At 35.6% G+C, this 130401-nt stretch overlaps 5 protein-coding genes across 7 annotated transcripts; 1 reads left to right on the forward strand and 4 right to left on the reverse strand.

The window, feature by feature from the left end:
- The first annotated feature begins 24268 nt into the window (after nucleotides 1-24268).
- On the forward strand, nucleotides 24269-30293 carry LOC146164728 (beta-1,3-N-acetylglucosaminyltransferase lunatic fringe-like). Of its 2 annotated transcripts, none has more exons than XM_083382468.1 (8): nucleotides 24269-24566; nucleotides 24639-24730; nucleotides 24905-24964; nucleotides 25114-25234; nucleotides 28121-28209; nucleotides 28620-28785; nucleotides 29196-29382; nucleotides 30159-30293. In XM_083382468.1, exons 1-7 carry the CDS (start codon nucleotides 24276-24278, stop codon nucleotides 29340-29342), a joined length of 966 nt encoding a protein of 321 aa, XP_083238594.1. In that variant the 5' UTR covers nucleotides 24269-24275; the 3' UTR covers nucleotides 29343-29382; nucleotides 30159-30293. The 2 variants fall into 2 exon arrangements, with proteins under 2 accessions (XP_083238594.1, XP_083238595.1); XM_083382469.1 differs by lacking the exon at nucleotides 30159-30293 and adding an exon at nucleotides 29838-30150.
- A 6696-nt stretch (nucleotides 30294-36989) lies between these two features.
- On the reverse strand, nucleotides 36990-71211 carry LOC146164729 (beta-1,3-N-acetylglucosaminyltransferase manic fringe-like). The gene is made up of 12 exons (XM_083380804.1): nucleotides 70920-71211; nucleotides 70722-70813; nucleotides 70529-70588; nucleotides 70223-70343; nucleotides 66532-66620; nucleotides 65853-66018; nucleotides 64650-64774; nucleotides 41375-41434; nucleotides 41131-41251; nucleotides 37802-37890; nucleotides 37549-37714; nucleotides 36990-37136 (listed from the first exon to the last, which is right to left on the reverse strand). Exons 1-12 carry the CDS (start codon nucleotides 71205-71207, stop codon nucleotides 36990-36992), a joined length of 1524 nt encoding a protein of 507 aa, XP_083236930.1. The 5' UTR covers nucleotides 71208-71211.
- A 5325-nt stretch (nucleotides 71212-76536) lies between these two features.
- LOC146164730 (beta-1,3-N-acetylglucosaminyltransferase lunatic fringe-like) lies at nucleotides 76537-81660 on the reverse strand. The gene is made up of 7 exons (XM_083382773.1): nucleotides 81346-81660; nucleotides 81190-81281; nucleotides 80995-81054; nucleotides 80081-80201; nucleotides 77950-78038; nucleotides 77262-77433; nucleotides 76537-76864 (listed from the first exon to the last, which is right to left on the reverse strand). The coding sequence occupies exons 1-7, from the start codon at nucleotides 81631-81633 to the stop codon at nucleotides 76718-76720; spliced, it is 969 nt and encodes a 322-aa protein (XP_083238899.1). The 5' UTR covers nucleotides 81634-81660; the 3' UTR covers nucleotides 76537-76717.
- An 11598-nt stretch (nucleotides 81661-93258) lies between these two features.
- Nucleotides 93259-96024, reverse strand: LOC146164731 (intelectin-1-like). Of its 2 annotated transcripts, none has more exons than XM_083382647.1 (6): nucleotides 95877-96024; nucleotides 95690-95823; nucleotides 95528-95613; nucleotides 94923-95094; nucleotides 94251-94339; nucleotides 93259-94053 (listed from the first exon to the last, which is right to left on the reverse strand). In XM_083382647.1, exons 1-6 carry the CDS (start codon nucleotides 95955-95957, stop codon nucleotides 93950-93952), a joined length of 666 nt encoding a protein of 221 aa, XP_083238773.1. In that variant the 5' UTR covers nucleotides 95958-96024; the 3' UTR covers nucleotides 93259-93949. The 2 variants fall into 2 exon arrangements, with proteins under 2 accessions (XP_083238773.1, XP_083238774.1); XM_083382648.1 differs by having other exon boundaries at nucleotides 93259-94064.
- Nucleotides 96025-100145: 4121 nt separating this feature from the next.
- On the reverse strand, nucleotides 100146-104847 carry LOC146164732 (intelectin-1-like). The gene is made up of 8 exons (XM_083380805.1): nucleotides 104737-104847; nucleotides 104162-104189; nucleotides 103840-104030; nucleotides 101256-101382; nucleotides 100788-100879; nucleotides 100562-100718; nucleotides 100353-100501; nucleotides 100146-100217 (listed from the first exon to the last, which is right to left on the reverse strand). The coding sequence occupies exons 1-8, from the start codon at nucleotides 104845-104847 to the stop codon at nucleotides 100146-100148; spliced, it is 927 nt and encodes a 308-aa protein (XP_083236931.1).
- Nucleotides 104848-130401: the final 25554 nt, after the last annotated feature.

Raw genomic sequence — 130401 nt, forward strand, 5'->3', positions numbered from 1 at the left:
ATTTTCATTCTCTCTAAATGATTTAACGTCTATGGTTTGCTATACTTTTTCCAACTTTTACTGTGTAAATTTTTACCATGCCTTAGTCTGAGCAATCACTGTTGAAACAGAGTTTAAATCTGTAGTTCTGAGCAATATGCAAACACGTTTATGTGCCTAATAAGCCACGTTTTATATTGAAAGTTTTGCCAATTTAAATCCAATAAACGCAAGATTTATTTATTTATGACGCCATGTTATGACGTAGCTTTGTAACGTCGTCGTTAAGAATGCGTTATACTTAAGCTTTTTGTTGTTGCGGCCCTTTTATAATTATATTTGTTTAGACCTGGTGTTGATATGTTTGAATGGTGCAACAATTACAATAGGTGCTAACAGAGATGTGTACACTGCCTGTAGGATTCGCATTTAAATTTGCGGTGGTAAAATATTTTGTGTTGTAAGAGCAATAGGTTTTTTTACTTAGAGAGGCCTCTTTATGAAAGGCAAGTCGCATGTGCATAGTTTTACTAGGCAAGCCACTTCCAACACAAATGTTGCACGCGCGGGACAATAGGGCGCAGCAGGGATACCAGCAGCCGCCTCGTCGCGACGCGAGCTGAATAAAGCAAGTGATATGAAAGCATTCTGTATTGAAGTTTTTCTGCCGCTAGATAGTAGTAGATAGCTGTTATGAACTAAAACGATGACATAACACTTTTGTTTTTTGTCCCCCAATTGGAGGTGTCTAGGGGTGCAGCCTCATAAACCTCTACACAACACATTCATACCACTCTACGCCATGTCTGAAAATTTGAAAGTTCTACGATGTTCACTTTTTCTATAATGCTCTGGACAAAAATCGGTCTGAAACATGCCATAGCGGGGGTGCGGTTGTTGTATATTTTGTCAGGGGGTATATTTTCAGGGCCAATTTTTAATTTATTTTATTTTTTTATTTTATTTTATTTATTATTTTTTTTTTTTAATATTTTGTATTGTGTACTTTATATTATATATTTTGTTTTTTATTTTCCTTAACTTGTTTCTGCAAGCAAAAACAGATATGGGCCGAAAACTTTCCCACTTAACTTTATGCCTTTGATGCGAAAGGGGTTCAAATATGGCGTAGAATTTGGGGAATGATCGAAACATATATTTCATAAATAGAATTTACGTAGATAATGCGTATGGTCATTTTATTAAATTTTGACCAGCTTACGTGTTTGAAAAGCAAATATTATTATTCTCTTAAAGACTAAAAATGGTTTAACGCCTATGGTTTGCTATACTTTTGCAAAATTTTACTCGGTAATTTTTTACCATGGCTTGGGCCGAGCAATCACTGTTAAAACAGGCTTTAAATCTGTAGTTTTAAACAATATGAAAAACACTATTATGTTCTCAATACGCAAACTATTAAATCGAAAGTTTTGCTAGATGTTTAGGCCTGATGTTGGTAGTATGCTGGTTGGAGCAAGATGCACGACAGGTGCTAACAGAGAGGCGTAGACTGCCTTAAGATTTCGCATTTAAACTTGCGGCGGTAAATACACCCTATTGACACTTAATTATTAGGCGAAGCTTATCGCGAAGTAATTGGTCACCCCCAAAAATGCTGACGCCGCATTTAAAGCAAGCATTATAAATGTGTCGCCGATATTCTGCCTTGAACATCCCTACTCGAAATGCTTCCCTCCGTTAATTGTACGGTGGGTGAAACTTTATTCACGGCCTTACCTCTTTGTGTATTACCGCGACAATACGATGAAATACGATTTGGAGAATATTGGAAACAGCGTATTTGGAGAATATTTGCTATTTGCACCTGTTCTGTATGTTACTCCAATCCAACATATCTACACACAATTATAAGTTGTGTATAATAATATAATAACTTATGGCTTTGAAGCGAAGGGGCTTCAAATATGGCGTAGATTTTGGCAAATGATCGAAACATACATTTGATCAATAAAAATTTACGTAGATAATGCTTACGGCCATGTTATTACATTTTGGTCAGCTAGCATGTTTAAAAAGTCAATATTTTCATTCTCTCTAAATGATTTAACGTCTATGGTTTGCTATACTTTTTCCAACTTTTACTGTGTAAATTTTTACCATGCCTTGGTCTGAGCAATCACTGTTGAAACAGAGTTTAAATCTGTAGTTTTGAGCAATATGCAAACACGTTTATGTGCCTAATAAGCCACGTTTTATATTGAAAGTTTTGCCAATTTAAATCCAATAAACGCAAGATTTATTTATTTATGACGCCATGTTATGACGTAGCTTTGTAACGTCGTCGTTAAGAATGCGTTAAACTTAAGCTTTTTGTTGTTGCGGCCCTTGTATAATTATATTTGCTTAGACCTGGTGTTGATATGTTTGAATGGTGCAACAATTGCAACATGTGATAACAGAGATGTGTACACTGCTCTTTGTGTATTACCGCGACAATACGATGAAATACGATTTGGAGAATATTGGAAACAGCGTATTTGGAGAATATTTGCTATTTGCACCTGTTCTGTATGTTACTCCAATCCAACATATCTACAAACAATTATAAGTTGTGTATAATAATATAATAACTTATGGCTTTGAAGCGAAGGGGGTTCAAATATGGCGTAGATTTTGGCAAATGATCGAAACATACATTTGATCAATAAAAATTTACGTAGATAATGCTTACGGCCATGTTATTACATTTTGGTCAGCTAGCATGTTTAAAAAGTCAATATTTTCATTCTCTCTAAATGATTTAACGTCTATGGTTTGCTATACTTTTTCCAACTTTTACTGTGTAAATTTTTACCATGCCTTGGTCTGAGCAATCACTGTTGAAACAGAGTTTAAATCTGTAGTTTTGAGCAATATGCAAACACGTTTATGTGCCTAATAAGCCACGTTTTATATTGAAAGTTTTGCCAATTTAAATCCAATAAACGCAAGATTTATTTATTTATGACGCCATGTTATGACGTAGCTTTGTAACGTCGTCGTTAAGAATGCGTTAAACTTAAGCTTTTTGTTGTTGCGGCCCTTGTATAATTATATTTGCTTAGACCTGGTGTTGATATGTTTGAATGGTGCAACAATTGCAACATGTGATAACAGAGATGTGTACACTGCCTGTAGGATTCGCATTTAAATTTGCGGTGGTAAAATATTTTGTGTTGTAAGAGCAATAGGTTTTTTTACTTAGAGAGGCCTCTTTATGAAAGGCAAGTCGCATGTGCATAGTTTTACTAGGCAAGCCACTTCCAACACAAATGTTGCACGCGCGGGACAATAGGGCGCAGCAGGGATGCCAGCAGCCGCCTCGTTGCGACGCGAGCTGGACAAAGCAAGCGAATGTGAACGAATTCTGTATGAATGTTTTTCTGCTGCTAGATGGCTGTCGTTAGCTACAAAGTGCTAAAACGCAATATTTCAGGTTTTTACCCCCCAAGCAAAGGCCCCTGGGAGTGCAGCCTCATAAACTTTTACAAAGCACCTACATACCACTCTACGCCATGTCTGAAAATTTGAAGGTTCTACGATGTCTACTTTTTCTATAAAGCTTCGGACAAAAAGCGGTCTGAAACATACCATAGGAAACCAAAAAAGAACTAGACGGGGGTGCGGTTGTTGTATATTTTGTCAGGGGGTATATTTTCAGGGCTTAGTGTTTATTTTCAATTTTTACTTTATTTTAATTTTTTTTTTTTTAAATTTTTTTTTTAATATTTTGTATTGTGTACTTTATATTATATATTTTGTTTTTCATTTTCCTTAACTTGTTTCTGCAAGCAAAAACAGATATGGGCCGAAAACTTCCCCACTTAAAATATGCCTTTGATGCGAAAGGGGTTCAAATATTGCGTAGAATTTGGGGAATGATCGAAACATATATTTGATAAATAGAATTTACTTAGATAATGCATATGGCTATTTTATTAAATTTTGACCAGCTTACGTGTTTGAAAATCAAATATTATCATTCTCTTAAAGACTAAAAATGGTTTAACGCCTATGGTTTGCTATACTTTTGCAAACTTTCACTAGGTAATTTTTTACCATAGCTTGGTCCGAGCAATCACTGTTAAAACAGGCTTTAAATCTGTCGTTTCAAACAATAAGTTTTGCTAGATATGTTTAGGCCTGATGTTGGTATGCTGGTTGGAGCAAGATGCACAATAGGTGCTAACAGAGAGGCGTAGACTGCCTCAAGATTTCGCATTTAAATTTGCGGCGGTAAATACACCCTATTTGACACTTAGGCGAAGCTTATCGCGAAGTAATTGGTCGCCCGAAAAAATGCTGACGCCGCATTTAAAGCAAGCTTTATAAATGTGTCGCCGATATTCTGCCTTGAACATCCCTACTCGAAATGCTTCCCTCCGTTAATTGTACGGTGGGTGAAACTTTATTCACGGCCTTACCTCTTTGTGTATTACCGCGACAATACGATTTGGAGAATATTGGAAACATCGTATTTGGAGAATATTTGCTATTTGCACCTGTTCTGTATGTTACTCCAATCCAACATATCTACACACAATTATAAGTTGTGTATAATAATATAATAACTTATGGCTTTGAAGCGAAGGGGTTTCAAATATGGCGTAGATTTTGGCAAATGATCGAAACATACATTTGATCAATAAAAATTTACGTAGATAATGCTTACGGCCATGTTATTACATTTTGGTCAGCTAGCATGTTTAAAAAGTCAATATTTTCATTCTCTCTAAATGATTTAACGTCTATGGTTTGCTATACTTTTTCCAACTTTTACTGTGTAAATTTTTACCATGCCTTGGTCTGAGCAATCACTGTTGAAACAGAGTTTAAATCTGTAGTTTTGAGCAATATGCAAACACGTTTATGTGCCTAATAAGCCACGTTTTATATTGAAAGTTTTGCCAATTTAAATCCAATAAACGCAAGATTTATTTATTTATGACGCCATGTTATGACGTAGCTTTGTAACGTCGTCGTTAAGAATGCGTTAAACTTAAGCTTTTTGTTGTTGCGGCCCTTGTATAATTATATTTGCTTAGACCTGGTGTTGATATGTTTGAATGGTGCAACAATTACAACATGTGCTAACAGAGATGTGTACACTGCCTGTAGGATTCGCATTTAAATTTGCGGTGGTAAAATATTTTGTGTTGTAAGAGCAATAGGTTTTTTTTACTTAGAGAGGCCTCTTTATGAAAGGCAAGTCGCATGTGCATAGTTTTACTAGGCAAGCCACTTCCAACACAAATGTTGCACGCGCGGGACAATAGGGCGCAGCAGGGATGCCAGCAGCCGCCTCGTCGCGACGCGAGCTGGACACAGCAAGCGAATATGAACGAATTCTGTATGAAAGTTTTTCTGCTGCTAGATGGCTGTCGTTAGCTACAAAGTGCTAAAACGCAATATTTCAGGTTTTTACCCCCCAAGCAAAGGCCCCTGGGAGTGCAGCCTCATAAACTTTTACAAAGCACCTACATACCACTCTACGCCATGTCTGAAAATTTGAAGGTTCTACGATGTCTACTTTTTCTATAAAGCTTCGGACAAAAGTCGGTCTGAAACAAACCATAGGAAACCATAGGAAACCAAAAAAGAACTAGACGGGGGTGCGGTTGTTGTATATTTTGTCAGGGGATATATTTTCAGGGCTTAGTGTTTATTTTCAATTTTTACTTTATTTTAATTTTTTTTTTTTTTAATTTTTTTTTTAATATTTTGTATTGTGTACTTTATATTATATATTTTGTTTTTCATTTTCCTTAACTTGTTTCTGCAAGCAAAAACAGATATGGGCCGAAAACTTCCCCACTTAAAATATGCCTTTGATGCGAAAGGGGTTCAAATATGGCGTAGAATTTGGGGAATGATCGAAACATATATTTGATAAATAGAATTTACTTAGATAATGCATATGGCTATTTTATTAAATTTTGACCAGCTTACGTGTTTGAAAATCAAATATTATCATTCTCTTAAAGACTAAAAATGGTTTAACGCCTATGGTTTGCTATACTTTTGCAAACTTTCACTAGGTAATTTTTTACCATAGCTTGGTCCGAGCAATCACTGTTAAAACAGGCTTTAAATCTGTCGTTTCAAACAATATGAAAAACACTATTACGTGCCTAATACGCAAACTATTAAATCGAAAGTTTTGCTAGATAAGTTTGGGCCTGATGTTGGTATGCTGGTTGGAGCAACATGCACAACAGGTGCTAACAGAGAGGCGTAGACTGCCTTAAGATTTCGCATTTAAACTTGCGGCGGTAAATACACCCTATTGACACTTAATTATTAGGCGAAGCTTATCGCGAAGTAATTGGTCGCCCCCAAAAATGCTGACGCCGCATTTAAAGCAAGCATTATAAATGTGTCGCCGATATTCTGCCTTGAACATCCCTACTCGAAATGCTTCCCTCCGTTAATTGTACGGTGGGTGAAACTTTATTCACGGCCTTACCTCTTTGTGTATTACCGCGACAATACGATGAAATACGATTTGGAGAATATTGGAAACATCGTATTTGGAGAATATTTGCTATTTGCACCTGTTCTGTATGTTACTCCAATCCAACATATCTACACACAATGATAAGTTGTGTATAATAATATAATAACTTATGGCTTTGAAGCGAAGGGGGTTCAAATATGGCGTAGATTTTGGCAAATGATCGAAACATACATTTGATCAATAAAAATTTACGTAGATAATGCTTACGGCCATGTTATCACATTTTGGTCAGCTAGCATGTTTAAAAAGTCAATATTTTCATTCTCTCTAAATGATTTAACGTCAATGGTTTGCTATACTTTTTCAACTTTTACTGTGTAAATTTTTACCATGCCTTGGTCTGAGCAATCACTGTTGAATCAGAGTTTAAATCTGTAGTTTTGAGCAATATGCAAACACGTTTATGTGCCTAATAAGCCACGTTTTATATTGAAAGTTTTGCCAATTTAAATCCAATAAACGCAAGATTTATTTATTTATGACGCCATGTTATGACGTAGCTTTGTAACGTCGTCGTTAAGAATGCGTTAAACTTAAGCTTTTTGTTGTTGCGGCCCTTGTATAATTATATTTGCTTAGACCTGGTGTTGATATGTTTGAATGGTGCAACAATTACAACATGTGCTAACAGAGATGTGTACACTGCCTGTAGGATTCGCATTTAAATTTGCGGTGGTAAAATATTTTGTGTTGTAAGAGCAATAGGTTTTTTTACTTAGAGAGGCCTCTTTATGAAAGGCAAGTCGCATGTGCATAGTTTTACTAGGCAAGCCACTTCCAACACAAATCTTGCACGCGCGGGACAATAGGGCGCAGCAGGGATGCCAGCAGCCGCCTCGTCGCGACGCGAGCTGGACAAAGCAAGCGAATATGAACGAATTCTGTATGAAAGTTTTTCTGCTGCTAGATGGCTGTCGTTAGCTACAAAGTGCTAAAACGCAATATTTCAGGTTTTTACCCCCCAAGCAAAGGCCCCTGGGAGTGCAGCCTCATAAACTTTTACAAAGCACCTACATACCACTCTACGCCATGTCTGAAAATTTGAAGGTTCTACGATGTCTACTTTTTCTATAAAGCTTCGGACAAAAGTCGGTCTGAAACAAACCATGGGAAACCATAGGAAACCATAGGAAACCATAGGAAACCATAGGAAACCATAGGAAACCATAGGAAACCAAAAAAGAATAACGGCAAAAACAAGATATGTCCCGAAAATAAATTTTCGGCCCATATAATAACGGCAAAAACAAGATATGTCCCGAAAATAAATTTTCGGCCCATATAATAACGGCAAAAACAAGATATGTCCCGAAAATAAATTTTCGGCCCATATAAAACGGCAAAAACAAGATATGTCCCGAAAATAAATTTTCGGCCCATATAACTAGACAGGGTTGCGGTTGTTCTATGCTTTGTCAGGGGATATTTTTCAGGGACTTATTTTTATGTGTGGCTTAATAATTGGGTCATTATAAATAAGGTTATTTACCAGGCTAATTTTTGTAATATTATATATTACACTTTGGTTTACTCGTTTTACGGTTTATATTATGTTGTAGGCTACTTTCTCTTGGCCGAAAATTTTTTTGCCTTCGCCTATGACTTTACAGATGCATAAAAACTTTTGATGTACATATACAAATCCCAAAACTTTTTCTTGAATTGTTCCTGCAAGCAAAAACAGTTATGGGCCGAAAATTCTCTGACATCCCTTCCGACGTAAATGCAAATATTTTTCCATAAAAAAACGCTTAGTGTTTTAACCCTCTCTCCCCCTTGACCTCTAACCCAGCGTTTCTCAACCGGTGCGCCGTGAAAGGTTGCCAGGTGCGCCGCGAGCAAAAGGAAAAATATTGTGATATGTTTCCTATTGAGCTTAGCTCATTGATTCCACAGTACTTTTAAATATAAAACACAATAAGACCTTCAAAGTAACAGCATCTAATAATAATCTACAATACCATAGTGGTAAGACCATCGATATAATAATGCCAAATTCGCAGTAATTACCACGACAGAATAAGATATTAAATAGTCTGGATAAGACCTAATCATGTCGAAATAAGTCCAAAATTAATCGGAAAAATACTTACATGGACAACATAACGTCCAAGACTGTAGGGAAAGTGTGTATGGGATGATAGTGGGGACCTGCCTGACATTGGCCGTTTGCTGTCGACTCTTGGTCGCCGCTGCTTTGGCCCCTGTTTGGGCTTGTGGGCGGTTAGTTGGTGGTGTTAGCAATTGCGTTAGGGTCGAAAATATTAGGAGAGTTAGTGATAGTTATAGGGGGGGATATTAGGTATTAGTCCTATCTTCGCCATATTCCTAACTGACTTTCATTCCGAAGTTGCTGTTGTTCTTATTTTGGTCTCAAGGCTAGATTTCCTTTACAGATATGCAACTATAAAGCCTATATAACAAAAAATTTCAAGCAATTTATAAGAAATACCGGTACACCTCAAAAATTTCGCGCTCGCTTCCCTCGCAAGGTGCGCCGCTTCGTTTTCAAATGTCTCTACGTGCGCCACCAAGTAAAACAGGTTAAGAAACACTGCTCTAACCAAATAAACAAAACAAATTATTTTCCCCTATTAATAAAAAACCTATACCATCAATTAAAATACTCTATGTTTGATGACCCTGAAGCAATAAACAAAAAACAGTCTCCACTAGGGTTCCTCTTTTTCCCGGATTTTTTCACTCCCTGGAAACGGGATTGAAAAATGAAACTTCCCGGGAATCCCGGGAACCCGACAAAAAAAGTATACATAAAATTATGTCATTATGGCGTTTGAATTTTTTTTTATTTTAGCTTCAAACATTTAATAAAGCTCATTTATTGGCGTTCTTTCACCTATGTACGTGGAAAGTTATGCAAAAAACAAAACAAAAAAAATACCGCATACCACAACTCATATTGTTTGGGTTAATGTTTGGGAGAGGGTTGGTCAAGTATTATTATGTTTATTATTGATAATAACGCTTGACCAGCCCTCACCCAAACGCTAACCCGCACCCTAACCCAAATAATATGCGTTGTGGTATGCGGTATTTGAAGACCGTATTTTTTATTAATTTATACGTTCATAACTGAAGAAGCGCCCATTTATGTTCTGTAGTATTGCTTCTGCCATCTTACAAGACCTTCTCGTAATAAAGTCAGGACCGTTATTTGTTTTTATTTAAAAAAAGCGCATGCATTTTTATTGGTAGAATAAATTTAATCAAGTTTATCCGCTGGTAAGCGCAAATAAAGCAACTCAGGCAACGACGTTAACATGGTTGGTACTATATTTTTCTTTATATTAGTCAAAAACAACAATATTTTTTAAGTTTTTCTATGTTGCCGAATTAAATGGATATAAAAAATTTCCCGGGATTGTTAATTCGCGGGAAATCCCGGGAATTTCCCGTCGAAACATTCCCGGAGAGGAACCCTAGTCTCCACCCGGAAGAAAATATTTCATTAACAAAACACTATTTTTATTTTTTTTTTTCAACCCCCCTTTACAAAAATGCATCCCTAACCCTTGGGCCCAAATCACAAAAATCTACAAGCTTCTTGATCATTTTTTGGTCTAAATTCGAATTAAGAACAACCAACAGTTTCTTATAAATCAACTTTTTGTATTAATTTGCCATACAACCACCCGATTGTTGGGTTGTTAACCAAATGAAAACAAACAAAGGGATTCGTAGTATCATTTTTATGGTTTACTAGCGATTTGATTTACATAAATAGCATATTGGCGAACACTACAAAAGGGAGATATATTCAATTTGATCAATTTGATATAGCACAGTAAATGTCGTAGTAGATTTTGTTTTGTAGATTAGCGATATGTGTCAACCGGAAGCTTAAAAGAATACATCGCTCTCGCATTCAATTTTTTCCCCTGCATCGGACTCCAAAGTTGAAGTGTCCTAGACACCAGAATCTGGGAAAATCAAAATAACTTTGGATCGGCCTTTATTTCTTCAAGTTTTGATTACAAAAGCGTCATACAACCAAAAATTACAGCTCAAATTTGTGATTTTTGTAACTATCAATATGAAAGCAGCAACCGCGAAATTACAGACACGCAATATAGAACAAATACAACTGCAATATTATTAGGCAGAAAGTCACGTGTGCTAAAAATAGAACAACCAAGGTTCAGTTGTAGACGCAGGCCTCCGGAGTCGACTGAGTCGGTTAATTTGCAGTCGGACACGGGAATCGGGACACTTGCCTTGACAGTAGCAAGTTCGTAAAAGCTGCACATTGTAAATCGTACAAAACGGAATAACATAGAGTGGTTACCAATTTATTGGGTGGATGAGTAGTATATTTTAACGGGACCTACAGGGAGTGGAATGGATTGCACACACCTCTATTAACGGGCTTCTCTATATCCAGCCATATTTAACTTATGTGAATGGGTAGAACACAGTGTTGTGCAATCCATGCCACTCCCTGTAGGTCCGTATATCACGACCTGATCGGGTATCGGCTCCTTACCGATATTATCGGAAATTATAAATATGACTATTTTGTTATATACAGGTTCTAACTTCATTGCAGCTCTAGTTATGTTACAAACTCAACAGTTAGTAGGGTTGTGGTCTGGGCCAAACCTCTTGTTACAATATGTATATTGTATATATATGAATATAGGTACACGGTATTTTTTTTCCTAAGCAAGCTTACCAAGTTTCTATTAAAGCTAAGAAACAGTCCGGCCTAATGATCATTCCCTCAAAGACGCACACATTGGATCGTTAGAATGCTGCCAGCAGTAAACAGAGATAAATCTGCTCGGATCCTTCTTCAAGCTAAAAGTGTTGTTTGATGGCGGAATGTCCAGCTTGCTTTTATCACTGTAGCAAATAACCGCCTGCACGAAAGAAAGCTTTGCATTATCACCTCTATTGAGCACAACATGTTTTTTTTAATTTAATTTAAAACACAAAATTGGCGAAATGATTCCGATATTGTAATTCAAATGAATTAGTAAAAAGGGTAGGCATACGGGTTTTAACAATGATAGTTAAATGTTGTAATGTTGTATAAGTGTTTTTAAGGAGGAAGGTTGTCGCTAAAATAAATAAAGGTTAAAATATAGCATTATTTACCATAAAACTGCAGAAAAAATTTCTAACAAAACGAAAACAACATCCCATTACTAACAAAAATAAAACTAAAAGTCTTTTGAGAATTATTAATTTTAAAAAGTTAACTCACCCGACAAAAGGAAGCATTTTTTGCGCGAGAGGCCTTGTGATACATACTCCCCCGCCTCCGATCGCGAAATCGAACTGATTGCCGTTCCTCTGTGACGGTATATTGAAGGCAATTAAGTAGCAAAAATATAAAGCAATCGGAGTGAACGGGAAAAGTAATCATTTCAGTGCCGCAGTCAGTGCCGGATCCCTTACTTACAACTCTAATCATACCCAATCATGGAAATGAGGTTGAGTTTTCGATAAAGCCGTAGACATTGATCTTTCTGACGATTAGGTTGATCTTTCTGACGATTTCCGTTTTTTTAACTTTTATACTGAATTCATTGTGTAAAAGCTGAATCAACAATTTATTTTTTAAAGGGATATCTTGTGACGGTTTAAGTCAAATATTAAAAAAAAAATTAAAATATCCAAGCTACCAATTAACCTTCAAAAAAAGCAACAATAACTAAAGCAGAAAAATCTGTAAATAATAGTATTAAACCAACGACATAATAAAGCCAAATACAAAGTAATATTCACGGCTGAAGAAGAACGCAATCGTTTAATTAATATATAAACCTGTCGAAATAGGTCGTAAATGAATCGGAATAAGGGTTAAATGGCCAAAAAAACATCTCAAACGGTAAGTAGAGGGTATGATGCGAATGGTGAGCCATGGTCTGGCATCGGCCGTTTTGACGTCAACAGTTGGGCGCCCTAATTTAAATGGCGCCGTTAGGGCGTTACTGTTTTGGCACAGTTTGTGGTCGTGTTTCGGGATATTAATGGGTAATGGGCGGGACTAGAAAATGGGTTAGGGTTGAAATTATTAGGGAGTAAGTATAGTGTACTTAAGGGTGTCGTTAGGTGTTAGAAAAAAAGGTTGTACAGAGCTTCCGTCGTTTCCGACTGTTTTAGGACTTATACCGATTTAAACGGTATTGCAACTATTACGCACCGGTATTAGTCCTACTTTTTTATATTATGTTGTTCTTATTTCGGTTTTATGGCTGGAGACCATTTTGCGGACAATTAAGGGGTTTGTTTTCCTTTAATTTTACTGATTTCATGCTAATATTGGCCAATACTTTTCCACTAAATAAATACTGAGTTTTCTTTATACTGTCGCAATCCAGTGCAACAGTAAATACCCTTGTTATGAATTATTCGTGGTATTTTTGTTGTTTACTCTCTATAACAGACCTTGGCAACATACGGCCCGCAGGCCTGAGTTAAAAAGGTAGGACGAGTTTCTATATGTTTGGGTATATCATAAACAATTTTTCCAGGAACGGATCTAGTTATGACCCCGCCAAACTCTATTTTTAGCCTAATCTCTTCCGATTTTATGACATATTTACAGACAATAAGCGTCATCTCTCATCAAGTTTAGGCTATCGAATGGTTGATTTGTGTAGACCGAAAAATGGTTAGTTTTATTGTGGTGCGAAACGGAGACTTTCCAAATACTTATACTTCTTGTCATACTGGGGTAGTAGAGCCTAGAAGGAGCAGTTCGTGGAACAGTAATGACCCTCAAAGATCAATTTAATACCCAGGAACAATAACCTAAATAACAACCACTGGCTGACCACAAAAACATCACTCTACCACGAGCCCCACCGATGCACATCAAACTCGGATTGATAAAGGACGTAGTTAAATCTTCAGATCAAGATTCATACTGTTTTGCTTACATTTTTTCCCCTGGGATTAGCGACGAGCAGAAGAGAGTTGGGATAGTAGATGGACTGAAGATTTACATTGCTTAGAGACCGCCATTTTGTTACAACGATACCTATCTTGAAGTTTGATCTTGGAACGCAATCGCTGGTGGGGTCAAATACCATATGGAAAAAGAAGTCTCACAACTACCAAGAGATTATAGAAGAACTACTCCTCAGCTTGCAGTCCTTGGAGTGCAACATGAGAAGTAAGTCCTCCATAGTCACCTCAACATGTTACCGCAAAATCAAATTGGCGACGCTAGTGTGGAGCAAAGTAAACGATTCTATAAGGATATTATGATAGAGGAGCGACATCAAGGAAACTGTAAGTGTTGTAGGTCGCTATAATTACTGTGGAAGCTTAATAAGCGATGTTTCGAAAGCCCAATATAAAAGAAGATACTGCGCCTTTTTTCTGTCGTTATGGCAAGAATAATGGTTACCAAACATATTTAAACGGGAATTTAATGATGATTAGGAAATTCAATGAAAATTAGGCTGATATGTATTTCGGATTTAGAACATTGTTTTCCTGAAGTATTTTTTTCTATTTAGAGCCTAAAATAGAAGTTTTCACTAAAATAGTTTAAATTTCATAACTCTAAAACTTGATTTGATAGAAAAATAAGTAATGACACATTTGCAATCTGTGGCCCAAAGTACGCTAGACTCAGTTGAAAAACCCTGTGCAAGAAAAATTGTGTTAATTAGTTATATTTTTATGTATTTTATTTTTATGTATTTCATTGCCCAATGTATTCCGTCATTAAAATATGAACGAAATACCGGCCGTTTTCTAAAATCTGAAACATACCGATTCACATTTTGTCAACCTAATTAGGTTAAGGCCATGTTTGTATTTTTCCCGATTTATACCGTCTTTGCGATATGACCATTGTACCGCAAGTAACATATCCTATAAGTTAAACCCTCAAAAGTAAAAATATACATTGTAAGTTTTTTTGTGCGAGTTGTTAATGTATTTTACCTTTAATATTTAAGTCAACGCGCCCAATAACTTTAATAACGCCAATATATCAAGTAATGTACATTTTTTATTTGCGGCCAATGCGTCAAGTACCCCTCTAAGTCGACATTAAAGTTTGCATTTTAAAGCCAAAACATCGCAAATTTTTTTCTTCTTTAAATTCGACTTAAATTGCACATTTGCACACATTTCCTAACGTAATAGCAAGCTTGTTAGCCTATTTGTTTTATAGCGTCAGAGTATGACGTCATATTGCTTTGACATTCCATTTTTGACCCGACCCGCCAGAACATTTTAAATTCCTCATGCGGCCCGCGGTTAAAACTAATTGCCCACACCTGCTCTTTAACAATTGGTCCTTGTTAAGGTTAAAATCTGATCCGTTGCTAATGCGTCAATCAAAATAAGATGTATTGTGACATCATAACAAAGGCAATACGAATCTAAATTTCGGGATTTTTGTAAACGTGACAATCAGAAAAAATTACAATATGTATCCAAATAGGTAATACATTTCGCGATTCTATTTTATTTAAGTGCCCGACAAGACAAGTTATTGCCGCACACTTAAAAGTTTGATCAATTTTCAGTGCATTCGCGGATCCCCGGGACCTTTTTACGAACCCCTTCAGCCCCCGTTGGAAAACACTGCTTGCCAAACTACAAGTAAAAAAGCTCATTTTTTCTCATCAACTGTAGATTTTACGTCATCACATATGTAAACCAATTATTACCTCCCAATGGTCCCAACTTTTGCGGCCGAGGTAAACGGACTCGTTCCAGTGATGTTTGTTGAGTTCCTCCAAAAGTATTTGGGGGTTTACATAATTGTCGTCATCGAAGCGACACCACCACCTTTATGACAAACACCGTAAGAAAGACAAATTATTTTTACTGAATAAATTTTAGAATAGCTTTGAAAAGTCAAAATAAAGGCTCATTATTGAAAATCACGAACTAAAAGGATGAGTTACCTACTTTTTGTTTGTGGGAAGAAACAAGTCGAACTCAGCACCAGTTTTGCAGCACAAATCAACTCTAAACAACAGCAAGCTGATTTTAAAAATCTAAAGTAAAAACGAGAGTATTTAAAATAAAAAAAGATTTGAAAGACATGTGTATTTTCAAAAGAACTGGCGCTACATTTTAATAGATTCAAAAACGATTTGTAAAAAATCCCCCAGGAAAAGTGAAGTGTTTAACCTATTGTGACTATTTCCGCAAGATGTGCTGTGCAAACGACCATTGGTTTTTAGTCGGTATTCTTCGTCAAAATCATCCGTTAAAAAATAGATCTGCATATAAAGTTTGCAATAAATATTCAGTACAATTTCCAGCATAAAAAGTAGGTATAACCCAATGCATACCTGATCTCTCGAAACTTTTTTATACCAAGTGCTGAAAATCATTTCCAGTCTTCCAATTGAACGATGGTTTTTCTTGCAAGTTTTAACGGTAAAAAGCACATCATTCAGCACAATACGTGCGGGGTCAACTTCAAGTTTCTCGTATCTTGGTCCAATGTTACTTTTAACTTATTTTCCACCGTGAAGTTGTGGCAAAAGAAGAGTAAGAGGAACACACAAGCCACGCAGTTCGTCGCACAAACATGTCTATAGCTGGCGAACAAAGACCTTAGATTCTTTGTAAGCATTATAATTTTCTGTATTAAAAAAATGAATTAGGCGCGTTGACACAACACATGCAAATTAAATGTATTTACCACAAATTTAAAAATTGGATAAATGAACTTAAGATTAAGAAAAAGAAAATTTGAGTTTGTTTACCTTGTGATCTATACTCTTTTGTTGATTTCCACTTGAACTTTTTCACAGACTTTTATTTTCCCATCTTACACTTTGCAGTTAAAATTCCTGTAAATAAATAAAAAAGTTATTTAAACTATATAATTTATTAAAGGGCCAGAAGCATTCCAAAGTACTACAGATTAAATTTCACATTTAAAGCTTCAATGTAAGATATAAACAATGGAAATGATAAATTAAAGCTAAAACACATATCAAAGTACCTCAGAAATTTTATAGGGATTGAAAAAACATCAAAATTGGTGAAAATGTTGGAATAATATTTACCATATTTTTTTACATATTCTATGATGAAAGGTTCTAAGCAAAAACTTATATATTAGTCAATTTTGAAAAGCAATAGTTTTCCTCGCTGGCCGCTACATACAAAATAAAAGCCAAATGTGAATTAACTATATTAATGTAAAATATGTAAGTAAAATTTAATTTTTGAAGTCGAAAAGAGCAATCGGTTGGCTGTCATTGATTGCCCTGAAACAAAGCAGTGTAATCTTAGTATCTTTAATATTATTAAATTGTTAAAAGCATACTTGATTGTTTAACAGAAAAATTAAATTATTTAGGATAAAAAAACATACAAACCTTGAATGATTCATTTAATTTAATCCATTCATAAAGTGTAAAGCAACAATTCATCATGAAATAGTCTTTTACAACTTTCATTGCTTTTGGATTTATGAATGCAAAACCTTAAATTCTGAAACAAAAATCCAAATTCAGTTACTTCGTTTTCCAAGACAAGGCTCTTGTAACATACATTTTAGATTCTAAACCTGACAGTCTTGCACAGCTAATAAAACATTATTACTACACATTTATCAAAAAGCAAATTAAAGTATATATGTCACCACTATACACTTTATAGTATTTGTTTAACATAAATGTTAGTAACTCGAAAGCCAAATACACGCAAAACCGGCTTTAAGTGTAATGTATAACTTGTAAAAGTTCTAAGCATTTTCTCTGTTTGACGTTTCAATATCCCGCGTTCGTCACAGGCCAGTGCGTTGTTCAGCAGACCGAATCAATTTCAAATACCTTATAACTTTATTTATTGAATGAACTTTATATGTACACAGAAAATTGTTTTAAAACAAAAGATAATTACTATAATTAGTTAAATTATATCGTAAATAGAACACTTAATAAAGAATACTTACTGTTCGTCATATGTCAAACAATTTATTCTTGAAAAATATACAAGCTTCATGGCGATACAGCTTTTCTCTAGAAAAAATCCGTGCCGTAGATTGTTTTCATCGCGCGTATTTTTATTGCTGGCGCAATTTAAGTAGGTCATGGCGGCACAAAACCGCACAACTTCGCTTTGTACTTTGATATAAAGCTATAGGCAAGCTACATTAATGAAATCATATATTGGATTTAATGGCGCGTTAAGCGCACTAACCTGTATATTTATTATTTTAACATAATGCCAAATAGGCCGAACAGATGTTAAGTTAGGAAACCATGATTTAAGTAATTTTGTTATTGTGATCTGTTAGGCCATATATGTTAACTTGTTTAATATTTGACGAAATCGATAGACGCAATCGTACATAAAACAACCGCTCAGTGCTTTAAAATAACAATACCTCTCTCAACAGCGTCTCATAACATCAACATAAATGGCTTAAGCTATAACTTTGCAAGAATGTATCGAACTAAACATGTCTAACAACCAACGTGTTAAAATATCAAGTGTTTAATCGTCAACGTGTTTAAAATCGTTAATTGTGCTTAAAATCTCCCAATATTCGTTGTTAAACACGTCAAAATATCAGGTGTTTAGCATAAAATCGTTCAGGTGTTTAGAATTTAAACATCAAAATTCAAATTAAACACAAAGGTGTTTAAATTGGGTGTTTAAGTGTTTAGATTTTAAACGTGATTAGACCGTTTTGGTGTTCAAATTTAAACACCGTTCTGACAGTGTAGTGAAAGTTTGCAAAATTATAGCAAACCATAGGCGTTAAACCATTTTTAGTCATTTAAGAGAATGATAATATTTGATTTTCAAACACGTAAGCTGGTCAAAATTTATTAAAATAGCCATATGCATTATCTAAGTAAATTCTATTTATCAAATATATGTTTTGATCATTCCCCAAAATCTACGCCATATTTGAACCCCCTTCGCTTCAAAGCCATAAGTTATTATATTATTATACACAACTCATAATTGTGTGTAGATATGTTGGATTGGAGTAACATAATATACAGGTGCAAATAGCAAATATTCTCCAAATACGATGTTTCCAATATTCTCCAAATCGTATTTCATCGTATTGTCGCGGTAATACACAAAGAGGTAAGGCCGTGAATAAAGTTTCACCCACCGTACAATTAACGGAGGGAAGCATTTCGAGTAAGGATGTTCAAGGCAGAATATCGGCGACACTTTTATAATGCTTGCTTTAAATGCGGCGTCAGCATTTTTTCGGGCGACCAATTACTTCGCGATAAGCTTCGCCTAAGTGTCAAATAGGGTGTATTTACAGCCGCAAATTTAAATGCGAAATCTTGAGGCAGTCTACGCCTCTCTGTTAGCACCTGTTGTGCATCTTGCTCCAACCAGCATACCAACATCAGGCCTAAACATCTAGCAAAACTTTCGATTTAATAGTTTGCGTATTTGGCACATAATAGTGTTTTTCATATTGTTTGAAACGACAGATTTAAAGCCTGTTTTAACAGTGATTGCTCGGACCAAGCTATAAAATTACCTAGTGAAAGTTTGCAAAAGTATAGCAAACCATAGGCGTTAAACCATTTTGAGTCTTTAAGAGAATGATAATATTTGATTTTCAAACACGTAAGCTGGTCAAAATTTAATAAAATAGCCATATGCATTATCTAAGTAAATTCTATTTATCAAATATATGTTTTGATCATTCCCCAAATTCTACGCCATATTTGAACCCCTTTCGCATCAAAGGCATATTTTAAGTGGGGAAGTTTTCGGCCCATATCTGTTTTTGCTTGCAGAAACAAGTTAAGGAAAATAAAAAACAAAATATATAATATAAAGTACACAATACAAAATATTAAAAAAAAAATTTAAAAAATAAAAAAATTAAAATAAAGCAAAAATTTAAAATAAACACTAAGCCCTGAAAATATATCCCCTGACAAAATATACAACAACCGCACCCCCGTCTAGTCTTTTTTGGTTTCCTATGGTATGTTTCAGACCGATTTTTGTCCGAAGCTTTATAGAAAAAGTATACATTGTAGAACCTTCAAATTTTCAGACATGGCGAAAAGTGGTATGTAGAAGTTTATGAGGCTGCACCCCCAGGGGCCTTTGCTTGGGGGGTAAAAACCTAAAATATTGCGTTTTAGCACTTTGTAGCTAACGACTGCCATCTAGCAGCAGAAAAACTTTCATACAGAATTCGTTCATATTGGCTTGCTTTGTCCAGCTTGTGAAGTGACGAAGCGACTTACCACCTGCTGGGCTTTATTGTCCCGCGCGTGAGACTTTCATTGTGCGAAGTGGCACGTCCTAAACTGGGCTCGTGCGACTTGCATTTTAAAACGAGGCTTCTCTTTAGTAAAATTACTTAATGCTGTTAAGAAACAACTTATTTTACCGCCGCAAATTTAAATGCAAAATCTGGTGGCAACTCAAATCCAACATATCAACACCAGGCCTACACAACTTAAAATTGTGTGTTGATATGTTGGATTGGAGTAACATACTATACAGTAGAGATGTTCAAAGCAGAATATCGGCGAATCATTTATAATGCTTGTTTTCAATGCGGCGTTAGTTTTTTTTGGGGGGGCGACCAATTACTTCGCGATAATCTTCGCCTAATAATTAAGTGTCAATAGGGTGTATTTACCGCCGCAAGTTTAAATGCGAAATCTTAAGGCAGTCTACGCCTCTCTGTTAGCACCTGTCGTGCATCTTGCTCCAACCAGCATACTACCAACATCAGGCCTAAACATCTAGCAAAACTTTCGATTTAATAGTTTGCGTATTGAGAACATAATAGTGTTTTTCATATTGTTTAAAACTACAGATTTAAAGCCTGTTTTAACAGTGATTGCTCGGCCCAAACCATGGTAAAAAATTACCGAGTAAAAGTTTGCAAAAGTATAGCAAACCATAGGCGTTAAACCATTTTTAGTCTTTAAGAGAATAATAATATTTGCTTTTCAAACACGTAAGCTGGTCAAAATTTAATAAAATGACCATACGCATTATCTACGTAAATTCTATTTATCAAATATATGTTTCGATCATTCCCCAAATTCTACGCCATATTTGAACCCCTTTCGCATCAAAGGCATAAGTTAAGTGGGGAAGTTTTCGGTCCATATCTGTTTTTGCTTGCCGAAACAAGTTAAGGAAAATAAAAAACAAAATATATAATATAAAGTACACAATACAAAATAATAAAAAAAAAAATAATAAATAAAATAAAATAAAAAAAATAAAATAAAGTAAAAATTGAAAATAAACACTAAGCCCTGAAAATATTCCCCCTGACAAAATATACAACAACCGCACCCCCGTCTAGTTTTTTTATGTTTTTTTTGGTTTGTTTCAGAACGTTTTTTGTCCAGAGTTTTACAGTAAAACTATAATTCGGAAAGACTTTAAATATCCAGACACGATGGAAGCTTATATGTAGATGACGTTTTAAGGGTTTAGAAGTCTATTTACCAATGGGCCTTCAGCTGGGGTGCAAATTGCAAACAAAATATGACACGAAATGTTCGGGCAGGAGACTTTTTTTATTAACAAGCCAACGAGTTTGCCTGCTGGTTGAATAAGGTGAAGTTGTTGTGTTTAGCCAAGCACAGCCCAGCGTGAACTTCACTGTGACAAAAAAGCCCCCGATGTTTCGCTTGACGAATATGTTTGCTGCTTGGTCGACAATCGGATACTTTTTTCGCTACTGCAGAGAATGAAATATGGAACTTTTCTGTTCATAGTTGTCAGCCCTAACTCGCCTGTATGTTGATTCAATTTATGTTAATTGGGTTTCGTACTTTCAACTATATGGCAGCATAAGTATTTACGATTTGCTAAAAACTCAGTTTAAATATACCGAATGTAGTTTGCTGTAGAATACGATTTGTTTGTCCTTATTATTTACGTTCAAAGTTAGCCTAAACCAGCTGTTCCCAAACCAGGGTCCGCGGACCAACTGGGTCTGTACAGCAGTTTCAGACGATCAGCAAGGAGAACTAGTCTTTAAGTTTTTCAATATTAGGCTTTAGCCAATGTCGTTAAACATTAGTCTATATTTAAACATTATCTGATCATTATTATCTTTAGTTATGCTTTATTATTCGATCATATAACGTGTTTTATGGTGTCTCATGCGACATTATAAAGCATCTATTAGTGTAGTACCTGTTATCAGTAAATCGTTCGCATTAGTTAGGAAGGTGTTGCATTAAAGAATAGTGACTGCACTATATAGTGTGCTGCATGAAACATAGTTGAACTGGCCGCGAAATATCAAAATAATTGCAACGTGTTCACCAGGCATATTTATTTGCAAAGTTAGGAAACCGCTGGTCTAAACAGAAGCAATTTCTGTTCTTATATTTATTTCGAACGAATTGTTTTCTATAGTTATATTCAAACAGCAAAAACTTTATTTGCAAACCTTAAGTTAGGGCGTTGTAAGTTTTATACAATAAGTATGTAAACGCATAAAAAGACAGGTTTAGTCAAAGACATAAAAAGACAGGTTTAGTCAGGCGATAAACAAATGGTAGAACGAAAATTCGCAGACGGCGTGCAGATGTCTTTGGCAAATGATATTTTGTTTGTGTTAGTGCTGATTGGAGAGCGCAAATAAATAGTTAATATTAACCCTGTGTCAGAGGCGTAACCAGGTATTTTGCGCACGGACGCAAACTATAAAAAGCCTCATTTCGGCGCCCCTATACCTCGGCGCTTTGGGATATATGTACCTAACCGACTCCGTAGCTACGCCTCTGCCCTGGGTTATAATGCGGCAGTCAAGCACAACCTGACCTGTTCAGTTGGCGCTATAATTGAATGGGCGAGGCTTAGGTGTGGCTATTCAATCAGCCAGACGTTATTTAGATGACACCATGTGTGAATGAGATTGTTGTGCACCAGCCGAGCACAGCCGAATGTGAACTTTACCGTAACAAAGAAGAATAGGATATTTTGTATGGGCTTGTCGAGGGATGTATTTTCCTCTCGCTCGACCATCATGATATTTAGTTTCATCCGGCAGAGAATGAAATGAGAAAATGGTCTGTGGAAGACAGCTTTATATTTGCCAGCCCTAACCCGCCTGTAAAGTAATTCAGTTGTAGTTAAATTTAGTTCCGTAACCTCAGCTGAGAAATGAATGCATTTACGATTTGCGGTAAACTCGGTTTGAATATACTGATTGCAGAAACAAGTCAAGAGAAAGTACAACTCAATATAAACCGTAAAACGAATAAACCAAAGTGTAATATATAATATTACAAAGATTAACTTGGTAAATAACCCAATTTATAATGACCCAATTTTTTAACCACCCATGAAAATGAGGCCCTGAAAAATACACTCTGACAAAATATACAACAACCGCAACCACGTCTACTTTCATTTGGTCTTGTCTGCCTATGTGCTTTTTAGATAAAGGGTTAGAAAAATATATCAAAGCAAACGTCGGCCTAGAGTTCTAGACCTAGATAGCCTTTAGTTTATAGGGTTTTCATTTGAGTAAAAGTGAAAGTGAGCTGCTGTGAAAAAGTTTTTAAACTTGGTGTGTCTGAGTTTGAACTAGGAGCAGAAAGCGTCCGCTTGAATAGTTTATTTGAAGACGTTTATGATTGTTTTTTGTCGCCCTCAATAGACTAAACTTACTAATATTTTTTATTTGTTTTCTACGTGCTTTTTGGCGCACATTTCTTATGGAGTTGTTACAAATTGTAAAAGAACGTACTGAAACAGAAACCACATAAGTTTTGTGTTGTGACCAGGGAGTCGAACCGTTTGACTTTTCCGGTTCAGTTCCGGTTCGACCATTGTTATTTCAAAACCGGTTCATAAAGTTCCGGTTCAGATACAATATAAGTTGTGTTAAATCTAAAAATGTGGGTCGATAAATGTAGAGTACATTCTTTGAATTGTAAGTCATTTAAAATAAAAAAAATGCTACGTGACGTATTATAAACACCAAATCATTATTCAAATATCTGAAAAATAAAAAAATCCACGTTTTATTTAATCGATATTTATATTTTTTCATAAAATATCGAACATGGCGTAACTCGACTCTGTGTAATACAAGTTGTGACGTCATGCTGGAGTGAACCGCTTTCGTTCGGGTTCGGTTAAGGTTCAGGTTCTTTAAAACTTTTCGGCAAATTCCGGTTCGGCTCCTTAAAATCTTACAAAAACCGGTTCAAGTTCGGGAACATTTAAAAAAAATTGACTTAGAACCGGTTCATAAAGTTCTGGTTCGGTTATGGTTCGACTCCCTGGTTGTGACACAAACCAGTCGACTTATTTTTTAACAGCATAGGAGAATGTTCCGATTCTTTTCTGAAATATTTTATTTTTTTAATATTTTGACGCCCACTCGTTAAAAAGATTTAGACTAACATCTAGCGCCAGATCAAACGATAACCAATGCTTTCTTAAGATTTTTATATCGTCCCAAAATAGTGTTACCTTGTGACGTCACGTTACATATTTTTATCCGTATGATTTTTTGTCTAATAAAGCTCGAATAACCAAGACCCTAAACTTAACGCAATAGCTATACCAAAACTGAGTGCATCAAATTATTATAATTAACTTGCATTTGTTGGTGTTATAGCAAACTTAATAAATGTACCATTTCGCTGCGTGTCAGCTTTTGACTTGCTGCCTCCGCTTTAACTTCAAATTATGGAGTGCATACTACTAACGCATTACTTGAAATGTTACGCTATTAAGCAGCACATTTTTCATTAAATCTTATTCTTGCATCAAGAGTTTTTACAACTCGCACCTAATGCATTTTTCACTACAGAAAAAAATTATAATGCTTGTAAAGAATCGAAGGTGTTTGTTCGCCTGCAATAGTAATGCTACTAGGACGACCTGCATGGCTTGTGTTTTCCTCTTGCTCTTCTTTTGCTGCAATTTCACGGTGGAAAATAAGTTTGAAAATAACATTCGACCTTATAGTTACGAGAAACTTGAAGTTGACCCCGCACGTATTGTGCTGAATGATGTGCTTTTTACCGTTAAAACTTGCAAAAAAAATCATCGTTCAATTGGAAGACTGGAAATGATTCTCAACACTTGGTATAAAAAAGTTTCAAGAGATCAGGTATGCAATGGGTTACTCATACTTTTTATGCTGGAAATTGTACAGACTATTTATTGCAAACTTTATATGCAGATCTATTTTTTAACGGATGATTTTGATGAAGAATACCGACTAAAAACCAATGGTCGTTTGCACAGCACATCTTGCGGAAATACTTACAAAAGGTTCAAAAATTTACTTTTCCTGAGGGATTTTTAATAAATCGTGTTTTATTTAAATGCAGCCCCAGTTCTTTCAAAAATACACTTCAAGAAACAACATGTCTTTTAAATATTTTTTTTATTTTAAATACTCTCGTTTTCACTTTAATTTTTTAAATACATCTTGTTGTTGTTTAGAGTTGATTTGTGCTGCAAAACTGGTGCTGAGTTCGACTTGTTTCTTCCCACAAACAAAAAGTAGGTAACTCATCCTTTTAGTTCGAAATTTTCCGCAATGAGTCTTTATTTTGACTTATATAAACAATCTAATAAAAAAAGTATTTCAAAGCTATTCCTTAATTTATTCAGAAAACATAACTTGACTATTTTCGGTATTCGTCACAAAGGTGGTGGTGTCGCTTCGATGACGACAATTATGTAAACCCCCAAATACTTTTGGAGGAACTCAACAAACATCACTGGAACGAGTCCGTTTACCTCGGTTGTAAAAGTATGGACCATTGGCAGGTAATAATTGATCTACATATGTGATGTCGTAAAATCTACAGGTGATGATATAAAACGAACTTCTTTATTTGTGTTTGGCACAACGCTTGCAAGCAGTGTTTTTTCAACCAGGGGTCAAGGATGCATCCTCAGGTTCCAGCGAATGTTGCGAACTGCGAACCGGCTGAATGTCATCCCGGCTAACAGCCACAGTCAGCCACACTAAAAAGCAGGAGCTGTCTCATGACTTGTACTTATGATGCAACAATTAAATTTTTAGACAAACAATCACACAAAAAAATTACTACAATTATAGCAATTAACTCAAAATGTAAAAGTGTTACGTGCGACCTTGACCATTGCACATTTGAAAAACCAAACAAACACGTGGGCTACTTGGATCTCAAAAATTAATGCATGGAATAAGATGCAAAAATCCATTGACACTAACCAGTAATGCTAACCAGTTTGCTGATCTCATAAAATTTCGCCACCGGTGCGAACCGGCTGAATCCCACCACTGAGCTGAACCGAATAATTTGAAAGAACCTGAACCTTAACCGAACCCGAACCTGTAAACAAAAGTGGTTCACTCCAGCATGAAGTCACAGATTGTATTTTACAGAGTCAAGTTACGCCATTTTCGAAATTTTATGAAAAAATATGAATAATAATAATTAAATAAACTTGTTATTTTATTTTTTAGATATTTTATTAATGAGTTGCTGATTTTTAATACGTTATGCAACTTAGATTAAATGACTTGCAATTCAAAGATTATTCTCTAGGCTATATTTATTGACCCACATTTGTAGATTTAACGCAACTTATATTGTATCCGAACCGGAACTTTATGAACCGGTTTTAAAATAACCAAGGTTAAACCGGAGTTGAACCGGAACTTTTAAAATGCTCGAAACCGAAACCGAAACTGAACGGGATTCCGAAAAAATCCTTGAACCCGAACCGAATCTGAATCGAAAAAGTCAAATTTCAACTCCCTGCTGAAAACTTACCAAACGTTTTATATGTGTGGCAATAACTCGTTGGGCACTAAACTGAATTAAAGCCGCGAAATGTATTAACTATTTGTATACATATTGTGAATTTTCTTTTTTTAATGGATTTAAATTACTTATTTTTTTGCTGAGATTTATATTAGTTATTATTGAACCATATAGCCTTTGTTATGATGTCACAATGTATCCTATTTTAATGCGTGTCATCAGCAACGAATCAGATTTTAACCTTTAGCAAGGACCAATTGTTATGGACGGTAAAAAACAAAACTATAATGAAGCGTAAATATTAAACAGGTTTAGTATTGCATTGGATCGTAATAGTACAAAGGAAACTCAGATTTTCTCTGTGGAAATATTGGCTGTAGTGGTATTAAGTCAGTAAAATTAAAGCAAGATTCAATTGCTAATTGAAAAAAACACTCCAGTCAAAAGATCGAAATAAGGAAAACATCAAAAATCAGGACTATAATACCTATAATAGCCGTAATACGGTCTAAATCAGAATAAGTCCTAAACCAGAAGCAGGCCTATACAACATTTTACCTACCCCAAACCACATCCCTAAGACCCTAAGTGCATTAGTTACTAACTCCGCCAATAGTTTCAACCCTAACCCATTTTGTAACCCAATCTATTACCCATCAATAACCCCAAACGGGGCCAAAATATCCGGTGCCAAAATAGCGGCGCCCTTACAGCGCTATTCAAATTAGGGCGCCTAAACGTCGACACCAAAACGACCGATGCCAGACCAATGATCCCCGATCGTCCCGTACCCCCTCCCATAGTTTCAGACGTTATTTTGGCTATGCGCCTTATTCCGATGAATTTAGGACTTATTCAGACAAACGATTACGTTTTCATTCTGCCATGTGTATTACTGTGTATTTGGCTTTATTATGTCGTTGGTCTTAATACTATTGCTTTACAGATTTTTGTGCTTTAGGTATTGTAGCTTTTTAGGTCTTATTGTGTGGTCCCCGGAAAAAAAATCCTGTTTATGAGAATAAGAAAGATTGTGGCATTTTATTTGCATGGAAAACGAATTGCTTGATATAAGTTATTCCACAGTTCTTTTTTAAAGGTTTAATTTGGTACCTTAAATATTTCAGTTTGGGTAATGCTTTGAGCGTGAAGTATGGTTTTAAAATTGTTTTCTAACTGAAATAAACCGCGACAAAATATCCCTTAAAATTAAACCTTGTTAAATCAACTTTTACACATTGAATTTGATATAAACGTTTAAAAAAGGAAATTGCCAGGACATGATATGTCTACGGCTGTATCGAAAACTTAACCGTAATTTGGTATAGTTATTTGTAAGTTAGGGATCCCTTAAAAAATCCGATGTTGGTGTAGCATCGACATTACGATCTTAATTTAGTATTGTAGGTGGTGAAAGACGTGCTTGTAATCATGGAACTTGAAAACTGCGCTGCTGATAGTCGAATTATGTGTGATTCTACGACAATTAATCACACATTTTTCACGGTCTTGGTTTTTTTTTTTTTGCCTGAAGTTAACATGTACACCGTGATTTCGCAGCTGGCGCCTGACAGGGTTGTCGACGACGCACGTGATCGTTTTGCTGGACGTATTTGGCTGTTTCTGATTAGTTCTATGACGTCATACTGTCACTGTTTTATGACGTCATTATTCATTAACGTCAGACGAAAAATAGGGGAATTCCATAAGTTGAAAATTCAGGACCCCCTTTTTGATTTTCTGGTTACGCCCGTGATTCCCCCCCTGGAAAATTTTCTGCGTGCGCCCCTGGATACGGCAATGGCTAAGGCGCTAAAATGATTAATTTACCCGTTCACTCCGATGCCTTTAACTCCTTGTTGGTACTTAATTGCCTTCCAACCCCTTTTTTACGTTACAGTGGAAGAATAATCGGTTCGAGTTTGGGACCGGAGGCGGGGGAGTATGTTTCACAAGGCCTCTCGCGCAAAAGATGCTTCCTTTTGTCGGGTGAGTTAGGCTTTTATCATTAATGTTTAGTTAGAAGTCTTTGAAGAATTTAATCACATATATGTCAGATCATTAACCTAATTTTGGTTATTATTGTCCTAATTTGGAATATTCTCTTATACGTTAGGTTTAAGTGTTTAGATTTAGGTTAATCATAACAAAAAAATGAATTAATTTCATTAAAACCCTCATATTAGGGACTAAAACTTCTAAATCGTAACAAACTGCCTTCAAAGCGAATTCAGATAAATTCCCTGCAACATTTACAATATGCCTGCTTATTTAAACGAATCTGTAGAATTGTAAAAATCAGGCAGGTTAATGACCATATATGCGATAGATATCTTTTCTATAGCAGTTCTTGCATAATTTATCAAATAGAAAAAAACACGTATTTTTCTCTTTGTTAGTAATGGGAAATTCGTCGACTTTTGTAGAGAGATTGATATGGGCGATGATGCCAATATTGGTTATATAATCACATATAAGCTTAAGGTTCCACTTGTTGAGTCTCATCGATTTTACCACCCTTATAAAAATCTGAGCTTATTGAACGCATCGACGTGGATGAATGCGGTGAGTTCAAAACAGCCTAAAATTAAACATCTGTGTATTTATGGTTTCTACCCGTAGAACATTGGTCGAGTTTCTAGTTATTACCTAATAACATTACGTCATAGGCTAATGTCGATAAACATTACTTAAAATAAAACTGCTGTGTTTAACCTTTTTTTCTGCAGTTTTATGGTAAAACATGCTATATTTTAACCTTTATTTATTTTGGCATTAACCTTCCTCCTTAAAACCACTTATACAACATTACAACCTTTAACTATCCTTGTTAAAACCTGTATGCGCACCTTTTTTTACTAATTTATTTGAATTACAATATCGGTATCGATCCGCCTATCTTTTGTAATAAATTGAATTTTAAAAGCAATGTTGTGCTCAATAGAGGTGATAATGCAAACCTTTCTTTCGGGCAGGCGGTTATTTGCTACAGTGGCGAAAGCAAGCTGGACATTCCGCCGTCAAACAACACTTTTAGCTTGAAGAATGATCCGAGCAGATTTATCTCTGTTTACTGCTGGCAGCATTCTGACGATCCAATGTGTGCGTCTTTGAGGGAATGATCATTAGGCCTGACTGTTTCTTAGCTTTAATAGAAACTTGGTAAGCTTGCTTAGGAAAAAAAATACCGTGTACCTATTCATATATATACAATATACATATTGTAACCAGAGGTTTGGCCCAGACCACAACCCTACTAACTGTTGAGTTTGTAACATAACTAGAGCTGCAATGAAGTTAGAGCCTGTAATTAACAAAATAGTCAGATTTATAGTTTCCGATAATATCGGTAAGGAGCCGATACCCGATCAGGTCGTGGTATACGGACCTACAGGGAGTGGCATGGATTCCACAACACTGTGTTCTACCCATTCACATAAGTTAAATATGGCTGGATATAGAGAAGCCCGTTAATAGAGGTGTGTGCAATCCATTCCACTCTCTATAGGTCCCGTTGATAGATGATACTCAACGCCCGTTAAAATATACTACTCATCCACCCAATAAATTGGTACCCATCCTATGATATTCCATTTTGTACGATTTACAATGTGCAGCTTTTACGAACTTGCTACTGTCAAGGCGAGTGTCCCGATTCCCGTGTCCGACTGCAAATTAACCGACTCAGTCGACTCCGGAGGCCTGCGTCTACAACTGAACTTTGGTTGTTCTATTTTTAGCACACGTGACTTTCTGCCTAATAATATATTGCCGTTCTATTTGTTCTATATTGCGTGTCTGTAATTTCGCGGTTGCTGCTTTCATATTGATAGTTACAAAAATCAGAAATTCGAGATGTAACTTTTGGTTGTATGACGCTTTTGTAAGCAAATCTTGAAGAAATATAGGCGGATCCAAATATATTTTGATTTTCGCAGTTTCTGGTGTGAGGCCACTTCAACTTTGGAGCCAGATGCAGGGAAAAAAATTAGACGCGAGAGCGATGTATTTTTTTAAGCTTCCGGTTGACACATGCAGCTAATCTATAAAACAAAATCTACTACGACATTTACTGTGCTATATTGAATTGATTTTCGTCGAGCAATCAGTAAATGAGTGATATACGTATTTTTTGGACTAAATCGTGCGTTAAAATAAAAAATTCTGTGTAGCCAGGATCGTTGAATATAGGCGAGGACAAAAAGTAATCATCAAAGTATATATAAAACCTATATTTCCTAGTCTATAAACAAAGCAAAAAATAAAAACGTAACTTACGGTTTTCTGAAATAGTGTTCTGCAATCAATAAATCTAGGTAAAACAAAGTAAAATCTCTAGTCAAGTTAAAAAAATAAATAATCAAACACTACTACATTTATATGGTATTCTTACTGTTAACAATATGTTCCAAAGAAACCGTGAATTGATTAAAATTGTTACAAGGGTTTTAGCCTCACTTTAAATCGTAAACAATGTGTTAAGTGATAACACTAAGGAAACCTACAATCGTCAATGCCACTGGTTCCATAATAAACGTACAGGAAGCCTATAGAGAACATGACCTTATTTATCTTAAGTACACCAATGCATGTCTGAACTACGGTAGGCTTTTTTATTGGCAACCTACTTAATATTAGCATTTCCCGATTTTGGCATGTCTTTTATATATGCAAGGATTGTTTTAAATGTTGAATGAAATAATAAGCAAAATTTGCATTCTCACTGACCAGTGGTTCTTAACCAGGGTTCGATCGAACCCTTGTAATCGACGCAGCTGTTTCAAGGGTTCGGTGAGAACGTTCCCTGAAACATCAATGCTGTTATTTCAAGTTAAATTCGAATCTCTTTTATGTGCCAAGGTGTCACGTAACGTTATAAATTGAAAGTTTGGCCAATTAACCTTTATATCTGCAAGTTTATAATTTGATTATGCCCAGTTTCAGCTGCTAGGAGGAAGTAACGAATACTGAGTTTTGGCGTTCGACGAACGCTTGCAGCATAACATAGGCGACAGCTTACCATAGGTTAAAAACCACTGGCACCATAGAGCACTAATGCTAGAGGCGACACTCGTAAATATCGGCAGATCGGTCACGCTTGGATGAACCGGGTAAGATTCGACCTTTCCAATGTCGCTTGATACAACAGTGGACGAAAAAAGTGAACATGACACACTGTTGCATTCCGGGGTGCAATTATACAAACCGATTAAAGTTTGTTAGGTCTTTGTTTGCGATAGGAAGATCAGATTTGGCAAAAAATGAAGAGGAAAAAGCGCACAGGACAAGCTTGCGTCATTTTACTTTGCAGTTTAGAGATCCTTGCCAAAATGACAAAATTAAACACATGTTACATAAAGAAACGTAGATTGCTGTTTTTCTGTATATAGGTGCTCGTTTTAAGAAAATAATAATATATTCAGGGCGTCGATTTGTGAAGCCCATTTTGAAAAAGAGAAAATTATTGCACATGCAACAAGAAAAAGATTAGCGATTGGGGCACTTCCAACATTGCTCCTGCCTACAAAATCTCATTGCAATAAAGAAAAGGTAAATATATTTTGTAAGTGCATCTGAATGTTGTATTAGTGCTCTATACTGGCACTGACTTTACAAACCAATTATGATTTAAGGATTACAAAATGACCAATGGATTGGCGGTATTTTGTTTAGAAAAGTATAATTGGTCGCCCGAAAAAAAACTAACGCCGCATTGAAAGCAAGCATTATAAATGATTCGCCGATATTCTGCTTTGAACATCTCTACTGTATAGTATGTTACTCCAATCCAACATATCAACACACAATTTTAAGTTGTGTAGGCCTGGTGTTGATATGTTGGATTAGAGTTGCCACCAGATTTTGCATTTAAATTTGCGACGGTAAAATAAGTTGTTTCTTAACAGCATTAAGTAATTTTACTAAAGAGAAGCCTCGTTTTAAAATGCAAGTCGCACGAGCCCGCCTTTGATGCGAAAGGGGTTCAAAAATGGCGTAGATTTTGGGGAATGATCGAAACATATATTTGACATATAGAATTTACGTAGATAATGCGTATGGCCATTTTATTACATTTTGACCAGCTTACGTGTTTGAAAAGCAAATATTATCATTCTCTTAAAGACTTAAAATGGTTTAACGCCAATGGTTTGCTATACTTTTGCAAACTTTTACTCGGTAAATTTTTACCATGGCTAGGTCCGAGCAATCACTGTTAAAACAGGCTTTAAATCTGTAGTTTCAAACAATATGAAAAACACTATGTGCCTAATACGCAAACTATTAAATCGAAAGTTTTGCTAGTTGTTGAGGCCTGATGTTGGTATGTTGGTTGGAGCAAGATGCACAACAGGTGCTAACAGATGGGCGTAGACTGCCTCAAGATTACGCATTTAAATTTGCGGCGGTAAATACACCCTATTGACACTTGATTTTTAGGCGAAGCTTATCGCAAAGTAATTGGTCGCCCGAAAAAGCACTGACTCCGCATTTAAAGCATTATAAATGTATCGGCGATATTCTGCTTTGAACATCCCGACTCGCAATGCTTTCCTGCGTTAATTGCACGGTGGGTGAAAGTTTATTCACGGCCTTACCTCTTTGTGTATTACCGCGACAATAAAATGAAATACGATTTAGAGAATATTTGAAAAAACATATTTGGAGAATATCTGCTATTTGCACCTGTTTCGTATGTTGCTTCATTCCAACATATCAACAAACAATTTTAAGTTGTGTAGGCCTGGTGTTGATATGTTGGATTGGTAACATGCTAAACTGGTGCAAAGAGAGAGAGGTGTATATTGCCACCAGATTTCGCATTTAAATTCGCGGCGGTAAAATATGTTGTTTCTTAGGAGCATTTTGTAATTTTACTAAAGAGAAGCCTCTTTTTAAAATGCAAGTCGCACGCGCCCAGTTTTGGACGCGGCACAATGAAAGTCTTACGCGCGGGACAATAAAGCGCAGCAGGCGGTCAGACGCTTCGTCACTTCACGAGCTGGACAAAGCAGGCGAATATGAACGAATTCTGTATGGAAGTTTTTCTCCTGCTAGATGGCAGTCGTTAGCTACAGATAGCTAAAACGCAATATTTCAGGTTTTTGCCCCTCAGTCAAAGGCATCTAGGGGTGCAGCCTCATAAACCTCGACATTGCACCTTAATACCTCTCTACGCCATGTCTGAAAATTTAAAAGTTCTACGATGTATACTTTTTCTATAAAGCTCCGGACAAAAATCGGTCTGAAACATTTTCGGGCAAAAACAAGATATAACCCGAAAATAAATTTTCGGCCCATATAATAACGGCAAAAACAAGATATGTCCCGAAAATAAATTTTCGGCCCATATAAATAGCGGCAAAAACAAGATATGTCCCGAAAATAAATTTTCGGCCCATATAAATAGCGGCAAAAACAAGATATGTCCCGAAAATAAATTTTCGGCCCATATAACTAGACAGGGTTGCGGTTGTTCTATGCTTTGTCAGGGGATATTTTTCAGGGACTTATTTTTATGTGTGGCTTAATAATTGGGTCATTATAAATAGGGTTATTTACCAGGTTAATTTTTGTAATTTTATATATTACACTTTGGTTTACTCGTTTTACGGTTTATATTGAGTTGTAGGCTACTTTCTCTTGGCCGAAAATTTTTTTGCCTTCGCCTATGACTTTACAGATGCATAAAAACTTTTGATGTACATATACAAATCCCAAAACTTTTCCTTGACTTGTTTCTGCAAGCAAAAACAGATATGGGCCGAAAATTCTCTGACATCCCTTCCGACGTAAATGCAAATATTTTTCCATAAAAAAACGCTTAGTGTTTTAACCCTCTCTCCCCCTTGACCTCTAACCCAGCGTTTCTCAACCGGTGCGCCGCGAGCAAAAGGAAAAATATTGTGATATGTTTCCTATTGAGCTTAGCTCATTGATTCCACAGTACTTTTAAATATAAAACACAATAAGACCTTCAAAGTAACAGCATCTAATAATAATCTACAATACCATAGTGGTAAGACCATCGATATAATAATGCCAAATTCGCAGTAATTACCACGACAGAATAAGATATTAAATAGTCTGGATAAGACCTAATCATGTCGAAATAAGTCCAAAATTAATCGGAAAAATACTTACATGGACAACATAACGTCCAAGACTGTAGGGAAAGTGTGTATGGGATGATTGTGGGGACCTGCCTGGCATTGGCCGTTTGCTGTCGACTCTTGGTCGCCGCTGCTTTGGCCCTGTTTGGGCTTGTGGGCGGTTAGTTGGTGGTGTTAGCATTTGCGTTAGGGTCGAAAATATTAGGGGAGTTAGTGATATTTATAGGGGGGGATATTAGTTATTAGTCCTATCTTCGCCATATTCCTAACTGACTTTCATTCCGAAGTTGCTGTTGTTCTTATTTTGGTCCCAAGGCTAGATTTCCTTTACAGATATGCAACTATAAAGCCTATATAACAAAAAATTTCAAGCAGTTTATAAGAAATACCGGTACACCTCAAAAATTTCGCGCTCGCTTCGCTCGCAAGGTGCGCCGCTTCGTTTTCAAATGTCTCTACGTGCGCCACCAAGTAAAAAAGGTTAAGAAACACTGCTCTAACCAAATAAAAAAAAACAAATTATTTTCCCCTATTAATAAAAAACCTACAATCAATTAAAATACTCTATGTTTGATGACCCTGAAGCAATAAACAAAAAACAGTCTCCACTAGGGTTCCTCTTTTTCCCGGATTTTTTCACTCACTGGAAACGGGATTGAAAAATGAAACTTCCTGGCAATCCCGGTAACCCGCAAAAAAATTATGCATAAATTTATGTCATTATGACGTTTGAATTTTTTTTATTTTAGCTTCAAACATTTAATAAAGCTCATTTATGGGCGTTCTTTCACCTATGTACGTGGAAAGTTATGCAAAAAACAAAACAAAAAAATACCGCATACCACAACTCATATTGCTTGGGTTAGTGTTTGGGAGAGGGTTGGTCAAGTATTATTAACGCTAACCCGCACCCTAACCCAAATAACATGCGTTGTGGTATGCGGTATTTGAAGACCGTATTTTTTATTAATTTATACGTTCATAACTGAAGAAGCGCCCATTTATGTTCTGTAGTATTGCTTCTGCAATCGTACAAGACCTTCTCGTAATAAAGTCAGGACCCTTATTTGTTTTTATTCGAAAAAAAAGCGCATGCATTTTTATTGGTAGAATAAATTTAATCAAGTTTATCCGCTGGTAAGCGCAAATAAAGCAACTCAGGCAACGACGTTAACATGGTTGGTACTATTTTTTTCTTTATATTAGTCAAAAACGACAATATTTTTTAAGTTTTTCTATGTTGCCGAATAACATGGATATAAATAATTTCCCGGGATTCGGGATTGTTAATTCGCGGGAAATCCTGGGAATTTCCCGTCGAAACATTCCCGGAGAGGAACCCTAGTCTCCACCCGGAAGAAAATATTTCATTAACAAAACACTATTTTTAATTTTTTTTTCAACCCCCCTTTACAAAAATGCACCCCTAACCGTTGGGCCCAAATCACAAAAATCTACAAGCTTCTTGATCATTTTTTTGGTCTAAATTCGAATTAAGAACAACCAACAGTTTCTTATAAATCAACTTTTTGTATTAATTTGCCATACAACCACCCGATTGTTGGGTTGTTAACCAATGAAAAACAAACAAGGGATTCGTAGTATCATTTTTATGGTTTACTAGCGATTTGATTTACATAAATAGCATATTGGCGAACACTACAAAAGGGAAATATATTCAATTTGATCAATTTGATATAGCACAGTAAATGTCGTAGTAGATTTTGTTTTGTAGATTAGCGATATGTGTCAACCGGAAGCTTAAAAGAAGACATCGCTCTCGCGTTCAATTTTTTCCCCTGCATCTGACTCCGAAGTTGAAGTGTCCTAGACACCAGAATCTGGGAAAATCAAAATGACTTTGGATCGGCCTTTATTTCTTCAAGATTTGATTACAAAAGCGTCATACAATCAAAAATTACAGCTCAAATTTGTGATTTTTGTAACTATCTATATGAAAGCAGCAACCGAGAAATTACAGACACGCAATATAGAACAAATACAACTGCAATATTATTAGGCAGAAAGTCACATGGTGCTAAAAATAGAACAACCAAGGTTCAGTTGTAGACGCAGGCCTCCGGAGTCGACTGAGTGGGTTAATTTGTGATCGGACAGGGGAATCGGGACGTGCGCCTGGCAGTAGCAAGTTCGTAAAAGCTGCACATTGTAAATCGTACAAAATGGAATAACATAGGATGGTTACCAATTTATTGGGTGGATGAGTAGTATATTTTAACGGGCGTTGAGTAGTATCTATCAACGGGACCTACAGGGAATGGAATGGATTGCACACACCTCTATTAACGAGCTTCTCTATATCCAGTCAAATTTAACTTATGTGAATGGGTAAAACACAGTGTTGTGCAATCCATGCCACTCCCTGTAGGTCCGTATATCACGACCTGATCGGGTATCGGCTCCTTACCGATATTATCGAAAACTATAAATCTGACTATTTTGTTAATTACAGGCTCTAACTTCATTGCAGCTCTAGTTATGTTACAAACTCAACAGTTAGTAGGGTTGTGGTCTGGGCCAAACCTCTGGTTACAATATGTATATTGTATATATATGAATATAGGTACACGGTATTTTTTTTTCCTAAGCAAGCTTACCAAGTTTCTATTAAAGCTAAGAAACTGTCAGGCCTAATGATCATTCCCTCAAAGACGCACACATTGGATCGTTAGAATGTTGCCAGCAGTAAACAGAGATAAATCTGCTCGGATCATTCTTCAAGCTAAAAGTGTTGATTGACGGCGGAATGTCCAGCTTGCTTTTATCACTGTAGCAAATAACCGCCTGCACGAAAGAAAGCTTTGCATTATCACCTCTATTGAGCACAACATGTTTTTTTAAATTTAATTTAAAACACAAGATAGGCGAAATGATTCCGATATTGTAATTCAAATGAATTAGTAAAAAGGGTAGGCATACGGGTTTTAATAAGGATAGTTAAATGTTGTAATGTTGTATAAGTGTTTTTAAGGAGGAAGGTTGTCGCCAAACTAAATAAAGGTTAAAATATAGCATTATTTACCATAAAACTGCAGAAAAAAGGGTCAAACACAGCAGTTTTCTTTTAAGTAATGTTTATCGACATTAACCTATGACGTAATGTTATTAGAATAGGTAAAACTAGAAACTCACGTTCGTTTTTCAGGTAGAAACCCGAAATACACAGATGTTACATTTTAAGCTGTTTGGAACTCACCGCATTCATCCACGTCGATGTGTTTAATAAGCCCAGGTTTTTATACGGGTGGTAAAAACGATGAGACTCGACAAGTGGAACCTTTAACTTGTATGTGATTATATAACCAAGATTGATGTCATCAGCCATCCCAGTCTCTCTGCAATCGTCAACGAACTTTCCATTTCTAACAAAACGAAAACAACATCCCATTACTAACAAAAATAAAACAAAAAGTCTTTTGAGAATTATTAATTTTAAAAAGTTAACTCACCCGACAAAAGGAAGCATTTTTTGCGCGAGAGGCCTTGTGATACATACTCCCCCGCCTCCGGTCGCGAAATCGAACTGATTGCCGTTCCTCTGTGACGGTATATTGAAGGCAATTAAGTAGCAAAAATATAAAGCAATCGGAGTGAACGGGAAAAGTAATCATTTCAGTGCCGCAGTCAGTGCCGGATCCCTTACTTACAACACTAATCATACCCTTTGGAGCATAATGGTTGGAGGTTGTAGTAAGACGTAATAAGAATATCAAAGCCCATACAGAAGCAGGTATCATTTTGAACGTTTCGAATAATTCTTTATTCGAAACGTTCAAAATGATACCTGCTTCTGTATGGGCTTTGATAATCATACCCAATCATGGAAATGAGGTTGAGTTTTCGATAAAGCCGTAGACATTGATCTTTCTGACGATTAGGTTAATCTTTCTGACGATTTCCGTTTTTTAAACTTTTATACTAAATTCATTGTGTAAAAGCTGAATCAACAATTTATTTTTTAAAGGGATATCTTGTCACGGTTTAAGTCAAATATTAAAAAAAAAATTAAAATATCCAAGCTACCAATTAACCTTCAAAAAAAGCAACAATAACTAAAGCAGAAAAATCTGTAAATAATAGTATTAAACCAACGACATAATAAAGCCAAATACAAAATAATATTCACGGCTGAAGAAGAACGCAGTCGTTTAATTAATATATAAACCTGTCGAAATAAGTCGTAAATGAATCGGAATAAGGGTTAAATGGCCATAAAAACATCTCAAACCGACTGTTTTAGGACTTATACCGATTTAAACGGTATTGCAACTATTACGCACCGGTATTAGTCCTACTTTTTTTATATTATGTTGTTCTTATTTCGGTTTTATGGCTGGAGACCATTTTGCGGACAATTAAGGGGTTTGTTTTCCTTTAATTTTACTGATTTCATGCTAATATTGGCCAATACTTTTCCACTAAGGAAATACTGAGTTTTCTTTATACTGTCGCAATCCAGTGCAACAGTAAATACCCTTGTTATGAATTATTCGTGGTATTTTTGTTGTTTACTCTCTATAACAGACCTTGGCAACATACGGCCCGCAGGCCGAATCGGCCAGCAGGCCTGAGTTAAAAAGGAAGTACGAGTTTCTATATGTTTGGGTATATCATAAACAATTTTTCCAGGAACGGATCTAGTTATGACCCCGCCAAACTCTATTTTTAGCCTAATCTCTTCCGATTTTATGACATATTTACAGACAATAAGCGTCATCTCTCATCAAGTTTAGGCTATCGAATGGTTGATTTGTGTAGACCGAAAAATGGTTAGTTTTATTGTGGTGCGAAACGGAGACTTTCCAAATACTTATACTTCTTGTCATACTGGGGTAGTAGAGCCTAGAAGGAGCAGTTCGTGGAACAGTAATGACCCTCAAAGATCAATTTAATACCCAGGAACAATAACCTAAATAACAACCACTGGCTGACCACAAAAACATCACTCTACCACCAGCCCCACCGAGGCTCATCAAACTCGGATTGATAAAGGACGTAGTTAAATCTTCAGATCAAGATTCATACTGTTTTGCTTACATTTTTTCCCCTGGGATTAGCGACGAGCAGAAGAGAGTTGGGATAGTAGATGGACTGAAGATTTACATTGCTTAGAGACCGCCATTTTGTTACAACGATACCTATCTTGAAGTTTGATCTTGGAACGCAATCGCTGGTGGGGTCAAATACCATATGGAAAAAGAAGTCTCACAACTACCAAGAGATTATAGACGAACTCCTCCTCAGCTTCCTTGGAGTGCAACATGAGAAGTAAGTCCTCCATAGTCACCTCAACATGTTACCGCAAAATCAAATTGGCGACGCTAGTGAGGAGCAAAGTGAACGATTCTATAAGGATATTAATGATAGAGGAGCGACATCAAGGAAACTGTAAGTGTTGTAGGTCGCTATAATTACTGTGGAAGCTTAATAAGCGATGTTTCGAAAGCCCAATATAAAAGAAGATACTGCGCCTTTTTTCTGTCGTTATGGCAAGAATAATGGTTACCAAACATATTTAAACGGGAATTTAATGATGATTAGGAAATTCAATGAAAATTAGGCTTATATGTATTTCGGATTTAGAACATTGTTTTCTTGAAGTATTTTTTTCTATTTAGAGCCTAAAATAAAAGTTTTCACTAAAATAGTTTAAATTTCATAACTCTAAAACTTGATTTGATAGAAAAATAAGTAATGACACATTTGCAATCTGTGGCCCAAAGTACGCTAGACTCAGTTGAAAAACCCTGTGCAAGAAAAATTGTGTTAATTAGTTATATTTTTATGTATTTTATTTTTATGTATTTCATTGCCCAATGTATTCCGTCATTAAAATATGAACGAAATACCGGCCGTTTTCTAAAATCTGAAATATACCGATTCACATTTTGTCAACCTAATTTGGTTAAGGCCATGTTTGTATTTTTCCCGATTTATACCGTCTTTGCGATATGACCATTGTACCGCAAGTAACATATCCTATAAGTTAAACCTTCAAAAGTAAAAATATACATTGTAAGTTTTTTTGTGCGAGTTGTTAACAAATTTTACCTTTAATATTTAAGTCAACGCGCCCAATAACTTTAATAACGCCAATATATCAAGTAATGTACATTTTTTATCTGCGGCCAATGCGTCAAGTAACCCTCTAAGTCGACATTAAAGTTTGCATTTTAAAGCCAAAACATCCCAAATTTTTTCTTCTTTAAATTCGACTTAAATTGCACATTTGCACACATTTCCCAACGTAATAGCAAGCTCGTTGGCCTATTTGTTTTGCAGCGTCAGAGTATGACGTCATATTGCTTTGACATCCTATTTTTGCAACGGCCAGCCAGAACAGTTCCTCGTGCGGCCCGCGGTTAAAACTAATTGCCCACACCTGCTCTTTAACAATTGGTCCTTGTTAAGGTGAAAATCTGATCCGTTGCTAATGCGTCAATCAAAATAAGATGTATTGTGACATCATAACAAAGGCTATACTAATCTAAATTTCTGGATTTTTGTAAACGTGACAATCAGAAAAAATTACAATATGTAGCCAAATAGGTAATACATTTCGCGATTCTATTTTATTTAAGTGCCCGACAAGACAAGTTATTGCCGCACACTTAAAAGTTTGATCAATTTTCAGTGCATTCGCGGATCCCTGGGACCTTTTTACGAACCCCTTCAGCCCCCGTTGGAAAACACTGCTTGCCAAACTACAAGTAAAAAAGCTCATTTTTTCTCATCAACTGTAGATTTTACGTCATCACATATGTAGACCAATTATTACCTCCCAATGGTCCCAACTTTTACGGCCGAGGTAAACGGACTCGTTCCAGTGATGTTTGTTGAGTTCCTCCAAAAGTATTTGGGGGTTTACATAATCGTCGTCATCGAAGCGACACCACCACCTTTATGACGAACACCGTAAGAAAGACAAATTATTTTTACTGAATAAATTTAAGAATAGCTTTGAAAAGTCAAAATAAAGGCTCATTATTGAAAATCACGAACTAAAAGGATGAGTGACCTACTTTTTGTTTGTGGAAAGAAACAAGTCGAACTCAGCACCAGTTTTGCAGCACAAATCATCTCTAAACAACAACAAGCTGAATTTAAAAAATATAAAGTAAAAACGAGAGTATTTAAAATAAAAAAAGATTTGAAAGACATGTGTATTTTCAAAAGAACTGGCGCTATATTTTAATAAATTGAAAAACGATTTGTAAAAATCCCCCAGGAAAAGTGAAGTGTTTAACCTATTGTGACTATTTCCGCAAGATGTGCTGTGCAAACGACCATTGGTTTTTAGTCGGTATTCTTCGTCAAAATCATCCGTTAAAAAATAGATCTGCATATAAAGTTTGCAATAAATATTCTGTACAATTTCCAGCATAAAAAATATGCATAACCTATTGCATACCTGATCTCTCGAAACTTTTTTATACCAAGTGCTGAGAATCATTTCCAGTCTTCCAATTGAACGATGGTTTTTCTTGCAAGTTTTAACGGTAAAAAGCACATCATTCAGCACAATACGTGCGGGGTCAACTTCAAGTTTCTCGTAACTTGGTCCAATGTTACTTTTAAACTTATTTTCCACCGTGAAGTTGTAGCAAAAGAAGAGTAAGAGGAACACACAAGCCACGCAGTTCGTCGCACAAACATGTCTATAGCTGGCGAACAAAGACTTTAGATTCTTTGTAAGCATTATAATTTTCTGTATTAAAAAAATAAATTAGGCGCGTTGTAAAAAACTCTTAATGCGAGATTAAGATTAAAATTTTAACTAAAAATGTGCAGCTTAAACGCTTAACATTTAGAGTAATGCGTTAATATTATGCAATCCATAATTTGTAGTTAAAGCGGAGGGTACGGCGTTGCGGACCGTTCGGGCTTACATTAATCACTATAGTTCAGTCTTTTATCTGTGTTGGGTTAGTGATTAGTTTTGGTTTGGCCATGAGGCAACGTAGGCAACAGTAAAAGTTTCCCAAGGGTTTGGGTTAGGTTTGAGATATGGGTTATGTTTGGTGTTAGGCGGTGGGTTGAGTTTTGGGGTTAGGACGATTATTAAGTTTACTTTTGTCGCAAATAAACCTTAGCGAACTAAGAATTCGAACGATGACGCTCATGTCACGACCTAATTAACTGTTACTCAGCAACCAGAACTTAATAAAAAAATACGAAATTATCGTCTCGTACAACCAGCCTTCTAGAGATTATAGTCTTAAGAAACTCAATAGTTTTTTTTGATTTTGGTTTTCTACAAGAAACTTGAAGCGATGATCCCATGCTGTTCAAAAATAAGTCCACTGGTTTGTGTCACAAAATGCTGTTTTGCTAATTGTAATTGGTCCGTAACAAATGTGCGCCGACAAGCACGTAGAAAACAAATAAAAAAGATGAAATACAAAAAGCCTGTGTCGCGCTTTAGTTGGTTTGGTTTATTGAGTGCGGCAACAAACGATAAAAAACGACTTCAAATAAGCTATTTAAACGGGCGTTTACTGCTCATACTTAGATACACCAAGTTTTATAACTTATTCAAAGCAGCTCTGTCTAACTTTTGTTCAAATTGAAAGCCGACAAACTGAAGGTTATCTACGCCTATGCTAATGTTTGCTCTGACATCTTTTTTAAAACAGCTTCTAAAAGTCTCAAACGGTTTGAATGGCTTCGCTTGTTATCAAGTCGCCTGGTGGCTAAACGTAACAAACAAAGTATGCCACCGAAATTGCTTACAGCCTTGTATTATGTCTGCTATACCTTTCGTTTTCATGATGCTAAATTAAGAGGCGTTGTGTGACTCAGTTTTGATTTTTAGTTAATGTAATTAACCAGCTTTTATTTGTAACTACCTAAAATCCCGCTAGCGAGAGGTCCTTAACAGCCAGAAAACAAGTTTACCTCCAATAGCCGGTGGTGTCAAAATCGAAACCATCCTCAAAGATGTACTTATTTATTTAGAAAAGTAGCAAGACTACAGCAAGTTAACTTTAATGCCGTTCCGCAGATGATTAGCTATAAGAAAGCAAAAAAAAAAACACATTCTGATGGTCGGTATCATTCCAAATTGCTAACTACTCCAAAACTTGCTACACAAAATATAATAACTCTTGAAAGTTTATATCACTACTCGTGTTGATCATGTTCGTCGTGCAGTATTTGCATTCTGTTTTCCAATCGCCGTTACCATACACTCCACAAATTCTAAGTCTGCCAAGTGTAGCTGTATTGTGTTTTGAAGCCATGCCACGTATTTCCTTCGACCTGTTTCCGCTTTGCCACGTTATTATCTTTAGCTGGAGTATGAACCTTCATCGGCTGATGTTGCTACCGGACATTTTCTGTATAGAATACAGGAGTTTAGTGCTGCTATGTCTAATAGGTTTGTCTAATCAACCACAAAGGCCACCGCCTACTTGCTGCATGGGTTGTATATTTTCACGCAATTTGCCCAAAAAACGTCTAATGCTTCCATAGGCTCACGAATGTGGATAAACTTATCGGCCACCAACTCTGACTTTTGGCACTTGTTTTCAAATCTTATAAATCTTTTTACATGTACGAAGTCAGCTCTTAACAAGTTTCTCTGTAGACAGAAGGGCCGTATTTTTTCCGCCGCATAAAAAGTCAACAGAATGACTTTTGTCGTAAATCACGCGTGCATATACTGCAAGGAAGCTAAGGCTTCAAGTTTTTCCGTTGTAAAAAGGAAGTTGGACTTATTTTGGTAGATTCTCTCATTGTATGTGTTTATATAGTTGTTAAAATAGAGTTGTCAACAAAGCATTTCCAGCAGTCATAAGTGCTACAACCAGCTTTGTAGCGAAGACTAGGATTGACACCTGATCTCATCCGCAAGTATGAACACTTGGAATGCGCTGCTTATACACACAGTAAAGGGTTTGGTTATGTCTCTCCACTTATGGCTGTGTATTGCACTGAAAATGAACTCAGCATCATGCAAATCTTTATAACTCAAAGAGTCACTCTCACGTGCTTAAAGCTCCTCTTCTGGTATATGTTGTTGATCATCAGTAGGGCGATTATTTTTTGACCGAAAAAAATAATTATTTGGCAAAGTTTGACCTAATAATTTTTTTGGAGTTTGTGCAAAACATGGTGAACGTGAATATATTTTCTATAATTACCAACCTGCATTCCACGGTGGGCAAACATGGCATATGTATATCCATTATCCAAGCACGAAGAATATATATCTGAAGTAGTCGTAAAAAGAGACTACTATTTTTTTCGTAAGCTATGTGCAGCAAAAAGGTGACTTTCAATTGCAATTTTCGAAATTGGTAGGCCTACACCACAAATCAGGGTTTTAACATTTAGTGCCGGCCCAGCTCAATTATCTTCAGTAAAAAATACTATATGATCGAAAAAAATAATCTTCAGTGCGTAAATTGTTTTTTGACATATATCAATATTAATTTTGCTCCTAAAGTTTCAAACCATTTTGTTGCCTAACAACACACACTCACACAGACACATACACACAAACACACGCACAGTCGCACACCCCGCACGCACACACAAACACTCACACATACACACACAAGCAAACACAAACTAACACACACATAGACACACAATCACACACACACTATCACAAACAAACAGACAAAACCAACACTGTTATATTTGTTTTCAGTAGAGTCAGACATATTTGGCGCATGCAGTTAAACGAATATCACACTTTACGTTCGTATGTGGGTGGTAAATATAAAACGTAGTAAACTCGTAATTAAATTATAGTATTCCAAACATGCCTCCAACGCAGGATTTCATTATTTATTAAATATTTTTGATCGAAAATATTTATACGCAGCAAATTCAATTTCTGTTGTAACCAGTGTATGACGGTTTAATACAAAACGGCGTAGCATGTCAGAGATATTCCGTGAAATAAAGAACTAAGATCAATGTAGAAAGTCATATTTCGGCAGAATTGTTTTAACTTTTAAATAGAACCACACCCAAAACGAATAATGTTCAACTTGGTTGAAACTCTGCGTTTAGGAGAGATTGGTATTAATCAGTCACTGAACACAGAGCAGTAACCGAATTAGTTTTGTCTAAAAAATATATATTTCGATCATATCCTGAATGCGCATATTACTATTTCAGCATTGGCCTCCGGTTGTTTTACACTTTTGTTTCAAGCAGAATAATTTAAGCACCGAAACGGTTCCATGTGTCTCCACTTTAAGATCTACTATTTACAAACTATATATATAAGTCAAGAATTATATGATGACTGAAATTTTTAACTTATTTTGGACATTTGTGCATTGAAATAAAAATTAAACATTTTAATGCAAATTTGAAATTCTAAAGGAACTACATTTATATGTAAAATAAAAATTATAGTTGTTTAGTTGAATAAACCGCGGAGTACCATGGAAAAAGAAACACACAAAGTTCGTTTGTTGACTATTTGTTAATGGAATGTAAAGGTGAAGAGGTTAAGTGACTTAACCCAACAAGCTGTTTAGTGTTTATGTTATGGCAAAAAACAAAGACATGTACAGTATATCAATGCGCCTTCAATAGGAAACACCAACATTTACTCCATAACGAATATATCAGGGTTATATCGGCCGGAATGTCTGACTGTCAGACAAGCTTTTCTCGTCTTTAGTGTGTTGGCTTTATTGATAAAATTGCACAAGAAGCGTATGTTAACCAGGTACCTTGGTACGAGCAATAAGTTGCCAGCATGACATATCACCTAATCAAGGTAACTCTACCTACCAATAACGTATATATAACTATAATTTAAAAATAAACACCGTACACGTGATGAGTGATACTGATGCGCTTTTCAGCGTTTTAAAGGTCTAAGCATATTTTGTTGCAAACTAGTTTTAGGCAGAATGTGCATTGGACTGAAATAATGTGACATAATGTATACTTTTCAAAACAAACTACCGCCAATCCATTGGTCATTTTGTAATCCTTAAATCATAATTGGTTTGTAAAGTCAGTGCCAGCATAGAGCACTAATACAACATTCAGATGCACTTACAAAATATATTTACCTTTTCTTTATTGCAATGAGATTTTGTAGGCAGGAGCAATGTTGGAAGTGCCCCAATCGCTAATCTTTTTCTTGTTGCATGTGCAATAATTTTCTCTTTTTCAAAATGGGCTTCACAAATCGACGCCCTGAATATATTATTATTTTCTTAAAACGAGCACCTATATACAGAAAAACAGCAACCTACGTTTTTTTATGTAACATTTGTTTAATTTTGTCATTTTGGCAAGGATCTCTAAACTGCAAAGTAAAATGACGCAAGCTTGTCCTGTGCGCTTTTTCCTCTTCATTTTTTGCCAAATCTGATCTTCCTATCGCAAACAAAGACCTAACAAACTTTAATCGGTTTGTATAATTGCACCCCGGAATGCAACAGTGTGTCATGTTCACTTTTTTCGTCCACTGTTGTATCAAGCGACATTGGAAAGGTCGAATCTTACCCGGTTCATCCAAGCGTGACCGATCTGCCGATATTTACGAGTGTCGCCTCTAGCATTAGTGCTCTATGGTGCCAGTGGTTTTTAACCTATGGTAAGCTGTCGAACACCTATGTTATGCTGCAAGCGTTCGTCGAACGCCAAAACTTAGTATTCGTTACTTCCTCCTAGCAGCTGAAACTGTGCATAATCAAATTATAAACTTGCAGTTATAAAGGTTAATTGGCCAAACTTTTAATTTATAACGTTACGTGACACCTTGGCACATAACAGAGATTCGAATTTAACTTAAAATAACAGCATTGATGTTTCAGAGGACATTCTCACCGAACCCTTGAAACAGCTGCGTCGATTCCAAGGGTTCAATCGAACCCTGGTTAAGAACCACTGGTCAGTGCTAATGCAAATTTTGCTTATTATTTCATTCAACATTTAAAACAATCCTTACATATAAAGATATGCCAAAATCGGGAAATGCCAATATTAAGTAGGTTGCCAATAAAAAAGCCTACGGTAGTTCAGACATGCATTGGTGTAGGTAGGCCTACTTAAGATAAATAAGGTCATGTTCTCTATAGGCTTCCTATACGTTTATTATGGAACCAGTGGCATTGGCGATTCTAGGTTTCCTTAGTGTTATCACTTAACACATTGTTTACGATTTAAAGTGAGGCTAAAACCCTTGTAACAATTTTTCATCAATTCATGGTTTCTCTGGAACATATTGTTAACAGTAAGAATGCTATATAAATGTAGTAGTGTTTGATTATTTATTTTTTTAACTTGACCAGAGATTTTACTTTGTTTTACCTAGATTTATTGATTGCAGAACACTATTTCAGAAAGTTACGTTTTTATTTTTTGCTTTGTTTATAGACTAGGAAATATAGGTTTTATATATACTTTGATGATTACTTTTTGTCCTCGCCTATATTCAACGATCCTGGCTATACAGCGTTTTTTATTTTAACGCACGATTCAGTTCAAAAAATACGTATATCATTCCATTTACTGATTGGTCGGCCAAAATCAATTTGATATAGCACAGTAAATGTCGTAGTAGATTTTGTTTTATAGATTAGCGGCATGTGTCAACCTGAAGCTTAAAAGAATACATCGCTCTCGCGTGTAATTTTTTTTCCTTGCATCTGGCTCCGAAGTTGAAGTGTCCTAGACACCAGAAACTGCGAAAATCAAAATATATTTGGATCCGCCTATATTTCTTCAAGATTTGATTACAAAAGCGTCATACAACCAAAAATTACAGCTCAAATTTGTGATTTTTGTAACTATCAATGTGAAAGCAGCAACCGCGAAATTACAGACACGCAATATAGAACAAATACAAATGCAATATTATTAGGCAGAAAGTCACGTGTGCAGGCCTCCGGAGTCGACGGAGTAGGTTAATTTGCAGTCGGACACGGGAATCGGGACACTCGCGTTGGCTGTAGCAAGTTCGTAAAAGCTGCACATTGTAGATCGTACAAAATGGAATAACATAGGATGGGTACCAACTTATTGGGTGGATGAGTAGTATCTTTTAACGGGCGTTGAGTAGTATCTATTAACGGGACCTACATGGAGTGGAATGGATTGCACACACCTCTATTAACGGGCTTCTCTATATATCCAGCCATATTTAACTTATGTGAATGGGTAGAACACAGTGTTGTGCAATCCATGCCACTCCCTGTAGGTCCGTATACCACGACCTGATCGGGTATCGGCTCCTTACCGATATTATCGGAAACTCTAAATCTGACTATTTTGTTAATTACAGGCTCTAACTTCATTGCAGCTCTAGTTATGTTACAAAATTAACAGTTAGTAGGGTTGTGGTCTGGGCCAAACCTCTGGTTACAATATGTATATTGTATATATATATACACGGTATTTTTTTTTTATTTCCTAAGCAAGCTTACCAGGTTTCTATTAAAGCTAAGAAACTGTCAGGCCTAATGATCATTCCCTCAAAGACGCACACATTGGATCGTCAGAATGTTGCCAGCAGTAAACAGAGATAAATCTGCTCGGATCATTCTTCAAGCTAAAAGTGTTGATTGACGGCGGAATGTCCAGCTTGCTTTTGTCACTGTAGCAAATAACCGCCTGGACGAAAGAAAGTTTTGCATTATCACCTTTATTGAGCACAACATGTTTTTTTAAATTTAATTTAAAACACAAGATAGGCGAAATGATTCCGATATTGTAATTCAAATGAATTAGTAAAAAGGGTAGGCAAGTAGGGGTTTTAATAAGGATAGTTAAATGTTGTAATGTTGTATAAGTGTTTTTAAGGAGGAAGGTTGTCGCCAAAATAAATAAAGGTTAAAATATAGCATTATTTACCATAAAACTGCAAAAAAAAGGGTCGAACACAGCAGTTTTCTTTTAAGTAATGTTTATCGATATAGACATATGACGTAATGTTATTAGAATAGGTAAAACTAGAAACTCACGTTCGTTTTTCAGGTAGAAACCCGAAATACACAGATGTTGCATTTTAAGCTGTTTTGAACTCACCGCATTCATCCACGTCGATGTGTTTAATAAGCCCAGGTTTTTATACGGGTGGTAAAAACGATGAGACTCGACAAGTGGAACCTTTAACTTGTATGTGATTATATAACCAAGACTGATGTCATCAGCCATCCCAGTCTCTCTGCAATCGTCAACGAACTTTCCATTTCTAACAAAACGAAAACAACATCCCATTACTAACAAAAATAAAACAAAAAGTCTTTTGAGAAATATTAATTTTAAAAAGTTAACTCACCCGACAAAAGGAAGCATTTTTTGCGCGAGAGGCCTTGTGACACATACTCCTCCGCCTCCGGTCGCGAAATCGAACTGATTACCGTTCCTCTGTGACGGTATATTGAAGGCAATTGAGTACAAAGAATATAAAGTAATCGGAGTGAATGGGAAGAGTAATCATTTCAGTGCCGCAGTCAGTGCCGGATCCCTTACTTACAACTCTAATCATACCCAATCATGGAAATGAGGTTGAGTTTTCGATAAAGCCGTAGACATTCTTTCTGACGATTAGGTTGATCTTTCTGACGATTTCCGTTTTTTAAACTTTTATACTAAATTCATTGTGTAAAAGCTGAATCAACAATTTATTTTTTAAAGGGATATCTTGTGACGGTTTAAGTCAAATATTTAAAAAAAAATTAAAATATCCAAGCTACCAATTAACCTTCGAAAAAAGCAACAATAACTAAAGCAGAAAAATCTGTAAATAATAGTATTAAACCAACGACATAATAAAGCCAAATACAAAGTAATATTCACGGCTGAAGAAGAACGCAATCGTTTAATTAATATATAAACCTGTCGAAATAAGTCGTAAATGAATCGGAATAAGGGTTAAATGGCCATAAAAACATCTCAAACGGTAAGTAGAGGGTATAATGCGAATGGTGAGCCATGGTCTGGCATCGGCCGTTTTGACGTCAACGGTTGGGCGCCCTAATTTAAATGGCGCCGTTAGGGCGTTACTGTTTTGGCACAGTTTGTGGTCGTGTTTCGGGATATTAATGGGTAATGGGCGGGACTAGAAAATGGGTTAGGGTTGAAATTATTAGGGAGTAAGTATAGTGTACTTAAGGGTGTCGTTAGGTGTTAGGTAAAATGTTGTACAGAGCTTCCGTCGTTTCCGACTGTTTTAGGACTTATACCGATTTAAACGGTATTGCAACTATTACGCACCGGTATTAGTCCTACTTTTTTATATTATGTTGTTCTTATTTCGGTTTTATGGCTGGAGACCATTTTGCGGACAATTAAGGGGTTTGTTTTCCTTTAATTTTACTGATTTCATGCTAACATTGGCCAATACTTTTCCACTAAGGAAATACTGAGTTTTCTTTATACTGTCGCAATCCAGTGCAACAGTAAATACCCTTGTTATGAATTATTCGTGGTATTTTTGTTGTTTACTCTCTATAACAGACCTTGGCAACATACGGCCCTCAGGCCTGAGTTAAAAAGGAAGGACGAGTTTCTATATGTTTGGGTATATCATAAACAATTTTTCCAGGAACGGATCTAGTTATGACCCCGCCAAACTCTATTTTTAGCCTAATCTCTTCCGATTTTATGACATATTTACAGACAATAAGCGTCATCTCTCATCAAGTTTAGGCTATCGAATGGTTGATTTGTGTAGACCGAAAAATGGTTAGTTTTATTGTGGTGCGAAACGGAGACTTTCCAAATACTTATACTTCTTGTCATACTGGGGTAGTAGAGCCTAGAAGGAGCAGTTCGTGGAACAGTAATGACCCTCAAAGATCAATTTAATACCCAGGAACAATAACCTAAATAACAACCACTGGCTGACCACAAAAACATCACTCTACCACCAGCCCCACCGATGCACATCAAACTCGGATTGATAAAGGACGTACTTAAATCTTCAGATCAAGATTCATACTGTTTTGCTTACATTTTTTCCCCTGGGATTAGCGACGAGCAGAAGAGAGTTGGGATAGTAGATGGACTGAAGATTTACATTGCTTAGAGACCGCCATTTTGTTACAACGATACCTATCTTGAAGTTTGATCTTGGAACGCAATCGCTGGTGGGGTCAAATACCATATGGAAAAAGAAGTCTCACAACTACCAAGAGATTATAGACGAACTACTCCTCAGCTTGCAGTCCTTGGAGTGCAACATGAGAAGTAAGTCCTCCACAGTCACCTCAACATGTTACCGCAAAATCAAATTGGCGACGCTAGTGAGGAGCAAAGTGAACGATTCTATAAGGATATTAATGATAGAGGAGCGACATCAAGGAAACTGTAAGTGTTGTAGGTCGCTATAATTACTGTGGAAGCTTAATAAGCGATGTTTCGAAAGCCCAATATAAAAGAAGATACTGCGACTTTTTTCTGTCGTTATGGCAAGAATAATGGTTACCAAACATATTTAAACGGGAATTTAATAATGATTAGGAAATTCAATGAAAATTAGGCTTATATGTATTTCGGATTTAGAACATTGTTTTCCTGAAGTATTTTTTTCTATTTAGAGCCTAAAATAAAAGTTTTCACTAAAATAGTTTAAATTTCATAACTCTAAAACTTGATTTGATAGAAAAATAAGTAATGACACATTTGCAATCTGTGGCCCAAAGTACGCTAGTTGAAAAACCCTGTGCAAGAAAAATTGTGTTAATTAGTTATATTTTTATGTATTTTATTTTTATGTATTTCATTGCCCAATGTATTCAGTCATTAAAATATGAACGAAATACCGGCCGTTTTCTAAAATCTGAAACATACCGATTCACATTTTGTCAACCTAATTTGGTTAAGGCCATGTTTGTATTTTTCCCGATTTATACCGTCTTTGCGATATGACCATAGTACCGCAAGTAACACATCCTATAAGTTAAACCTTCAAAAGTAAAAATACATTGTAAGTTTTTTTGTGCGAGTTGTTAATGTATTTTACCTTTAATATTTAAGTCAACGCGCCCAATAACTTTAATAACGCCAATATATCAAGTAATGTACATTTTTTATCTGCGGCCAATGCGTCAAGTACCCCTCTAAGTCGACATTAAAGTTTGCATTTTAAAGCCAAAACATCGCAAATTTTTTCTTCTTTAAATTCGACTTAAATTGCACATTTGCACACATTTCCTAACGTAATAGCAAGCTCGTTGGCCTATTTGTTTTGTAGCGTGATCAGAGTATGACGTCATATTGCTTTGACATTCCATTTTTGACCCGACACGCCAGAACATTTTAAGTTCCTCATGCGGCCCGCGGTTAAAACTAATTGCCCACACCTGCTCTTTAACAATTGGTCCTTGTTTAAGGTGAAAATCTGATCCGTTGCTAATGCGTCAATCAAAATAAGATGTATTGTGACATCATAACAAAGGCTATACGAATCTAAATTTCGGGATTTTTGTAAACGTGACAATCAGAAAAAATTATAATATGTAGCCAAATAGGTAATACATTTCGCGATTCTATTTTATTTAAGTGCCCGACAAGATAAGTTATTGCCGCACACTTAAAAGTTTGATCAATTTTCAGTGCATTCGCGGATCCCTGGGACCTTTTTACGAACCCCTTCAGCCCCCGTTGGAAAACACTGCTTGCCAAACTACAAGTAAAAAAGCTCATTTTTTCTCATCAACTGTAGATTTTACGTCATCACATATGTAAACCAATTATTACCTCCCAATGGTCCCAACTTTTGCGGCCGAGGTAAACGGACTCGTTCCAGTGATGTTTGTTGAGTTCCTCCAAAAGTATTTGGGGGTTTACATAATCGTCGTCATCGAAGCGACACCACCACCTTTATGACGAACACCGTAAGAAAGACAAATTATTTTTACTGAATAAATTTAAGAATAGCTTTGAAAAGTCAAAATAAAGGCTCATTATTGAAAATCACGAACTAAAAGGATGAGTTACCTACTTTTTGTTTGTGGGAAGAAACAAGTCGAACTCAGCACCAGTTTTGCAGCACAAATCATCTCTAAACAACAGCAAGCTGATTTTAAAAATCTAAAGTAAAAACGAGAGTATTTAAAATAAAAAAAGATTTGAAAGACATGTGTATTTTCAAAAGAACTGGCGCTATATTTTAATAGATTCAAAAACGATTTGTAAAAATCCCCCAGGAAAAGTGAAGTGTTTAACCTATTGTGACTATTTCCGCAAGATGTGCTGTGCAAACGACCATTGGTTTTTAGTCGGTATTCTTCGTCAAAATCATCCGTTAAAAAATAGATCTGCATATAAAGTTTGCAATAAATATTCTGTACAATTTCCAGCATAAAAAATATGCATAACCTATTGCATACCTGATCTCTCGAAACTTTTTTATACCAAGTGCTGAGAATCATTTCCAGTCTTCCAATTGAACGATGGTTTTTCTTGCAAGTTTTAACGGTAAAAAGCACATCATTCAGCACAATACGTGCGGGGTCAACTTCAAGTTTCTCGTAACTTTGTCCAATGTTACTTTTAAACTTATTTTTCACCGTGAAGTTGTGGCAAAAAAAGAGTAAGAGGAACACACAAGCCACGCAGTTCGTCGCACAAACATGTCTATAGCTGGCGAACAAAGACCTTAGATTCTTTGTAAGCATTATAATTTTCTGTATTAAAAAAATGAATTAGGCACGTTGTAAAAAACTCTTAATGCGAGATTAAGATTAAAATTTTAACTAAAAATGTGCAGCTTAAACGCTTAACATTTAGAGTAATGCGTTAATATTATGCAATCCATAATTTGTAGTTAAAGCGGAGGGTACGGCATTGCGGACCGTTCGGGCTTACATTAATCGCTATAGTTCAGTCTTTTATCTGTGTTGGGTTAGTGATTAGTTTTGGTTTGGCCATGAGGCAACGTAGGCAACAGTAAAAGTTTCCCAAGGGTTTGGGTTAGGTTTGAGATATGGGTTATGTTTGGTGTTAGGCGGTGGGTTGAGTTTTGGGGTTAGGACGATTATTAAGTTTACTTTTGTCGCAAATAAACCTTAGCGAACTAAGAATTCGAACGAAGACGCTCATGTCACGACCTAATTAACTGTTACTCAGCAACCAGAACTTAATAAAAAAATACGAAATTATCGTCTCCTACAACCAGCCTTCTAGAGATTATAGTCTTAAGAAACTCAATAGTTTTTTTTGATTTTGGTTTTCTACAAGAAACTTGAAGCGATGATCCCATGCTGTTCAAAAATAAGTCCACTGGTTTGTGTCACAAAATGCTGTTTTGCTAATTGTAATTGGTCCGTAACAAATGTGCGCCGACAAGCGCGTAGAAAACAAATAAAAAAGATGAAATACAAAAAGCCTGTGTCGCGCTTTAGTTGGTTTGGTTTATTAAGTGCGGCAACAAACGATAAAAAACGACTTTAACTAAGCTATTTAAACGGGCGTTTACTGCTCATACTTATATACACCAAGTTTTATAACTTATTCAAAGCAGCTCTGTCTAACTTTTGTTCAAATTGAAAGCCGACAAACTGAAGGTTATCTACGCCTATGCTAATGTTTGCTCTGACATCTTTTTTAAAACAGTTTCTAAAAGTCTCAAACGGTTTGAATGGCTTCGCTTGTTATCAAGTCGCCTGGTGGCTAAACGTAACAAACAGAGTATGCCACCGAAATTGCTTACAGCCTTGTATTATGTCTGCTATACCTTTCGTTTTCATGATGCTAAATTAAGAGGCGTTGTGTGACTCAGTTTTGATTTTTAGTTAATGTAATTAACCAGCTTTTATTTGTAACTACCTAAAATCCCGCTAGCGAGAGGTCCTTAACAGCCAGAAAACAAGTTTACCTCCAATAGCCGGTGGTGTCAAAATCGACACCATCCTCAAAGATGTACTTATTTATTTAGAAAAGTAGCAAGACTACAGCAAGTCAACTTTAATGCGTTCCGCAGATATTAGCTATAAGAAAGCAACAAAAAACACATTCTGATGGTCGGTATCATTCCAAATTGCTAACTACTCCAAAACTTGCTACACAAAATATAATAACTCTTGAAAGTTTATATCACGACTCATGTTGATCATGTACGTCGTGCAGTATTTGCATTCTGTTTTCCAATCGCCGTTACCATACACTCCACAAATTCTAAGTCTGCCAAGTGTAGTTGTATTGTGTTTTGAAGCCTTGCCACGTATTTCCTTCGACCTGTTTCCGCTTTGCCACGTTATTATCTTTAGCTGGAGTATGAACCTTCATCGGCTGATGTTGCTACCGGACATTTTCTGTATAGAATACAGGAGTTTAGTGCTGCTATGTCTAATAGGTTTGTCTAATCAACCACAAAGGCCACTGCCTACTTGCTGCATGGTTTGTATATTTTCACGCAATTTGCTCAAAAAACGTCTAATGCTTCCATAGGCTCACGAATGTGGATAAACTTATCGGCCACCAACTCTGACTTTTGGCACTTGTTTTCAAATCTTATAAATCTTTTTACATGTACGAAGTCAGCTCTTAACAAGTTTCTCTGTAGACAGAAGGGCCGTATACTTTCCGCCGCATAAAAAGTCAACAGAATGACTTTTGTCGTAAATTACGCGTGCATATACTGCAAGGAAGCTAAGGCTTCAAGTTTTTCCGTTGTAAAAAGGAAGTTGGACTTTTTGGTAGATTCTCTCATTGTATGTGTTTATATAGTTGTTAAAATAGAGTTGTCAACAAAGCATTTCCAGCAGTCATAAGTGCTTCAACCAGCTTTGTAGCGAAGACTAGGATTGACACCTGATCTCATCCGCAAGTATGAACACTTGGAATGCGCTGCTTATACACACAGTAAAGGGTTTGGTTATGTCTCTCCACTTATGGCTGTGTATTGCACTGAAAATGAACTCAGCATCATGCAAATCTTTATAACTCAAAGAGTCACTCTCACGTGCTTAAAGCTCCTCTTCTGGTATATGTTGTTGATCATCAGTAGGGCGATTATTTTTTGACCGAAAAGAATAATTATTTGGCAAAGTTTGACCTAATAATTTTTTTGGAGTTTGTGCAAAACATGGTGAACGTGAATATATTTTCTATAATTACCAACCTGCATTCCACGGTGGGCAAACATGGCATATGTATATCCATTATCCAAGCACGAAGAATATATATCTGAGGTAGTCGTAAAAAGAGACTACTATTTTTTTCGTAAGCTATGTGCAGCAAAAAGGTGACTTTCAATTGCAATTTTCGAAATTGGTAGGCCTACACCACAAATCTGGGTTTTAACATTTAGTGCCGGCCCAGCTCAATTATCTTCAGTAAAAAATACTATATGATCGAAAAAAATAATGTTCAGTGCGTAAATTGTTTTTTGACATATATCAATATTAATTTTGATCCTAAAGTTTCAAACCATTTTGTTGCCTAACAACACACACTCACACAGACACATACACACAAACACACGCACAGTCGCACACCCCCAGTCGCACACCCCCACGCACACACAAACACACACACATACACACACAAGCAAACACAAACTAACACACACATAGACACACAATCACACACACACTATCACAAACAAACAGACAAAACCAACACTGTTATATTTGTTTTCAGTAGAGTCAGACATATTTGGCGCATGCAGTTAAACGAATATCACACTTTACGTTCGTATGTGAGTGGTAAATATAAAACGTAGTAAACTCGTAATTAAATTATAGTATTCCAAACATGCCTCCAACGCAGGATTTCATTATTTATTAAATATTTTTGATCGAAAATATTTATACGCAGCAAATTCAATTTCTGTTGTAACCAGTGTATGACGGTTTAATACAAAACGGCGTAGCATGTCAGAGATATTCCGTGAAATAAAGAACTAAGATCAATGTAGAAAGTCATATTTCGGCAGAATTGTTTTAACTTTTAAATAGAACCACACCCAAAACGAATAATGTTCAACTTGGTTGAAACTCTGCGTTTAGGAGAGATTGGTATTAATCAGTCACTGAACACAGAGCAGTAACCCAATTAGTTTCGTCTAAAAATATATATTTCGATCATAACCTGAAAGCGCCTCCGGTTGTTTTACACTTTTGTTTCAAGCAGAATAATTTAAGCACCGAAACGGTTCCATGTGTCTCCACTTTAAGATCTACTATTTACAAACTTTACATATAAGTCAAGAATTATATGATGACTGAAATTTTTAACTTATTTCGAACATTTGTGCATTGAAATAAAATTAAACATTTTAATGCAAATTTGAAATTCTAAAGGAACTACATTTATATGTAAAATAAAAATTATAGTTGTTTAGTTGAATAAACCGCGGAGTACCATGGAAAAAGAAACACACAAAGTTCGTTTGTTGACTATTTGTTAATGGAATGTGAAGGTAAAGAGGTTAAGTGACTTAACCCAACAAGCTGTTTAGTGTTTATGTTATGGCAAAAAACAAAGACATGTACAGTATATCAATGCGCCTTCAATAGGAAACACCTTTACTCCATAACGAATATATTAGGGTTATATCGGCCGGAATGTCTGACTTTCAGACAAGCTTTTCTCGTCTTTAGTGTGTTGAGTTTATTGATAAAATTGCACAAGAAGCGTATGTTAACCAGGTACCTTGGTACGAGCAATAAGTTGCCAGCATGACATATCACCTAATCAAGGTAACTCTACCTACCAATAACGTATATATAACTATAATTAAAAAATAAACACCGTACACGTGATGAGTGATACTGATGCGCTTTTCAGCGTTTTAAAGATCTAAGAATATTTTGTTGCAAACTAGTTTTAGGCAGAATGTGCATTGGACTGAAATAATGTGACATAATGTATACTTTTCAAAACAAACTACCGCCAATCCATTGGTCATTTTGTAATCCTTAAATCATAATTGGTTTGTAAAGTCAGTGCCAGCATAGAGCACTAATACAACATTCAGATGCACTTACAAAATATATTTACCTTTTCTTTATTGCAATGAGATTTTGTAGGCAGGAGCAATGTTGGAAGTGCCCCAATCGCTAATCTTTTTCTTGTTGCATGTGCAATAATTTTCTCTTTTTCAAAATGGGCTTCACAAATCGACGCCCTGAATATATTATTATTTTCTTAAAACGATCACCTATATACATAAAAATAGCAACCTACGTTTCTTTATGTAACATGTGTTTAATTTTGTCATTTTGGCAAGGATGTCTAAACTGCAAAATAAAATGACGCAAGCTTGTCCTGTGCGCTTTTTCCTCTTCATTTTTTGCCAAATCTGATCTTCCTATCGCAAACAAAGACCTAACAAACTTTAATCGGTTTGTATAATTGCACCCCGGAATGCAACAGTGTGTCATGTTCACTTTTTTCGTCCACTGTTGTATCAAGCGACATTGGAAAGGTCGAATCTTACCCGGTTCATCCAAGCGTGACCGATCTGTCGATATTTACGAGTGTCGCCTCTAGTATTAGTGCTCTATGGTGCCAGTGGTTTTTAACCTATGGTAAGCTGTCGCCTATGTTATGCTGCAAGCGTTCGTCGAACGCCAAAACTTAGTATTCGTTACTTCCTCCTAGCAGCTGAAACTGTGCATAATCAAATTATAAACTTGCAGTTATAAAGGTTAATTGGCCAAACTTTCAATTTATAACGTTACGTGACACCTTGCCACATAAAAGAGATTCCAATTTAACTTGAAATAACAGCATTGATGTTTCAAGGAACGTTCTCACCGAACCCTTGAAACAGCTGCGTCGATTACAAGGGTTCGATCGAACCCTGGTTAAGAACCACTGGTCAGTGCGAATGCAAATTTTGCTTATTTTTTTTCAACATTTAAAACAATCCTTGCATATATAAAAGACATGCCAAAATCGGGAAATGCCAATATTAAGCAGGTTGCCAATAAAAAAGCCTACGGTAGTTCAGACATGCATTGGTGTACTTAAGATAAATAAGGTCATGTTCTCTATAGGCTTCCTATACGTTTATTATGGAACCAGTGGCATTGGCGATTGTAGGTTTCCTTAGTGTTATCACTTAACACATTGTTTGCCATTTAAATAGAGGCTAAAACCTTTGTAACAATTTTAATCAATACATGGTTTCTCTGGAACATATTGTTAACAGTAAGAATGCCATATAAATGTAGCAGTGTTTGATTATTTATTTTTTTAACTTGACTATAGATTTTACTTTGTTTTACCTAGATTTATTGATTGCAGAACACTATTTCAGAAAGTTACGTTTTTATTTTTTGCTTTGTTTATAGACTAGGAAATATAGGTTTTATATATACTTTGATGATTACTTTTTGTCCTCGCCTATATTCAACGATCCTGGCTATACAGGATTTTTTATTTTAACGCACGATTTAGTTCAAAAAATACGTATATCATTCCATTTAGTGATTGCTCGGCCAAAATCAATTTGGTATAGCACAGTAAATGTCGTAGTAGATTTTGTTTTTGTAGATTAGCGATATGTGTCAACCTGAAGCTTAAAAGAATACATCGCTCTCTCGTCTAAATTTTTTCCCTGCATCTGGCTCTAAAGTTAAAGTGTCCTAGACACCACAAACTGGGAAAATCAAAAGTAACTTGGATCAGCCTTTATTTCTTTAAGAGTTGATTACAAAAGTGTCATACAACCAAAAGTTGCAGCTAGGGATGTTCACAGTAGAATTTTGAATCCTTGGATTCGAATTCAATTCTGCCGTTAATTTCGGGTAATTGGAAACGATATAATTTAATGTTTTACCGCGGATTGTTGCGCCTAATTGCACAAACGCGTGTGGTAGGTTGGCCTGTCGCTGCGGCGACCAATTTCCAGTGCTTGCTTTAAATGTAACCTGGTAGTGCAGTGTCAGCGTTTTTTCGGGCGACCAGTTACGCGTCTCGCGATAACGTTCGTCTAATAATTAAGTGTCAGTCAAGCGATATTGGGCGAGCTATCAACGTGTAATGTCTGGTATGGAGTTCGCAATTTCCCTAAATGCGTTAAGTTGCAAAAGTAACATTACGTTGTAAAACGTGCTGACCGTCCAAAAAATGCGCTATAGGGTTACTTAAGGTCAACTTTAGGCCAATATTCAGCGAGGTTATGCAGTTATGCGCAGTGTAATTGTCAAGAATTCGTTAAGTCAATAGTAACTTTGTATTTTTTGCAGTACATTATTTGACTGCATAACAGATCACGTTAGTAAAAAAATATGCCCTAAGACCCAACAAGGCTTGAAAAAACAGGACCGAATAGCTTAAGACTTCTGTGTGCAGTGTTGCATTGTACTCACTATTGGCAAAAATATAAGTTTTGGCAACAACCTGGACAGTTGTCATATTACAGTTTACACAACTGCTTCAAATGACAGTTGTTAAGAATGTTAAACATATGGGAGATTTTTTTTATTATAATGTACACATGTTAAAAAAATTTGGGCGATTTATTGCTGTAATTGTGGGCCCTGTAGGGTAGATTAAGATTAATCTCTTACAAAAAAAATTGAGGGTTAAATAATTAAAATAATTTAATAAAAACATACTAGGATTCGGTATTCTAGATTCGTTATTCTAGATTCAAAAACCTATTATTCTAGAATACCTTGGAATTCTACTTTGAACATCCCTAGTTACAGCTCAAATTTGTGATTTTGGAACTAACAATATGAAAGCAGCAACCGCGAAATTACAGATACGCAATATAGAACAAATACAACTGCAATATTATTAGGCAGAAAGTCACGTGTGCTAAAAATAGAACAACCAAAGTTCAATTGTAGACGCAGGCCTCCGGAGTCGACGGAGTCGGTTAATTTGTGATGGGACACGGGAATCGGGACGTGCGCCTGGCAGTAGCAAGTACGGAAAAGCTGCACATTGTAAATCGTACAAAATGGAATAACATAGGGTGGTTACAAATTTATTGGGTGGATGAGTAGTATCACACCTCTATTAACGGGCTTTTCTATATCCAGCCATATTTAACTTATGTGAATGGGTAAAACACAGTGTTGTGTAATCCATGCCACCCCCTGTAGGTCAATATACTACGACCTGACATCGGGTACCTCTGGTTACAATATATATACGGTATTATTTTATTTCCTGAGCAAGCTTACCAGGTATTTATTAAAGCTAAGAAAAAGTCAGGCCTAATGATCATTCCCTCAAAGACGCACACATTGGATCGTCAGAATGCTGCCAACAGTAAACAGAGATAAATCTGCTCGGATCCTTCTTCAAGCTAAAAGTGTTGTTTGATGGCGGAATGTCCAGCTTGCTTTTGTCACTGTAGCAAATAACCGCCTACACGAAAGAAAAGTTTGCATTATCACCTCTATTGAGCACAACATTGTTTTTTTTAATTTAATTTAAAACGCAAGATAGGCGGTATGATGCCAAATATATTTCGATCATAACCTGAAAGCGCATATTACTATTTCAGCATTGGCCTCCAGTTGTTTTACACTTTTGTTTCAAGCAGAACAATTTATGCACCCAAACGGTTCCATACGGCTCCACTTTAAGATCTACTATTGACAAATTTTACATATAAGTCAAGAAATTATATACTGACTGAAAGTTTTAACTTATTTTGGACATTTGTGCATTGAAATAAAAATTGAACATTTTAATGGAAATTTGAAATTCTGAAGGTACTACGTTTATATGTAAAATAACAATGATAGTTGTTTAGTTGAATAAATCGCGGAGCACCTGTTGATGAAGAAAAAGCAAACACACAAAGTTCGTTTGTTGACAATTTGTTAATGGAATGTAAATGCAAAGAGGTTAAGTGACTTAACCCAACAAGCTGTTTAGTGTTTATGAAAAACAAAGACATTTTATGAAAAACAAAAGAAAAAAAAAGACATTTTATGAAAACGCCCACAATATGAAACACCTACATCTACTACATAACGAATATATCAGGGTTATTTCGATCGGAATGTCTGACTTGCAGACAAGCTTTTCTCGTCTTTAGTGTGTTGAGTTTATTGATAAAATTGCATAAGAAGCGTATGTTAACCAGGATCCTTGGTACGAGCAAGCACATTTTCGACTTGTATGCCTAACAACTGAACCGCGAAGTTGCCAGCATGACATATCACCTAATCAAGGTGACTCTACCTATTAATAACGTTTTGGTTAATACTACATAACTATAATTATAAAATAGACACCGTACACGTGCTGAGTGATACTACGCTTTTCAGCGTTTTAAAGATCTAAGAATATTTTGTTGCAAACTAGTTTTAGGCAGAATGTGCATTGGACTGAAATAATGTGACATACTGTATACTTTTCAAAACAAACTACCGCCAATCCATTGGTCATTTTGTAATCCTTAAATCATAATTGGTTTGCAAAGTCAGTGCCAGTGGTTCGTAACCTTTGGTAAGCTGTCGAACACCTATGTTATTCTGCAAGCGTTCGTCGAACGCCAAAACTCAGTATTCGTTTCTTCCTCCTAGCAGCTGAAACTGGGCATAATCAAATTATGAACTTGTAGTTATAAAGGTTAATTGGCCAAACTTTCAATTTATAACGTTACGTGACACCTTGGCACATAAAAGAGATTCGAATTTAACTTGAAATAACAGCATTGATGTTTCAGGGGACGTTCTCGCCGAACTCTTGAAACAGCTGCGTCGATTACAAGGGTTCGATCGAACCCTGGTTAAGAACCACTGGTCAGTGAGAATGCAAATTTTGCTTATTATTTCATTCAACATTTAAAACAAACCTTACATATAAAGACATGCCAAAATCGGGAAATGCCAATATTAAGCAGGTTGCCAATAAAAAAGCCTACGGTAGTTCAGACATGCATTGGTGTACTTAAGATAAATAAAGTCATGTTCTCTATAGGCTTCCTGTACGTTTATTATGGAACCAGTTACATTGACGATTGTAGGTTTCCTTAGTGTTATCACTGAACTCTTAACACATTGTTTGCCATTTAAAGTGAGGCTAAAACCCTTGTAACAATTTTTCATCAATTCACGGTTTCTTTGGAACATATTGTTAACAGTAAGAATGCCATATAAATGTAGTAGTGTTTGATTATTTGTTTTTTTAACTTGACTATAGATTTTACTTTGTTTTACTTAGATTTATTGATTGCAGAACACTATTTTAGAAAAACGTAAGTAACGTTTTTATTTTTTTGCTTTGTTTATAGACTAGGAAATATAGGTTTTATATATACTTTGATAATTAATTTTTGTCCTCGCCTTTATTCAACGATCCTGGCTACACAGAATTTTTTATTTTAACGCAAGATTTAGTTCCAAAAATACGTATATCATTCCATTTCCTGATTGCTCGGCCAAAATCTGATATAGCACAGTAAATGCTGTAGTATATTTTGTTTTCTAGATTAGAGATATGTGTCAACCTGAAGCTTAAAATAATACTGGGAACATCAAAATACCTTTGGATTTGTCTTTATTTCAACAAGTTTTGATTACAAAAGTTCAGCATACTACCAAAAGTTACAGCTCAAATTTGTGATTTTTGTAACTATCAATATGAAAGCAGCAACCGCGAAATTACAGACATGCAATATAAAACAAATACAACTGCAATATTATTAGGCAGAAAGTCACATGGTGCGCCTGGCAGTAGAAAGTACGAAAAAGCTGCACATAGTAAATCGTACAAAATGGAATAACATAGGATGGAAACCAATTTATTGGGTGAATGAATAGTATCACCCCTCTATTAAGGGGCTTCTCTATATCCAGCCATATTTAACTTATGTGAATGGGTAGAACACAGTGTTGTGCAATCCATGCCACTCCCTGTAGGTCCGTATATCACGACCTGATCGGGTATCGGCTCCTAACCGATATTATCGGAAACTATAAATCTGACTATTTTGTTAATTACAGGCTCCAACTTCATTCTCTAGTTATGTTACAAACTTAACAGTTAGTAGGATTGTGGTCTGGGCCAAACCTCTGGTTACAATACATATATATATACGGTATTTTTTTATATCCTGAGCAAGCTTACCAGGTTTCTATTAAAGCTAAGAAACAATCAGGCCTAATGATCATCAGGCTGGCAGAATCTTGCTTATTTTAGTGCATATTGTTCCTACATATTCAGCATTTTAAAAATATAGTGGATTGAATATGTGTAGAACAAGCACAAGTTTTTTTGGAAAATTAATTTTTCAATTTAAAAAAAAATTAAAACATTTTTAATTTTTTTTTTACAATTTGTTTTTGGGCCAATTTCTTCGGTTTTCTGTTTGATTCTTCGGTCGACATAGTCGCCAAGTCGCCAGCTTTCTGCCATACTGATGATTATTCCCTCAAAGACGCACACATTGGATCGTTAGAATGTTGCCAGCAGTAAACAGAGATAAATCTGCTCGGATCCTTCTTCAAGCTAAAAGTGTTGATTGACGGCGGAATGTTCAGCTTGCTGTTACCCCCGTAGCAAATAACCGCCTACATGAGAGAAAGGTTTGCATTATCACCTCTATTGAGCACAACATTGTTTTTAAAAATTGAATTTAAAACACAAGATAGGCAGAATGATACCAAAATTGTAATTTAAAAGTATTTATAAAAATGGGGGGTATACAGGATTTAAAGATAATATTTTAAGGTTGTGAAAACGTTAAACAAGCGGAAATTTTTGTTTTATCGCTGTATCACCGTTTAATGTTTCGTCATGGAAAGTTTTCTGTAAAAAAACATCAATTGCCGATCTAGCAAGATTTTGCAAAGACACCATTTTTCACTGAGTTAGGCCTCGCCGGCTCATGTGTACAACCGTTTTAATGTTAATGCATGTTTTGAAATTCGCAATATTGTCAACAATTCGGTATTTTTAGAATGGAATATGCGTTTGGCCCGTTACGTGGCTTTGTCGATCGAAGGGCTTTTGTTTTAGCCATATTGGGACAAAAATATTATTTCCGTGTATAAGAGAGTCGAGAGAAAAAGCTTAGCTGGAACCGTCCTTGTCGCGTGAATGCCTACGTATTATAATGTAACAAATAACTATTTTATTGAGTATGTACGTCTTGCCTTTCTTTATACAGAACTCTTCTAACCCCTTTATAGGCTAAGCTTGCGTTATAAGATTCTTTATCATTATTATTATGAAGATCAGTATCGAATAAAGTGTTGTCTGTTACTCAAGGAACCAATTGGAGTGCTCGTATGTTAGAAGCAGTCGACAATGAACAATTCAATTTGAATGCAGTATCAACCTTGTAGCCGTGAGGTTGATACGCCGAGGCACAAAAGACAATTAAATGAGTACTCACTACTCATTATCACCCACATCTACAAGTATCTTTTTTAGTAATACGTAATAAGAATATCAAAGCCCATACAGAAGTAGGTATCATTTTGATCGTTTCAAATAATTCTTTATTCATTTTCATCATAGTGAGAAGGCACATAGTGAGAATGTTTAGTAATGATTTCGCCATTAAAATTAGACGGAATGTTATTATGTAACAACCAGAAACCCTGAAATACACAGATGTTTAATTTTAGGCTGTTTTGAACTCACCGCGTTCATCCAGGTCGATGCGTTCAATAAGCTCAGGTTTTTAAACGGATGATAAAACCGATGAGACTCGACAAGTGGAACCTTAAGCTTATATGTGATTATATATCCAAGATTGGCATCTTCACCCATCCCATTCTCTCGACAAGCGTCGGTGAATTTCCCATTTCTAAAGAAAAGGGAGCAACATGCTTTTTCTATTTGATAAATTATGCAAGAACTCCATAATATAGAAAATATATGCATCGCGTGTATGGTTATTAACATGCCTGATGTAACAATCATTACTTTGTAATTTTTTGAATTTTGTTTGTTTTTTTACAAATAGTTCGATTCGTGTTTTTTTACAAATAGTTCAATTCGTTTAAATAAGCAGGCAAATCGTGAATGTTCCAGGGATTTATCTGAATTCGTTTTAAAGGCAGTTTGTTACCGGTTAAGCTTGAAAAATAAGTTATTGTTCCAATTAAGAGGTTTATATGAATTAATTCAATTTTTTATTAAGATTAACCTACAACCAAACACTAAAACCTAACATGTTTGAAAATACTCCTAATTAGCACAATAATACCTCAAATTAAGCTAACGATCGAATATATAAATATGAGACTAGATTCCTCAAAGGCTTCTAAGAATTAATAATATTAAAAAGTTTTAAGGATTATTAATATTAAAAACTCACCCGACAAAAGGAAGCATCTTTTGCGCAAGAGGCCTTGTAACACAGGTTCCCCCACCCCCGGTACCAAACTCGAACCGATTATTGTTCCACTGTGACATAAAAATGGTATGGAAGACAAATAAATAGCAAGAAGGTAAAGTGATCGGAGTGAATGGGCAGAGTAATTATGTCTGTGTCTTAGTCTCAGTTACGTGCCCCTAACTTACATCTTACCATACCAAATCTTACATCTTACCATACCAAATCTTACATCTAACCATACCAAATCCTACATCTAACCATACCAAATCTTACATCTAACCATACCAAATCTTTCATCTAACCATACTAAATCTTACATCTAACCATACCAAATCTTACATCTAACCATACCAAATCTTACATCTAACCATACCAAATCTTACATCTAACCATACCAAATCTTACATCTAACCATACCAAATCTTACATCTAACCATACCAAATCCTACATCTAACCATACCAAATCTTACATCTAACCATACCAAATCTTACATCTAACCATACCAAATCTTACATCTAACCATACCAAATCCTACATCTAACCATACCAAATCTTACATCTTACCATACCAAATCTTACATCTAACCATACCAAATCCTCTAACCATACCAAATCTTACATCTTACCATACTAAATCCTACATCTAACCATACCAAATCTTACATCTAACCATACCAAATCCTCTAACCATACCAAATCTTACATCTTACCATACTAAATCCTACATCTAACCATACCAAATCTTACATCTAACCATACCAAATCTTACATCTAACCATACCAAATCTTACATCTAACCATACCAAATCTTACATCTAACCATACCAAATCCTACATCTAACCATTACAAATCTTACATCTAACCATACCAAATCCTCTAACCATACCAAATCTTACATCTTACCATACTAAATGTTACATCTAACCATACCAAATCTTACATCTAACCATACCAAATCCTACATCTAACCATACCAAATCTTACATCTAACCATACCAAATCTTACATCTAACCATACCAAATCCTCTAACCATACCAAATCTTACATCTTACCATACTAACTCCTACATCTAACCATACCAAATCCTACATCTAACCATACCAAATCTCACATCTAACCATACCAAATCTTACATCTAACAATACCAAATCCTACATCTAACCATACCAAATCTTACATCTAACCATACCAAATCCTCTAACCATACCAAATCTTACATCTTACCATACTAAATCTTACATCTTACCATACTAAATCCTACATCTAACCATACCAAATCCTACATCTAACCATACCAAATCTTACATCTAACCATACCAAATCTTACATCTAACCATACCAAATCTTACATCTAACCATACCAAATCTTACATCTTACCATACCAAATCTTACATCTAACCATACCAAATCCTCTAACCATACCAAATCTTACATCTTACCATACCAAATCCTCTAACCATACCAAATCTTACATCTTACCATACCAAATCTTACATCTAACCATACCAAATCTTACATCTAACCATATCAAATCTTACATCTTACCATACAAAATCTTACATCTAACCATACCAAATCTTACATCTAACCATACCAAATCCTACATCTAACCATACCAAATCTTACATCTTACCATACCAAATCTTACATCTAACCATACCAAATCCTACATCTAACCATACCAAATCTTACATCTAACCATACCAAATCTTACATCTAACCATACCAAATCTTACATCTAACCATACTAAATCTTACATCTAACCATACCAAATCTTACATCTAACCATACCAAATCTTACATCTAACCATACCAAATCTTGCATCTAACCATACACAATCTTACATAACCATACCAAATCTTACATCTAACCATACCAAATCTCACATCTTACCATACCAAATCTTACATCTAACCATACCAAATCCTACATCTAACCATACCAAATCTTACATCTAACCACACCAAATCTTACATCTAACCATACCAAATCTTACATCTAACCATACTAAATCTTACATCTAACCATACCAAATCTTACATCTAACCATACCAAATCTTACATCTAACCATACCAAATCTTACATCTAACCATACCAAATCTTACATCTAACCATACACAATCTTACATAACCATACCAAATCTTACATCTAACCATACTAAATCTTACATCTAACCATACCAAATCTTACATCTAACCATATCAAATCTTACATCTTACCATACAAAATCTTACATCTAACCATACCAAATCTTACATCTAACCTTACCAAATCTTAATCTAACAATACACAATCTTACATAACCATACCAAATCTTACATCTAACCATATCAAATCTTACATCTTACCATACAAAATCTTACATCTAACCATACCAAATCTTACATCTAACCATACTAAATCTTACATCTAACCATACCAAATCTTACATCTAACCATATCAAATCTTACATCTTACCATACAAAATCTTACATCTAACCATACCAAATCCTACATCTAACCATACCAAATCTTACATCTAACCATACCAAATCTTACATCTAACCTTACCAAATCTTACATCTAACCTTACCAAATCTTAATCTAACCATACACAATCTTACATAACCATACCAAATCTTACATCTAACCATATCAAATCTTACATCTTACCATACAAAATCTTACATCTAACCATACCAAATCTTACATCTAACCATACCAAATCTTACATCTAACCATACCAAATCTTACATCTAACCATGCCAAATCTTACATCTAACCATATCAAAAAGGTTGGGTTTGCGATAAAGCCGCAGGCATTTCATGTTGATCGTCCTTGCGATTTCCGTTTTTCAACGATTGCACTAAATTCAATGTGTAAAAGTTGAATAAACAAGGTCTTCTTTAAAAGGATATTTTGTCGCGGTTTAAGTCAATTAGAAAATGTTTTTGAATCTATACTTTACGCTTAAAGCTATACCCAAATTTAATACTCAAGCTACCAAATTAAACCTTTAAAAGGGAAATGTGGAACATCTAGTATAAAGAAATTCGTTTTTCATGCAAAAAATGGTCACAAACTTTTTGATTCTCATCAACGAGAAATGTTTCCCGGAGGAACTCATAATAAGACCTAACAGCAACATTAGCTAAAGCACAAAAATCTATAACATCGTTGTAGTAAGACTGACGACATAATAAACGAAATACGCAGTAATATCCACGACAGAATAAAAACGTAATCGTCTGAATAGGACGTAAACCCGTCGGAATAAATCCTAAATTCATCGGAATAAGGCCTAAATTGCCAAAATAACGCTGGAAACTGTAAGGATAGGGTGTGAGACGATCGTTCAATATAATAAGTAATCTCAATCTCTGAATTTTTTGACGTAGCAATCAGTAAAAATATAAACAAATTCACAATATGTATTCAAATAGTTAATACATTTCGCCGCTCTATTTTATTTAAGTCTCAACAAGTTATTACCACACACTTAAAAACTTTGGACAGTTTTCAGTGCACTAGCGGCCCCCTGGGACCTTCTCACGGACCCCTTGGTCCCTGGTTGGAAAACATTGTTTTAAAGCGTTGTACCAAACTATACAAATTAAGAAGTTCGTTCTAACTCATCACCTGTAGAGTTTACGTCATCACATTTGTAGACCAATTATTACCTCCCAATGGTCCATACTTTTACGACCGAGGTAAACGGACTCGTTCCAGTGATGTTTGTTGAGCTCCTCCAAAAGTATTTGGGGGTTTACATAATTGTCGTCATCAAAGCGACACCACCACCTTCATGACGAGTTGTTTTTTTCATAAAAATACAAGTTATTTCATAAAAAAAAATAAAAATACAGGTTATGAATTCATAAAAATACAAGTTATGAATAAATTTTGGATACTTTTTCATTTTAATTATAAAAGTAAAAAAAAGACTCGTTGTTGAAAATGACGAACTAAACTGATGAGTGACTTACTTTTTGTTTGTGGGAAGAAACAAGTCAAACTCAGCACCAGTTTTGCAGCACAAATCAACTCTAAACAACAAAACGGTAATAAGATTTGAACAACAGTTGTTTCTCGAAGTGTATTTTTGAAAGAACTTCGGCTAAATTTTAATAGTTTTAAAAACGATTTGTAAAATCCCTTGGAAAATTTAAAGTATTTAACCTATCGTGAGAATTTCCGCAAGATGTGCTGTGCATATGACCATGGGTTTTCAATCGGTATTCTTCATCAAAATCATCCGTTAAAAAATATATCTGCATATAAAGTTTGCAAAAAATAGTCTGTACAATTCCCAGCATAATAAATTTTGCGGAACATTCTTATCCAGTAACAACAAAACATGCATTACCTATCACAAACCTGGTCTCTTGAAACTTGCTTGAACCAAGTGCTGAGAACCATTTCCAGTCTTCCAATTGAACGGTGATATTTTTTGCAAGTTTTAACGGTAAAAAGCACATCATTCAACACCGTACGTGCGGGGTCAAGTTCAAGTTCATCGTAAGTAGGTTCAATGTTAATGTTAAACTTATTTTCCACCGTGAAGTAGTAGCAAAAGTACAGTAAGAGCAACGTACAAGCCATGCAGGTCGTCGCACAAACATGTCTATAGCTGGCGAACAAAGACCTTAGATTCTTTACAAGCATTATCATTTTCTGTATTAAAAAAATGAATTAGGCGCGCGTTGCAAAAACTTCTTTATGATTAAAATTTTAAATAAAAATGTGCTGCTTGAACGCGTAGCATTTAAAGTAATGCGTTAATATCATTCACTTCATAATATCTATTGCGAAAGCGGATGAGCCACATAGTCAAACGCTGCCGTACGCAATGGTACTTTTATTAAGTTTCCTCTTACACCAACAAATATAACAACAAATTTATTTGCATGAAAAATTTAGAGGTGACGTCAAAAAGTAACGTTATATCAGGACGTCATAAAAAAAAAAAACCTTTGGTTATCGTTTGATCTGGTTCTCAATTTTAGTCTAAATCCGTTGGAGTTGGCGTCAAAATATTTCGGCGACTAGAAAACTCGTTTATTAAGTTTTAAAGCCAAAAAAAACATAATTCAGAAACGAATTGAAACTGAAAAAAAATTCGCCTGTTGATCGAACTATTGGGGCTAAATTTGTTTTACGTGATTAGAATAGGCAAAAAGTTGTACGACATTGTCTATAGCGGTCATGTTCAAATGGCGGATCGTGATCCGGTTCCGGATCTTTTCAACGTTTTGTGCGGATCTTCTAATGTAGTCTTGAAAAAATAAAATACTTACTTTTTGACTATTTTAATTATACGTGAGTGCGAAAATTTTTCGCGCTTCGCGCGAATAATCTTTCTATGTCCAACTTGTTTACGTTTTGATGCTGTCTTTTCAACTTGATCGGCGCTTCGTTGCCGTTAACGGAAAACGTATTCAAAAATATTGGTCATATATTTTTTAACATTTTTTTCAGGAAATTCAAAAGAAATGCTGGTATACCTAAAAAAACGCAATCGCTTCGCTCGTCACGTGCGCCCTCATTTAGAAAGTTTAACAAAAACTAAACAAGATTGACTATTAAAGGTATCGCGTTTCTTCAAAGTAGTTTTATTACACTTTTCATTAATAGTATGGATGACGACGTTTGGGCTCGAATTTTAAACCAAATAAACGCCTTTTTTCGCACTTTGTGCCAACGCTTTTAAGTGAAAACAAAGATCCGAGGTCCGCCTGATTAAAAGTTGTTCTAACATTTTAATAACACAATTCTCAGTTAACATTTTGTGCGTCCCACAAAGACCTTTCTGAGTTAGGTGTTAGCCCGCGACTAGAAAAAGGTTGCCAACCCCTGGTCTAAACCAACTCATCATTTTTCAAACTGAAACAATCTTGGTGCTGTAGCACACTTCACTTTTGACTTTTACAAAGTTATAAGTTCTGAATTTTTAACTTAGGGAATACCCCTATTTTTCGTCTGACGTTAATGAATAATCTCGTCTTAAAACAGTGACAGTATGACGTCATAGAATGGTGATAGCAAGACGTGAGAAAAAAACTAATCAGAAACAGCCAAATACGTCCAGCAAAAGCGACCACGTGCGTCATCGACAATCCTGTCAGGCGCCAGCTGCAAAATCACGGTGTACAAAACTTCAGGCAAGTTAACTTCAGGCAAAAAAACAAACCAAGACCATGAAGTATATGTGATTAATTGTGGTAGAATCACACATAATTCGACTATTAGCAGCGCAAATTTCAAGTTCCATGAACGGAACGAGCGCTAAATTACAAGCACGTCTTTCGCCACCTGCAATACTAAACAAAGAATGTTTATTCGGGTGTTATTAGATTAGCGCAACATCTGCGCCGAGCTATGTGCAGCTAAATTACAAGCTGCGGTTGAGGAGAAATAAGGTGTGTCCATTGCACACACTTAGCACGTGGTCTTAGAGTATGCTAAAGAGCATAATTTTGCGTTAACCATCATTACTTAAAAATGGAGACTTTGAAACGCGCACGACAGTCACCATTATACCTCCTTTTAAGAATCTGCTTCAGTTAAACAAATGTCGATGTTACACTAACATCGGATATTAGCGCAGAGACCGAATAGCGAGGAACATACTGCGACACTGCGTATAACTCGACGTTTTTTAGCGAGAAAAAAAAGAAGGTTTGACTTAGCGTTGTCAATTGTCGAATGCACACTTGCCAATCAGTCCACTTAAACAAATAACGAAAGAGAAAAACTTCCAGCGTTTACGGTCGACCAAACAAAAGATGAAAAACGGCATTTTGCGCTCGATTTTGGTTTCGCATTGGATTAAGACGCTTGACCAAATTACTGAAAAAGCCGCTTCGAACAGTTTGTTAAGCCATGACAAAAACGAACAAAAAACGATAATATCACTTACAAAAAGGGGGTAAGAACTCCCGCCACCCTGGATACGCCACTGGGGGCAATGGATAATGTATAATATTTTTAACCTCTATAAGTAATAAATATTACACTTATAAATAATACTAATAATCGCATTTTGAAATTCCTTTGTCTGTGTTGGGTTAGTGAATAGGTTTTGTTGAGGCTTGAGGCCAGATTAGCGGTAGCAATAAGGTTTCACCAAGGTTTTGGGTTAGGATGAGTATTTCTTTGACTTTTGTCGCAAAAAAACTCTAGCGATTTTAAACATTCGAACGCAGACGCTCAATTTAAGACCTTATTAACTTTTACTCAGCAAACCGAACGTAGTAAAAAAAATAATAATCGTCTCCTACAATCATCTCGTGATTAACTTAAAACACTATAAATATACTATTTTTAATTCTGGTATTCTACAAGAAACTTGGAGAGATGATCCCATGCTGTTGAAAAACAAGTCGACTGTTTGTGTCACAACATGCTCGTTTACCATTGGTAATTTCTCAATAACAAATGTGCGCCAAAAAGAACGTAGAAAACAAATAAATAGTGTTTAAAAACAAAAGATGGTCTTCTGCCTGTCTCGCGCTTTGTTTAGTTTAGTTTATTAAGTCGGCAACAACCAATCATAAACGCCTTCAAATAGGCTATTCAAACCGCCGCTTTCTGCTCCCAGTTTAGACTTAGACACAACAACTTTATAATTTTTCGCAGCAGCTCTCTGTTACTTTTACGAAACCCCGATAAACTTATCTAGATCTGGGACGACGTTTGCTCTGACATCTTTTAATTCCTGTACCCAAAAAGCATATTTAAAGTCAGAAAACAGCTTATAAAAGATATCAAGTTCTCAAAACGACCTACCTACTAGTCGCCTGGTGAGTTAAGCGTGACGAACAGAGTAGGTCACCGGAACGCTGAAATGCCAACCTTTTTTAGTGTGTTCTTAATAAAAAGTCGGCAGTGTCTTGACTTCCCTTTAGCTGTAAGTAGCATTGTGCTAATTCTATCGCGACGACTTGCTGTTGTACAGCACAGTAAGTGTCAATCCTATTTAGAAACTAGTCGAAAACTGATGTAGATTTTGTATTGTAGACCAAGTAGAACTAGATGCTCGCTTGCCCAATAACACCCTATTTACACTTGATTATTAGGCGAAGCTTATCGCAAACTAATTGGTCGTCCGATGTCGCCGATATTCTGTGAACATACTTACTCGCACTGCTTCCCTGCGTTAATTGTACGGTGGGTGAAAGTTTATTCACGGCCTTACCTCTTTGTGTATTACCCCGACAATAAAATGAAAAACAATTTGAAGAATATTTAAAAAAATCGGATTTGTAGAATATTTGCTATTTGCACCTGTTTCGTATGTTACTCCAATCCAACATATCGACACACAATTTTAAATTGTGTACGCCTGGTGTTGATATGTTGGATTGGAGTAACAAGCGAAACAGGTGCAAATAGAGAGGTGTATATTGCCACCAGATTTCGCATTTAAATTTGCGGCGGTAAAATATGTTCGATAACTACAGAGAGCTAAAACGATGACGTCACAATATTTTAGGTTTTTTACCCCCCAATTAAAGGGCCCAGCCTTCTTATGTCTAAGATGCGAAAGGGGTAGTTGCGAGGGTTTCATTTTATTGTACGTTAGTTTGGTAAAGACTATGCAAAATTAATTTTAGAATCGTTTTGCAATCAAAATATTTTATTCATTGATTAATTTTTATTTTTGGCGCTTTAAAACAAAAATCCCATTCCCAGAGACAATGACAAACCGGCACTTGACGCCTGAAAGCTTTACCTTCAAGAAAATTTTCAGGCTTTTTTGACTCATGGTCAAATCTGGCGACATAGTTCACGAATTTAGTATGTTTCACTATTCGTTACGTATTTTCGTTCCCCTGTCTGCATTGTTGGTCACTTGAACCACATCACTGCAGTTTGTACACGACAATAAACAGAAATTATATTGCGATACGCGGTGTCTGTTCGGGGCGGCCAGGCATCAGTTTCAAGATAATGCAGCCAACCAAAGATCATTTCACAACAGAGCAGTAGAAACTCCCCCAGACTGCAGCTGCGGTATAGACGTCAAGCGTTTGTGCGCCCAACTGTGACATAATGGATGAACGACGCTGATTGATTTTCCTAAAATTCCAAGACTGCAATTGACGTATTATGCCGATTAAATCATTACAATTATACTATTTCAGCCACAGTCGTATGTGCTTCGTATATACAACAACAAACGTGACGTATGAATACACCCACAGTAGAAACACCTACCGATTTTATGAAAAATATTTTACGTGGACATTGCTCTCCTTCAACCACTTGTGATATCTCTAGTGCTTATCATCTCTGCTATGTTTCAATCTTGATAATGGCAGAAGAAGAAGCGTATGTTAACCAGGAACCTCGGTACGAGCAAGTAAAACTTCGACGAATGACAACTGGACCGAGAAGTTGCCAACACGACCAATCACCTGATCAAGGTAATTCTGCAATTTAACTACTTTATTCACAAAAGTCAAAACAAACCAATAACAAAATATCAATACCAAAAACGCCCCAAGACAAGCAGTTACAATATCAATTGATATTGGCTATATGCTCCGTTTAGCTGTTAAAGGAAATTCCTATTTCTCACGTTCAGTTTTATCAGCAACACGCTAAACAAATATAAACTGTGAATTTACAACGGATTTTGTTAAAAGTTTTCCTGAAAGTGTAAATTTGCATTAACCTAAACATTTTACTTTTCAAATGATTGTAGAAAAGCGGTGATAAAAAATGAATTTAGAGCTTGCCTTCTATACGCTCAAGTCAGTTGTTTTCAATATTTTTTCCTCAAACCTGGCTTCCGCAAATACTTAAGTCGAAACTTCTGGTGGCGCTTTGAAGATTATAAAAAATAAAACTATAGGAACCCGACAATTCCTAATTAATTAATTCTGAATATTCAAACGACGTTATTCCTGTGGTCTTGGAAACCTAGCTATTTTTACTGTTTATTATATTATTAATCAAATCCCTGACATCGGGTATGGACTCAGATCCGGTATTATCGAACATCTCTAAGGCAAGCTACTTTGTCATCGACAGACTTCGCTTTTATTGCCTGCTTTGTTATGCTATGATCGCAAAGAGTCGGTAGGATAAAAAAATATTTAATCGATTTTCAGATCAAATTGCCATATTTTTTAAAGCGTTGTAATATGATAAGCAACCAGGTTCCCTGATCATTCTCTCAAAGCAGCACATATCGGATCGTCAGAATGCTGCCAGCAGTAAACAGAGATAAATCTTGTCGGATCTTTCTCCAAGCTAAAAGTGTTGATGGACGGTGGAATGTCCAGCTTGCCTTTACCGAGGTAGCAAATAACCGCCTGTTTCAAAAACGAAGGTATGCGTTATAGACTCTGCTATGCAAAAAAATTAGGGTTAACAAAAGTTATTTTTAAGCCCAACAAAAAATAGACAAGAAAACACCGAAATTTATAATCCAAAATTTTCTAAATATTGGGTGGGTAGGTATTATATAAAGAATGGTCCAAGATTTTAAAAAAGGAAAAGAAGACCACCAAACTGAAGGAAGGTGGACTACTGGACCTATTGAGTATATTTAAAATGTAAAAATTGTTTTCCATAAAACCCAGAACCTTGGCCTCGCTTCAAAATACAGACTATTTCGACGAAATACAGCAGTTAAGTTTTTAGAATCAAGTTACGAAATGTTATGACTTCTAAACAAGAAATTCAATGTTTAGCCCGTTTCAGACTTACCGCATTCATCCAGGTAGAAATGTTCATTGTGCCCAAGTTTAGGTTTTTAAACGGGTGGTAAAACCGAAGAGACTCTACAACGGGATTCTTAAGCTTGTATGTAATTATATATCCAAGATTGGCATCTTCACCCATTATATTCTCTCGACAAGCTTCAGTGAATTTCCCATTTCTAAAAAAGAAGTTGGCGATCCAACAAACCCTTTCTTACGTTGAAAATTAAAATGATAATATATATCACGTTAAAAATCAAACATAAAGAGGCTTTATAACACAATGGCAAATATTACTGAAACGAAAAGTTTAATTTAAATATGTCATTCTGTTTATACCAGAGGTTTTTAACCTATGGGCCATGACCCAGAAGTGGGCCATGGCGCTGTTTTCAGTGGGCCACAGAGCTTGACATACAGCGATATCAAAAATCATGTAATTATGAACACAGATAAATAGCAAACACATCAAACTAATTTTATGTTTGTGACATTATTTCTTTTTACAATGTGTTAGCACTTCACATTATACCTATAACGTTTAAATGCCTTGCTTGCACTTAATTGTACAACATCGACTTTTCTTAAATTATCTAGCCGATAGGATTCTTTTTTAATTCTAGTTTCCTATAGTGTTTTTTGTTTTCATCTTGCCGGAGGCTTTCAAGTATTTTAATCCTTAAAAGTTAACTCACCCAACATGCGAAATCATCTTTTGCGCCAGAGGTCTTGTAACACACGTTCCCCCGCCACCGGTCACAAATTCGAATTGATTGCCGTTCAACTGTGACGTAATAATAAATGTTCCAAGATATTCAGCACCACCAGTGGACAAAAAATTACAACTATACCGCGTGTAACAATCATTTCTGTGCCAGTTTAAGGTGTCTGGTCCAGTTTTAAAATAGCGTTTCTATAGCAATTTAAGGTTAATGTATATGCCCAAAGAAGTATAGGCCTATGGGGTTGGACATGGTATATTCATTCTATACACTGAAATCAGAATATCTTTAATATATACCAGTAAATAGAGTTTACCCGGTAACTTTATAGTAGGATATGTTTAATACAATTACTACTTAGATTGTGGACAAGCTTCTGCTAAGCCTGTTTGGCGATGAGTACAAAAGTATTTTTTTTTCTATTTTGTTGGCTTTAGTTTACTTTAGGGGTCACCAAACTTAATTGACGATCGTGATCAGAATATTTAATTTTGTGCCAAACTTTATTGACTTGCATAAATATTTATTCAACACAAACTGTTATTAGCTTTATTAAATTATCATTCCGTTTGAATTTCATTAAAATTTAGTTTAAAACTTTCGACAAGATTTTAAATGAAATTTAATGTTATGCGTGCTAGAGAAATTAAGCCGGTCATACATCAAAACGTGACGTCACAAGGTTACGTCAAACGTGGGGTAACGAGTAAGTAACCTTAAGAACACCATACGATGGGTTGATAATTAAGTGTAAAATTGGACAAGGTGTTCTTTACAATACAAACCACATAAAGATGGTAAGATTCGCGCAAGGCCCAAGTAAACTGCTTTAAATGATTGGCCTACGTTCACATAGAAAAGTAGAGAAAAATCCCTTTGGAAACCATATTATTCGTTTATTTTTTTTAAAGAGTATTTTTAGGTGAATACCAGACTTTTAAAATAAACAACGAATAAGGTTCACGCTTACCCCGAACCAAACGCCTTAACATGATTTAAATATTAAACTAAGTACAGGACTGTGATAAATATATTTTAGCATCATAAGGATCTAGTAGCATACCACAATATAAATCAAGATGTACGCTAATAAAAACTTAAACCAACTGTCCTAGGTAAGTGGTGCACTACGCAAGCCGCAACTTAGTGACGATGCAGTCACTAAAATGACGTAACATCTGACAACACAGATAAAAAACTCACAGGGTTTAGGTTGACAAAACAACTTTACCTATAAAAGTCTTCGAAATACTCAAAAGCACATTTGAACAAAATGTGCAAGTTTAAGTGACATATTAAGTTTAACATTGATAGACAAAATCTTAACACCGATACCAAATTTAAATAGCGCCTTATTTCTTTATACAACTCACATGGTTTAAGTTGACAAAACTGTCATATTTATTTTTAGGGGGGCGGTGACAAGTATAAGGCGCCTTTGGGCTGAAAAGCTTTTCGAAAACAAGCGAAAAATTACTAGACATATTTTTCTTATTATAGAGATATATACGTAAGAAAGTTTTGAGATTTAGCTTGTTTAATTAGGTAAAAAATACAGATGTGGCGGTCATGGGCTCACGGTTTCCTTCTTGGATCCACCAAAGGGCAAAGGACAATGAGGTCTGCCGGACAACCAGTTTAAAAGCTTGTTCAGTTAAGGAGATATTTTTGCCGCTATAGATAACAAAATGAAGGTCGGCCTAACTATAGAAATGCCGTCTTGAATATAAAGGATGATCAACCATCTTTGGCACAACATTCCAACAAATAAAAATTATCGGAACTTTATAAAGGAATAACTATTTGAAAGCTGCACGTTTAAACAAATGTGCGAGTTTAAGTTACACCGTTCAACATTGATAGACAAAATCTTAAAATTGATGACAAATTTAAATGAGGCCTTTCTTTAAATTGACCGCTTAATCAAAATTGATGAAAATTCTTTAAATCTTTATCACCAAACATAAAACTGTTGAGACCTAAATACAAGCAGCGAAAATATCCACCACAACATATTACTTTCATTCTTTGAACTAAGCAACAAATAATGGACTTTGTTTTGACGTTATCATCTATATCTTCTCACATATTTTACCACTTTTACCTCTGAATGGTCCATACTTTTACGGCCAAGGTAAATGGGCTCATTCCAGCGATGTTTGTTGAGTTCCTCCAAAAGATTTTGAGGATTCACGAAGTTGTCGTCATCGAAGCGACACCACCACCTTTGTGACGAAATAATTTTTTCATATCGGTAAAAAACAAAAACTAAAAGGTTATATCAGTGTTTCTCAGCCTTTTGTGGCTAGCGGCACCCATCAGCAATGATAAATAGATTGTGGTACCCCTATATGATTTTTCCGTAGGTAATTCATTATAATGTCGCAATAAACGAAACCGGAGCAACACACACTAACTCATCTTTACAAGGGAGTAAGTTATAATTGGGTTTATTCAACTCTAATCGTCCACAAAAATAGTAAAAGTTAAATAAAAAATAGATTCTTAAATATTCTCAAATATCTCTCGACACCCTTAAGAATTAGAAATGGCACCTCAGGGTGCCGCGGAACCCCGGTTGAGGACCAGTGGGTTATATCTTTTCATTATTTTTTTTTTAAGTTAAAACATATAAAAGGGCTTATTTTTATGGAAGCCAAGACATTGGCAGAAAGTTTCTGCTTGTCGATCACTGTTCCGATGACCGATATATTAACAACAACAAAAAACAGGATTAAATATTTTTTTAAAAGAATAGTTTGCCTATAACCGGCATCGTCAGTTCCTATAAGTTAAGTAAAATAAATATACATAGCAAGGTAATAATAACACTACTAAAAAGGTCAAAAACATATTTTTATTAATTTTATGATCAATTTGCTTTTTATATCGTATATTATGTATTTTACTCAGTTTCAATCGGGTTTTTAAACATTTGAGTTTTATTGTTTGTTTTTTAAGTTATACAAAATGTTTCATTTTTTTGACAACGACAAACAAATTTAATGAGTCACTTACTTTTTGTTTGTTGGTAGAAACAAATCGAACTCTGCACCTGTTTTGCAGCACAAATCAACTCTAAAAAGCAAAACGTGAAAAAAAACAATATTAACGACATGTTCCTTTTCGAAGTAGATATTTAAATCAAGCTAAAGCTAAAAATTACCTAAAACCGGTTTGTCAGTTCCTTAATTTAATAAGCAAGTCTTTAACCTGTCGTGAGTATTTCCGCAAGATGTGCTGTGCATACGACCATTGGTTTTTAGTCGGTATTCTTCGTCAAAATCATCGGTTATAATAAAGATCTGCATATAAAGTTTGCATAAAAAAACTCTGTTTTTAAAAAAATATGCATGACATATTAAAAACCTGATCTATTGAAACTTGCTTGAACCAAGTGCTGAGAATCATTTCCAGTCTTCCACTTGACCGATGGAATTTTTTGCTAGTTTTAACAGTAAAAAGCACATCTTTGAGCAAAATATGTGCGGGCTCAACATCAAGTTCATTGTAGCTATGTTCAATATTGCTTTTTAATTTCTCTTCCGCAGTGATAACGTAGCATTTGTACAGTAATAGCAAAGCAAAGCCCATACAGGTCAGAGTAATAACATGTCCATATCTGGCCAATAGGCACTTGAAATTCTTTAAAAGCATTGATTTTTTTCAATGTTGTAAAACTGATTTAATCTGTGTTACAAAAATAAATTAGAAGTGTGTTGTAAGGAATTTTTACAGTAGACCGAAAGTATAATGTATGTTAAAATTGAGCGTTAATATGATAAACTGGGAACAGACAACAGGACCTAAAAAGCAATAAGATCTAAAGCAGAAAAATCTATCAAAACGTATTATTAAGATGAACTACATAATAAAACCAAATACGCAGTAACATCTACGATACAACGAGAACTTACTCCTCTGAATAATACCTAAACCTGTCTGAATAAGGCCGAAGTTCATCGGAATCAGGCCTAAATGGCCAAAATAGTCCGAAAACTGTGGGGGAGGGTATGGGACAATTGGGGATTCTGGCATCGGCCTTTTTGCTGTCGACGTTTAGGCGCGCTAGTACATATGGCGCCCTTGGTTAGCCGCTGTTTTGGAACCGTATTTTTTGGCCCTGTTTATGGTTAGTGGCGGGTTATTAGGGTAAATTAGTGATGTACTTGGGGGTGGGGTTCGGGGATAGGTAAACTATTGTATTGGCCTGATTCTGGCCAATCAGATCTTATTCCGACAATTTAGGACTTATTCTTAGACCGTATTGCGACTATAGTTATTAGTCCCATTTTTGTCTTACTCCGAACTGTGTTTTATTCAGACGTTGATGTTGTCCTTATTTCGGTTTTATGTCTGGAGTCCGATGAACGTATCAATACGTTATAATGACGGTCTCCATAATTTATCGATAAGCCCGTGTCACTAGGTCAAAGGCTGCTACGAAAATGGATCAATTTAGGGTTGTTACAACACGAGCAAATACAATTATTTCGGTACAACATGTTTGGTGTTACATTGTAGTTAGAGTTAGTGGCTTAGTCAGTAGTTGGCTTAGGATTTTCTACTAGGCTATACGGTTGGTTAACGTTTACTTCTCGAGTTGTGTCACTTTTTGGGTTTATTTGAGAGTTGGTTTGGGTCCAGGCCAGCGGCACTACTAGAATAATTTTTATACAGGAACGCATGAAAGATTCCTAACCTAACGTATAGGAATTGTTAGAGATGACGTCACACAGTAGCAACTTTAGAAAACTTGAGATTGTCATTCGTTATCGAGATGAAATTTTTGTATAAATGCATATTGAAACAGTTAGCGGCAAACCTTTTTCGCGACGAGACTTATTCGGGTTAAACTGATGTAATATATTAGTAGAACTGAAAAAGTTCATGGATCGACATTTGTTATGAAATGTAAATTGCATAACTTTATTAAAATTGGCAAACATGATTTAGGTCTAGAATCTTAAGATAAAACAGATTTTTACTCTTAAAACATGCCAGCAATAGTTATTTTACAGTTGGGTTTGTTTTGCTTAGATGCCGAATACAGTGGTTTTTGGTTAAGTGTTTGGTTGGATTTTGGGTTTGGTTTTTGGATTGGGTTAAATAGTTTTGATTCTTTGTCGCAAAAAAACGCTTTCAAAGGCGTATATAAATCCGCTCATTTTAATGACTTGCATACCTTGCACCGAGCAACTTAAAATAAATATTAACATATTGACAACTTACAACAACTCTATAGTATAATTACTTGGCGTGGCTGAACGCATTTCAGACCTATGCCCGCGGCTAAAAGTGCAATTCAAGTGCAACGCGCCCCAAACTTTTTAATCTGGGTCACTAAAGAAACTTGAACTGTGTTTATTCTGGTTTTATACAGGAAACTATGGGAAATTATCACTGTGTTGTTCACTAGATTAGTGAAGTCTACTGGTTTGTCATCAATAGCTAGACAGCTAACAAATGGCGACAAATTAGTATAATTATAAAAGAAGCCCGTTTACGTGTAATTTTAATCAACAAAATTACCACCGTAACTGGTCTATATCTTGAGAATATTAAAAAAATCGAAGTTAATGTTAGTTACCGCAAATGAAATAATGCTTGAAGTATTGCATAACAACTTGCGTTTCTCTGGGATAAAACACCTTATACCAGGAATTCTTAACCTTTTTTGTATGTTTTACCCACTGGACAAAAATAAACATCACATTTACCCCCAATATATAAAGTGGTGCTCATTTATTAAAAAAACGAAGGTAACAAATTACATCAGTTAAAGTCAGTGCGACGGCTACCCTTGCTTTTTGGCAACGAGTTGTTCAAGGTCTGGTAAATTAGTAGATAATGCACAACGAATATCAGATTCAACATGTTAAGTCGGTTTCGTGCTTTAGATTTTATAGTAAGCAATGCGCAAAAGTCAGTTCGCATTGGTTAGTTAAAGAAAACAGAACCACAATATTTAGAGCTTGAATACATATAGCCTTGGATTTACCCCCTAAAACGAGGATATTTACCCCATGGGGTAAATTTAGCCTAGGTTAAGAAAGGCTGCCTTGTACTATCTGTTAAAATAACAGTATCACTTTTATTTAAACTCACACTCTTTTACCAATAAATTCCTGCCTGTTTGTACCTCGTTTCCTAAAATGAATTCTCATCATCTGACGAATAAATTGATTGACGGCGAAACAGAGAGTTTTTTCTAAAGTTGTCGTACAAAATAACCTTTTTTGCTTCCCATGTCTGGAACGAGGAGTTGATGCGAAATAGTAACACTTTGCTTAGCAATACAACAAAAGTCTGGCGACGCGGAGACGCATAAAGCTTACAGAAAAACAATGACAGCAACTTATTAGGTTGAACAAGAGGACTTTTCAATCGTTTTAAACCAGACCTATAGTTTAGCTTTATTTAGCCGCGGGCCTATACTAAATTGAGAAAGGTGTCTGCGGGCTGCAATAGATTTTATCTCACAATTTTGCTGTTAAAACATGTATTTTTAACATTTTGTTGGGCGGATCTAGGATTAATTTATGATTGAAATTGGGTTTAATTACATTCAAGAAGACAGCGTTCGCGCAAAGGGCGAAAACAACACAGGACGTCATACACAATCACAATAAAAAGGTGTGTTCTATGATTGAATATAAAATGCCCAATGAATTCGTGCGAAGCGTATAAAATGTATTGTAATATACTATGCTGGTTTAATTGTTCAAATGTCACGTTATGCATGTCTTCCAAGGGCTTAACACATTCGCTTAAACGCAAACATACTAAATCAGTGGTTCTCCAGCTTTTTATTTCCGCAACAGTCATGCGAATTTTACAGCGTGCTGTGTCACTTTATTGTGTCATGTTCAACCGTCATTACCCAAACGACACATTTCCGAATTTTCGCGCAGAAATGCGTTTTTAGCTTCGAATACCATTAGCCTCACCTTGGTAAACTCCTGATATACATTTGTGTCAAAAAACAAACATTGCCAATAAGCGATTTGATATATTGTTTTTCTTCACTTTTTGATATTCCTATCCAGGGTTTTTTTTAAGGTTTGGTTTGGGTGACCGCTAAGTAGTTTTAAAAGATCGCAAGTGTTTCATTTAAATACCAAAAAGTTGCAAGTCCAAAATTTGGGAAACCGCTGGAGAAATTTGGGGGACCGTTTCGGTAAAAAAAAACACTGTTCCTGTCGTATTTGATGTGTTGTATTTCAAAGCATTTAATTTTTTTAATATATCACATGTCAAGCGAAGTGAAATCGCTTGTTTGACAAATTCGATTAGGCTAACTCCGTCCAGTCCGAACCATTCCGTCCAGTCCCGGTTAGACTCCTTCAAACTTATTTTAAAAAGGTTTAAACCGCCTAATGTCATTCCTAAAGAATATAGATTGATCAATAATGTTCTACTCAATTAATATTAATCATCTAAAATTAACGATGACAAACATCGAAGAATCGCATTGCAATCATATAATGAGTATAATGAGTTTAACTTGAAATATAAAAAGCACGATATGCAAACAATTGTGTTTTTAATACAAGGGCGGTTAAACAAAAACACAATTTAAGTTGACTATTCATTTCTAGAAGTTTCTGACAACATCGGATTAAGGCCGATCTGAGATGCCGTAAAATAAATGCAGTTTTGATTCCTAAATTAGGGGCGCCGTACTTTGAAGTAAAATCCTGAAAAAATTAACACAGGCAGCGGAAAAGTCCGAATTGTTTATATCGTATAAACGTGACTAGAATTTTAAAATCCAACCCTACGCACGACTGCAAAATAAAGCGAAGGAAAAGTAAAGCAAAAGAAGAAGGATATGAATACATAACACAGCAGCAGACCCAAAACAACGCCAAAAAATCAACACGTGTCCGAAAAAAAACTTTTTTAGGTTATTCAAGCAAGCGAAAACGTCATACATATCGACAGCACTAAGACCCAAATTAATCGACCTTAATTATTGCCGAGCATGCAAGGCAAAAAAACTAGCTGACAATCGCATTATGGGCCTAAAAACGAGATGAAAACGTTGTCGGTGTATAGTGGTAGACTCGGAAAGGTAATGCTGTGTTTAAACTTAAAGTGTGTAGCTCTTAAAACAAAATTATAGGGCAAGAATCTACAATGAGTATGAAAAAGGCTGCGCGGTTTCAAACTTCAAGCAAAGCGACAACTTGTTTCTGTGAGAGATTTCTGTGTTCTCTGTTTTCGTAAAGTACTGCTTAAAACATCGGAACTTAAATTGATTTTGTATAAAAAAAGAAACAACCTTTTATAAAGCTACAAGTATCAAAAAAATCTGTAACAAAAATTTCAAGTTTTATTTATAAAATATCATAATGGTAGAGTTGATGTCATTTTGCGAGTGTGCCAAGTCATTTGGTGATGAGTTGAGAACGGTGTTACTAGCAATTCCATCCCAATCTGTCAAAAGGTAGCTATAAATAATACATTTGAAAATACAGATGCATCACAAATTTTAAACTGAAGTTTGCAATAAAGATAAATTATTATCTAATTAGAAATTTTGAGTAAAATTATATATGGAAACCGCGTGTATGTTAGTATATATTTCTATACCGATATCTTTATATTTGTAAAAACGAACAACTTTTAACTTACTTAGAAAATCGTTGCAATCACTTTTGTAAGTTGAAGTGCTGTTCATTACGCCTCCGATGCAAGCAAATTCTCCATAACAGTCATTACATATTCTATATTAATATTTCAAGTTCAACTTTTCCTCAAACTATGTGTTACTTGAGCTTAATAAATTCTCAGTTTAATTTAGTTGTATAAATAACATTCTAATAATAACCCATCTGCTTTAATCGAAATGCTTTATCACTCCGCTATAGGCCTACCCATATGGATAATTTGACTATAATTCTAGTCACGCTATTTTTCTTTTGGTTGGTTTCAATGAATTACCAATCTTAGCGGTTAATGCAGGCTGAAAATTGTATTTTTTTAATATGACTTTATGATGTGACGCTTTCCCCGAATTACCAATCTCTTTAGTAAAATTCATCATAGATTTTAACCCTCGGGTTGTGAACCTTTTTGCAATATATATGCAGGGACGTGCAGTCAGGGGAGGCAGGTGAGGCTCTGCTGGAATACATTAATTTCTAAAAGTTTCTGATAGCATCGGATTAAGGCAGATCTCAGATACCTTAAATAACTACATTTTTGATTCCGAAATTAGAGGCGCCGTACTTTGAAGTAAAATCCTGATAAAATTAACACAGGCAGCAACAATGTCCGAATTGTTTAGATCAAGAGTCGGCAACCTACGGCTCGCGGGCCGGATCGATGTAATTCATCCGGCCCGCCGCCTCTTTGACAAATTAGACATTAGAGTCCATTTCACATACTTTTTGACAATTTAAACAAGGTGAGTGCGAAAAATTTTCGCGCTTCGCGCCAATAAGTTTTCTGCGTCCGTTTTGTTTACGTTTCATGCGCAGTGGAAGGCTGTCAAGTGCGTCGCGAAAAAAACGGAAAGCGTATTCAAAAATATTTGGCATATTTTTTCCAACAGTTTTTGTTTTTTTATTTTCAGCAATGTGATAAAAACTTACAAGAAGTTTACAAAAAACACCGGTGTACCAAAAACAAACGCGCTCGCTTTGCTCGCCAGGTGACCCTTCACTTAAAACGGTTAACAAACACTAAGCTAGATTAACTTTATGTGTTATCGCGTTTTCTCAAAGTAGTTTTATTACACTTTTCATAAGAAGTTTGGATGACGACGTGTGAACTCGAATTTTAAACCAAACAAACGCTTTCTATCGCGCTTTGCGTTAAGGCTTTACTGCCTCTGTAAATGTAATTAAATACGTTTTTAAGTGTAAAAATATCGCCCACCTAATTCACAGTTGTTCTAACATTTCAATACCACGATCGGTAGTTTTTATTTTGTGCGGCCCGCAGAGACCTTTCTGAGTTTGGTTTTGGCCCGCGACTAGAAAAAGGTTGCCGACCCCTGGTTTAGATCGTATAAACTTGACTAGAATTTTAAAATCCAACCGTTCACACGACTGCAAAAAACAGCGAAAGAAAGAAGAGTATACATAACAAAGTAATCAACAGGTGTCTAAAATATTTTTTTGGGGGCATATAATTAGGTTATTCAAGCAAGCGAAAACGTTATATGTCACAAATTTAATTATTGTAGCCCCTTTGTGCGGAACTAATGCCGCGGGAGCTGCCGTCCGGGTCGGCTACCCGTTGCCACGGTTTCCCCTCAGGAATAGGACATTGTGTGAATTTCGCAGCCTCGGTTTTCTCAGCGCTGCGTGATATCTTTATGTGCGATTTCGTTTTGGATTGCTTTGTGTTGCATTGTCATTCGTCGGGTGGATACCGAGAGAATCGGACGCATGTTGAGCACAGTTTGTAATCTCGTTGGTTAGAGACAAGCTGTAGCCTAATGCGAGCACTTGGTGAGTATGGTTATTTGCCGTATACTGATTATCGTTCCGTCCAATAAACGTCTTGCTCGAGAAAGTAAAGTCATTCCTATCCTTAGCAGCTACTTTGGGGATTGTGTCCCGATCAAGTCTGCGACATTATACATCGACAGCAATAAGTCCCAAATTAATCGACCTTAATTATTTCCGAGCATGGGCGAAAAACTAGCTGACGATCTAGGCCTTTCTGGGCTGGACTGAAAAACACGATACGATAAAAAATGTGGTCGGTGTTCAGTAGTGGTCTCGGAAATGTAACGCTGTGTTTAAACTTAGTGCTTAAAGGCACTGCCTCGTGCTTTATTTTTTTCTTTTATTTCCGTTGCGTTATTCATATCAAGCGTTTACGCGGTCAAAATCATTGAAATACGCGAAGAAAGGCAGACCTGTTGCAATTTTAAAATGTTTGCATCAGATGACCGGACAAAAAAATAACGCGCAACTTTCAAAGAGATTGGTAAAAAAGGAGTGAATAGGTGGCTGTCATAGGCGTACCCATAGAGGCCATGGCCACCTAAAAAATGTAAATACTGTACTTAATAATAATTTGTTTTGTAGCTTTTATGAGCCATAGCCTACCACAACAGTCGATCACAGGTATGCCACACCTTCAATTGTCATGAAACGATTTACGTTTGTTATATTAATATAGTTTACTACTTTTTAGTAATTTTGTTTTTGCTCTCTGAATGGTTTTTGAGTAATGCGGTAAAAATCAGTCAGTTGTTGCTCCAAACGGGCTGTTAGCATATTTATTTGTGTTCGATACGCAGTTCATACAATGGCAAAAGCTAAACAAAAAAGTTCAAACTTTTTTTTTATTTTTATCAGTACGATACCGTTTTGGTGGTTGTTCGAAAAAATCTGTGCCTCACCATATAGGAACCTCACCGTACGTCACTGTATATATGTACACCATAGAAATACGGCAACATAGTTAATAAAACATACCCTTAAGTACATTTTTTGGGATACTCGTCCAATGTTTCCAATTGCTCCAAGAACAAAAAACGGGTGGGATTTTCTGCTTGAAAATGCGATGTTGTATAGTTTTGGCATCTAAAACAAAAGCGTGAAGACTATAAAATATATTTGACGTATTCTATTAAGTGCAAAGCTTTTGGATCGCACTAGCCGTCACGTAGCATAATTAAGTATTGCAATTAACTACAGAAACAAACAGCGGTTTTAACTAACGATTCCCGGCAGGTCTTTATGTAATGTCAGGCTAATTTAGGGAGCGAGGTATAAAATGTAGCCCCAATTATATAAGTAGGCCAAGGGATTCGCCGACATAAAAAGAATACTTAAAACTTCATTACCGCAAAAATATTCGATGAACGTATCAATACGTTATAATGACGGTCTCCATAATTTATCGATAAGTCTGAGTCACCAGGTCAAAGGCTGCTACGAAAATGGATCAATTTAGGGTTGTTACAAGTACCATGTTTGGTGTTACATTGTAGTTAGTGGCTTAGTTAGTAGTTGGCTTAGGATTTTCTACTTGGCTATACGGTTGGTTAAAGTTTACTTCTTGAGTTGTGTCACTTTTTTTGGTTTATTTAAGAGTTGGTTTGGGTCCAGGCCAGCGGCACTACTAGAATATTTTTTATTTTTCAGGAACGCATGAAAGATTCCTAACCTGACGTATAGAAGTTTTTAGAGATGACGTCACACAGTTACATTTCCTAATACAAGCAACTTTAGAAAACTTGAGGTTGTCATTCGTTATCGAGATGAAATTTTTTTGTAAATGCATTTTTAAACAGTTGGCGACAAAAGCATTTTTTAAACAGTTGGCGACTTTTTTGCAACGAAACTTATTTGAGTTAAACTGATGTAATGCATTAGTTAGAACTGAAAAAGTTTCGCACATGGATCGGTATATATACTTGTTATGAAATGTAAATAGCCTAACTTTATTAAAATTGGCAAATATGATTTAGGTCTAGAATCTTAAGATATAACAGATCTTTTGCTCTTAAAACATGCCAGCAATAGTTATTTTACAGTTGGGTTTGTTTTGCTTAGATGCCGAATACAGTGGTTTTGGTTAAGTGCTTGGTTGGATTTTGGTTTGGGTTTTGAGTTGGGTTAAATAGTTTGGATTCTTTGTCGCAAAAAAACGCTTTCAAAGGCGTATCTAAATCCGCTCATTTTAACGACTTGCATACCATGCACCAAGCAACTTAAAATAAATATTAACATATTGATAACTTCCGACAACTCTATAGTATAATTACTTGGCGTGGCTGAAGGCATTTCAGACCTATGCCCGCGACTCATTAAAGGTGCAATTCAAGTGCAACGCGCCACTAACTTTTTAATCTGGGTCACTAAAGAAACTTGAACTGGTTTATTCTGGTTTTATACAGGAAACTATGGGAAATTATCACTGTGTTGTTCACTAGATTAGTGAAGTCTACTGGTTTGTCATCAATAGCTATAGACAGCTAAGAAATGGCGACAAATTAGTATAATGATAAAAGAAGCCCGTTTACGTGTAATTTTAATGAACAAAATTACCACCGTAACTGGTCTATATCTTGAGAATATTAAAAAAATCGAAGTTAATGTTAGTTACCGCAAATGAAATAATGCTTGAAGTATTGCATAACAACTCGCGTTTCTCTGGGATAAAACACCTTATACCAGGAATTCTTAACCTTTTTTGTATGTTTTACCCACTGGACAAAAATGAACATCACATTTACCCCCAATATATAAAGTGGTTCTCATTTATTAAAAAAACGAAAGTAACAAATTACATCAGTTATAGTCAGTGCGACGGCTACCCTTGCTTTTTGGCAACGAGTTGTTCAAGGTCTGGTAAATTAGTAGATAATGCACAACGAATATCAGATTCAACATGTTAAGTCGGTTTCGTGCTTTAGATTTTATAGTAAGCAATGCGCAAAAGTCAGTTCGCATTGGTTAGTTAAAGAAAACAGAACCACAATATTTAGAGCTTGAATACATATAGCCTTGGATTTACCCCCTAAAACGAGGATATTTACCCCATGGGGTAAATTTAGCCTAGGTTAAGAAAGGCTGCCTTGTACTATCTGTTAAAATAACAGTATCACTTTTATTTAAACTCACACTCTTTTACCAATAAATTCCTGCCTGTTTGTACCTCGTTTCCTAAAATGAATTCTCATCATCTGACGAAGAAATTGATTGACGGCGAAACAGAGAGTTTTTTCTAAAGTTGTCGTACAAAATAACCTTTTTTGCTTCCCATGTCTGGAACGAGGAGTTGATGCGAAATAGTAACACTTTGCTTAGCAATAAAACAAAAGTCTGGCGACGCAGAGACGCATAAAGCTTACAGAAAAACAATGACAGCAACTTATTAGGTTGAACAAGAGGACTTTTCAATCGTTTTAAACCAGACTAATAGTTTAGCTTTATTTAGCCGCGGGCCTATACTAAATTGAGAAAGGTGTCGGCGTGCTGCAATAGATTTTATCTCACAATTCTGCTGTTAAAACGTGTATTTTTATCATTTTGTTGGGCGGATCTAGAATTAATTTATGATCGAAATTGGGTTTAAATACATTCAAGAAGACAGCGTTCGCGCAAAGGGCGTAAACAATTGCGTTTCTTTGGCTTAAATTCGAGTCCACAGGACGTCATACACAATCACAATAAAAAGTTGTGTTCTATGTTTGAATATAAAATACCCAATGAATTCGTGCAAAGCGTATAAAATGTATTGTAATATACTATGCTGGTTTAATTGTTCAATAATCACGTTATTCACGTCTTCCAAGGGCTTAACACATTCGCTTAAACGCAAACATACTAGATCAGTGGTTCTCAAGCTTTTTATTCCCGCAACAGTCATGCGAATCACTTTACAGCGTGCTGTGTCACTTTATTGTGTCACGTTCAATCGTCATTACCCAAACGACACATTTCCATTTTTTTTCGCAGAAATGCGTTTTTAGCTGAAGTTCGAATACCATTAGCCTCAACTTGCTAAACTCCTGATATACATTTGTGTCAAAAAGCCGAACATTGCCAATAAGCGATTTGATATATATTTTACTTCACTTTTTGATATTCCTGTCGTATTTAATGTGTTGTATTTCTACACATTTAATTTTTTTAATATATCACACGTCAAGTGAAGTGAAATCGCTTGTTTGTCAAATTCGATTAGGCTAACTCCGTTCAGTTCCAACCATCCTTTAAATCCCGCTTAGACTCCCTCAAAAAAAGGTTTAATCCGGCCTAATGGCATTCCTAAAGAATATAGATTAATTAATAATGTTTTACTTAATTAGTATCAATTATCTAAAACTAACGATGACAAACATCAAAACATTGCATTGCAATCATATAATGAGTTTAATGAGTTGAACTTGAAATATAAAAAGCACGATATGCAAGCAGCTGTGTTTTTAAAACAAGGGCGGTTAAACAAAAACACCATTCAAATTTACTACCGGTATTCATTTCTAGAAGTTTCTGATAACATCGTATTAAGGCCGATCTTAGATGCCGTAAAATAAATGCATTTTTGATTCCGAAATTAGGGGTGCCGTACTTTGAAGTAAAATCCTAAAAAAATTAACACAGGCAGCAATGTCCGAATTGTTTAGATCAATGGTACCCAAACTGAAAAAAAAAGTTTCGCCAATTCACATTATTCCGTTTTTAAAAAGTATTTTTTGCGATATAGTTAGTCTTACTTGTTTGTTTTTTAGCTACGCAATTAACACGGCAGTGCACTTTTGAAATTCAGTCTGCTAAAAAAGATATTTAATGAAAAAGAAAGCAGAAATGTCCGAATTGTTTATATCGTATAAACTTGACTAGAATTTTAAATCCAACCCTACGCACGACTGCAAAACAAAGCGAAGGAAAAATAAAGCAAAAGAAGAACGATATGTATACATAACAAAAACAACGCCAAAAAAATCAACATGTGTGCAAAAAAAATTTTTTTTGGGGGGCACATAATTAGGTTATTCAAGCAAGCGAAAACGTCATACATATTTGGACAGCATGAGACACAAATTAATCGACCTTAATTATTTCCGAGCATGAGAAAAAACTAGCTGACAATCTACGCCTTTCTAGGCCGAACTGAAAAACACGATAAAAAACGTGGTCGGCGTGTAGTAGTAGACTCGGAAATGTTATAATGTAATGCTGTGTTTAAACTTGTGAAGCTTTTAAAAACAAAATTATGCGACAAGTATCTACATTGAGTATGAAAAAGGCTGCGGGTTTAAAACTTCAAGGAACGTGACATCTAATGCCAGTAAGAAATTTTTGTGTAGCCTACTGTGTTTTCGTAAAATTTTACTCAGAACTTTGGAACTTAGCAAGAATGTTATCAGAGTTTTATAACAAAGACATAACGTAACAATGTAACAAAAGGTAGGCTACATAATGTAAGCATATACAAATGAGTAAAGTAAACAACAGATACACTTGGTAATTACAATCCAAAGATTCAAGTTTTATTTATAAAATATCATAATGGTAGAGTTGATGTCATTTTGCGAGTGTGCAAAGTCATTTGGTGATGAATTGAGAACGGTGTTACTATTAGATCCGTCCCAATCTGTAAGGTAGCTATAAATATTAAATTTTGAAAATATAGATGCATCACAAGATTTTAAACTAAAGTTTGCAATAAAGAAAAATTCTTATCCAATCAGAAATTTTGAGTAAAATTATATATGGAAACCGCGTGTATCTTAGTTTACATTTCTACACCGATATCTTTATATTTGTTAAAACGAACAACTTTTAACTTACTTAGAAAATCGTTGCAATCACTTTTGTAAGTTGAAGTGCTGTTCATTACGCCTCCGATGCATGCGAATTCTCCATAACAGTTATTAACCCTGGGGAATATAGACGAGTACGTTGGTGCAATACGAACAGTCTAAAACAGCAGTTCTTAACCTATGGGTAATAACCCACATGTGGATAATTTCAGGATCTGGACAGAAATGGGAAAATGGGGAAACGGTTAAGAACCCCTGGTCTAAAACCTTTCGGCCCCAAGGGTAAACTATTACAATAATATTGCTGCGTTTCTGGTAAAGATGCTTTTAATGTCAGAATGACAAATTCTCAATAAAAGGGTAAAATATATTTGTGGGAACAATTATAATAGACCATTTTTGTTTAACGTATGAAATATTCTCCAAGCCTATTTTAGTTAATGTTCTACTGTCGCGGCGCCATTTTGCTTTACAAGGTGTTTATTTGAGCAAATATTGAGTAAAACCATTGCTCTAAAAATATTTACAATTATTTTATGGAAATTGTGTTGTTTGAGGAATATTTTATTACGATTAGCATTAAAAAAACAGATAGTTTGAAAAGTAAGACGTGAACCAAATCGCTATTTTATGGTGATCTATATGCTGTCCATGGTTTGTGATTAAATTTAAACATGTTGGGTAATTTATTGAAACTTACTTTACACCGGGGCACATAGCATAGGCGCTTCCCGACATTCCATAGCTCCTAAACTGAAGATAGCCAGAGGTAGCTTTAGGAATCGAAGGTGGAATAGAAGAGTTCAGGGAATCTTTGCCGACCGAGAAGGTTATGGGAACAACCAAGCCATCCGTAGATTTACACCCTGGGACTGGGTTTAGGATGCAAAAGGTAATTGTTATTAACGATTAGTACGTTCTACCAGGGCTACGAAGCCGGAGTCGGAGTCCGTTTGTTTTGCTAGAATCGGACTCGGGACTCGGAACACGAGTAAGACTACAAAAAACTACCCGAGTCCCGACTCCGACATGCGCATGCGCAGTAACAAATTTTGTTTGAAACAGATAAGGCGGCAAAGTGTAAGTTGTAAAGACGGAATAGCATGAGGTAGATATTTTCCGATCATGTGCATTGTGAGTCGATGAATTATATGACACCCCTATGAGAGGATTGCTGAAAAGCCACCGGAGTCGGACGTTGGATTAGTGAGTCGGATGCGGGTGTATTTTATCGGATTCGGGGGTTGAACTCGGTTATTTTTAACCGACTTCGCAGCCCTGCTCATTAGGTTTGAACTAAAGTACCTATATCGCCAACTCCTGCTACAATCGCCAAGATCTTGTTCATTGCGTTCCTCAGCTGAACTTCCGTGACCAGTCGACCACCAGTTCTTAAAAGAATTAAGCTGTTAGATTCATCGTAAACTGATTGATTATAATTACTATTCGTTAATTTATTGTGCGCACCTTGAAAACATTGTGTAGCCCACTAAAATGTTGGACCATGTTCCGTGTTGTGCATATAAAGAGAAAAAGTAGAGGTCAGACCCAGTTTGAACAGAGCTGCGATCTACCCTAACGTCGTCCCCAGAAAACCATTCCTAGAAACACAACCAATTTATTTGTGTCTTGATTTTTTTTTTTATTCTCGTACCTTTTTGTTGCTTATGGTAAAAAATACATCACAAACGCTTGGCGAAGTCGTGTTGTAACGACAATCGGATTTGTAGTGCATCACAAAGTTCCCATGACTAATATTTCCATTGTATGATGCCACTTCGTCTGTGTTTGGCCTATAGCTGTGGACCTAATATAAATAACCACAGTGCATCTGTTATAAACTGCATTTCTGCTTGAGCGTATTAGGGTTAGTGTTTCATTTAGCACATATTCTATGTTAATATTTCAAGTTCAACTTGTCCTTAAACTAGGTGTTACTTGAACTTGATAAATCCTCAGTTTAATTTACTTGCAAAAATAACATTTTAATAACAACCCATCTGCTTTAATCGAAATCCTTTTTGACTCCGCTATACCCATATGAAGATGTCGAATTATTCACACAAAAAACAACGTACTGGAATAAAATTCTTGTCACGCTATTTTTACCAGGTTGGTTGGTTCCAATAAAATACTTTTCTTAGCGGTTAATGCGGGCTAAATTTGAATTTTTTCATATGACTTCATGTTGTGACGCTTTCCCCGAAATACCAATCTCCTTAGTAAAACTCGTCGTATATTTAAACCCCGGGTTGGAAATCGTTTTGCATTGTATGTGTACACAATAGAAAGAAGGTAACATAGTTAAGAGAACATACCCTCAAGTACATATGTTGGGATACTCGTCCAATGTTTCCAATTGCTCCAAGAGCAAAAAACGGGTGCGATTTTCTGCTTGAAAATGCGATGTTGTAGTTTTGGCATCTAAAACAAAAGTGTAAAAACTTAAAATATATTTGACGTATTCTATAAAGAGCAATGCTTTTAGATCGCAGTAGCTGTCACGTAGCGTAATTAAGTATTGTAATTCTACCGAAACAAACTGTAGTTTGAACCAGGGAGTCGAACCGTTTGACTTTGCCGGTTCAGGTTCGGTTCGGGTTCAAATATTTTTTCGGAATCCGGTTGAGTTCTGGTTTTGGTTTGGAGCAATTAAAAAGTTCCGGGTCAGCTCCGGTTCGACTATATTTCTTTTCAAAACCGGTTTATAAAGTTCCGGTATTAGTTCGGTTCAACCTAAATATGTGGGTCATTAAACATGAAGAATAATTATTGAATTGTAATTCGTACTAAAACTAAGTTTCGTGACGCATTAAAAACAAGCAGCTCATTTTTAGTAGTCTATCTAAAAAAATTAAAAGCGACGTATTATTAAAAAAATTATTTTTTTTCTTAAAATTTCGAAGATGGCATAACTTGGCTATATAAAATACGAGTTGTGGCGTCATGCTGAAGTGAACCACTTTTTTGACCAGTTTGGGTTAGGTTAAGGTTCAGGTTTTTTTTAAATATGCGATTCAGTTCAGGTTCGGCATCTTAAAATTTCACAAAAAGCGGTTCAGGTTCGGTTACGGTTCGGGAAAAAATGGACAAAAACCAGTTCATAAAGTTCCGGTTCGGTTCCGGTTCGACTACCTGGTTTCAACTACAGAAACAAACAATAGTTTTTACCGATTCCCGGCAGGTATTTATTTCATTTCGTACTGTTTTGGGAAGCGATGGATGGAATGTAGCCAGTTTAATGTGTAAGGCAGGGGCGTGCAACCTTTCATACTGCCGGGCCAAATATGTGTATTCGGATTAGACCACGGGCCACTTGCATGTCTCGTCGTCTACCTGTTAGTGCAGTGGGCTGCAAACTTTTTGTTGCGGCCCAAAGTAGTCTTTTCAGAGTTACTTAAAGTCCCAATACATAAAATCCACTACAAAAACAGTGGCGGATTCAGGGGGATATTTGGTTTTAAGGTGAAATACTTTAAGGCTCTTAATGGCCAAAACACTGCCATGCTATAATATAAAACATTATATAAAACAGAATATACGCGCGAAGCGCGAAAAAATTGCGCTTGCATAGAATTAAATAAAGTTGGCAAAAAATATAGTTTTACAGGCTCACAAGACCACATTTGGCACGTGGGTCTTTCCAAGCTGGGCCAATTTAAAACGTTATATGCCACACCCATTGTTAAAATAAAGTGCAATGAATGTACGGCTATCATGCGGCCAACAACTACGGTACATAATAACACTAGGGTTCCTCTCCGGGATTGTTTCTACGGGAAATTCCCGGGATTTCCCGCGAATTAGCAATCCCGAATCCCGGGAATTTTTTTTTATAATCCCGGGTATTCGGCAACCTAGCAAAACTTTAAAAATATTGCCGTTTTTGACTAATATAAAGAAAAAAATAGTACCAACCATGTTATCGTCGTTGCCTGAGTTGTTTTATTTGCGCTTACAAGCGAAAAAACCTAATTAAATTTATTCTAACAAAAAAATGCGTCATGCATGCACAAATAAGGGTCCTGACGCGTATTAGAGAAGGTCTGGCGCTCCTTCAGTTATGAACGTATAAATTAATAAAAAAAAACGGTCTTTAAATACCGCTTATCACAAAGCAAATTTTTTGGGTTAGAATGCGGGTTAGCGTTTGGGTGAGGGTGGGTCAAGCGTTATTATTATTAATAAACATATTAATACTTGACCCACCCTCACCCAAACGCTAACCCGCACCTTAACCCAAACAATATGCGTTGAGGTATGCGGTATTTCTTTCCACGTACATAAGTGAAAGAACGCATAAAAATGAGCTTAATTAAATGTTTGAAGCTAAAATAAAAAAAATACAAACCTCAAAATGACGTATTTTATGTATAATTTTTTCGTCGGGATCCCGGGATTCCCGGGAAGTTTCATTTTTCAATCCCGTTTCCCGGGAGTGAAAAAATCGGGAAAAAGAGGAACCCTAGATAACACCAAGCTATTCAAAAATAACTTGCGGTCTACAGTTGGCCTAACACTGTGTCAGTGACTACCACAAAAAAAAAATTGCTCACACACGTACGTTGAACCGAACAATGCCACCGTAAAAGCGGCAAATTTTCTCAGCTGTGGAAACTTATTTAGATCGAGATGTTCGCGGTAAAAAACTACTTTTTAGCTGCGCAGAGAGAAATTTGTTTCTTTTTCTACAACCTACATGAACATTGAAATTGAATATAAAATAATTACATTTCAAATGAGCGAAAAAGATCAAACGGACATTTTTAATATCCTTTATTTACATGACCATAAGTAGCTATTCGAAAGCATTTTAAGAACACAAAAATGCAGCGCTCAGTGCAATTCACTTTCACACAAAGTTGTACACTTTCCGCAACAGCATCCAAAACACATTTTGTAGTCTTATTTTGTTAGCAGGTCACATTCTATTCTAATTCTAATAAACTAAAAATGTACATGCTATATAAGGTGACCTAGACTAAGGAACAGTCAGGAAGTTTCAATATTTTAACAGTTACCTGAATGTTTAGTGGTGCGGGCCAAAAACCAAAGCACACCGCGGGCCACATATTTTGGTTACGCCTGATGTAAGGGATTCGCCGACTTTAAAGTAAAAAGGGCCTACCTAAAACTTAATTACCGCAAAAATATTAAGGTATGTTGGGTTTAATCAGTTAAATGAGGCAACCTACAGGATAAATATACAAGTTATCGAAGAAAATTTAGTGTGATACAACTATGCAACTTAAAGCCTCCCGGCGATGTAAGGTATACAGCAGGAAACAAGTTATAATCCTTCACATATAAGCCATATAGGCAGTTTTTGACGTTTTAGGTAAAGCAGCAATACTATATATTTTTTTTCCTCCCAATGACTTGCTGTGGTTCGAAGGAATATTAGTTTTGTTAACCTCCTTTTTATTAGTGTTGCACACTGATTCTGTCAAGGCTAACCGAAAAAATTTACCTGATATCAATTCCATAGTACATAGAATTAGAGCATTCGTATCCAGCGTAAAAATGCATCTGCAAATTAGAAAAAACTGGTAATGCAAACGCTTAAACTGATGCCATGGAATGTTGTCAGGTCTGCCGCGGACAAATGGAAAAACAATTAAAATATTAAACGTACACCAGCGCACCACACTTTGCAAAGCACAACAAACATACTATACCGGCGGAAAAGAGGTATTACATATATGTATAACAGAATGTTTGAAAATGTGCTGTTCACTTACATATTTATTAACAGTTATGTTTCAGTAACGAATCCAGTAGGTAAATATAAATGAGAATTAGAAATAATGTTAAAAGTGACCCCCCTTAACATTAATAAAGGTTGGACCCTTTTGTTTCTAAACATCTCTATCAGCTGCTCACTTAACATAGACTAATGAACACTGTTATAGCTGCTTGTGAGTTATTCAGCGGCGCGGACGATATCGATACATTGCAGACTTTGCTGCTTCCCATATAGACAAAGTCTGATGGACTTAACACAAAAATAAGAAAAAATATTAGAACAATTTACAGTGACTTTCCGAACACCTTGTATTTTATATATAATTTCTACTATGTTCTCTATGAGTTCTTTCTTCTATTGAATAAACTAAAATAAATAACCAACCTGCATTCCACTTCTCGTGAACATGGTATCTGTAATACGATTAGAATCGGTTCCATATTGATAATTATAGAAATCAGGAATAAGAAATGAAACTTCAGATGCACGTAAAACCAACTGATTTAGAATCTTGTCAACGTCAAAGTAAAATGCTGGAATAAACATGTTTTACTTTTACTGTTTACACTTTATTTTTGTTTATTATGGTTCACCTGGTTTCGGATTAAGCGGGTAATGAACAGTGTATAAATTATACAAGTTGCCTCCAAAGGAATCCAAGAAATTGTTGGTTGTTTCGTATTGAATAAAAGGTTTCGTTTCATTAATTAAAGAGTTTTTCGTACTGTGTTGGACCATCACATTGGAAGCCTGCGTGTACAAGGATCTTATATCTCATTATATATACATTTTACATTCAAGTATTACAATAATACATACTTGTAACTGAAAGTAAGCCGGGCTTTTGTAATCGAAATTTGTGGAAAAACTGGCAGATTCGAAAACGTTGTAATTTTCCCAGTTTCTAGTATCTGCGAAAATACAAATGAACGAATAAGATAATTGCTAATTTTTTATGATTTTTTCGCTTACAATACGTGGATTAAAGAGTCATTGGTCGCCAAAGCTTCGTTGTTATGCTTACGCTAAATATTTGGGTCGCCACAAAAAAAAGTCAAAAAACACTGTTTTCCGAAATACTTAATAAGCTGCAAATCAAAGATTTGTGTCGTTTGGTGTAATACTCTTTAAAGGCAGGCTTAACATCTTTCCCGTCAAATTTTATAAATTTTGCTCTGGTATTTCACAAATTATAAGTGTTTTTCATGTGCGATCAACACCAAGCAAAAATATGGATGAGAAGAGCGTATATTGTTTGAAACTACATTATATTGTTTGAAACTTTACCTGTACCAGAAGAAGACCCATGACTAAACCAGACATCTCCACTTGAGCATTCACTTTTTATGTTGTCTTCGCTGATCATTGCAACCAACGTCCAGCCGCCACCACTTGACACCATATCGCAATAAACCTGTGTAGAGCAGTTCGAATTTATTTAAAATCCTAGCATAGTCCTAATGTAGCAATTAAGAGTAGATTGTCCTAAATATCCGATATCCGATAGCCTTCGACATTCTGTTGACACTGTATTAACACAGCTATACCTGTTTAATATCTAAAGATGCTAATTATTGCTCCAAATGATGTGAAATAAGTGTGTTTCACCTTTTATAAGTGAGGTTTGGATCTGTTTTAGTCACATTAAGTGATGGTGATACAAGCAGAAATCGTAACATCTTAATTAAGATAATGTCGATATTTTCGACCTTTTTGGCTTTAAAATTTATTCGTAATATAAATATAGTGATTTGCAAATTTAAATATGGTGATTTATAAAGATTTATAGATAGTAGGATCAAGTATCTTTGTGAATTAAAAAAAAGGTATTTAAACCAATTAAAACGCAATTTTTATTTGCGCAATATGACAGCACTCTTTGTCGCCATTTCGAACTTGTCTCATGACGTCAGGTCGTAAGGTCAGTTTGTTACGTCATCTCCTAAAACATTAAAGTTTCGCCCACTTGAAATGATTTATAGAACTCTCCTCTACAAAAAATATGTTTCATAACTACAAAGCCATGAGCTTTCTCTGTTATCTGCAATGCGCAACCAAAGTTTTAAAATGAATATACATTCCACGGAGAGCGTAAAAATGCTTTTAATTGTTTAAATTCGTCGGAGGTTTTTAAAAGTTTAAAATGTGGCCATGGTCCTCCAAAACTGTACTTTTTTTTGCTTATTTTAACTGAGTACGAATCTAATTAGGCTATGTTTCTAGGATGTCTTACTCCATTAAAAAATCGTTTTGGCCCAAAGGAGTTGTGCCTCCCATCAAACACTTAAAAAAAGGTTTGGAACGATCTAAAAAACGATAAACGGCGTTTGCGCTTGGCGCTAATCTATAACACTGATGTAGCTTTTGTATTTAAGGTGGCACCTGTCCAATTTACAACTAAAACCAACTAAACGTGTGATGTTTGTAATGATCCTTTTTTGACGTCACGTGCAGATATAACTTTATGACGAAACATTTTGACGTAACTTTGTGAGGTTGCAGTATAACGTTACGTTGCGTTATGACGTGATTTTGTGACATCATTTCTGACAAAATATTGTCATGAATCTCCAAACAAAACTCCTTGGTCCGCGCCTTGTCACCATCGTACTGTTGAACTTGGTTTAGGATGGGTTATTTGTGGAGTTAAAAGTAGGTTAAGACTAATAACTATAAAGCCTTTTTTAATTTGGCTTACTAATCAATCCACTGCTGGATTGAATTTTAATGGTAATTTTACTACAATATTGCATTAAACGTATCCATGGAAGAACAGTTTTACAAACTTAAAGGTTGAAAAGGATGACCATGTTTTTACGGTGTCCGTGACTAAATAATATACCAAATAACCATTGGCGCCCGCACTGGGGGGGAAAGGGGGGGGGGGCACTTACCCCCCCCCTGGAATTGAAAAAAAAGCGATTATTAGTATTATTTATAAGTGTAATATGTATTACTTATGAAGGTTAAAAATATTATACATTATCCATTGCCCCCAGTAGCGTATCCAGGAGGTACCCCATTTTTTAAGTGATATTATCGTATTTTGTTCGTTTTTGTCATGGTTTAACAAACTGTTTGAAGCGGCGTGCTTTTTGTAATTGGGTCACTCGTCCTAATCTAATGCGAAACCAAAATCGAGTGCAAAACGCCGGTTTTCTTCTTTTGTTTGGTCGACCGTAAACGCTGGAAGTTGGAAGTGTTTCTCTTTTGTTATTTAATTAGGTTGACTGATTAGCAAGTGCGTATTCGACAATTGATAACGCTAAGTCAAACCTTATTTCTTTTTTTCTCGCTGAAAAACGAGTTATACGCAGTATGTTCCCCCCCTGGAAAATTTTCTGCGGGCGCCCTTGCGAATAACTGTTTTCACACTTGAACAAGGAAACAAAACGCATATCACTCTAACGCAGCGCTTTTGCATATATAGGCACACCGCATTTTTTTGCATATATATGGCACACGGTGCGAGAAAGGAATTTGCGAGGTGCACCGCAAACCAAAATCATTATTTTTTTTCTCCTTGAGATCTGGATCATGAAATATTTTAATGATGTTCAACTATGAGTCTATGAGGCCTATTTAATCAAAATGTACTAAAAACAGAAACGCCAACAAATTTTCGAAAGAAACGCCAACAAATATTCAGAGGTCAACAGGTCTTTCCCGGAGTTAACAGCGGATCAGTTAAACATATCGATTACACCATTCTAATATATGTGTAGTGTAGGAAAATATTGACTGACTAAAAAAGCTTGGTTGCCTGGGCAAGACGCCGCGACAAAGCCCTAAAAATCTATCTCGACAACGTATGGTATTTTACACGCCTCTGTTTAGTAGAGCGATTCAAATACTAATATTTAGCACTTACAGTAATGTGTTTATTATAGCCCTTTGGCTGGATTACATAGAATCCACTTTTTGTCGTTCCTTCGTTTCTCAGAGCCAGACAAGATTCAAGTGGAACAGCACAAGTGGCAGTTGGCGAAGATCTACTACTGGTGGTTTCTTGATAGAGTGGTGAGTTGGTGACTGTAGGATTTTCCATAACCGCGTTCGGACCTTTGATAAACAGTGCTTTGTTTTGTATTTGAAATTGTTTGTTAGCGTAAATAACACAAAACTGCATTATGCCTAATCAAAACTTTTGCCAAATTACGTATGATTAGCGCAATGGGTTTAACTTAACTTACAATTTTGTTGAAGACTGTGCATGGTAGTCTGCAAAAAGCAAAACAAATTTAAAGTGGTGAAACAAAAATAGGATTTTGCAATGTTTTTTTTATTCTTAGCTTGTTTTGGGCCGACCCTAATAGCTAGGACACCCAACTATTAAGTCATATGTGTCGACATACGGCTGTTGGGTTCATACACAATGGCCCTAACAAGTCTTGTGAATTAGCAAAACCATCTTGACAAATGGCAGTATGTACAGCAATTTGCAAATCTTTGTTGTGTGCGTGATACTTAATCCTTTGTTTTAAATTTATGATTTATTAATTAAATCAAATACTTTCAGTTTATCACGTTTGACCGACAACAAAAGCTCTCCTATGTTTTTTTGCTAAATGACATGCTATTACGTAACTTTGTCCCATCATGTTTAAAAATTTGTATGCCACTCCTTGACACAAAAACCCTATAGTAGTTTAACTAGCTTCGCTAAAAATTGGAAACCACTTCATATACTAGAATAACGTAAGACTAAAATTTATCATACGAAAGAGTTGCTGCAATTATCAATAAATATCATTAGATAAAAAATCACCTTATGATCCAAGTAAAATGCAGTAGATAGTCCAATAATAATCAGCAGCAACACTCCGTTTACCACGTACATTGCAATCAATGATTTATTTCGCTTCTTGGGAGTTGACATATTGTCTTAAGCATAACATAGATCTTGTTAAATTAATGCAGCGTTTCTCAACCGGTGAACCGCGGCGCACTGGTGCGCCATGGAAGGCTGCCAGGTGCGCCGCGAGCAAAAGAAAAAATAATGTAGGTCCTATCATATAAAACATATATTTTTTACTTTCCTATTAAGCTTAGCTCATTCATAAGCCTTTCAAGTAGAAAACGCAATAAGACCTACAAAGCAACAATTATCCCAATCAGATAATTAATCTAGGGCCGCTACAATAGCAAACATCATAGTGATCGGCACTGTCTTAGATTTTTGTGTTCTCTCGACTAAAAAGATAACAAAGTAAGAGTTTATTTTCATTTTTTTCGTTGCATAACATTCTTTTCAGACATACTCATTTATATTCCGTGCTTACCCAAAAACTCTGAACTTTAATTTTTCTACTACATATAACGCTGCGGGGTTTTGAAGTGGTATCGTTATTTTTCGAATTATATTATTTCCGCTGGTGTTACGTTATTCATTACTTTGATGCTCAAATCACCTAAAACAATTTTAAGTCCTACAACTATTGCTGCATATTGTGGTTCTGAACCGACATTACATTTTTCTCCCCCTAATTACTTTAAGCGGGGAAAAGTAAAATTTAGGAAATTAAGTTTAAATTCGTCCATGGCAAACCAAACTCTAGTATAGCGTTTCACAGAGGTGCTAATCAGATCAATGCACATTATATTTATATATATAGCTAGTTTATTAACAAGGTGGCCAGAATATACTTTTGCTTGGATTTATTTTACAACAGACACCACACTGCAAGGTTAATGTTTTTATATATCTGCTATCCCACTGAATGCATGCTGTCATGACATGTTAGTACACAGAAAGCAGTTAACAACGTTAAATTATCCACAATTATTTTTTTCGTGTCTTGACAAATCGCAGGTACAATTTCCTGTCCAACCTCAATACCTTATTTGATAATTTGTTTGTATCGTTTGGTCTGTCAGTAACGCAGGATAAGTGAATTTTATTGATATCACATTGGAATTTTGTTTAATAAAATTAATGAAAAATATTTTGTATTTGCGACTTTTGGAGAACGCATAAACTTCTTTTATTGTCGCATTTAGGCGTTCCAGTAAATACCTAAAAAAGTATATACTGTAAGACGTTGGAAACACGTTTATTTAAAACGACGAGACGACATTTTATGAGACCACTGTAGCAATTAGTCGTTGCTATAGTACTATAATTTTTTTTGATTGGCTAACTACCCTGAATGTATGGCAATATCCTGGGCACACGTTAGTTCGTAATACTTTAGTACAGTGGTTCTTAACCTTTGGTAACCTGTCGAACCCCTATGTTATTCTGCAAGCTTTCGTCCAACTCCAAATTTTCGCTTCGTATTCGTTTTTTCCTCCTAGCAGCTGAAACTTAAAAAAAGTTATAAACGTGCATTTATGTAGGTTGAATTGATAAAAATTTCAATTTATAAGGTTACATAACACCTTGGCACATAAAAGAGATTCGAATTTAGCTTGAAACAGCAGCATTTATGTTTCAGAGGACGTTCTCGCCAAACCCCTGAAACAGCTTCGTCGAACCCCAGGGGTTCGTTCGATCCCTGGTTAACAACAACTGCTCTAGTACAAGGGTCGGCAACCTTTTTCTAGTCGCGGGCCAAAACGAAACCCAGAAAGGTCTCTGCGGGCCGCACAAAATGCTAACTCCGAATTGTGTTGTTAAAATGTTAGAACAACTTTTATTCAGGCGGGCCTCGGATATTTTTTTGCACTTAAAAACGTGTTTTATTTAAGAAGGCAGTAAATTGTTGGCGCAAAGCGAAAAAAAGCGTTTGTTTGAAATTCAAATTCACACGTTGACATCCATACTACATATAAAAAGTGTAATAAAAGTACATTGAGAACACGGGATAACCCAGTGGTTGTCAACCTTTTATGCTTTGTGTCCCCCTTTGAAACGCTCTCGACCCTTGTGCCCCCCCCTGCTTGTAGAAATACCAAGCATTGTGTTTAAAGTCGTTTTACTTATTTTCTATTCACGTGAATAACCAATACAGCCATTAATCAACGAATAAATGCACTCACTTTCTAAAAATTTAACAAATAAGTCATTTTAATTTAACCTAAATTAGTAGTTATATATAGTCATTACTAGGGCGAATATTTTTTGACTTGTCAAAAAAAGTCAAAATTTACACGTTAGGTCAAAATTTGTCAAAGTCGAAATCGAATAAAATTGCCCATAAATCGTTTACAAAATTAAAAACAAACTAAAGTCAGCCTTTTGAAATTGGTCGTTCGGTTATTTTGAAATTTATCTTTCATTTTATCAAAAAAAAATTAGTTTTAATATAAGTTCAAAGTCATTTTAACCGTATTATATCTTTATTAGAGAAATATACCGTATAAAAATCGCGTGATTAACGACGCCTATAGGTTATTTAAATCAATGTATTTCTAACAGGTCAAAATTTTGTCAAAATAAATTATTTTCAGGCATAATTTGTCAAAATTTTAATTTTTCAGGTCAAAATTTCCTATTTTTTTGGTTAAAAAATATTCTCCCTAGTCATTACAAATTTTGTTCTTCGACGCCACCAAAATATATTTTAATAATATATATATTTTAATATATTTTTAAATTTTAAAAACCCTGTTTTGTACTGAGCCAAGCGATGTCACTACATTCGTCGAGATGATTACTCGATTTTCGTTTTATTAATGCGTTACTATGAGCTTACTTGACAAATAAGCTACATAAACCGCTGAATGTTGGCCTAAAAATGACCTTTTGAATAACCCGGTAGCGTACTTTATGCGTTTTCTGGTGAAATGTTTCTTTTGCAACTGAACGCCCTTAAAGGAAATAGCGAACCGTTGCACACACTTAATGATTAGGCGAAGGGTAATCGGCAAGTAATAATTGGCCGCTCGAAAAAACGCTAACGCCGCATGATATATGGCTATCTACAAAGCAGCACAGTAATTGTTTCGCCACAGCGACAGGTCTCGAACCAAACTTGCTACTCGCGAACGACCAATTAGGCGTAACTTTTCGCGATAAAACGAATAAAAAGGTTTTAATATTCTACTTTGAACATCCCTACTGACTATTCAAAGCGATGTCAGAAAAAATGTGTTACAAAACGTTACAAGAAAGGTTTACAGTCATAATAAAAACACAAAACTAAGTTAACTGGCAAATTTTGAACATAGTGACACCTTAGATTTCGCAATATCTAGCTGGAGAATTATGCCGGTGCCCCCCCAATGACCGCGCTGTGGCCCCCCAGGGGGGCCGAGGGCCACGGTTGAGAAACCCTGGGATAACCGTTTTAGTTTGTCTAGTTCGGTGTTTATTAAGCTTTTTGTGTCCGGGAGCACCTGGAGAGCGAACCGAGCGCGTTTTCAGTTGTTCAAAAGACAGATAAAACGTAAACAAACCGGACGTACAACGATCATTAGCACGAAGCGCGAAAAATTTTCCCACTTACGTAGTTATAATAGTCGTAAAGTATTTGAAATGGACTCGTGTCTAGTTCGGCAACGAGTCGGCGGGCCGGATTGATAACATTGGCGGACCGAATAACATTCCAGCCCGCGGGTCGTTGCCGACCCCTGCTCTATAGTACCAGTAAATGAAATATTTTCTGCAGATCAGCAACAGACCGTTTACTAATTCTTTTGTAGCCGACGAATCAAAGGAAATCTTGTTAAACCAAAAATCAATGTAAAATATACGATACATACCATTAACGTAATGTTGGTTTTCCGTAACATTGCTAGTTGATTCTCTATCCGTCTTATTTCTTGGCGTCATTGGAAGGTCGTAAATAGAATCCATATTCAACTGATAGTACAGCAGGTGTACAGCAAGTCTGAAATTCCATCTGAGTGCATACGACTTTATATTAATGTTTTGTGACGTCATCTATTTTTCTAACTCGTAAACACAGTTTAAACTATACATAAGAAGGCTTTTGCACGTCAGGAGGTTGAACAAGAGGTTATTGAATTACATATAGGCTCTTAAATTATTACAATTAAAAGTGTGACTTATAAAGCCCTAAAGCAGAAGAAAATGTAATACAAATGTAATATGCTAAAACCCACATGCCCAGACAGTTAGAATGAAAGTAAATGAGCAAGTATAGAGAAATTATAAATTAATTGTTTATTACACTAACTAAAAAAATGAGCCATGAAGCTTTAACATTTGTTACAAAGTGATAAAATGTCGGAAAATAAGTTATCCGACCTTGAAATACAAACCTGCTGTGAAAATATCCACAGTTTTCCTCTTTAATCATTCCGTACGGGTTGAAAAGTGTAAATGTTGGTCGTAAAGTGTAAAACAATTATGCATATTGCGATAGACTCATGACATATCTTGGAATCCATGTGTAATGTGTATCTTAGATCTGTCATTCTTAGGTTATAATAACGTCACCTGTATCCAACCTTGAAAAAAGAAACCATGATGCACTTTGGTAAACTTAGAATGTTCTTATTAGTAATGTTAACTGAATGACTACTAATGAGTCGGGTTAACGCCACTCATGAACCTTTTTAACCATAGCAGATCTTCAGGGTGAAAAAGCCAAACCTTTACAAAGAACGTCATTATTTTCAACGTGTACATTTTTAGCTTTTCTGTTTTATCGCTTTAGGTTTTCTCGCACGACTTTTCGCATTAGGTATCGTCACCCGCATGGTAGATGAGGTCGTAAAATATATATATTTTTAATTTTACAAATCTACAGTAGTCATCTAGGCCTATACCAGATAACATGGAAATGTCAATTTTCGTAAGACTCAGCTATTATTGTTAAAGGTAAAAATCAAGTCAATTGGGAAACGCTTAAATATCATTTTTATGGCTTCATTAAAATCAATTGTCGTCCATTAAGGAAAAACATATAAAACAGGGGTATAAAGGCATAAACCAAGCGGCCAATAAGGAAAAACCTATAAAGTAATCTAACTTTTCTTATAAAGGGGCGGTTCTCCAAGAACTTGCGATTGTGGACCTGAGAACTGTAAAGATGGAAGATTGTGCGCTGGATATAGAACTTTCTATTGACCTTTTATCACCTATAAAACATTAATCACCTATCTGGCGGGAGCTCAATTAGGTATCCGATTGTTACTGTTAGAACCCTAGAGAAGGGATCTACCGATACTAATGCGACACTACAACTACGATACAACGATAGCTACCATTCAGCTACGGGTATCCTTAATCCGATATTATCGGACATACCCAAATAAGATTCAATATAACACGAATTTTTAAATTTTTCCTGCCTCATCAGCCAGTGTGAAAAGCAGGGTCGCAGAGGAGGTTTGAGACAATCTGGGTCCCGCACCTGTCGTAGAAAATAAACTGGAGTCCGACTTAACCCAAGAAATATACGGAAAATCAAGGAAGCCAAATTTGGTGTGTTTAGGTTTGCTTCCACTGGCAGAAACCTGGGAGCTGCCCAAGAATCCTACAAATTATTTTTTATAATAAGAAAAACGAGTTGTCAAAATTCAAACTGCCTGGAAGAAATAAATTCGGAAGAAAAGATATAATAATAATACTTGACCTACCCAAACTAAAAGGCTAACTCGCCCCCTAACCCAAATAATGTTAGCAATATAAACCTTCGGATGAAAATGTGGTAGGATTCTAGACAAAAGCACCGAAACGTGGGGCGCTCACGCCCCCCTAATGATTCCCGTAAAATATGGTATATTTCGTTTGATAAGTGGGATTTAAGACTCTGACAGTTACTATTTAGCATGTCTAGCAGACAAACTGTTACTTTAATTTTGGGTTATTAACACGAGCATTTGCAATTACAAAGTAAACACCGTTTGTTCGTAAAACTAAACCGATTTAACCAACAAGGGGTATTCCCTAGAATGCGAGAATCAGTTTTGACATTTTATAAATATAGTGAAAGTATTTACACCAAAGGTAAAATATAGAATTAATCTATGTAACCAAGTAATGTATAAGGCAAATAACTATACCCAAACTTAATCTCGGTTGCATTTTGTTTTATTGTAACTTAACACAAAAGCAGGTAAGAAATACAGCACTAAAATTATGATGCCATAATAAATCACTGACCTACAAAACGAAGATGGAGATTTTACACTTTACAATGCGCACTCGGGTAGACAAACGTATAGCTTAACTTTAGTCCTGCGTCTGACTTTCGCCAGAGAAATGACGCTGTTAAACGCCGACAGCCCAGTATGTAGTATATCGAACTTTTGCCGGAATGTTATGTGTGAAGCTCAACCTTTTAGGTGTGCAGGTGAACAAACAAGGTTTGATGAAAACCTAAGGTTTCAAATCTCACCAAAACTTAACCTTTGTTTGAAACTTAGGTGTGCGATATACTAATATAGGAGTGCATGCAAATTTATTTACAAAAACCCGGTGTGAACCTATAACATAATGCATACGCCCTGGTAAAGTATGGCAGATTTTATTGACATTTGCAGGTGTGTGGCAGCACAATAAGGTGAGGACTTAAATTAATAAGTCGGGTTCAGCAAAGGTCAATAGTACACCCTGAACTGCACGTCAACAAAGTATCCTAAACTAAAGTATACTTCATACCAATTTAATTTAAGGAAAATCAGTTAGGCCAGAGGTCGGCAATCGCCGGTCCGCGGACCGGCACCGGTCCGTGAGGAGTTCATTACCGGTCCGTAGCAGGGTTTCCAGATTATATTTTGATCAAAGCCCGATTTTTTTTATTGTAAAATCTAACTCCTCGCAAGTACAATATATCGAAAACGGGCCATATATAATGTTTTTTTGATGTTCAAGCGTGGTCACCCTAAAGTGCAATAGAGTCGAATCATGCAAACAATGTTTATAAACAATGTTGATGTTCAGATAGGAAATTTCAAAAAAAGCACATGCATTTTAATTAGGACATTGAAAAAAAGTTGTTATAAATTTCTTCTACTAAACATTTGTTGTTTTTAAGGCCGGTCAGCGACAAAATTTCAGTTTTAAACTGGTCCGCAGAGCAAAAAAGGTTGCCGACCCCTGAGTTAGGCGACACAAACAGCGCCTAAAAAGTTCGTTGGTTTAAACACTGCAACTTTGTCGTTAATTGATTGCCATATATCTCAGTAATTTATGAGCATTGTTTTACTGTAAAAATTATGTGCAATCCACTGATCTTAAAAAACTCACACTTATGTGTAAAGATGCTTTGTTATATTTGGCGCCAAGGTCGTAAACAAGATTTGGTCACGCTTTGGCTGATTTAACACGCCTGATGGCATTCACCAAAAGCTAGCTATAGCACACATTTCAGTACATAATTATAATGGAAGAATAAAAATAATTAGAGTAATTCTTTACCTCTACTGTTGTTTATTGTTGCTAAAGACTAATTTTAGAAGCTTGTATATTGTATATTATGGCAAAAGTGTGTCACGAATTATGAGCAATAAACGTCAATCAAAGGCAACACAATGAGATGAAAACTAAATATTAGCTGGTCTGTGTTTAAACTTTTAACAAGTATTGGAATGGGATAGGAGCAATCAAAATCGAGGAATCGAACCGGTAAAGTTCCGTTTTGTCCAAGTTCCAGTGAGGTCCAATATAAGTTGCGTTAAACTTTAACTATGAGACATTCAAAGCTAAATAATTTTTGCAAATACTTTACAAATGCCGGTAATTCAAACATCGTATAATTTAACTCTTGAGAATTTAATTGTGACATTATGCTGGAGTGATCTGCTTTATTAATAGGTTCAGGTTCGGTTAAAGTTAAAGTTTAGCGTTTTTTAAAATAGCCTAAATCTTAATTAACTTAACTCGGTAAACCAGGGTTTTTTAAATTGAAAATCGTGGGCCATTTGGGGGTACGTGGACTTGTTTTAAGGGGTCCATAAATGCCTAATACAAATATTGCTATGTAACTACAAAAATAGAATCACATTTTTAAACTAAAGTAGTTTAGTTCATAAAAACGCTTTCTTAAATGTATTTAAACTTTATTTCAGGTTCACATTTGTTAGACCAAAAATAGCAGGTTTTCCACTCGTTTGTGTGACGTCACCTTTAAAAATGCCACGCCGCCCCTGGTCCACGCTAACCAAAACAAATTAAAAAAAAAAACGCGTTAAAAAAGTTATTAAGTATTTAAAAAAAAATTGGCACCTTTTAAGTTAGTGTCGCCCCCAGCATATATTAAAATAAGGTATAGCGTCACGTTATGGTAGGAGTTTGTCCACAATTTTTTAAAACTGTTTTTTTTTTCTATTTATTATGTAATTTGGATCGGAGCCGACACCTGATGTCAACTGGTAGTATTGGTACTCTTACTCATCCGTGGTATTGTTGCCGATCCGAAACCAAAGTGATTATAAGAATTTAACGATTGATTTGCGATCCTAATACATAGCGATTCTACGTTGAAAGGTAAATTGATCAAAATTTATTTGGCTAAAATCTAAGGGGGACTAGAATTTTGTTCTCTAAATTTTTGTTTCTCTAAAAATAACTATTCAAACAAAAGGTGCCTCAAATTCTTATAATATTGACCCGGGACAGGGGTTTCAATTGCTTAACAAAACCGAGAAATGCTATTAATTACCTTAGTTCACCGAGTTTCGTCTCACTGATATTTAAGATTTACTTGTATATTTGCAGACTGGGATGGTGCTGATCGAGAAGCTATTCGGGTTACATCACCAAACAGATTTGCTTACTCACAACGTGAGATCAACTCTACCATTTTGATGGTTTATCGATAATGCAAATATATTTACCCTTATATTTTTTACTTGTACTTGCTCTTGCGACATTTTTTAGTTCGATATGTACATTGATAATACCATTTTGTCAATTGCGGCACACCAAAACGGTTTACAAATCTCGGAAGCACACCTACAAAAATATCGCCAAAACGAAAAAAACCCACATGGGCTAACATCTAATGCAGTAGAGGAAGAAATAGATTCGTTATGTACTCCGAAAAGGCGTAAATTTTTAACGTATTTATTCCCTTATTTTCTGAATTAAGGCTTTTAAAGTCCTCAAACAATCCGCTCTAAGTCATATAGGACTTGCCTCGATTACCACTCACGGTGACTGGTCAGATAACAATAAAGGATTCTAAATAACAGTGGGATATTTTTACATGGAGGTTGCATGTGTTTCGTGCTTATGTATAATATCTGTCGGATTTGGCTTCTACACAAAGGTTGAAAACCCTTGTTGTTTTGCTTAGACGTGCACATTACCTGGTACAGGTAGTTAATTTTTTTTTAAATCCAAATTACCACTTTTTGCGATTAGAGGTAATGTAGGTTAAAAAAAGTTTTAGTTTTCCGGAATTATTGCATACAATCGAAATTTCTGGCTAAACTGTAGGCCTACATTTTTGGTAGATTTAGAACTGTTATATCAGAGAATTAGACAGTGCCTCTTGAAAAAAGCTCCAAATTCATGGCCCCAAATAGTTCTATTGTGTTTTTATAGTTATATTATCTTTTCTCTAACTTGGTAAAAGGTTGTTTAACTACGACGTCAATGTTCTACAACCCGTGACTGTATAAAATTATATTTTCTTGTTTATTTTTAATATATTGTTAGTTACGATTTAAGTTTAATTGTTTTACATATTATGTTTAGTCTGTCGTAAATTTGTTATACTTGATGTTTAGCCTATATGTTTTGCACAAATATAAACCTGTGACTTAAAATTGACATATTTTTATTTATGCGCATTTTTTGCATTTGTGGCAATTAAAAGCGAAAAAAAATTATATATGAACATGAAAACATTCAAAAACTACTCTTTTGTTGCTAAGTTTATGGATACAATGAGTGCAATATAGGTAATACTTTTTTTTTTATTTTTTAGCCAAAAAACTTTTGTTTTACCATGAGTGCAAACAAGGTCAAAAAGTATTTGTTTTTGGGGGAATGATATTTTTCCTATTTTGTTCTACATTCAAAGCATGTAAGCTATAGCTTAAAATCTTATTTTGGGGATCTCTTCAAAAATATCCTTACGACAACACCAAGTTAATTGCGGTTAGCTTTTCCCAAGGTTAGCACTTCGAGAAACGACTCAAGATCTATAGAACCATTGTCTGCTGCATCCTGTTCGCACATACCTCAATTAAGGAGGATTAACAGCCCGTATTAAACAACTGACACTTTCATTTACACAACTTGTATTATGTATTATGTGATCAAGCCCTTCTGGAGTCGTACTAATCTTTTGAAATATTAAAAATAGTTTTGTTTTTTGTCAAGTTTTGACGCAATGACCCCTGGATCTGTGCTAAGCTTCGAACAGGGCATGACTGACGTAAACCCGACTCGTTACTAGGCTAGTCATTAAGATAATACTACACTAAAAAAACATTATAAGTTTAATAAAATACAGTATGGTTGCCTATTGTCATAACTGCTTTAGCAAGGTTAAACACAGGTAACGCTTTTATAAACTGAGGATGACCGATGTTAAATATACTTAGGCGACACATAGCATGACGGGTATAGCATAAAGTCTATATGCGTTTCAAGCAGTTTAACTTTTAGCCGAGAACACAATGAAATGCATTTAGTATATCAAGGCGAACCGAAACATGTTTTCACAGAAAGCAAAACAAGATATGCACGATGGCTCAACACTTCAGATTAACCTTTATTGGCAAAAATTTTAAGTCGATCAATTTTAACCAAACGTTTTTGTTATTTATTCTTTTATTTAAAATGGCAAAATTATAAAAATTTGAAACTAGATGTCACTGTGAATTAAAATATTGTGTTTTAATTTACATTTTGAAATTACTGACAACCAATCGCCTAAATGCAATCAATTGTTATCTATGCACTTTATTGCTTACTTCGCCCATTTAAAATGCAATTATAACTAAATTAACTATAACTGGTTTGACGGACACCCACACTAGACCGGTAAGATCATGCCAGCAAATTTCGCTAAAAAAATGTTTATTATTAATGTACAAAGTTAGCCGTTTTTTAATGTACACATCGAGTTGGCCGTTTTATCTATTTTTAGTTGCAACTTTTTTGGCACAATAATCTTTTCGTTTTTGGCACAATGATTAAATTCTACTTCTAAACACACGTCTTACTTGTGACTAAAAAAAAAAACAAATCTTAATTGTATATTGAGTGAAGCAAGCAATTTTACGCGTTCATAAAACGATATTGCAGTTGTCAGTGGTCGCTAAGAAAGTCCGATAATATCAGATGTGGGACGATTACGATGTCAAGGTAGTACCGGTATGCTCTTCGGATACTAATTAAGTAGCAACAGTGCAGTATAAACAACGTACAAGTAATACAGGTCGCCGTGTATGGCCTTATCTGGCCAACATGCACTTAAGATTCTTTAAAATCGTTATAATTTTTCTGTTTCAAAAACATACACTAGAAATATTTTTTGGTAAAAGTGTGTTGCTTTAAAGTTAGCATCTTAAACTAATGCGTTAATAAGATGCTTTAAATTATCGTTAAGGCTGAGTCACGAATTAAAAGGCTAATACGCAAAGAATACTGCATGTTTTTAGGTTATCATAACACGAACAAATATAAATAACTCGGACAACCCGTCTGGAGTTATAGTTAGTTTGTGTCTGTGTCTGCGTTTGGTTGGTACAGTATTTGTTATAGGCTAGGGTTCGTTAAGGTGTGAAGCTTTGAGTTACAGTTAGTTCGCGGTTAGATTAATTAAAGCAATATTACGATTTGGGTTGGGTCCAAGGGGTAAATGTAAATTAATTTTCATTCAGCAACACATTAGAATATATATTTTTAGCGATCGTAGAAAAGCACACAGTTACGGTCTTAATTACACAATTGCGTATTTAAGAAAATCTAAATAAAAAGAACTTTAAGAAACATGGGGCTGTTTTCGATCAGGCTTTGCGATATTAGTTTACTCTCTAGAGCAGTGTTTCTCAACCTTTTTCATCCCAGGGCGCACTCGTAAACCTTTCAAAACGCGGCGGCGCACCTGACGAGCGAGTCGACTGCTAACTTTGTTTGGATATTTTGTTTTATGCTGGCAGTTGTTATTACATCAGGCTCCTAATTTTATTATCTATAAAGAAGCCTGCGGAGTCGGTTAAAAATAACCCGATTCCAACGCTCGAGTTCGACTCCGGCCAAATGTGCGATTTCGTCAAATTCTGAGTCCGGCTGCCACTCTACAGCCTTTATTTCACCCATGTACGCAACTAAATTAAAGTGGATTTTCAACTATGCCCTCATAGGGGTGTCATATATCACAAACCATTGCTGGAAAATATCCACCATATATGCTATTCCGCCTTTTCAATTTGCAGTTGGCCGCATTATCAGTTTTAAAATTGTTACTGCGCACGTCGGACTCGGGACTCAGGCAGTCCGAATTTAGAAAAACAAATGGACTACGGTACGTCGAGTCTCAAATATGACTCCCGACTCCACAGCCCTGCTTTAAAATACGATGTGCTTAATAAGACAGGCCTAAATAAAAAAAATTAAAATAGGCCTTTTATGTTTTAAATTATAAAAACACACGGTATGTTAATTAGAGTTCGATGGAAACACAAAATAAGCCGCCAAAGCAACAACATCTAACTCGGAATAAATCCAAAATTTAACGGAATAAGACCTAAATGGACAAAATAACGCCCAAAATAGTAAAAACAGGGTATGGCCTGGGACGGTTAAGGGACATCTTCTTGGCATCGGCCGTTTTGATGTCGACGTTTGGGTGCCCTAGTTTAAAATGCCGTTAGGGCGCCGCTGTTTGGCACTGCATTGGTTGCCTCTGTTTGGGGTTAGGCGCGAGTAATGGGTAGAATTAGAATTAGTTCATGGTTCAAATTATTAGGGGAGTTAGTGTTGAAGTCATGGGTGGGGTTGGAGTTAAGTAAAAGGCTGTAAAGGCCTTATTCTTGCAGTTTAGGCCTTATTCGGACGAATTTAGGTCTTATTTTGATTTAAACGTTATTACGAGTATTAGGTATTAGTCCTATTTTGGTCTTATTCCGAACTGTTTTTCATGCCGAAATTGATATTGTTTTAATTGCGGTCTTATGGCGAAAGCCCCACTAGATACATGTTGCAAAGTTCCTCTTTCTTTGTTAGTGAAAATCCAACATCAACCATTGGGACTTTAATAGGGGCTGCGAATCCAGTCATATTGCTCAGTGTTTATTCACAGAAAATAGTGACTAGAGTTTATTTACAAACATAGTCCTTTATTAAAAAAGATAAATCTGAATGGTCATCTTTGATTAAAGTCATTTCCAAATACCCTAATTTAACTTTCCCTCTCTAGCTTTTTTAAGAAAAGCTTTAATTTGATCTGTGGATGAGTGTTTTTATTTTGATTCTGCATTTACAATTTTAAACTATTCAAATTTTGGAATATGTCATTTAAATTTTAACTTCGAATTCCAAATTTGACCAACGCCATAATAAAGCCCAATACATTTTCGGTATAAGATCCAAGTGGCCTAAATAACTTCATCATCCGCAGGAAATTGATATAAAACGATTACCACCACCTTATAAGGACCATGTTTTTTAAACGGCGGCGTTTGTAGACGCTGTTTTGACACTGGACTGTTGGTCCGATAGGGGTTTGGGTATGTTATCTATTGGTCCTCTTTCGATCTTATTCCGAACTGTGTTTCATTCCGATGTTGATGTTATTTTGGTCTTATTGCTGGAATCCACTTTTAGTCGCAAAAACTAAAATAATACAGAATTTTTGTAACATTTTTTCCCATTTTCTCGCGGCGCACCTGGCAACCTTCCGCGGCGCACCGGTTGAGAAACGCTGCTCTAGAGTCTAGACCAAGGGTCCGCAAATACCCCAAATACTTCGAGTTGTTTTTAATAAAATAGCTTTGCTAAAAAAAGACAGTAACTTGTTGTTTTTCTATTTATTAAGACAAATCTATGTTATGCGTTTTGTTCATTTTAAAAGAGAAAGGGTTCTGTTACACAACTGAAACGAATCCTTAAGTTTGGCTACTTGTGATGTCTCATTCGGATCACAAATATGATTTACCAATCAATATGTGTTCCTGGGGTTGCAGCCCCACCACCTCCCCGCCATAAGCCCTTCAATCCCCGTCCGCTATTAGCTTAGTGCAATATTACTGGCAAGGTGTGTAATAATGTTTTAACGCGACTCACTAAAAATGTCTGACGTCTCGCAATCGTTTTAGGAAACTCAACATTAAAAGGCGCGGATCAGACGATTTTTCAGGGGGCAATATAAATTTTAAGTTAAGACACCAAAATGCGACACCTTAACAGAAGACCCTGCTTTGTAAAGTTTTGCTGACTTAAACTAGATGCAGATGTTAAACACCCTGCTTTGTCCAGCCTAACTCAATGCGCCAAGCGCAACCAGATTGCCTACATCTGGTTTAAGTCAGCAAAACTTTTCATTTAAAAAGATCGACGCTTGACCACACAAATCAATTACTTCCGCAAACATAAAAAATCGCGTGGCACGTCTTATAATAGCTTTTTTATGTTAAAGTTCGTGAAAAACCATAACCTGGTTAAAAAGTTTATGTTAGCAAAACTTTTAATATAAATAGAAACATTAATGCTCATTACATATCACGTTAAGCAAAAAACATATTTATCTAATTTAAGTTTGCATATTTTAATTTTAAAGAACAACGTGCTCACGACCCTTTGGTTACAGAAATCGCGCTAAAAAGTTGAGAAAAATTTTGAAAATAGTTTGAGAAGGACGTAATAAGAATATCAAAGCCCATACAGAAGTAGGTATTTGAGAAGAGAGATTTTTAAAAACCCATGCTAGGAAGTAAACCCAGATTCCGGCTCAGCAGTTTGGTGTGGTAATAGCTAAAATAGTGTTGGATTGCAAGCATCACCTGGATCGAACGAAGGTCTCTCGACAATTTTCGCGTGACAATTCTAGTTGCGCTTAAGTACGACGGCTCTCTTGTATATAATTCAGTGTACTAATGGAAACAAATAAAAACTTACCAAATATAGGCAGCTATTTGGGTCGCGACCCATTATTTGCGGACCCCAGCTCTAGACCAGTGTTTCTTAACGTTTTTTTGTTACTTCTGCGAGCGCAAAAAATTAGGTGTGTGTCTCTTGCTTGCAATGGTTTATTTTATAGGCTTCATAGTTGCATATCTTAAAAAAGGGTTAAATAAGACTAAACCAATTGTCGTTATAACTTCTGAATAGGAATAAGATTTAAATGGCCAGAATAAGGCCTATATACAACATTTCATCTAGCCTCACTCTTAACTTTATTACTAACTTTCCCAACCCTTAAAAGGGGCAAAATATCCGGTGCCAAATCAGCAGCGCTGTACAAATTAGGGGGCCGAACCTTCGACAACAAAACGGCCGATGCCACATAGGTGTCCCTCAATATTCCCATACCCTTTGGATGTATTTACAGACAAAAGTTGCCCTCTGCACTGTGAAAATCTTTCAAAGGAAAGTTTGTTAAACTAAAACTATAATTGGTAAATGGATTATTTGCGCTTTGTTTAAAAGTATTGTTTCTTAAAAATAAACTAGTATAACCGCCGTTTTTCAATCTCTAAAAACATACCCATTAACATTTTATTTAACCCATTTGATTGATGCTATGTTTTGTGTTTCTCACGATCTATACCCCCTTCACAATATGTCATCTGAATCTCAAGAACCGCGTCGACAAAAGGCATTGTACAAAACAAAAGGCATTGTAATCCCCCCCCCCCCTTTTTTTAGCCGCGATGTTTTCTCTCAACGTAGTTAAAGCTTTTTTGCTTATACTTGTTGTATAGCGTCATATGGCGTCATATTGCGTGAATTAGAGATCCTATTTTTGACCTGGCCCGCCTCGACATTTTATGTTTCTCATGCGGCCCGCAGTAAAAAATAAATGACCACCCCTGTTCTACAGCAACCTTGCAAATAGACCCCATGTGTTGAGGGCCACTGCCAGTTTGTAAAATAGTCCTTTTTTAGTAAATGTGTCGCGAATAGTTTTTATAGAACCATCGTCTTAGGGAAATGCTGCAAAACATACGAAGGAGGGCTGTTTTACCTATTTTTAAATAGCGTTAATAGACATTGGTAAATTTTATATGCTAAGCAGAACAATGATATATTTTGATGATTCCACAAAAATACACAGTTTTAGCTCGGAGGCACTTTGCCGAATGTAATACCGTCGCGGTTTGATATCTTAAAGGAAGAAGCTATTTAATGTTTGAAGAGATGCCAACCATAAACATTTATAGAGATGCCCACGCTAGGAAACACCTACTACACCTACTACATAACAAATATGTTGAGCGAACCTTCTAGCAATGGTTTTCCTTTCAAAAGCTCATTCTGGTGCTTATAGCTGTCGTGTTAGGTTCGATCATTATAATGGCTGAAGAAGCGTATGTTAACCATGAACCTCGTCGTTACGAGCAAGTAAATCTCAAACGAATAACAACAACTGGACCCCGAAGTTGCCAAGTTGACTTACCACCCAACCAAGGTAATTCTACCTATTGACACAAACTTCAGTCTAACAAATAAAAGTAAAAGTGTAAAATATAAAACTATAAAGACTGACCGTATTTGATAGGAAGACTGGTACATTTCGCGGCATTTAGAGAATATTTTATCAAAAAACTTGTTCGAGGGACAATGTTTATTCGACTAAAATGTAAAGTTGAATATTTGCCGATTTTAAAATATCATCCGTGATCCTAAATCTGTTTTGTAAAAACCGCTCGGATACAAAAAAACACCACGTTGCTTATTTTATAGAATGTTTTTATTTAAAACGAACCTGACTTATATAAAAGACTATTTCTCAAGTGAAGTTGTTTTAATTTAACTCAAATTAATTTATTTTTTCTCGCTTCTGGCAATTAGACTATCTTTGTTTCACACGAGTTCCCTGAAGAAAAGCAAGTTTTTGTAGTTTAAAAAGAGCAAATGTATTGTACAAATAGCGAAAACAGACGAAATAATTATTATGAGAAAGGCGTAAAACGATAGAAGCAAAAAACGACTAAAGTTGGATATTGTCGAAACTTTACCAATGAGTAACTCCAAAGTCTCACCTTTGACTGTCATAATTTTGTTATGTTTTCCACCCACAACCACAACCAGGTAAAAATGATGCTAGTACTGAATGTAACTAATGAAAAGGTGTCAACGAAAAACGTGATGCGATAAACAATAACGTGAAAGGTGAGGTACAAGATTAAGAAGAGGCGACGAAGTAATGTTAGTGAAAAAAACAAGATTGACGACAAGGAATTAACACACATACAAACGAAAAAGCAAAAACAAACGATAGAATTATCTCCGCGACACTAGATTTCCCAAATTCCAGGTTAATTGCCGATCGAAAAACGCTAAAAAAATAAAACATGTGCCATGCTCGTTAATTGCTCTCTGTGGTCTATTGCTTGACGCTGTTTTTCAAAGTCATGAAAACACGCTTTCATTAACCAGCATGCGAAAATTTAGAAACACTATCATATGACAGGTTCGTTTCCGTTGTAAAACGAACCCAAGCAAAGGTAAATTTAGTCTTTCCAGCGGATAAACAAGCTAAATAATGTGCCTGTGTATACCAGGTGAGGTGAGGACCATTAACTTTTACAAAGCTACTACAATAGAAGAATCTACCTAAGGTGAACTTGAACGTATTTTCACAAATTTCACTTTTGCCTTTATAAACTAAAATGCAAAACAAAGCTATTATTTTGGTATCTGTTCAGCCGAGGAAGCACAAAAACAGAAAACAGTGTCGGTCACTCTGATGTTTGGCGTTGTAGCAGCCCTTCTGTTGATCACAATGGGAATTTCAGTAGCTTTTTACGTGGATCACAAGGTAATTTCGAATATCTCAGTAAATATTTGTACACTATTTTATCAATACAATAAACATCCATGATAGAATAAAGAAAAAGTGTTAAAAAATGATATTTCTAAATATAAAGGTCCATTTACAAGGCAGAGCAATTTAGTCTAGAATAGCAAAATTAACCTTCATAAAGTAACAAAAAAGAGTGTGCTCAAATTAATGTTCAATAAATAAACGTGATTTATAAGCTTATAATTTAACATGTTTACATTTTTTGTAGAACTCTGTTTCGCAAAACAGTAAGTATAGTAATTTGTATTTGATTTTACTAATGGACATACTGTAGTGTACAGCAGTGCTTCTTAAACTTTTTTAGTTTCATTCACCCTTGTCTCATGATATGATAAAATCTCGTCTATATATAACAGCACAAAATGACTTTGTTTCGATTTTTGTTAAGATCAGCTCAAGCTAAATTTTTCTAGTCCAGAAATATAAAGCAACAAAAGCACAAAACGAAGTCACCTAATTGTTGTACTTACTAGGGCTACCATATTTTTAGCACCCAAAAAGAGGACAATTTTTTACCTGCAAGTAAAACGAAAATAGAATTGTTACGTTTGAGAAATACGTGCCAGATCCACAACTTTTTTCAGCAGCGGCATCCTTTGTAATTTCCATATGACTTGCACCTCTACGAAAAGCAATTCGGAATTTTTAATTAAATATCACTGAGACAACTTGAAAATAGTGAAGTTTGTTGTCGGTTGCGCGAGCGCGAAAAAAAATAGGATTTAATTGGTTGAATTGGCCTAAACTGTAATATCAGGATGCTTTTCGCAAAACATTTCATCCCCCTGTTGCTAGCCTGTTATCCAATTATATAAAATATGGATAAAAAATAGTTCAAACGGTGGATGACTTTCATCGGTTATCTATAAGTTAGCAAAATTATAATTAAATAGGGCCGTTATACCTTCGATGATGTGAAAACATGCAATGGCACTCAAAGAGACTTACAAAAATTTAGATAACAGAAGATTCGCAAAATTTTTTTGGCAGTTTTAATGTTAAAGTCGGCAAAAACAGAGTTTGTACAGCGCTGTAGGAGTGGTGTACAGCCAAAACGAAATCGATACCATTAGAATCATAGCAAAAAATTCAAATATTAACTTAAAGCTCGCCTCCCCCCTACGAATTGCTTGGAGCCTCCCTAGAAACCCTTTTACCCCAATAGAAATTTTTTTCTCCCCTAGAAACCTTAAACCAGCAATTCAGCATCTTTTATGGCTTAAGTATTTTTCGGAAATAAATATAACGTCTCGCCTAAAAGTCTTGTTAAAAGTATAAGCAACAAACTCGAAATTCAAAAAAAGAGAACATTTGGACGTTTTTTAGCGTCCTCGGAGGACCTTTCAATTTTCTTAGGAAAAGAGGACAATCTTCCTAAAAGAGGACTTATGGTAGGCCTAACTTAAACACTCAGTGCAAACCAACTTAAGTATTACAATAAGCACAAAAACACCAAAAAACAACAGTTCAGTAGTCGATTTACTTCAAAATGTTGTTTACTAGTTACTATAGGATGCTCCTGAACTTTCGTTCACCCTTATTCACCCCTTTTGGTTGGTTCACCCCTGCAAAAATTTGATTCACCCTGGGGTTAACCATTTACCACTTTAAAAAACACTGGTGTACAGTATTATAAACGTGTTGAAAATTTAGACCTTGATTGGTGTGTAAAGATATTTTGTTCAGCCAAGTGCTCATAATATATACTTTATATTCAAGTTAATACTCTTGTCAAGAATCAATTTTCAATTTGCTAAAAAATATTTTAATGTTAATTTTATTTTTTACTTCAGTTTAATGTTTATAATTTCTTAGAATTAACAACACTCAAACGCATTTTTTTCTGCATGTAACAGCCCTAGGGCGAATTCCACGATTTTTTGCGAAAGGCCATGAAATTTGTTTAGAGATGACGTCATAACGTTTCGTCAAAACGTGACGTCATAAACAAGTAACCTTAGAAACACCATTATTTTTTAAATGGCATGGTGTCCCCCTGGATCCGCCCTTAACAGCTCCTATATTTCATTTACTGATACTATGGCTTTAAGGAGCTCTTAAAGACAACGACAATTTAACTGAGTGCCCAACTTCATTTCCTCAAAAACTTACTACAGAAGAAACTAGCTCTGCAAATAACATATGCGTTAAGCCACCTGAATCATGTTTGGTTTTGAAGCAACAAGGAACTACATCGAGTGGACTGTATGCTATACAACCGAAGAGTTCAATCCATCCAATAACTGTACGTAAATCCAAACAAATTTATTTATGAAAATTAAATAATCTTATGGTGTCTGATGATTGCATTTAATACTCTAAATCAAAAGTCTAAAACATTGTTTTTACAGGTTTGAAAGTGTATAGACATAAAATTAAATTTTAATTAAAATTTTATGGCCGTTCAACATACAGTTTCAATGATCAAGTGAAACACTATCGTAAACCTACATTTTAATAATCTCAGTGGATGTAGGCCTAAACTAAAATACGACTTAGATGTTAGCGTTGAAAGTTTGTTTTGTTTTAATATAGGCCTGCTTAAAACTCCTAAAGTAATTACTCTCGAAATTAGCAAAAAGTACACAAACAAAACTGCTGCTCTAGTTTTAGTGTACGGTAATTTTAAAGGTTTATTGTGATATGGTGTCGAATGGTGGTGGTTGGACGTTGGTTGCATCTGTCAACGAAAACAACATAAAAAGTACATGCTCAAGTGGAGATATGTGGTTCAGTCACGAAGAAACTTTAGATGTTCTTAAAGGTACATTAAATTGCATTTAATCTTTGTCCTATGGGAAGTATAATTAGCATAATTTTCAGATAAGTACCAGATTATTTTTGTAGATACCAGAAACTGGGAAAACAAAAATGTTTTCGGATCTGCCGGATATTCCACAAGTTCCGATTACAAAAGTCCCGCCTACTTTCAACTAAATGTAAGGCGAAATTAAATTGGGACGACAGATACCATTTTACGTAAATTAGGACTATATCTTTTCATTAGGCTGACAATGTGATGATTAGTCACGTTCGGTACCAATCTAGTATCAACCAAACGAAAGACTTTATTCAATATAAAACAACAAACAATTTCTTGGCATTCTATGGAGGCAATTTATACAATCTATACACCAAACATTACCCACTTAAACCCAAGCCAGGTAAGTTACCCTAAAATACCTGCTGACAAAAAAGCATATTGTTTGGTTCCGTTGTGTCAAGCTTATTGAACCGAATGAGAAGCATTTACTCTCCTTAATCTAGTTCACTTAAAATTTACCACAATAAAAAGTTTTGGAGTACGAATATATAAACGTTTATTTTTTAATGCAGAAGCATATTTTAACGTCAACAAAATTCTCGATAAATTGGTTTTACGAGCATCCGAAGTTTCAGCGGAGATTCCTGATTTCTACAATTATCAATATGGAACCAACACCCGCGACCTTACAGATGCCATGTTTACCAATTACGGAATGCAGGTTGGTAGTTATATGGAGTTTTTGTTTGTTTTATCGGGACTATCATGAGGTAACATTACTGTAATAGCATGCGATAGGCAAAACTAACTTTGCGTAACTAATCTGCACGACAAAAAATAATTGCTGTTTTCCGTCGGGTCTTTTTAGTTAGTACTTGAGAACTCCTGCTTTAGAGATTAGATAAATACGTTTTTGTTCTTAGAGCCGTACTTTACATCGTTATATTATACTTAGCAATAATGGCTCGATTAAAACTGCATTATTGCCTATACGTACTACATACATTATGGCCCGAAAAAATTATTGCAGATTCCTTGACTTAACAACTGCATGCAATTAAACTGTATCCGATTTGGCAAAAAAATATAAAATATATAAGTGGATTTAAATTACAGAAAATGTTCAAATAAACGTTTGCTATAATCCTTAACTTAAACTGATATTTTTTATGTAGATTTATTTCGACGCAGGAAGGGAATGTAGTTTTTTTATCGATTATGGAAAGGATTACAGGTTTCAGTTTGTATTTACTATTTGATTCACCAATATAGTAATATAATTGTTGTTCACTGTAAAAGTTGTCATTCATATATGGCTTCGTCCACTTACTGCTAACATGCCCAATCTGTTAGTTAGTGTCATTAGCATGTTATTATATTAACGTTTTGGCAATACATGCGATAGTTGCGATACCCGTACTTGAATATGAAGCCATGATTAAGATAACCCACGTATTGCGAAACGTATGCAGGGATGAGCAAATTTTTTTGCGAAAAATGACAGAATCATCGTTAGGCCTATAACGTTTCGTTAGTGGATAGATTCTATAAAAGTCCTTTCTCGAAATTTATTTTAGATGCCCAAAGTACAACATCGCCACTTCAAGTCGGAAATCTCATCCGTTCTTTGCCATCGCAGCAATTGCAAACATTGAACAGGATTTTGAGTCTATGTACATTCGGGTATGTTTGTGGAAAACTAGAAGCAAACTAGACGGGGTGCGGTTGTTGTTATTTTATTTTTTTTTTTATTTATTTATTTTTTTATTTGCAACAAAAAACAGATTTGAGCCGAAAATTTTGCAACTTAACTTATGGATTAGATGCGAAACGTGTTTAAATACAGCGAGGTATTTGGGGAAAGATCGAAAAATATTTGGGGAAAGATCGAAAAATATGAGTTTACGTAGATATGCGTACAGCCATGTTTTAAATTTTGACAAGCCAACAAGTTTAAAAAGCAAATATAATCAATCTCTTAAAATGCGGTAAAGCCTATATGGTTTGCTATACTTTTGCAAACTTTTGCTCGATAATTTATCATTTTGCTTGCTGCGAACTTGTACAATTTTAATTTGTGTCTGAAAACTTGAAAGTTCTACGATGTATAGTTTTCTTTGAAACTCCGGACAAAAATCGGTCTGAAACATACCATAGCAAACAATAGCAAACCATAGCAAACCATAGCAAACCATAGCAAACCATAGCAAACCATAGCAAACAATAGCAAACCATTGCAAACCATAGCAAACCATAGCAAACCAAAAAGGATTAGGGGTGCGGTTGTTGTAGATTTTATCGGGGGTATATTTTCAGGGTTAATGTTTATTCATATATTTTTTTCTGGGGGGGGGGGGAGCGTTACTTATCAGGGTTGCTTTCAAATATTATTAATTTGACTTTGGTTTGCGGTTAATATAAACGTTGCATGTTCCATAGTTTCCTTAACTTGTTTCTGCAGGCATAAACAGATATGGGCCGAAAATTGCCAGCCTTAACTTATGTCTTAGATGCGAAAGGGGTAGTTGCCAGGGGTTCATTTTCTTATACGTTAGTTTGGTAAAGACTATGCAAAATAAATTTTAGAATCTTTTTGCAATCAAAATATTTTATTTAATTATTTATTTTTATTTTGGCCGTTTCAAAACAAAAATCCCATTCCCATAGACAGTGACAAACTAGCACTTGACGCCTAAAAGCTTTACCTTTAAGAAAATTTTCTTTCACCATTAAGAAAATTTTGGCTTTTTTGACTCATGGTCCAATCTGGCGACATAGTTCACGAACGTCATATAAACGAAGCTTCTAACAATGCTTCTCTGCGTTCTACGATGGGTGAAACTTAATTACATGGCCTAGCCTTAAACAAACTTATTATATATTATATATTATATATTTAATACCCGTTCGTGAAAACATGATTTTATTTGCATTTGTTTATAGGACTTATCACGAAATGTTTTTACAATGATGAAAAATTCTCCAACAATAACATGATTTTCATTTCTTTTCAGATTCGTAGTTACCGGCCGGACACCGACATGAAAATAAGATATACCGGAAATATTACACGAGAAAACTTCCAGATTAAATACAGAGCTGATTGTCGTTACGACATGACCACACCAAGCATCTGTGATGTGCTTTACTCTATAAACAACATACAGGTACTCTAAAATAACACCCTAAAGTTACCTGTAAATATATAGAAAATAAAAATAAACATAGGTATAACACGGTAATTTTTTTTTTTGGGAGGAATGGCAATCTGGACCTGACACAAACGATCACCCCATACATTCAAGCCTTGGTAGTTACTACTATACTTACATGTTTTCACAAAAGAATAGGTGGTCCAATATTCTCGTAGGATACACTATGCTTTCAAGGTGTGAAAATGTGATAAATCTATTATAAATAAATAATAAAAAATTATAATTAAAACGAATTTTCACTATAGAACTGGTGGTAAATTGGTTACAAAATCTCAACTGAAAAACGCCATGGGAAAGATTTTGGAGATTGTGGCTGAAGTGAAAGATATAGGTAATTTTAATCATAACGCTATCATTACAGTAAGCAAAATACGCTCACGACCATTCATGTTATAATTATAGGGCAATTAATTAAAAAAAAGTCAAAATTTTCGATTAAAAATGTACACAAATCGTTTACAAAATAAAAAAAAAATTATTTATATTTTTGAGATTGTCGTTCGGCTAAAAATGTATTAAACAAACTTATTTATTATCTTCAAGACATTTTAACTGTATTATATCCTATAGAGCAATATACGGTCTACGCTAGCCGGCAGAATTAACCACCCAATTAAGCCTTTAGTTTATCGCATTAGATTTAGCTCGAACTTCGTTTTTGCTTTAGTAGTTCTGCATCACCGTTTTGTACAAATGTATTGAACAGTATTTGCTGTGTCGTTTTGATATAGTAATTTGGAATTATCCTTTTTCTATTTCGATAATAGTAAGCTTAGTATTTGTTAATTTTCTGCAATTATTTTACCTTGTATTTCAACTGTTTACACAACAGTATTCTTAAAAATACAGCGTCTTGTTTTTCTTTGTCATATTTATAGTTGTTTGTCTTTTTGAAATGACAAAAATATCAACCAAGCATTATCTTTGTTGTTTTGCCTAAATCCGAAAAAATGACTTTCGGGTAGTCAGTAAAACATGAAAACGAGTGGTTGACGACGCCAAGACACTAATGCAGTATTTCAAGCAACAATGGTATTTAAATCAATAGGTTTTTAGGTAAAAAGTTTGTCCTAATATTATTTTTCTGTTAAAAATAATCGCCTATAATAACGCAGTTCCAGGATGTAGTTCTCCGGACGGTTTGGTTGTTCCTGTCACAATATCAACCGGTAAAGATGTTCTCAACTCCACAATTCCACCTTCACTGTTTAAAGTTACTCCTGGTTATCTACAGTTCAGGAGTTACGGGATGTCTGGAAGCGCCTATGCAATGTGCCCTGGAGTGAAGTTAGTTAGAAAAAAAATTGTTGTAGCCATTTACCAAGGTTCCATCACACGATTAATTAAATAGATGCAGTAATGAAAGAAACCCGAAATGGTCTGAAACGTCGTCCCGCTAAGATATTAATTGCCGATACGCCGTACTCGGTAAAAATATGTTTTTTAACCAAAACCATGTCTTTTTTCACCAATTAATCTCGCCATCTTCTTAAAAGTATTTAGAATAATATTTTTGTTGTATATTTGTGCAATGACATAGCACGATAACATTAGGTTTCCTGAGGTTACGTATTTTAGACATCCCGTTATAACGTAACTTTGTGACATCAATT

The sequence above is a fragment of the Ascidiella aspersa genome, chromosome 2 (genome assembly GCF_963924565.1).
Source record: "Ascidiella aspersa chromosome 2, kaAscAspe10.2, whole genome shotgun sequence".
Taxonomy (NCBI): domain Eukaryota; kingdom Metazoa; phylum Chordata; class Ascidiacea; order Phlebobranchia; family Ascidiidae; genus Ascidiella; species Ascidiella aspersa.

What these genes read in the sequence shown, in the direction of transcription:
- LOC146164728 (XM_083382468.1), top strand. Translation starts at nt 24,276, where the DNA reads ATGCTTGTAAAGAATCGAAGGTGTTTGTTCGCCTGCAATAGTAATGCT. An exon ending in TTTCTTCCCACAAACAAAAA is followed by an intron (nt 24,965 to 25,113) that starts GTAGGTAACTCA and finishes TTCGTCACAAAG; the next exon opens with GTGGTGGTGTCGCTTCGATG. An exon ending in AAGATGCTTCCTTTTGTCGG is followed by an intron (nt 28,210 to 28,619) that starts GTGAGTTAGGCT and finishes TCTCTTTGTTAG; the next exon opens with TAATGGGAAATTCGTCGACT.
- LOC146164729 (XM_083380804.1), bottom strand. Translation starts at nt 71,207, where the DNA reads ATGCTTGTAAAGAATCTAAGGTCTTTGTTCGCCAGCTATAGACATGTT. An exon ending in AAAGTATGGACCATTGGGAG is followed by an intron (nt 66,621 to 70,222) that starts GTAATAATTGGT and finishes TTTATGTCACAG; the next exon opens with TGGAACAATAATCGGTTCGA. An exon ending in CAACATTCTAACGATCCAAT is followed by an intron (nt 41,435 to 64,649) that starts GTGTGCGTCTTT and finishes GTTGTTGTTTAG; the next exon opens with AGATGATTTGTGCTGCAAAA.
- LOC146164730 (XM_083382773.1), bottom strand. Translation starts at nt 81,633, where the DNA reads ATGCTTTTAAAGAATTTCAAGTGCCTATTGGCCAGATATGGACATGTT. An exon ending in TTTCTACCAACAAACAAAAA is followed by an intron (nt 80,202 to 80,994) that starts GTAAGTGACTCA and finishes TTCGTCACAAAG; the next exon opens with GTGGTGGTGTCGCTTCGATG. An exon ending in TTTCTACCTGGATGAATGCG is followed by an intron (nt 76,865 to 77,261) that starts GTAAGTCTGAAA and finishes TTTTTGAAACAG; the next exon opens with GCGGTTATTTGCTACCTCGG.
- LOC146164731 (XM_083382647.1), bottom strand. Translation starts at nt 95,957, where the DNA reads ATGCACTACAAATCCGATTGTCGTTACAACACGACTTCGCCAAGCGTT. An exon ending in GGCTACACAATGTTTTCAAG is followed by an intron (nt 95,614 to 95,689) that starts GTGCGCACAATA and finishes AATTCTTTTAAG; the next exon opens with AACTGGTGGTCGACTGGTCA. An exon ending in TGATTGCAACGATTTTCTAA is followed by an intron (nt 94,054 to 94,250) that starts GTAAGTTAAAAG and finishes GCTACCTTACAG; the next exon opens with ATTGGGACGGATCTAATAGT.
- LOC146164732 (XM_083380805.1), bottom strand. Translation starts at nt 104,847, where the DNA reads ATGTCAACTCCCAAGAAGCGAAATAAATCATTGATTGCAATGTACGTG. An exon ending in GCTATAATAAACACATTACT is followed by an intron (nt 101,383 to 103,839) that starts GTAAGTGCTAAA and finishes TGCTCTACACAG; the next exon opens with GTTTATTGCGATATGGTGTC. An exon ending in CGGCTTACTTTCAGTTACAA is followed by an intron (nt 100,719 to 100,787) that starts GTATGTATTATT and finishes TTGTACACGCAG; the next exon opens with GCTTCCAATGTGATGGTCCA.